The 121,976-nt window shown below is 54.3% G+C and overlaps 26 protein-coding genes across 26 annotated transcripts; 8 read left to right on the forward strand and 18 right to left on the reverse strand.

Moving 5' to 3' along the window:
- Positions 1-1,777: 1,777 nt before the first annotated feature.
- COL26b_003340 (uncharacterized protein) lies at positions 1,778-2,896 on the reverse strand (the record flags this gene model as incomplete). The annotated part of the gene is made up of 1 exon (XM_053176238.1): positions 1,778-2,896. One exon carries the CDS (start codon positions 2,894-2,896, stop codon positions 1,778-1,780), a length of 1,119 nt encoding a protein of 372 aa, XP_053039859.1.
- A 2,796-nt stretch (positions 2,897-5,692) lies between these two features.
- Positions 5,693-7,396, forward strand: COL26b_003341 (uncharacterized protein; the record flags this gene model as incomplete). Its single annotated transcript, XM_053176239.1, has 3 exons — positions 5,693-6,028; positions 6,122-6,885; positions 6,943-7,396. 3 exons carry the CDS (start codon positions 5,693-5,695, stop codon positions 7,394-7,396), a joined length of 1,554 nt encoding a protein of 517 aa, XP_053039860.1.
- Positions 7,397-8,844: 1,448 nt separating this feature from the next.
- COL26b_003342 (uncharacterized protein) lies at positions 8,845-9,629 on the reverse strand (the record flags this gene model as incomplete). The annotated part of the gene is made up of 3 exons (XM_053176240.1): positions 8,845-9,016; positions 9,086-9,399; positions 9,546-9,629. 3 exons carry the CDS (start codon positions 9,627-9,629, stop codon positions 8,845-8,847), a joined length of 570 nt encoding a protein of 189 aa, XP_053039861.1.
- Positions 9,630-13,846: 4,217 nt separating this feature from the next.
- On the reverse strand, positions 13,847-14,482 carry COL26b_003343 (uncharacterized protein; the record flags this gene model as incomplete). The annotated part of the gene is made up of 3 exons (XM_053176241.1): positions 13,847-13,998; positions 14,059-14,168; positions 14,232-14,482. The coding sequence occupies 3 exons, from the start codon at positions 14,480-14,482 to the stop codon at positions 13,847-13,849; spliced, it is 513 nt and encodes a 170-aa protein (XP_053039862.1).
- Positions 14,483-14,990: 508 nt separating this feature from the next.
- Positions 14,991-15,924, forward strand: COL26b_003344 (uncharacterized protein; the record flags this gene model as incomplete). The annotated part of the gene is made up of 2 exons (XM_053176242.1): positions 14,991-15,777; positions 15,836-15,924. The coding sequence occupies 2 exons, from the start codon at positions 14,991-14,993 to the stop codon at positions 15,922-15,924; spliced, it is 876 nt and encodes a 291-aa protein (XP_053039863.1).
- Positions 15,925-16,229: 305 nt separating this feature from the next.
- Positions 16,230-19,164, reverse strand: COL26b_003345 (uncharacterized protein; the record flags this gene model as incomplete). The annotated part of the gene is made up of 2 exons (XM_053176243.1): positions 16,230-18,032; positions 18,091-19,164. 2 exons carry the CDS (start codon positions 19,162-19,164, stop codon positions 16,230-16,232), a joined length of 2,877 nt encoding a protein of 958 aa, XP_053039864.1.
- A 2,436-nt stretch (positions 19,165-21,600) lies between these two features.
- Positions 21,601-24,960, forward strand: COL26b_003346 (uncharacterized protein; the record flags this gene model as incomplete). Its single annotated transcript, XM_053176244.1, has 2 exons — positions 21,601-24,182; positions 24,237-24,960. The coding sequence occupies 2 exons, from the start codon at positions 21,601-21,603 to the stop codon at positions 24,958-24,960; spliced, it is 3,306 nt and encodes a 1,101-aa protein (XP_053039865.1).
- Positions 24,961-29,141: 4,181 nt separating this feature from the next.
- Positions 29,142-31,949, reverse strand: COL26b_003347 (uncharacterized protein; the record flags this gene model as incomplete). Its single annotated transcript, XM_053176245.1, has 2 exons — positions 29,142-29,330; positions 29,490-31,949. 2 exons carry the CDS (start codon positions 31,947-31,949, stop codon positions 29,142-29,144), a joined length of 2,649 nt encoding a protein of 882 aa, XP_053039866.1.
- Positions 31,950-40,876: 8,927 nt separating this feature from the next.
- COL26b_003348 (uncharacterized protein) lies at positions 40,877-42,395 on the reverse strand (the record flags this gene model as incomplete). Its single annotated transcript, XM_053176246.1, has 2 exons — positions 40,877-41,813; positions 41,866-42,395. The coding sequence occupies 2 exons, from the start codon at positions 42,393-42,395 to the stop codon at positions 40,877-40,879; spliced, it is 1,467 nt and encodes a 488-aa protein (XP_053039867.1).
- A 5,166-nt stretch (positions 42,396-47,561) lies between these two features.
- Positions 47,562-48,691, reverse strand: COL26b_003349 (uncharacterized protein; the record flags this gene model as incomplete). Its single annotated transcript, XM_053176247.1, has 2 exons — positions 47,562-48,575; positions 48,623-48,691. 2 exons carry the CDS (start codon positions 48,689-48,691, stop codon positions 47,562-47,564), a joined length of 1,083 nt encoding a protein of 360 aa, XP_053039868.1.
- A 2,693-nt stretch (positions 48,692-51,384) lies between these two features.
- On the reverse strand, positions 51,385-52,479 carry COL26b_003350 (uncharacterized protein; the record flags this gene model as incomplete). Its single annotated transcript, XM_053176248.1, has 1 exon — positions 51,385-52,479. One exon carries the CDS (start codon positions 52,477-52,479, stop codon positions 51,385-51,387), a length of 1,095 nt encoding a protein of 364 aa, XP_053039869.1.
- Positions 52,480-53,402: 923 nt separating this feature from the next.
- COL26b_003351 (uncharacterized protein) lies at positions 53,403-54,359 on the reverse strand (the record flags this gene model as incomplete). Its single annotated transcript, XM_053176249.1, has 2 exons — positions 53,403-54,166; positions 54,224-54,359. 2 exons carry the CDS (start codon positions 54,357-54,359, stop codon positions 53,403-53,405), a joined length of 900 nt encoding a protein of 299 aa, XP_053039870.1.
- Positions 54,360-59,698: 5,339 nt separating this feature from the next.
- Positions 59,699-60,804, reverse strand: COL26b_003352 (uncharacterized protein; the record flags this gene model as incomplete). Its single annotated transcript, XM_053176250.1, has 3 exons — positions 59,699-60,327; positions 60,412-60,517; positions 60,580-60,804. 3 exons carry the CDS (start codon positions 60,802-60,804, stop codon positions 59,699-59,701), a joined length of 960 nt encoding a protein of 319 aa, XP_053039871.1.
- A 1,058-nt stretch (positions 60,805-61,862) lies between these two features.
- Positions 61,863-63,677, reverse strand: COL26b_003353 (uncharacterized protein; the record flags this gene model as incomplete). Its single annotated transcript, XM_053176251.1, has 3 exons — positions 61,863-61,926; positions 61,980-63,354; positions 63,410-63,677. The coding sequence occupies 3 exons, from the start codon at positions 63,675-63,677 to the stop codon at positions 61,863-61,865; spliced, it is 1,707 nt and encodes a 568-aa protein (XP_053039872.1).
- Positions 63,678-67,270: 3,593 nt separating this feature from the next.
- On the forward strand, positions 67,271-67,810 carry COL26b_003354 (uncharacterized protein; the record flags this gene model as incomplete). Its single annotated transcript, XM_053176252.1, has 3 exons — positions 67,271-67,286; positions 67,331-67,365; positions 67,460-67,810. The coding sequence occupies 3 exons, from the start codon at positions 67,271-67,273 to the stop codon at positions 67,808-67,810; spliced, it is 402 nt and encodes a 133-aa protein (XP_053039873.1).
- Positions 67,811-73,878: 6,068 nt separating this feature from the next.
- Positions 73,879-75,929, forward strand: COL26b_003355 (uncharacterized protein; the record flags this gene model as incomplete). The annotated part of the gene is made up of 2 exons (XM_053176253.1): positions 73,879-75,477; positions 75,525-75,929. 2 exons carry the CDS (start codon positions 73,879-73,881, stop codon positions 75,927-75,929), a joined length of 2,004 nt encoding a protein of 667 aa, XP_053039874.1.
- A 1,304-nt stretch (positions 75,930-77,233) lies between these two features.
- On the reverse strand, positions 77,234-78,112 carry COL26b_003356 (uncharacterized protein; the record flags this gene model as incomplete). Its single annotated transcript, XM_053176254.1, has 3 exons — positions 77,234-77,483; positions 77,543-78,026; positions 78,103-78,112. 3 exons carry the CDS (start codon positions 78,110-78,112, stop codon positions 77,234-77,236), a joined length of 744 nt encoding a protein of 247 aa, XP_053039875.1.
- Positions 78,113-80,784: 2,672 nt separating this feature from the next.
- On the reverse strand, positions 80,785-83,082 carry COL26b_003357 (uncharacterized protein; the record flags this gene model as incomplete). Its single annotated transcript, XM_053176255.1, has 3 exons — positions 80,785-80,941; positions 81,189-82,599; positions 83,013-83,082. 3 exons carry the CDS (start codon positions 83,080-83,082, stop codon positions 80,785-80,787), a joined length of 1,638 nt encoding a protein of 545 aa, XP_053039876.1.
- Positions 83,083-84,475: 1,393 nt separating this feature from the next.
- COL26b_003358 (uncharacterized protein) lies at positions 84,476-84,915 on the reverse strand (the record flags this gene model as incomplete). Its single annotated transcript, XM_053176256.1, has 2 exons — positions 84,476-84,565; positions 84,622-84,915. The coding sequence occupies 2 exons, from the start codon at positions 84,913-84,915 to the stop codon at positions 84,476-84,478; spliced, it is 384 nt and encodes a 127-aa protein (XP_053039877.1).
- A 959-nt stretch (positions 84,916-85,874) lies between these two features.
- On the forward strand, positions 85,875-87,041 carry COL26b_003359 (uncharacterized protein; the record flags this gene model as incomplete). The annotated part of the gene is made up of 1 exon (XM_053176257.1): positions 85,875-87,041. One exon carries the CDS (start codon positions 85,875-85,877, stop codon positions 87,039-87,041), a length of 1,167 nt encoding a protein of 388 aa, XP_053039878.1.
- Positions 87,042-88,686: 1,645 nt separating this feature from the next.
- Positions 88,687-90,509, reverse strand: COL26b_003360 (uncharacterized protein; the record flags this gene model as incomplete). The annotated part of the gene is made up of 4 exons (XM_053176258.1): positions 88,687-89,903; positions 90,043-90,106; positions 90,199-90,285; positions 90,438-90,509. The coding sequence occupies 4 exons, from the start codon at positions 90,507-90,509 to the stop codon at positions 88,687-88,689; spliced, it is 1,440 nt and encodes a 479-aa protein (XP_053039879.1).
- A 12,732-nt stretch (positions 90,510-103,241) lies between these two features.
- On the reverse strand, positions 103,242-104,841 carry COL26b_003361 (uncharacterized protein; the record flags this gene model as incomplete). The annotated part of the gene is made up of 3 exons (XM_053176259.1): positions 103,242-104,459; positions 104,520-104,739; positions 104,798-104,841. The coding sequence occupies 3 exons, from the start codon at positions 104,839-104,841 to the stop codon at positions 103,242-103,244; spliced, it is 1,482 nt and encodes a 493-aa protein (XP_053039880.1).
- Positions 104,842-105,330: 489 nt separating this feature from the next.
- COL26b_003362 (uncharacterized protein) lies at positions 105,331-106,656 on the forward strand (the record flags this gene model as incomplete). Its single annotated transcript, XM_053176260.1, has 3 exons — positions 105,331-105,773; positions 105,946-106,218; positions 106,275-106,656. The coding sequence occupies 3 exons, from the start codon at positions 105,331-105,333 to the stop codon at positions 106,654-106,656; spliced, it is 1,098 nt and encodes a 365-aa protein (XP_053039881.1).
- Positions 106,657-112,470: 5,814 nt separating this feature from the next.
- Positions 112,471-113,432, forward strand: COL26b_003363 (uncharacterized protein; the record flags this gene model as incomplete). The annotated part of the gene is made up of 5 exons (XM_053176261.1): positions 112,471-112,520; positions 112,605-112,655; positions 112,746-112,795; positions 112,915-113,004; positions 113,059-113,432. 5 exons carry the CDS (start codon positions 112,471-112,473, stop codon positions 113,430-113,432), a joined length of 615 nt encoding a protein of 204 aa, XP_053039882.1.
- Positions 113,433-114,827: 1,395 nt separating this feature from the next.
- Positions 114,828-115,495, reverse strand: COL26b_003364 (uncharacterized protein; the record flags this gene model as incomplete). The annotated part of the gene is made up of 2 exons (XM_053176262.1): positions 114,828-114,844; positions 114,898-115,495. The coding sequence occupies 2 exons, from the start codon at positions 115,493-115,495 to the stop codon at positions 114,828-114,830; spliced, it is 615 nt and encodes a 204-aa protein (XP_053039883.1).
- A 3,575-nt stretch (positions 115,496-119,070) lies between these two features.
- COL26b_003365 (uncharacterized protein) lies at positions 119,071-119,993 on the reverse strand (the record flags this gene model as incomplete). The annotated part of the gene is made up of 2 exons (XM_053176263.1): positions 119,071-119,723; positions 119,777-119,993. 2 exons carry the CDS (start codon positions 119,991-119,993, stop codon positions 119,071-119,073), a joined length of 870 nt encoding a protein of 289 aa, XP_053039884.1.
- Between the last annotated feature and the right edge of the window lie 1,983 nt (positions 119,994-121,976).

Consider the following 121,976-nt stretch of genomic DNA (forward strand, 5'->3'; position numbering starts at 1 on the left):
TTTTTTTTCCCCTTGTCATTTTTCTTCCTCGTCTCCTTCCTCTTCGCTTCGACGGGGCATGTGCTCCGTGCACTTCCTTCCCTTCTTCACAATGTTCTGCGCAATAAATGTGGGTGGCGGGGCGGGAACTCTGTGTTAAGCTTCCCGCGCTGACAGGTGCCTGGGCACTAACAGCCAATCATGACCATCGTTGAACACTGCGAAGAGCTCACTGTACTGGAACCTCGTGCCCGCCTTTCCGATCACGCGCATATTGGGAGGTGCGATGACGTCCGCCCTCAAAATCAGGCGTCTGTCATTGGCCACACCGATCTGATCTCTGATCTGGCACTCGTCCCAGATCCTCCAACGGCCACCGTCCCAATTCTAAGCCTTACTTAGTAAGTTTGCCCATCCATCCCGTTCGCTGTCACCCCCAACTGTTCGCCGTCTTTGCCATAGGCCAATCATTTGACCTCGTAGACCGCCGGGAACACGGCTAGACTGTTTCTAAAGGACGAGCCCTGTGACCACAGAGTGTTGGCAGAGCCGGACTCATACCACGCCATCACCGCCCGCCACCACGAGACATCTGACTATAGGTTCGAAAACCTCCGAGACTAGGTCCATGCAGGGTCCGGCTGTTATCTCTGCTGCAACCAACTTGCAAGGCTGTGTGTGTGTTGGACGGTCTTGCCGATATCCAGTGTCAGGTTGGTTTTCAAAGACCTTCTGCTCGGTGCGTGCCGAAAGTGATCGACGAGACCGTTGGGGAAATACGAGATGAATGCTACTAGGCTGAGCGACGGGCCACGGTCACTCGACAGCGCAGACAGATATGGCACGGCATCTGTCGTTGCCTCTGTCAGAGAACTGATCATTTCTCACCAGACACATCTGCCTTGCCAAACAAAGTGTCGTTCACATGGGGCCGCAGACTCAGGTTGAACATCCATCCGAGACAACCAAGTTTGCAGGTCGAGTAGACCCGTGCCAAGAAACTGTCGACCTTGTCATAAACGTGGAAGCCATGGTGGCTGCAACTATGAGTATATATAATCTCAGACAATCATCATCACACCTCACGAGTTCAGATGGAACAAACACCACATGGCATCACACAAGACAAGCAGGTCTCGGGCTGTATTCAACCGGAACCTCGTGCCTTCTTCATAGCATCACCGAACCCCTCTGGAACACTTGAACAACACCTCCCGAGCTGTCCGTTCGCAATTTGCACCATTTCATGCCGAACTTGCCAGGGCTTGCGTCGTGTCACCCCAAGAATCTGAATGCCGAACATCAATGACATGCGGTAAGCAGCAGTCAGGAGAGAGCCCCGAGATCTTCCCCGCGAACCACACCTCCGGGATTCTTCAACCAACCACACCGTTGTCAAAACTCGGTGGCTCGGCCGACCTGCAGATGCATGGCCCCAGTGTCACAAACTTCTGGGTCGACAAAGACAAGGCTACCCCAATCCCAGGGTCCGCCGCTCCAACATGAAGGGTCGCAAACTCTTTGTGCCTTGCGGACAGCCCGGGAGACCGGGGAGGGGTGTCGTCGGTCGACGATCAGCCGAAAGACGATGACCCCCATGTGGACGCGTCTCGGCGCGGAAAGCGCCTCGCCTTCCTTTGGCAAGAGGCCGGCTTTCGGTCCTCGAGGCCCACTACCTACGTTCTTACGGCAATCCAGCCGGTGAACCCGGCCCGGACTTCGGAATCAACTCACATGGCAGAAGACGCAATCATTGGCTCATTCAATTCATTTTCATTTTTAGCATGGTATCATTACATCAATAGTAGACCCGCAAGAACTCGACCAGCGCCATCATGGCCATGGCCTGGCCGTACGGCATACTCGTCCGCGGGATGTCCTTGTAATGCTGCAGATCGTGCCCCATACCCGTGCCGAACGACGTGTTCAGCAGCTCGCCCTCGGGGCTGATGTTCTCCAGCACCGCCCTGACGGCCTTGATCGCCGTCCCCTCGTACTCCTTGCCAATGTACTTCTTGCGCTGCCCCTTGAGGATGCCGTACGCGAACCCGGCCGTGGCGCTGGCCTCGACGTATGAGCCCTCCGCCTCGGGCACGTCGAGCAGCGTCCTCCACAGCCCGCTCTCCGCCTGCAGCGGCACGAGTGCGTTGACTTGCGCGTCGAGCGTGTTGACGAGGTGCGCGCGCAGCGCGTCGTCGCGGCCGAGGTCGAGCAGCTCGATGAACTCGGGGATGACGATGGTCACCCAGCTGTTGCCGCGGGCCCAGCGGGCGCGGGCAAAGTTGTGGCCGCCCTCGTGGAAGGTCCAGCCGTGGAAGAAGAGCCCCGTAGGCGCGTCGAAGAGGTACTGCAGGTGGATGAGGAACTGCTTCTTGGCCTCCTCGACGTAGTGCGGGCGGTTGAGCACGAGGCCGATCTTGGCGAGCGGCATGACGGTCATCATCAGCGTATCGTCCCACAGCTGCTGGTCGTTGACCTCGAGGTAGGTGATGTGCTGCATGCCGCCGTACTTTGTGCGCGGCAGGTCGTGGTAGGCCCACTCGGCCCAGCTCTCGAGCCAGGGGCGGTACGTCTCGTTGCCCGTCTTCTCGTAGACGTAGGCGAGCGTCAGGAAGACGGCCATGGTGTTGATGTTCTTGCCCTTGTGGCCCTCGTCGAAGCGGTTGCGGAACCAGTCCTCGATGGTCTTGAGGCACTCGTCGTCGCCCGTCAGCTCGTAGTACTTCCAGATGCCGTACAGGCCGATGCCGTGCGTCCACTCCCAGTCGTTCCAGCCCTTGGTGTCGATGATGCGGCCGTCGGCCAGCGTCATGAGGAACTCGCCCGTCGTGTCCTTGATGTTCACCAGCTCGTGGATGAGCTGCTTGACCTGCTTGTGGACATCGGCGGACTTGACGCCGTGAAGCTCGGCGGGCATTTTGGCGGTTTTTGGGGGTGTTGTATTAAACGGCAAGTTTCAATGGCTTGCTGTTCAATGAGTTAGTGACCGAGTTTCGGGTTCTCAAAGTGAGGCGGGGTAGCTCCGATCGCCGGCCAAAGACGGTTGGAACGTGGTCTTCCCTCAATCACGACGACTTACCTTGGGAGCATCCGATAAACAGGAAGTGCAGTCTCGAGAGTTTCACGAAGCGATCGGCCTGTTCCTTTGACGACAGTGGACGAGTATGAACACAGCACGCGTTGACGCCAGCTCTCCTCTTTTACGCTGGCCGCAGAAACCCTTATGAAGTGGCAGGGCTTCGGCGAAATGACCAAAATGCACAGCAGGTGTCAGGGGTACGTGGACGAAGAGAGCCGGGGGCACGAACGCGTTCGGCGTGATGCAGGCCGAGGTGTATGAAGGCCAAGACTTTTAAAAGATGCGCCGTCCTGTGCTTGCGGTCTTCGCTGGTCTTGAGAACCCCACAGCTCGATGTGCCATGAGGCTAGAAAGACGCACGAGGGATCCCACGAAGCATGGTATCAAGCTGTTATTTCCTGGATTGGTTGGCTGGGTATATCCCGCTGTAATGATGCAGTAGGAAACACTGAAGGAGGTTTGGGTTGGGTGAACCGGGGCCGACCCACTTCGGGTGGCCACCGACGCTGCGACTCGGCTCCATCTCGGGTCCTCCTCCCCCGCGCCCCGGGCTGGTTACCCCGCGCCGGTGGAGTCTTCCCCGATTTTCTCGTCGTCGTTTGCGGTTTGGCCTGGAGGTCGTCCTCTTTCCTGACTGGCGCGACTTTCCCAACCTGACCAGACCGCACTGGATGACCCCTGTGTGGCCCTCGCCCGGTACGAGGCCCGCCGGCGGCCGTTGTCCACAGCCCCTGTTTTTTCCCTCACGCGGCCTGGAGTTTGGGGAAGTCATCTCCGCACTCAGCCTGCGGTGAAAAGATGGAGATAGTCTGGAGAGAGAGCGCGAGACGGAGGAGATTTGAGGGGAAACAGCGGGCTTCCCCCATTTCCCCCAGGTTGCGGTTGCGGAGAGAGGCGGGAGTCTCCAGCACTTCTGCTGACCAAAGCGATATGCACAACTCGACCCGACTCAGGCACAATTCCAACGCGGAGTCGAGCGGAGTGTGGTCGAGCGAACTAGACCGGATAAATCCACTGGACAAGGTGCTAATGTGCTTTAATTGCAATTCCGGAACTCTGGTCATCCTCGCGATGCTTAAACCGTGTTCGCTGGAAACCCGCCCCCAACACAGCATAGCCCTACATCACACAGAAACGAAAGAAACCGTTACTACCTTATCCATGGACATCTGAGAACGCCTATTCGATTTCCTTCATGTCATACTTGATTTGCAACGATATAGAAATCATCACAGCACATGAAATGACTGCACTGTCTTCAATTGCTTACATCGGTGCCTCTCTCTCCTTGTTCACCTCCATTTCTCCCAGCCCCCAAAGCCCCTGGCTCAGTCCCCAGCCAGTTGCCATAACTCTCACATCCCCATGTGACCTATCACCAAGTTCTATCCAGCCGTCAAGAAATGACAGCACTATGCGGCTTAACACTGACCTGCCAAGAAAGCACTCCGAGGCAGCCGCACGCTCCATCAAGCTTTTCCAAGACGAAGGGCGCGGGCATCCGCCGACGCTAGAGACACCTTTCAGGCTCAACCCGCCCTGATCCCATCACCGTCGCACCCCTCCCATCATACCAAGCCAATCCCATCCCCTGTCGATGACACCCCCCAAAAGCCGAGCCGACTCGCCAGATTCACATCTGCCCAGAGGTCTTCCCCTTGCCCTTCCGTTCAGTGCCGTAGACCGCCCGTCTTGGCAAAGAGCCTCTTTCCAACAGTCTCGTTCTCTCCTCGGTGAAGAAAACCCGATTCAAGTGAGACATCCCAACGCAGAGTCTGCGACTGGCGACAAGATCCAAACACAGAAGCCGTAGACGCTCCATTACCAGGATTGCCTCGCCACCCATGCAACGCGCAGCCAGAAACAAAAACTAGCCGTGTCCACCGTCTGAACCATACCTTGAGCAATGCACTCACGCCCGCCGTCACCCCGTACCAACCCCGTGGGCCCCCAGTCCCCATATCAGCCGGCTCCCCAACCAACCCCAAACTTGACTCGTGCCGTCCTACCCATAGTTGATGGGTACCGTTGTGCAAGCCTCCCATCCAATCTGCGGCCTATATCCGTCTCTCGTTCTCCAGATAGTAGGAGTTTGGGAAGGTCCAAAGGGGCGTGTGAGACTCAGGCCACGCCTCGTCGCCCATCTCGGTCGAATGATGCCCCAAGTGAACCCACCTCTCTCCTTCGTCCTGTTGGCTGTCGCAAGTTCCTGGCCCAGGCATCCTCGAATCGCAGACGTCCCTTCTCCCCGGGCTTCGTGGGGGTTCCTGTTCGCTCTCGTCGTCCCTTTTCGCGGGGGACCGAACCATCCCCACTGGGGAACACGCGCCTCCCAACAGGAAATCTTGGGGTAATAGTGAGGAGAGAGTGAGGGTTGGATCCGGGGTTTGACAGGCGACCCGAATAAGAAAGGGCGATATCCAAGGCCAGGCACACTCATCACCTCATACTCCACCCTGATCTGCTCTTATATAGAACTTGGTAGCATCCGTCCCGTCTGGACTCTCTTCTCCAGGTCACTCACTTTCTTCACCCTTTTGAGAGTGTGACTTCAAGGTCTTCAAAGAAGTCATCAGAACTTTGAACCTAATATCGGCGCTTAAGTGCAGTCGTTCTCACCAAACACATCACAACATGGCCTCTCAAGAAGTGAACGACGCCCCAGGGGCCAAGCCTACCCTCACCGAACTCGAACGCACACCCTCGTACGAGAAGGCGCCAGCAACCCGCCTCGAAAATGTCGACAACGAACTGTCGCAGTACATCGGCGGCGACATCACCGTCTCCAAAGAGCGCAGCGACGAGCTCCGCAAGAAGATCGACCGTCGCATCCTCCTCGTCATGATCTGCACATACTTCCTCCAGGCCATCGACAAGGGGACAATGTCCTTCGCCTCCGTCATGGGACTGCAGAAAGACACCGGCCTTGTGGGACAGCAGTTCTCCTGGCTCACGACCTGTATCTACATCGTAAGTCTCGACCGTATTACACTGCAGCCAACTCTTGGGCCATAACCACAGCCACCACCACGACAAGACTGAACGAGCTAACAACACTCTCAGGCCATCTTGTTCGTAGAATGGCCGCAGAATTACTTGATCGCCCGTCTCCCCATCGCTAAATACCTCTCATTCTCCATCATCGCTTGGGGCGCCGTCCTCGCCTGCCACGCCGCCTGCACAAACTTCACCGGCCTCGTGGTCGTCCGCACTCTCCTGGGTATCTTCGAGTCCGCCTGCCAGCCCGCCTTCGTCATCCTCTCCTCCCTGTGGTACCGCCGCGAGGAGCAGGCCTCCCGCGTGACATACTGGTACATGATGAACGGCGCCCAGCAGATTGTCGGCGGTCTCCTCGCGTACTGCTTCACCCACATCAAGACCGGGCCCCTCAAGTCATGGCAGTGGCTGTTCCTCGTCTACGGCGTTATTTCCGTCATTTTTGGCGTCTTCGTCCTCTTCTGGATGCCCGACTCCCCCATGCGCGCCAAGTGCTTCACCGAGCAGGAGAAGAGGGAGATGGTCGAGCGTGTGAGGGATAACCAGACCGGTATCCAGAACAAGAAGTTCAAGCGCGAGCAGGCTGTCGAGGCCCTCACGGATCCCCAGGTCTGGGGGTACGCTCTCATCGCGCTGTGCACCACCCTGCCCACCTCTGGCCTTGGCGCATTTGCAAACATCATCATCATGAGCTTCGGCTTCAGCACCCTCGAGGTGCAGCTCCTCGCCATGGTTCTTGGTTTCTACATCATCTTTGTGCTTCTCGGATCCGTCTGGCTGGTCAAGAAGACGGGCCAGAACCTCTACATCATGCTTGGCTTCTGCGTTCCGTAAGTCCCTTGCCCCCAAACTACTTGCAGAATCGCATCCACTAACTAGACATCCAGCTCCGTCGTCGGCACCGTCCTCCTCATGACCCTCCCCAACAAGACCTTCTCACAGCACATCGGCCTCCTCATCTGCTACTACATCACCCTCTCCTTCTGGTCCGCCCAGACCCTCGCGCTCTCCCTCATCTCGCGCAACATCGCCGGCCAGACCAAGAAGCAGATCGCCGTCGCCCTCAACTTCATCATCTGGGCCACCGGCAACGCCATCGGGCCCCAGGTCTTCCTCAGCTGGAACGCCCCGCGCTACTTCATCGCCTTCGCGACCCACCTCGGCTGCTACGCGCTGCTCATCCTCATCATCATCGGGCTGAGGATCCACCTCACGAGGCAGAACAGGAAGAGGGACGAGATGGCCGCCTCGGGCGTCGCGGAGGCGTCTCCCGACTACACCGCTCATGCGTTTGAGGACATGACGGATAGGGAGAACCTGTCGTTCCGCTATGTGTTCTAAGAGGTTGTGTGTTAGCGTGTAATTGTAGAGTCGGTAATGAGATTTGACTAATGTGTCATGACTTCACTATTCAATCTGCCTCCAATGTGATATGCTGCTTCTGTCTCAATTATCTATTAGCTTACTGGAGAACCCGGCTCAAATTACTTTGAACGGCTGTGATATTAGCGGACAAGAGCTACAATGAGGCTGACGACAGAGATGAAGGTGATAACTGCGGCTACGAGGGTAAAGAGAAGAAATAAGGCAGTAGAGACAACTAGGATAGCAGAACGATGTGCCATGGCATCGAGAACCTCAAATTCACCCAAATAACCTAAGACCCTATTCCAGTCCTGTCATTAAAACGGAGTCGGAGTTCGTTACGCCGTACAAAGTCCGCAGGCGACACTGCTGACGCAAGCCCCGAGAGCCTACATAAATCCCGCCAAACATCTCGTAGGTGCTAACTTCTCAACGTCAGCAGCACCTTGAATTCTAGAGCTTTCGCAACATATCTTGATCAAGTATCTAAGTCAAAAGATACAGAAAGGGGATGAAGTTAAACCCCAACGGCGTAGCTCTTTAAGCCTCCTCTTGGCATCTCCAACGCCAAGCGCAATATTTGGGGTAACAATTCATCCCACTCAAGGGCAGCCTCCAGACCAGGGCATCTGATCCCGTGTGACCCCCATGTTTCCCCTCTGCCAATCTATTTTGCACCTCTTCGTCTTTGATTCCAATGGTCTTGGCCAGCTTCAACCTGCGGACCAAGAGGGGCGCATGGCAGGGCTGTAACCTCCGCGCGTTCAAATCAGGATGGAGGAGCCGTGTGAATCGTGTTGCCTGATCCGGCTTGCAATCCCTGTTTCGACACCGCCTGGTCGGATGAGCTGTCAAAGTGAAGGATCCGGGACGCTGACGGATCGCCGGTGGGGCCGGAACCCGGCGACGGTGGATTTGGTCGGTCCGCTCCCGCCCCGTTGGTAAAGCGGGCGCAGGTTCAAAGACCGCCGGAACGTCCAGTTTCTGGATTGCAAAGGGAAAGTACGCCAGAAACAAAAAGACTCCAATTGAAACCTCTTATCTACCGCTATGGAAATCCGAGGACTTGCCAGAAGCCCTGTGTCCAGCCCAAACCCATCCCATCGTGAAAGACCATGAAAGGAAAATGCCGTAGACGAAATATGAGAAAGAGAATAGACCATGATTGAAATCGTCGTGAGACGGAGAGGTGTAAGATGCCAATGCGACGCTGATGCTCGCTCCCCCGATGCCGATGCTGATGCTGATGCCGATGTCGCTCGAAGAAAAGAATGCCTGTCGCTCGCTATCATCCCATGCTGCAACGTAAGATACCTGTAAAATGCGCCGCCGCCTATACTCATACACCAATCATCACCGTCGCCGTCATTTCTTATCCCCGAGCCCGCACATGCGCCACCACCTGCGCGGCGCCGAGCCTGCCTCTAGTACCAGACCGGATCGACGGCCCAGTGCCTGAGCATGGCACTCAAGGCCTTGTTCCATTCGTACACGAAGCACGCCTTGAGCTGTTCCGCCTCCTCCGCCGAAGGCTCGCGGCCTCCCCACATCTCAGGCTTCACGGCCTCGACGCCGGCGTATCCGTCAACTAGGCCACTGCGAGTGCGCGTCAGCTCCGAAATCTCTCGGGGAAAAGTCATCTAGATGCGCGCGAGGTCCACTTACTCTTCCTGGATCTTGGTCAAGCAGAGCCACGCCAGGTTCCAGCTCTTGTTCGAGTTCGGGTCGCTGCGCACGCGGACGTGGGCGTCGTAGAGGATGTCGCTGCAGATCGGGTAGCTGCGCGTCATCCCGCGCAGCTCGCTCAGGAGCTGGTTGCTGTTGACATAGTAGTCCCAGGCCGCCGTCATGGGGCCCTGGAAGGCGACGGCGTCCTCTTCGTTCTCACAGGTCGCGGCCACGCGCTCGATCCGGCAGAGCTCTGTGAGGGTGTTTACCCGGTGGGTTTCGAGCGACTCGATGAGCTGCTGGACGGAGCGCTGTAAGGTTCTGTCAGTATGGTATCTCGGATGAAGCACGCATGTAGCGATCATGAAGAAGGTTGGGTTCTGTACGAGGTAGAAGGGAGGGAGGGACGAGTAGGGACAGGACGGGGCGATAGTACAAAGAAGAGGCCTTCACTAACTTGGACCGCCCTTGGCTTCTTGCTACTCTTGGAGCTGCGGTGGCTGGATGAACCTCCTGAACGGCCGGAACGTGACGAAGACATTGTTGGTGGCGTGCGGGAAGAATGCGACTTCTGAGTGGTGCGGGATGATGAGAAAGAAGACAGGATGTCTTGAACTGTGAACTCGGCGTCCTCGAGGGGGTCGTTTACTTCGGTGATATTGGTGTGTCTGCTGGTGATGCTGCTGCTTCGAGACCAGGACTTGAAGTCGGGCGAGCTCGATGATATATCCAGCTCCGATGCTTCTTCGGATGTCGGGCTCATCACGGCAGGCGTTCAGCTCCAAGAAGCTGTTCAGAGGGCGTTCAGATCGTCCAAAAGAGGCAGCCAGGGGTCTTTCCGGCTAACGAGGCTCTATGCCGAGTGACGTCGGTACTCAGAGAAGATCGCAGATAGCCGCCAGAATGGTAAGATTGGTGTCTGCAGTCAGGAGAGTGATGTCCGGAGCGAAGGTCAACGGAGAGAGCGTATGACGATGATGTGAACATGCATTCGCAGAGCCACCCTTGAGCTTGGGTCAGAAGTGAGAGGTTCATGCGTGAGTAACACCGAGAGATTGTCATGCAATGAATGCCAAGGTGGCTGATTATGGATATCAGAGACGCTCTGTATGGTCAAATATATGGTGATTATGATTGTTTGAAAACAAAAAGATGACAGTTTAAACATAACAACAGACGTCCGTGGTCAACGGAAGACGGGAGCGGGAAGTCTAAGCCACACGTGTCCGCCCCTAACACCGCGCCAGTCGTAGGAGTGTGAACTCCGAAGCTCTAAACGCGGGATACATGACAGTCTAAAGTCTGTGTAACGGGGCTGGGGATGGGGCTGATTGATGGCTCCCGAAGGTAGAGGTCAACGAGGTCGAGCCACGAGCTAAGACGGGCTTGGACAAGGAGCACCCAAACGGGTGGCCAGCAGCCCTCCGACCCCTTGCCGACGCTGTCCCAGAAAACCGGCTGTGGGTAGATTGTAGTGAGTTCTGAGCATGTTCGGATGTCGAGGTCGGGACGACAAGGGGGTGCGGCCTCTGTGGAGCGATGGGAGAGAAGAGGCAATTCAAACCGATGATTGGCAGGAGCAGGACCGGTGCTCGGCCGAATACATGCTTACAAAGGAAACATATTTTTGTCTTTGCGGGTTTCTGGGAGTCACCCTGGACAATGACGATAAGATCGTGGTTGTGCGAAACCCAGCTGCCGGGACGGGTGGGCAGCCATGATGCACGTCCTGGGGTGTGACAGACCGTGTGCAAGGGTGTGCGATGCAGCCCTACAGGCAGATGTTACGATGGCTCATAGTTGATAGGGTGCTCCGGGACGAGGTCAGCACGAAACAGCTCGTCGTTGGGCCCCGAGTGAAAGGCGATGCGCATAGGTGAGATTTTAGCGGTTGGCAAGTCCGTGGCATGGCGCGCAACGGTCGCTCAAGACCAGCCATCTTCAGACTCTGATTGATCCAAACAATTTGGAGATGTATGCAGGTGGATGTGAACATTGCGGATTAGGTGGCCGGTGTAGGACGCACTGCACTGCAGCAAGACCAGACCGTGGCTCTGCAGCTGACACGGGGCCCAGAGGACTTTTGCCCTTGGCAGCCCGTCGGTCCGGAGCATGTTGGCATATGAAACAATCTTATCAAGATGGACATAAGGTCGCTCATGGAAATTTGCATCCATCGTGCAGACACGAGGTTTGCGTGGTGTTCGGGCGGTGGCAAGCGAACGCGAATTCAACCGTCGGAGTTCACGCCGCAGACAGCCGGGACAGGAGCGGCGACGAGACGGAACGGTGGAGAAGACCCACAATGACGACGGTGCGGATATCGGCGATCGCTGTTGAGGATCGTGTTCAGAAAGTTGATCGTATTGTAAAACTCAGTAGGATACCGACTCGCTGGTGTGACAGTGTCGTCCGAATATCGCAAGTCATATTCCCGCGGATATGTCATCCCAATTCCCCAAGTGACGGGGTGTCCTTGGCTTGCATATGCGGGGAGGATGCGATAGGGCTGAAGGGTGGTGGTTTTGCCAATGAGACCACAGGGTGGCCAGTTTGGGTATCAGCTGTCCCACACCTGGTATGACTGACTTCGGACTTGGCCTCGGCACAAACTGTTGATTGCTGGATGTGGTTCAAGGTGTGGGAAAACGCAGTCATTCAGAAGGCGACAGCAGGTTCAGATCGGGCATCTGGTGGTGTTGTGTTGCCATACCAAAGGCCGATGACAGGAACAGGAACGATGTGGCTCTGGAGTCATGCAAGGCCTGAAATGACCTGCGGCACCCCGGCGGTGCGTCACAATGATGGCCAATGGCATTTCCAGCGAGCTGTTTCTCGGTTGGCGAAAACGTGGTGCTGAATGTCAGGCTGTTGCAGCTGAAACTTGATCACACACCTTGGTGGCAGATTGATCAACAGATTGGGCCGGTCGATCACGGACCTAGGCCCGCTCGCAGATCATGTCGGCCTCATGGTATGTCTTCCGAGAAAGGAACGTCAGCACCGACTGAAGTTGGGTAGAGTGGGGTGGAGTAGAGTAGAGTTTGGCGATATCAATACAAGGGTGAGGCGTTGCGGTGGATTCAGGAAGCTCGTGTTGAATTTTGGCGAGGCAGACTCGCTCTCACCTGCGGATGGTATGTGATCCACGATCCGCGAAGGGTCACAAGGCCCGAACAAGCGCCATACCGGTTGAAACAGCGGAGGGGCCGTCCTTGGCCAAGAGATGGGAGTGGGATTCTAAGCGCGGGAGCGGTGTCGGCCGTGTGGTTTGCTGCGGTACGCGGGAAGAAGACGGGAGGGAATGTGAGGAAGCCATCGCAATAACTGGATTCAGCAAATGGAAGGGAACAAGCGCGGGAAACAAGGTGCGGGAGCCTAAAAAGAGTGGAAAGACACAGCGGGAGAGGACCACTGAAACAAGGCAGGTCCCGGACTTGCTTGGATGCGCCTGCGCCACGCCCACTCAGAGTACGTACCTGCACTAACTGAGAAGTCTCCACTATAAAAGCTCTTGCCGTTTGGGACTCCAATCAGATACCCTCAAAGTCCGAGTAGGAGCCATGCCATTGGCTTGTCGGATGGGGCTTGCTCCGGGAAAAGTGGCTCAAGGTTCGGCCTCAGCCCCCCGGTTCCTGGAAATCCGGCAGAGACAGGAATATCTCTCCGATTCAACACTCTACATCTGGTGTCATTCTGCAACCGTGCATGTCGACGTTTCTTTCCTCGTTGGTTTACGGGGCGCTTAGCCGCCGCGGACTCAATGGTTGTTTCCGCACTTGTTTGCCGAGGTCTGTTACTGAACAACAACCACCGACGCCCAAACAAACCCACTGCTTACAGTGCACCAACGAAACGAGCCCTTCGCGTCTCTGGCGTCTGTCATGCACATCTCACACAATCCAGCGGCTTCACTGTGACCACCAAGAGTGCAAGTTCAGTTTGCTGCAGTTAGGAATTCCGGGAAAAACCCCACCTTCCTAACCTGTCTCATTCACTTGGCAGGCAGAATCTGTTGACGTCCACCGACACACCGGCCAGCGCTATGTCAGCACTCGGCATGATGCACTGTGATCTGTAAGCCAGAACTTTTGAATCTCATCGCTTCTCCAGCGTCATGTCCTTGTTTTCGGCCCCCACATCCCCTAACCGGCGTGTAACGTGAGCTCACTCGCCTCCCTTGTCACGTGGGCCGCCACTTGCAAGTCAAATCGCGTCTGACTACAGTTGTCCTGTCGCCTATCGTTGTCGGGCAACTCCGCCCATGGAGCCGATGAGAGTGGAAGGTCACCGATCGCCGTCGAATATGTCTACTCCGCTTACCTCACCTCAAAATATTCGGTCGCCGCAGTCTGGCTGACCACCTCCGGAGAGCGCCGGTAGTTTCAGAATGGCTTCACTGACATCACTACGGCCGTGAACGAGAGGCCTCTGTCGTACAACGACTCTCTTTCGGGAATAGGTCGTGTGCTTCGCTTCTCTCGGCGATTCAGGAAGATATGGGCAAAATTTCGTCGAATCACCAGTATCTATTATCTAAGAGAGCAAAACCAGAAGCTTGAACTGCGCTGATGATTATGCCCCCTAAGTTCTTGCAAAAGCCACAGCCAAATTTGCCCCATGAACAGGCCAGGTCTAGAGCGCCTTTTCCAATACGCCATTCATCCTTCTCCAAGATGAGCAAGTGATCAATTGCCAGTTCAGAGCCACTTCGTATAACTGTTGTGGAGGAAAGAATTTGCAGGCTTTTCGTATGGTCTAAGACCAGATGTCGCAGTCCGTAGTGTAGATCTTTGGAGGCGCACCCTCGGGCCACCAGTCCTCAGGCTTGCAAGCCCACTTGATCCGGTTGCAGTCCGAGATGCCGCCGCCGCAGCTGAGATAGCCATTCCAGTTGTCGAGGACCTCGTCTGGTAGTTTTATTAGCAAAGGTCGACTCTGGGCAGGAAGAAATTGCACATCGCACTTACTGAGGTTGATATGGGTCTCCTTGTACGTGCCGTCGAGAGTCTCGCACTGGCACTTGAGGCCGTCCCAGCTGTCGGCACCGCAGTCCTTGCAAGTCTTCCAGAAGTCGCCCCTATGTGGACATCAGTCGTTTGGCACTCAGCAGGGCCGTAGTGCTGATGAGGGCAGGACTCACGTCTTGTGATGCTCAGGCTTGATTTCCAAGTCACCCAGGACGTTGGAGATGCAGTCGTTGAGGTTAATGACGCTGAAGGAAGTAGCACCGCAGATCTTCTCGTTGCAGTAGGTGGTGATACTGCCATCATCGCGGAGGTTGAATTGAGGGCCATCGTTGAGATAGCCACAGCCATCGTCGAGGAAGCCGGCCTCGGTGACCTTGGAGATGCCAAGGGCAAGAAGAATGCCTGAAAGTACGAGCTTGGCCATTTTGGGTGGTGATGTGGGTGTCGCTTGGGTTGTGATGTTTTGCTTCACAACAGGTCAAGAATAGGGGTGAGAGGAAGAAGCAGGGAACGAAACAGGAGACAAGATATACTAGGAAGCCAGTGGAAAAGAAGAAGCATCCTTAGATATTTACAAGTGGGAAGAGCAACTGACTTTAACCACCTACCCTCCTGGTCTGGGTGAATTGTAGATAATTCACCTCGCATGAAAACTCTTCACCCTCCTAGCAAGCAATCTCACATTGCCTGCCTTCTTTATTGTTCTTCTATCCCAGATCGTTCCTACCTTTCTAAGGTAGAATATCTCACCTTCACCCAAGGCAGAGCTTTCAAGGCTCTTCCATCTCTACAAAAAGCACTTCTTCCTTTGCCCCCCTTCCACTGAAAACAGACCTCGCCACAACACCGCAGGTTTTCAGAAAACAAGTGAATTCCTTCACAACGACAACAACACCCACGCGCCCTCACCACAAAATCATCCCATAGTCAAGATGAACCTCCGCGCCGCCACGATCTGCCTCCTCGAAGGACTCCCTCTCCTCATCAACGCGGGCAACAGCACCGTCGTCAATGGCGCCAATGGCCTGAAGACCACAGTCGTCAAGATCAAGACGACCATCACGACCACCGCTACAGTCACTGCCACGGTTGAGGAGCCCTCCTCGATCAAGAACCCTCGTCTCAGCAACACCACTCACCTCACCAGTCACATCTGGTGGCTCCCCATGGACACTCCCAAGTCCAAGGTCGCCAACAGCAAGGCCAAGCTCGCCAGTCCCGAGACCGAGATCCCCCAGACTGGCCTCTCCAAGACCATCCCCTCCAAGGCCCTCACCCCCTCCGCCCTCGCCGCCAACATCGCCCTCGCCAGCCCCAACTCGACCACCACCCACACCCACCCCTCCATCACCGTCGTCGACATCACCGCCACCAGCCCGCGCTCCCCCCTCGACGACAACAACCTCGACGACGGCACCCTCGCCCCGGCCTCCGACCCCGCCGCCGGCTTCATCAAGACCTGCTCCGCCTGGCAGGTCTGGGACGCCAACAACGTCCTCTGGGCCCGCTGCCGCGCCCGCGGCCGCGGGAACATGTACTGGTCCCGCATCGGCCTCGACCACATGCTCGGCAACGTCGGCGGCCGCCTCGTCTACCAGCGCGAGGGCTACTTTTCGTCCTCGTGCGTCTCGTGCCAGCGCCGCGCCCGCACCACCAGCTACCTCCAGTGCGAGTGCAAGGACAACCAGGGCGAGTTGCAGACGACCAGCATCGACCTGAGTGAGTGCCGTTCCCTTCTTCTCTCACTTCTGGAAACTCCAACTAACCCCAGTCGCAGACCGCTACCTTGGCAACAGGGACGGCTTCATCTGCTCCGAGTACATGTGTGGTGTGCGCGAGGGACCCCCGCCCGGCTCCCGCAAGTGAGTCGACCTCGTTGGCTACGCTTCATAATTTTCAAGGAGAAGGGAAAGATACCGACCACGCAGGATGGGATCGTCCAAGGAAGGAACTTTAGACGGAACTCAGGAAGACAGACATCATAGACAGTGGACAATCGATTGGCTCTTTTCGCCTCTATACATACTGATGCATAGACATGCCTCGGACACATTTGCCAGTGCCATGAAGTGAACAACCTTATCCCGAGAGAAATGCACCCAAACCCGTTTTGTTTTTCAATTCATATCATAACCGTACAGCGACTTCTTACCAGCGAAGCCATGCCCTCATTACCAACTTGCGACATTCGACAGCTGCCGTGAGCTCTCGCCGACCAGGAAGGAGTACTGCCCACTCGTCACCATGACCCAGTTTTGCTCGTGGATATCCCAGTAGCTGAGATCACGACGCGTGAGGTTGAATGTGACCGTCTTCTTCTCGCCCTTTTCAAGGTTAAACTTGTCGAAGCCACGGAGTACCTTGACTGGGAAGTCGATTCCGTGGACGTTCTTGGGATACGCGAGGTAGAGCTGCGGGACGACCTTGCCGGCGCGAGCACCGCTGTTGGTCACATCGGCCTTGACAGTGACATAAGTTTCCCAGAGGTCCGGGTTTCCACCTTCTTCTCCTCCCGCGCCGGAGAGAGGTTGCTTGGTATCGTATCCCTCAGGGTAAGGGTACGGCTCCTTGACAACGTCGTCTGTCGAGTCCAAATACGGGTACACATACTTGTCAAGCTTGTTGAATCCGCTAGGGAACAGGGCCTCCTTGGGGTCGGGCAGCTTCTCACTGAACTTGGGCGGCTCGGCGGCGGGTGCTGGACGGGGAGCGGGCAGCTTGGACTTAGGCTTCACCTCCTCGACGACAACATTAGAGAAGGCAAAGCTCGTGTACGACAGGCCGAATCCAAACTCGAAGCGTGGCTCGATCTCGAACTTATCGAAGTGGCGATAGTCGATGTACAGGCCCTCGGAGAAATCTTGCTGAGGCACGACGCCGTTGGGCAGGTACAAAATTTGCCCAGCAGCTCCGTAGTCCTTGAGCGATTTGGCGATAGTGTACGGCAGCTTGCCGCTGGGGTTAACGTCTCCAAAGATGACATCCGCGAGAGCATTACCGCTCTCCTGCCCGGGAAGGTTTGCATAAAGCACAGCCTTGACTCCAGGGTGCTCAATCCAGCGTTCCATCTCGACGGGACCAACGGAGTGAATGACCACGACAGTGTCGCCGCCGACGCTGTTACCATCGCTCTTACCGCAGTTGTCTGCGACCTGCAGGATGAGATCGTCGCCTCCCTTCTGCAATTTGAGGTCGTTGCGGTCACCGCTGACTCCAGACCAAGAAACAAAACCCTCACCCGCATCGGCGTTAGCGAAGACGATGCATACATCCTTGTCGTTCAAGATTGAAGGGTCTTTCTTGTAGGGGAGCGAGTTGGTAAGGTACTCGGAGAGCTCGACCTTCTCGCCCTTGAAGCCCTTCTTGAGGGCCTCGACAGGCGGCACGAGGTAAGGGAACTCGACAGCGCCGCTGCCCCATCCCGAGCCTAGAGTACCTTGGTTGCAAGCGCGGTCTTTGCAGTAGTTGGGGCCCTTGCCAGGGCCTGCATCCTCGCCAAAGATGCCGATCTTCAGCTTTCCTTCGTGACGTTTGTCGTTACGTCTGCGCTTGGCGTCGATGAATCCATCTCTGCTGATCGGCAGCACGTCCTTGTTCTTGAGCAAGACAATGCCCTCAGCAGCAACCCGACGGGCGATGTCGGAATGGTTGCCCTGGACATTCACGTACTTGTTCACTTCCACCTCTTTCTGTGGCGTCTTGCTTCCAGGAGCGAGCACTCCCATCTTATCGTCGGTCCACGAGGAGAAGTTGGGAAGCTCGTTGGGAAACTTCTTCTTATCGTCCTGACCCATCTGATACCACGAGGCAACGATGCGCACGACCATGTCGTCGAGTCTGTCGATTGGAACCGACCCGTTCAAAACCGCCTTCGTCAGCTCGGAGCCCCAAAGGGACTTTCCGTCTGCCCAGAACAGTCCGTCGCCGGGCATGGACATATCCAGGCCGGCCAGGGCGCTTCCCACACCGGAGCGCTAGATGAGTGTCAGTGACTGCTCTTCGAATCCACAATCACAAAAGCAAAATCCTTACCTGAGCCAACCAGTCGCTCTGCACGAAACCTTGGAAACCCATCTCATCCTTCAAGATACCGTTCAGAAGCTTGGAGTTACCGCAGGCATACGAGTTGTTTACTTGGTTGTACGAACACATGACACTGGCAACACCGGCCTTGACAGCATCCAAGAATGGCCAAACGTACAGCTCGTGAAGCGTTCGGTCGTCGATGTTGCTCGAGATGGCGTTGGGCAGGCCCCATTCCCAGCTCTGGCGGAAATGCTCTTGCTCGTTGGCGACGAAGTGCTTGATCGTAGCAATGACACCCTCCTCTTGGATACCCTTGATGGTTTGGGCTGCAGCAATACCTTGTAGATAGGGGTCGGAGCCGAAGCCTTCCCAGTTACGACCACCAGCCGGCAGGCGACCGAGAGGACCGACACATGGGCCCAGTAGAACGTTGATTCCCTTGCCCCGGGCTTCCTCGCCATGCGCCTTGCCGCGCTCGTACATCAAATCTTTGTTCCACGTAGCACCAACGGTGATGCCCGCGGGGAAAGCAGTCGCATTATCAGCAAAGCGGAGACCGAGGGGCCCATCTTGCAGCTGAAGTTGAGGGAAGCCAACGTGGACAGCCGGGCCAGTCGTGCCGACGGCAAGGCCCATCATCCAGCCGGTTCCGGTGGTGACATTGACCTTCTCAGGCAGTGTCATCTTGGCGACCATCTCGCCCGCCTTCTTGTAGCTCTCGGCCCAATTCTTTGATATTCCACCCTTTGGTGTCGGGTACCACGGCGGTGACAGGCCGGTAGGGGGAGGGCCCTTGAATTTCTTATACATGACGGCTCCTCCAGCGCTAATGACCACCCACATGAGTAGCACGACACCTGCGAACAGCCAACATAGTTTCGACCGGCCACGGAAGCAATTCTTGATGGCATTGAGTACGCCGGTGCGTTTACCGGACAAGAAGGCGGGCTTGGGGAATGCGGACTGCTTCTGGGTATCGTGAGTGAGGTAGTCGGTCGCGTCGATGTCGGAGGCATCGTCGGATTCGTAGGAGCGGCGGTGCTTCTCCTCGTTAAGGAGCCCCTCCTTGCTAGGATCCATCGTCGATGGCGGGGGACTTCGACACGAAGTCTGGTTAAGCCGAATTCAAAGGACGGTTGCTCGTTCGTGGAAATTGGACACGTCCAGTAGTGTTTGGTGACAAGTTCGTCGTGATCTGGCAGTGCTTTACGACTGACGGACCATTGCTCAATGCGCCTCTAGACTGGGAGACGCAATGAGGCGAGTTGACAGGGTGTTGTGCTCGAGACAACAGTGGCAACCCGGAAGACACACGAGGACAATGGAGGAGTCTGTTCGGTTGTATGAGAGAGGCAGATCAGAAACAAGCAGCTGTCGCTTTTCCGACACGGATGAAGTGTGGCTGCAGTGGGAGAATGACAAAAAAGAAGCCAGGAACGGGGACGGGCGCCGGTGTCTGTTCTCTTGAGTTTCGATTTGCAGCTGCCGCAGCGTGGTGGTGCTGCTGCTCTTGTCTTTTTAGCCTTTCTGCGGTGCGCTGCGCACGCCTCCAGGGGACCTCGCCTCGACCCAGCTGGACCTGGACCTGGGACTTTGTCGATTCCGGGTTGAAACAGTGGGGGGGAAACACCAGCTGGGCATCCCCCGCTTGGGCCGCCAACCCCTGTCGCGAGTGACGTCCCTCTGCCACTCTGGAAGCTGCCCGGAAGGAAGAAGGACGCCCAGGAACCACGGCGAACATCAGCGCCCAGTGAGTGGCCCAGGGGCGCTCCCGTCCCCGCTGATTGGCGCGGGACCTCGGCAGCACGGGCCTAGCGTGCCTGGGAGTGGGCAGAAGAGAATGCGAAATTCACCCATTCAAGGCCTCAGAATCCTCTTTCACCGCCTTCCTCCACGGATCCATCGCTACTTTCGCAGTGGTGAACTGCTTCAGTCATTGCCTTGCCACCCGAAGATTTGCCGTTGTTCATGTAAGGTGTCTCACGATCCGATACCGAACCGAATACCCACTGCCACCGAAGAACATACTGCCGATGATTCTTATTGATCATACGCACAACTCTCGTCAACTTGAAGCCGTGCTAGACGAATAATCACCAGATATCGAAACCCGAAATTGCTACGGTGAGACGAAAAGTCAAAAAGAAAGGAATGCGGCCCTACTTGATCGACATCAAAGACATTGTGTCTCAACTAGACCCAAAGGGTGGGAAGCGTGAACAATGACCGAGGAAGCCCTCGCAGTTCTCCTTGACAAAACGTTCCCTCCACCAGCCACCTCAAGCCAACCGCGACTCCCGACAAATCCATGAAGAAGACATTCGGGATCCCAATTATGATGCGAAAGATAAGCTCTTGGGCCGTCTGTAGGCCTTTACTTTACTTAGGCTCTGTGCAAGTTTCTCAGCCTCACTTTGGCCAGGCGTCGGAAGAACACTACAACATGCACCGTCCGAATGATGCTCACATTGGATTGAACTTTGTCGAACTTCATCATGCACCACAACTTATTGTTCATCACAGACTTTGAGAGCTTGAGCCATTCAAACTAGGTTTTTTGAGGCTTCCCTTTCTTTGGAAATTATAATGACTTTTTCTCGGCATATATCCTGCCCGGAAAAGCTGAGTGGTGGTGGGGTCTCAGAGGGGCATTCTCACCTCACCGCAGTCGAAACAATGGAAGTGTTGCACAGCAGAGGCCAATATATTTGCAGAAGTTGATCGTCATGAGAGCCATTTTCTGATTTGAGTAGCGTTTTCAGTCAAGAATCCTCTTCCAGATCATCTTAGGTAAAATACAAGTTGAGATTAACTAAAAGGGCAGACGTCCGCAACACAAAGACTTTGATGTTTCAGCTGCCTCCTCCGGTGATGGCCCTCGGACGGAGGTTGGAAGGCGAAGTGGAGTTGACAAGACTAAGCCCTACCCAACATTCATGAAGAAAACTCCCCTCCGGTCCCGTCATACGGGTCTGGCAATTGCCGGGTTATCAGCAAAACAAAACCGACAACCGTGGATTGGTAATTCGGGCATCAAGAGGCACTGGCGGCGGAGCGAAAAAGATGAGGTACGGAGCACAGGGGTACGTATCATGACGGAGGACGGGGCCACTGAGATAGACGAGCCAATCAAACATCCCCGATAGGGGGCTGGATAAGTAAATTTTTCACATGGCCCAAGGATGCGATTCTGCTTGGTGGATAAGAGACAAAGAGGGAGGGAAGAAAAAAACCGCGCCCGGACGCCCAATCTAAAAAAAAATTATTGTGTTGCGACAAGAGGCAGCGGTTCTTGCTGACTGCACCACACAACTCCGAGTCCCCAAGGAGAGAGAGGACAGACGAGAGAGCCTTTCGAGAAATCTCACTCCCTCACTTCGTTGCCAGCAGCAGAAGCGAGGCCTTCTTTTCGCTCTCTTCGCCGTGTCGACATCTCCCCTCTCCTCTCTCTCGTCCCCCTCGACCCCTCCGATCCTGCAACCCCGCCCTTATCGCAATAAGAAAAACGAAGCGACCATGACCGTCGTGGCCACGGGCGCTGCCCCTCCGCCCACGCAGGACGACATCAACGCCTTTGTGCACTCCATCTTCAACTCCGCCACCTCCGCTGCCTCTGTCGATGCCGCCTATGGCCTCTGCGAAGTCCTGAACAACAGCGTCGGATACCTGGGTCTGCAAGAATACGGCATTATCGCCGAGGTCAAGAAGGCTGCCGCCAACAAGAAGTCCGGCCAGATCCGCGAGTCTGCCCAGAACCTGCTCGGCGCTCTCTTCGAGCGTCTGCCTCCCAAGTCCCCCTTGAGCGAGGTCGTCTTCCTGCTGCAAGATGGCGGCTTGGTCGGTGTCTCCCTCGACGCCTTGTCCGACAAGGGCTCCGTCGTCCGCGAGTCTGCCCAGTACGCCCTGGATGCTCTTTTCAACAACCTGAGCCCCGAGGCTCTCGTCGTCGGCCTGCTGCCCGCGCTTACCAGCTACCTCAACAAGAAGGGTGGAAAGTGGCAGGGAACTGCCCAGGCCTTCAAGATGCTCCAGAAGATGGCCGAAAAGGCCAACCAGACCGTCGGCTCTACCCAGGAGCAGGCCGAAGTGGAGGATGTCATGCGCGAGACCATGGGAACCAAGCTGGCCGGCCTCATCCCTCTCGTCGAGGCGGGAATGCACGACCTCAAGGCCGAAGTCGAGAAGCAAGCCGTCCAGACCATGACTGCGCTCACCAGCCTTCTGCAGAACGACGACGTTGCACCTCGCATCCCCCTCTTGATCGAGAGTATGCACCACCCTTCCACCGAGTCGCTGCGCAAGGCCATTCATGCTCTGTCCATGACCACCTTCGTTGCCGTCGTCACCTCTCCCGTTCTGGCCCTTTTGACTCCTCTCCTCGAGCGATCTCTCAACACCCCCACCACCGCCCAGGAGGTTCTGCGTCAGACCGTCGTCGTCGTTGAGAACCTGACCAAGCTCGTCCACGATCCCATCGAGGCTCGCACTTTCCTTCCCAAGCTCCAGCCTGGTGTTAAGGGTGTTTACGACCGCGCTTCTTTGCCCGAGGTTCGTGAGCTTGCTAAGAGAGCTCTGGACGTCATTGAGAAGGCTATGGGTGACGACAAGGACGTCACCGAGCGTGTCTCTGGTGACGACGTCTCCAAGATCCTCGACGCCGAGATTAAGAAGAACGGCGGTCTTGCTGGCCACCTCGACGTCTACAAGATTGCTCGTCCCTACATCTGCGACCAGGTCGCCGAGAATGTCAACCACCGCTTCGTCAGACGCATTTCCGCCAGAATTGCACCCTACCTCCAGTCTTTGATGAAGACTGCTGACGCCCATACTGCCGTCGCCGATGCCGTTCAGAAGCACTACGTCGAGGAGGACGAGCGCAAGTTCGGTGTCCCCGAGAAGGAGGACGATGGCGAGACCGAGATCGTCAACGCCCACTTCTCTCTCGCGTACGGTGGTATGCTGCTGCTTTCTCACGCCAACCTCAGACTCCTCAAGGGTCACCGTTACGGTCTTTGCGGCCGCAACGGTGCCGGCAAGTCTACGCTCATGCGCAGTATTGCCAATGGCAAGCTTGAGGGTTTCCCCCCTCAGGACGTCCTCCGTACCATTTACGTTGAGCACAACCAGGGTGAGGATGCCGACATCAGCATTCTGGACTTCGTCCTGAAGGATCCCGAGATCGAGGCTCGCGGTCGCGAGAAGGTCATCGAGGTTCTTGCGGAGTTCGGCTTCACCGACGGTCCTGATGGCCGTCAGTCGCACAAGGTCGGCTCGCTCTCTGGTGGTTGGAAAATGAAGTTGGCTTTGGCTCGTGCTATGCTGAAGGGCGCCGATGTCCTGTTGCTTGACGAACCTACTAACCACTTGGATGTTGCCAACATTGCCTGGCTCGAGACCTACCTCAAGACTCACCCCGACATCACCAGTTTGATCGTGTCCCACGACTCTGGCTTCCTCGACAACGTCACGACCGACATCTACCACTACGAGCCCAACAAGAAGCTCGCCTGCTACAAGGGTAACCTGGCCAACTTCGTCAAGCTTCGTCCTGAGGCCAAGAGCTACTACACGCTCTCCGCCTCTATGGTCCAGTTCAAGTTCCCGCCTCCTGGTATCCTGACTGGTGTCAAGTCCAACACTCGTGCCATTATCCGCATGAGCAACGTCTCTTACCAGTACCCCAAGGCACCCAAGCCTTCTCTTCAGGAGGTTACCTGCCAGCTCACCCTGTCTTCCCGTGTGGCCATTATCGGACCTAACGGTGCGGGCAAGTCTACTCTCATCAAGATCCTGACGGGCGAGGTCATCCCCACCACCGGCAGAGTCGAGAAGCACCCTAACCTGCGTATCGGCTACATCAAGCAGCATGCTCTTGAGCACGTCGAGATGCATCTCGAGAAGACGCCTAACCAGTACCTGCAGTGGCGTTACGCCAACGGTGACGACCGTGAAGTCTTCCTCAAGCAGACTCGCATCCTCTCCGACAAGGACAAGGCCCAGATGGAGAAGCTGATTGACCTCAAGGACGGCAAGTCTGAGCGTCAAATCGAGGCTCTTGTCGGTCGTCAGAAGTACAAGAAGACCTTCCAGTACGAAGTGTAAGTAATCTCCGTGGTCATTCATCACCCCCTTTCATCACTAACACTCGACAGCAAATGGCGCGGCTGGCTCCCGAAGCACAACACTCAGGTCTCCCGTGAGACCCTTATTGAGTGGGGCTTCGACAAGCTCGTCCAGGAGTTTGACGACCACGAGGCTTCTCGCGAGGGTCTCGGTTACCGTGAGCTCCAGCCCACCGTCATCTCCAAGCACTTTGAGGACCTCGGCCTCGACCCTGAGATCGCCAACCACAACGAGATCGGCTCCCTCTCCGGAGGTCAGAAGGTCAAGGTCGTCATCGCCGGTGCCATGTGGAACAACCCCCACTTGCTCGTCCTCGACGAGCCGACTAACTTCTTGGACCGCGACTCCCTCGGCGGTCTCGCCGTCGCCATCCGTGAGTTCAAGGGTGGTGTCATCCTCATTTCCCACAACGAAGAGTTCGTCGGCGCCCTGTGCTCCGAGCAGTGGCACGTGAACGACGGCCGCGTCGCCCTCAAGGGCAACGCCGCCATCAACCTCGGCTCCTTCGAGGACAGCAGCGCCCCCGCCAGCGGCGTCCCCAGCACGGTCGCCTCCACCGCCGCCTCGTCCGCCGTCAACAGCGCCGTCAACTCGGACGCCGAGGAACCGCTCAAGTTCAAGGCTCGCAAGAAGAAGAAGAAGACCAAGAAGGAGCTCAAGGAGCAGGAGGTCCGTCGCCGCCTGCGCCACATTGAGTGGCTCAACAGCCCCAAGGGAACGCCCCACCCTCCCGACACGGACGATGAGGAGTAAATGCTTTCTTTTGCGACGGTAATATGATGAAATGCCCCCTCTTTTTGTCTAGACGATCTGCCGGGAAAAAAGTGATTTTGATGGGTTTGATTTGATTGCAATGGTTATTGGGACGCTTGGTGAGTGGGCAAGAGAGCAGCACCACCACCAGCAGTAGTGGAGGAGACAGCGATAGAGCAAAGACTACCCTGGGCCCTCTCCGGGCTTTTAGACGGATTGAAGGGTATCTATAGAGGCGTTCTGCATATAGACGGATTGGGATGGGCGGGTTGATTTCTTTAGTTTTAGAGACACCCTAGAGCTATTCGAACGATGGAACGAATTGATCAGTCACCTTATCTAAATGTCTTTTCTCATGTGTTTATTGGTGAATGCGGCCGTTTGCTCCCATGGTCGAAATTAGCGCATTATTGACACTCGTGATCGGTTCCAAAATCGATAAAAGGGGTTCCCCAGTGCTTTCAAGTTCGATTGCCACAATGCTCGGCCTCAACCCCTTGTCACGCAGGCAAGAAGCTAGGTATTATCGATGTCCGATCCATATGTGCCTGGCCTCTCCCAAGCCTCTCTTATGTGAAGTAGTGGCTCCTCCTCACTGTTATCTTGATTCTCTGGCGTGGTATTCAACCTCATCAACAGGGTGGCGTGGTAAAGTATTGGCAAGACTACAACCGGAACCACAAGCTTCCTCCGTCGACACCTTCCAGCCATTTCTTGCTTCTCTATAACAACAGATGCCATACAAGAGTTTACTGCGCTTGCCCTTCCTGTTTTCCAAGAGCGGCCGGGACGCTGCTTTTCAATCAACTTCAGGTGGGGGATGGAAGTAAAAGCTTCCGCGTGTCTTCGAAGTGGCTTGGCATTCTCCTCGCATGATTTGAAGTCTCTGGAAATACCGGTTTCTTTTCAAATTTCTCAAGCAATTAGGCTGGGTTCTAGCTGCTATTAGTTCCAAAGCGCGTGCCCAAACACCCTGGTAAGTCTAACAAATCTCCCATCCCCCTTCTCCTGCCATCCCTAATGAAGAAGTATCCCAGATCACGGAAATTTCTCACTTTCCTTCTCTTATTATCTGATGGCTTTAGTAGAATAGTCGACGGAAGTAAGCGAGGGTACGAGACCAGCAGCCATGTGCCCAGTTAATCGACGCTTGTCAGGGAGTTGACCATTCCTCGGCTGCTAGCAAAGCCATTGAAAGATTGAATTATGGCTGCCTGTCATTTCCGATCTTCGTCCATAATGAGTGTCATCCTCACTGGTAGCTCTTAAATAAACAACTGGGCCAGGGCCGATATAGCCTGCCTTCAGTAAGAAGGGTTCGGTCACCCCGAATCATATTTAAGGGAACATAGTTGAGGCTCTCAAGACTTTTTGACCTCAGCCACAGGCCAATGACAGGCTTCGACTTTTTTCTTTATTGTCTTTTTGAGCCTGGGTCTATCGAAAGCCCCGGAATTCTGCAGCATTCGCGCTGCTGGGTACGAGCAGCAGGAGCGATCTTGTAGGTCGTGGCGTTGTCGACGTATTCTCCTTCAAACATGAGAGATACCAAGTACCAGAGACGATATCAGGAATCTTGAGGCCTGGGAAGACAGGAACATTCAAAGCCTGTACAGGGACGGCCTTTCATCTTGAGTGAGCTCGGTTGCTGACATGTGCGTGAAGAGGAAATAACTTCCGGCTTAATAATTGATGACCCAGTTTGGAGATGATTCAATCCAATTTATATGAACTCCCAATCTTTAACCAAGCTTTGAATGTTCATCTTTGAATGTTCAAAGCTTCCACGTGCAACATGATCTGGTGGTTCAGCTTTCCAAGACCCTTCGGGGGTGACCCTATGTAGCAGATGGGCATATAAGAAAAGACTGAGCTCAGTAATACGGTTCAAAAAAGCACAGATCATCTCATCAGAAAGAGACTTTGCACTCTGAGCATGGCAAACATAGTAGTAAAGCATGTAAAAGACCTTGGACTCCATCATCGCGTCAGAAGTGCCCCCAACGCCTCCTACTGACGGCACAGGTTCGTCACTGCTAGCGTATTGTAAATGGATAAACAGACTACAATGGAAAGCTTGCCTTTATAGTAGATGTCCTAAGAATCATAAAAAGGATCAACCTGCTACTTCCGAGCTGAAGCCGCCCCGTACTCAGAACTGTTCGCGCTTTGATATTCGCAGCAAATTGAAGCAACTCGTATAGGAAACGTTCGATTGGTGACCAGATCATCAGAATATAGTTTGCGTTGGAATATATAGCCATGACTCTCCGTAGTCTGAGGAGTAACCATCATAAAATGATGCCGCGACGGCAGCTTACAAACATCGCCATGCTATGTCGCCTCTAAGCAGGTATCAAATCCTTCTTTAAAGACCACACTCATATCCATACACAAACTTTAGCAGAAGGGCAGATGTAATTGAGGGTGACTATGTTCTGCTAGCTACTCACTTGGAGTTTTCGGAGTCGATCATGCTTCCAATATTTGATGTCCATAATTCTCAAATCGTCAGGTTCGGAAGAAGATACTCAATACAACTATGAGTAAAAGTTAGAGGCAATGAGAGACGGCAGGGAAAACTCCCTGCTTCTTGACAGGTAAGATATCGCCTCAACAAACCCCCCCTCGTGCAAGCGCATTGGGTAGAAAGGCCCTTAAAATTAAAATTTCAAAGCTACAAGACGGCAATGTTCATCATTGTCCTTTTACTCTCCAAAGAATGTTTTCCATTGGGCTTTTATACATGAAATGAGATGTTCACAGTTGCGTAGACCGCAGAACATGCCGTCACTGGCGGACTCATAGCCTAGACCCCAACGTCTTGCAGGAATGGATGGGACAAATCGAAGAAGACCACCTTCGCAAGTCATTTCGAGACTGTCATAAGCCGTAAGGTAAATGTTGACCAGTTCCCTGTATCGAAGCGTTTACATGGCTCGCCTTTAAGGTCTGTAACATGGTTGCATACTCAGGGGACGATGGCAAGCAGAAAGATGTTTGGTTTAGAATCCAGCAAGAGCTACAAGGCGCCTTTCATTTTCCTATCATCATTTTATTCATCCAGGCTATGGAACCCAATGAGAAGCCGACCGGTATTTGCGGGGGTCGGTAAAACCTTGTAAGGAGACAGTGGAAGGCATATATATACGGATACAAGTCCTGCGCAAGAGAACCTCATTTCGTGTGTTGAGAGGCACCCGGGAGAATTGACGGCACATGTGAGCCGTAGCCGCAAGGTGTAATATCGATTAAATGCCTCGGTGCCGCTTCAAGTACATCTCTTCCCCGGAAAATGATCGTCCTTGATGAAGGTGGACCTTCACGACTGCCTCTGACAGCCAGCAATTGGAGACCTCATCGTTGGAGACAGGCTGCGTGTGAGAGACGAGAAGACGGAATAAGAGAAAAGGCCCCGATTTGGACGGATGAGTATTGATAGAGAAATACTCGGTCGCAAGCAGAGGCGCAGGACAGAGTTGGAGATATTCATGCAGTACGCTGTCGGCAGGAGCCCGTCTGACTAACGACGATAGCTTTATCGCTTTTATGATCACTAAAGATTAGTCAGGGATGGAGCAAAGTCTAATTTGTGCGGGCTATCAGCTGAATGGATCGTGGATATTTTACTTATGAACCAGCATTGAGATGCGATGCATAGAACTGTGGTACTCCCATAGTCGAAGGACCGCCGACAGTGAGGTTACTTACCGCTTGAGTATATGGTTCACTACCCAGGAGGCTGGTCACGTGAAATGGAAGAAGCGAGTTTGATGGGTGGTAATTTTGTCTATGTTGTGCGAAAGAACGAATTCCCATCATCAGGGCGACCTATGATAACCGTCATCCAGTTCATTCCCAGTCCCGTCGTCCGATTCCTGTTCCCTTGCCGGCTTTGCCAGCCACCATACTCGTCATGAAAGAGATTAAGCTTTAAATATAAGTAGAGAAATATTTGCGTCATATCCAGTTTGAGAAAGAAACAAGAGCCCCACTGATCATGTCATGATGTGCTCAAGCTGTAAGTCTAGGTATCAATCCTGTTGCAACTCCATCCAATGTCTATACCGATGTGGAAAAACTCCTCAATGCCCGCTGTTGAGACTGTACAAATATCGACCGCCGCGTAGGGCCCATGCAAAATAGAAATTACGCGCAAACAGATTTCCGTGATAAATCAATTACCACGAGAAGGTCATGAGAGCGGGGTTGAGGGCAATGGGCAGGAGCAGATGACTGGCGGAAACGGTGGCCATCGGGAGGATGGCGACGAAGTCGGTGATGCGCCAGTCGTAAGGAACGAAAGGCGCAACCGCCAGGATGATCATTCCGGCAATGAAAATGCACGAGAAGAGCATGGAGAATTTGAACTATTGAAAAATAAAGTCAGCAATTGCTCGAATGAGACGGACAACACACAGCATGGCGCTGCGAGCGCGTCGCGATTGGCGAGGGTGGCCACAGGAATGTGGGGGCACCGCCACCAAAAGCTGACGAAGCTGAGGGGGGAGCTGATTAAATGAACTCACCTTCTTCAAAACCTTGGGAACCTCAATGAAGAAGTTGGAGAACTCGGCCTCCTTGGACGTCGCTCCCCAAGTCATGTCAATCTCGAACATGTGAGCCAACAGAGCCTGGCTGACGTGCAAGCTGAGTCCACCGAGGAAGATGGCAAGCAGAAAAGTCCACTTGATGTTCTCGAAGAAGGCCCAGAGCAAGCCCTTCTCGCCGACACGATAGCGCATCACAGCAAGAGCGACGTTACCAAGACCGTTGAACACGATGATGATGGAGAACCACACCTGCCACGAGTCGACGTAGTACTTGTCAAGGTATCCGTTGTACCAACCCATGAGGAAGTAGTTGACTGAAGTCATGATCCAGGCGGCGCCAATGGCATAGTAGGTGCCGATGTACGAGACGACGGTGATCTTGGAGGTAAAACGGATGTTGCTGAACAGGAACTTGCGGAACAGCGGGGTGAAGGGGCCTCTCCAGAGCCAGGTGCGGATGGGGTGGAAGAGCAGCTCGTTGCAGCCGTAAGCGTACTTCTCCCAACGCGCCAGCTCGTCGTACACAGTAAGAGAGACACCTTCCTTGAAACCTTCGCCGGCCCAAGCAGCTAACCGGATGATGTAGCCGTTGCACTGGAGACGAAGAGACATATCGAAGTCCTCAGACACGTGAGACTCGGACCAAAACTTCTCGTATCCGTCCTCATCGAAGTAACCGACCTGTTGAATAGCTGTCCATCGGAGAATGGCGTTGTGACCGACGAAAGGAGCAACATCGCCGTTGGAGACCGTGTAACGAATGGCGGAGTAGATTAGGTTGGTGAAGAAGGTGATACCGTTCTCGAAGTAAGTGTGGACAACCTGCATGACACCGGAAGAGAATTGCATAATGCCGACATCAGGAGATTGCTCCATCTCAGAGACGGCGTCGAGCAGACAGTCGGCAGGAATACGAGTATCGGAATCAATGATGAGGATGTAGTCGCCAACACGAATGTTACCGTCAGCCCACGCGCGGCCATCAGCCTCGAGGACCTCCTTGAGGGCGATCTCGTAAGCCTGGGCTTCGTCGTGCTGGGTCCATTCGTTGGGGCGGTTGATCTGCTGGAGCTTCTCTTCGACCTTGTTGGAGATCATGAGGGCGTAGTTCATGTTGGAAGCCTTCTTGAACTTGCCGCGACGAACGAAACCATCCTCGCCGTGCTTGGGACGACCGACCCAACCGATGCTGTGATCGGCATAGAACTCGATACGGGCGCGGCGGTCCTCCTCAGAGATCAACTGGATACCGTCATCGTTGATGAACATGTTGGCAGAACCACCCTGAAGCTCGTAGGTGGACATGGCCTGCTTGATGGACTTGACTGTGGGAGCAATGACACCACCCAGACCCTCCTTGTACACAGGGCACTGGACAGTGATGTGAGGCAGGATCGAGCTTTGCAGTCTGGGGGGAGGGCGTGCGGAGTAGAACTTGGAGTTGATGGTCAACTGACGGATGGGGCCGAAGATTTGAGCCAAGCAACCGACAATGACTTGGGCGAAGAAGAGAGTGAAGAAGATCTGAACCGGGAAGAGGGCAACGAGAGCCAGACGAAGATAATCGCCGTCGACAGAGACTTCGATGGCAAGCTGTCTCCAAGCAGCACCAAGGGAGACGGTGACAAGAACCAGAGTGATGGACACCAGGTAGGTGTTGAGAAGGTGGACAGGACGCTTCTCGGGCTTGATCTCACCACTCTCCTCGTCGATCTCGTAGTCGGCAACAGTGGGGCCCTTCTTTTCGTCACCCTCCTCCTCTTCAGCGCCGGCCTTCCAGACGAGCTCCATGAGCTCCGACTCAATGGCCTTGGCTCTCTGAACCAGATGCAAGGCATCGTCGTCCCAAACAATGAGAAGGCCTTCTGAGGCGACAAAGGCGGCGAACTGGTGCTTTCTCGCTCTTGGCAAGTCCTCGATAGTGGGGAGAATCTGTACCCTCAGACCATTCATCAGGGGAACGTCGACGGCGTCGGGCGTCCACTGGAGGAAGGTCTTGATGACACGAGAGTTGACTGTCATGGCGCACTGAACGTTGAGAGCGGCGCAGGCCAGGGCGAAGGGCGAGTTGCCCAGTTGCGGTGGGCAAGCCATGTATTGGCCCCTGGCCTTTCGAAGAAGGACACCCTCGATCTCACCAGAGCCGTCGCTGACCCACAAGTGAGAGCATTGTTGCTGGTAGAGGTAGTTGACCATGACCTCATGCTTGATGTCGTCGAGGAACATGGAGCTGCCGTTGGAGCGTGTTGAACGGCCTGAAATGGACTGGGGACGGGAGTTGTAGCGAGGAGTGGGCGGTTGGAGCTCCATGTCGTTGGAGCTTCCCTGGTGGGAATGACCCTTCTCGGAGACGGCGGGTTGACTTGTGCGGTTTGGCGGACTGGCCCCGCGAGGAGCTTCGGCCTTGTCGGCCTTGAAGTAGCCGCCGATGCCCATGTTGATGAGGTTGGGGCGAACTGACGAGGTGTTCGAGTTCAAGTGAAGTCGAAGTCAGACTGGGTTACTGAGATAGCGAGTGAACGGGCTTCCAAGTGGAGCCGAGCAAGTAGAGTAGCGATTGTAAGTTGGAGTTTCAGGCTACCATTGACGAAGGCGGCGGTTGTCGAATCTCGTTGATGTCGAGTCGAGGAATGTGGACCGTTTGGCAAGCGACAAGCCGGTGAGGAGGCACTTCTTGAAGAGTGCGAACCTCTGGTCTCTATTGAAGGCGCCTTGAGGGTTAGTCTGGAAGACGATCTCGAGGGAGAGAGAAAGGGAAGAGAGCCAAGTCAATGGAAGAGGACGAGGGAGGAGATGTGAAGGTTAATGAGGGGACGAAGGCGCAGGAGTACGGGCAAGGAAGAGTGAGAGGGCCAATCGGGCAAGGCGTGGACGAGCCTCGCCAGAGAGATCAGGGATAGCAGGGCGGATAGCGCAGTCAGCCCGTCTCTCAGGCAGAGCGGCCGGTGGATAAGAGGAAAAGGCGATGGCGGTTGTGGTAAGGTGAGGTAGTGAGTGCAAGTGCAGTCAGTGTTGGGTGAGTGGGGGAGGTGATTAGGGAAAATCCTCCTTCGGCCAGGGGCCGGGTCTAGAGCTGCTTGGAGCTGGCTGAAGCTAAGAGCTGCTGGACCTTGGAGCCATCCACTACCTTAGGCACGCCAGAGCAAGGGCCACAGGCGATCAAGGATATCTTTAGGAGGGCACCAAGGTACCCGACCTGAGGCAAGGTAGGACGGGGAGGGGATATTGGGGCTTTGGGCGTGGTTCACGGAAGAGGATGGGTGTGAATGGGAGGGAGAGGACAGGCAGCATGCTGAGCTGGCTGCAGATGCAACCATGGCATGGCATGGCATGGCATGGGAGACTTCCCGTGAGAGCGGACAGGTGTGGTGGCGGGTACTGTACCTTTTTGCGAGGCCGGGCGAGGCGAGGCGAGGATAAACGAAGCGAGCCGGGATGATGATGACGATGGGGAGTGAGATTTCACTCTATTCGATTCGAATATGCCGGGGCGCTGCCCTGCCTGGAGAGTTTTGGTGGTTGACAGACGGGACGAAATCGACGATCTTCGGGATGGTTTGGTTGCCACGCCGTGGTGGACTGGTTGACTGGACTGACTGGACTGACTGGACTGACTGGGTTTCTGCCGGGATTGTGCAAACGAAAGAACACAAGGGGGCGTGTGGAGGATGGCTCCGATAGAGAGTGAGAGCACCTCAGGGAGGGATTGGAGGGGGCAGAGAAAAGAAAGACGCTGTCTAGGAAAGCAGGATGATGTGAGTCCCTCTCGTCGGGTTTCGTGGTGGAAATGAGCGAGGGTGCCAGGTGTGTTTAATGCGATGAGCTGCAGTGCAGAGGGGACAGCCAGCAGCCAACAGTGGAGATTGAGAGCGTAGCTTGAAGAGGGCTAGCTTGCGGAAAACACCAAGGCAAAATAAAGAGTGAAAGAAAACATGAGAAAAATAAAACGCAGATGCGCCGGATGGCCATGATGCCCGGATACGGTAAGTCCACCTACACTTGGTAAGGTAGGTACACAGGCAGGACAAGGGTCATAGTCGAGGTCTTGGGAGGAGGGAGGGGCGTGGTTGTCTGACATCGCATCGTGGCTGCCAAGGGACAAGGGTCAACTCTGAGTGCTGAACGGGAAGGTGCAAGGAACAGTGAACAGGGATCATCGACACTCAATCCAGTGGGTGTGTGGGACGTTCGAGGGAAACGAATGGGAGGAGCAGGGGTCAGGGGGTGTGAAGGTTCACATGTGGTGCTTGCTGGCCCCCGCTTACCTTGCCTTAGCGACCTTAGCGCCGACTGTGCCTGAGCCTGAGCCGTCGCCTGGCCCGTGCCTCCCTGTCTGATGGGACCAGAAGTGGAGCTCGGATGAGCTAGGCAGGCCCGGAGGCAGTCGCGCCCGGCTGGTGGCCGTCGGCTTGTTCGTCGTCGTCGTCGTCAAGCTTCCAGGTCGTCCAAGAGCACCTCACCACCTCACCTCGTCCTGTGCGCGGTTACCAGGGTGGCGCTCTGCCATTTTTACCCGTGGCCCAGCTAGGCTGTCTAGCCTCGCCATGCAGATTTTGAGCATTTCGCCGCCAAGAGGCCGTTTCTTTCAACACTGCCGATGAGGTTCTACGCGGCGACATCTCCAACATGCCGTACCTCGTCCTCGCTAGAATCGCCAAAGAACCAAACCCACGGTTCGGGTCCGCGATGCCGCTCACTCGGGACTTGGGGATCGACATTGACCGACCCCTACTGTCAGACCCAAACAACAATCCGTGCAACCCATCGCCATCGGCCCATCTCCCGATGCCGTGACGATATTCCCGCCGTTACCTAGGAGCCCTGCGAACCCTGCTCCGTACTTCCTGCTGCCGTACATCATATTCTCCGATGTACTGGGTCGACCTCGTCCACCGGATATCCCGTGCTGCCCTACACCTGAGAAGCATGTTTGCACCGCTGCCCTCCAAGACGAAACACTTCATGGCCATTGGCACTAGTCAACGCCTTTGATTCAGCCAAGCCACCCTTCCGAACCTCATGCCATATCAGCCAGATTGCGCAAGCACTCTCTCTTTCTCGCCCAACCCGCTACGGATATAGTCTGCGGCCCTTGATAACCACGCAGAGAATGGTGCCCGCCACCCCTGACACATGGCTCCCGCCCCGTCAGCGCCTGCCCGGCTGCCCATATCGAGTCAGATATACCGAGATATCAATAGGACCAACTACGGCATGTCGGCCGGCCTGGCTCGCGGCTGCCACTGCCGGCTTCCCACGCTGCTGGGCTGCGCCCTAATACATCTCGTCTCGCGGCTGTTGAACCCAATTATCAGCCTCGCCACATCATTTCGAGTCGGAAATGTACACCTCACTGCAGTTGGAACTGAGACCTCTGGGGGGGACAACCGTCGAGGGGTTCGATGCTCGTCAGACTTGGGGATTTCAGCCTTGGAGGTGACACCGTCTTTGTCACACATCAACTCTGATTTTTTCGGTCTCTACCCCTTGTACCAAAACCCCTCGAAAAACGTTATCTTGGCCAGGGCCATGAACGCATCCAGTCTGGTCTCAAGATGCCCTGGCTTGGAGCTGAGTCGAGGGTAACGGTCAAAAAAAAAAGTAGTCTCGAATCCACGTACTCCCATCTCTCCAAGCTACTGGCTTGGCAGTCTCCCCAATATTCAGGATGAGCAACGCCAAAGGTTGCACGATGCCTATTCAGCTTTCCCGAGTCCGCATGTTGACAGCTCTGGCTGGCTGGCCGAAAAGAACCACCCGCGCTATCAAACCACTAGGACACCCAATAGTTGCCGCATCAAGATGGGCCCTGTTGAGAAGCTACGCTCTTCGAGGGTCTTCCACATGGGGCCAGGCTCTAAGCATCGGACGGGCCACGCAGCTGCGGCTGCGGCTGCGGCTGGCTTTGCATGTCTACAAAAGATTCTTATCGTGCCTCGTCATATGCAAAATTGCAACCGCCTGATCGGCTCGTCAATTCCGGCGAACATCAGCGGCAATACCAGAGAGATCAATTTGGACAAAGAATTTGCATCGGGTTGCCGGTTGCGGAAATGCTCTGCGGCCGACAAAGAAAGTCGCTGACAACATTCATGAGACGATGACGTTTCGACAAAGCACCAGAATCTGGAGGAGAGACACTGATTATCGCGAATGTCGGGAAGCCAACGGCATCTTCAACGTACGACGGCATGGAAATGCGGTCGGTCTACTCTGCAGAGGGATAAATCGGATGACTACTCACAGGGGTTCACTTAGTGAGTAGGCACCGCAATCTGAGAATCTCTGTGGTCCTTAAAGCAGCGGCGTGGCCCCGATGAGTGGCGCGAACAGGGGTTCGTCCATGGTCTCTACCTGCATATACTATCAGATGAGCAACGGGTGGCCGGCTAATTAGCCACAGGTACAAAGTCCCTTTTTTTTGTGTGGCAGCAAAATAAGAAATATTATCAAAAAAAATACACCACGCTAACAAGATTACTAGAGCAGAGCTTCTGGAACGCCCAGGTGCAAGTAGAGCCCGTGGGCCCGACTGACAAGGACGGCGCAAAGCCATGGTACCGCCGCTAAGGAGGGATGAGACGGCGGCGCCAGACCTGACTCCTGGGACGCTAAGGCTAGGAAAGTCTCAACTTGCTTTGTCCGATGTCTCCCTCTGCGGCGATGTAAGTCAACAGTGGACAGTACAGCCAACAGAGTATCTGCTTGCTCCGTATTCAGCTTGGCCATGGCCGTGTTGGCTCGCTGCGAAGTTCGGATGGACTTGAACGCTCATGCAAGCTTCAACGCAGAGTTCAACCCGCTTACTTTGACCTGCTCTCTTTTTCTCATCACTCTCCGTATTACCGCGACCGATTTGGTCCGTGATGAGATCGCCTGCAGCTTGCTGGCAAATTCAACACGGGTACTTGTGCTAGCCTTCTGCGAGCAGTTCTAGATGGCACGAAACTGGCCTCACGACAGAGCACGTGAGCACTCACGGCTGAAGAACCAAACATTCACGATGAGCTGGTCAAAGCGAAGGATATCCAATTGTGGCAACGCCGCAGAAAGTGCCATGCCAGATCAGGGCAATGAGGAACGTTCGGTCGTCCACTTGAGGTTGCAGGTGGCGATGCCGCTCAACGAACTTGTTTCACGCAAACTATACTTGATATCGACAAGTTGCATCATGACGGCGGGCCAGTAGGCTACTTGACTATGTGCGAGATTACGGCTGACGGCGGCGAGACGACATGCACTGAGGCCAGATTCAGGCCCATTATTTCCCCATTGTGATCGCTAAATCTTCCGGCCGTGTCGGCGAGCGGGACGAGATATGCCCACCTTCAGCGCAGGGCAAACGGACAGAATATTGGAAATAATGCACACGAAAAGAAAACCCATGTACAAAGTACCTCCCACCGGCGCCGGGGGTGGCTGTGTTTATTTTTGGGGGCGTGCAAGGCGCCATTTTTTCGTATTCATCAGTGGAGTTGCAGCGCGCAAGAGGATGCAGCAACAAACCCGCCAATCCGTGCTCTCCAATGCCACACACGCTCACCACCATACCAGAATCGCCAAACGGCATCGACCAACCAGCCATTCCTTCGCCGTTGGAATCTCAACGGGAAGGGGCGAGGAAGCAAGATTTTGGTTGGTAGCGACCGTCGTGATGGTGGTGCTCAGATGGGACGTTCCGCGTTGTAACGGCCATGAGGCTCCGACTCGATAAGACGACACGCATACAGAAACAAGCACGCATAGTTGACACCACAGATGTCAGTTGTCTTATCAAGGGACGTTCTCACATTTGGCTACAATTGCTCAAGCCGAATTCAAGAATTACCACGGAAGCTTTTTGCAGAGGCAGGGGTTAGGAACACAACGCTCATTATCACCAACAGGGCCCCTGGTCTGTCCTGGCATTTAAGCTTATCACGGGCCACTGCTCCAAATATTGCTGACAGCAGCTGTCGCTCACCGACATCTCACCTATCGAAGTCTTCTTCGATAACATGCTTACAACTGCAGGTTCTTGGCCAATTGATTCACCAGACTCGGAGGAAGGATGAACCGTTCTCTGTAAAAGAAGGGATCAAGCTTTTCTGACACTGTCAGATTCTCCTGGCCTGGCCTGGCCTGCCCTGGCCTTGACCACACGCTTCGCACCGCCTGCCAATCAGAGCCTTAGTTGCAGACATCGTGGCGTTCATTTTCAATTTCCACATATCGCTCTGAAAAGGGGTAGCAGATGCTAGCACGTCTTCTAAATCAGGGCTTTACACGCGGCTACTCTCTTCATTGCCGCCCGCCGGGCCCTTACTACTTGCTGCCTCTGCAAGAAAGGGGCCAGGAGATGAAGAGGCGGCTAGACGAGTGGTGGTTGCCGCCAACGAGACCAAGCTAGACCCAGAGTTCGCCAACAACCACGATAACGGGTTCTCTTCATCGCAGGATGACCATGGACGGCTTGCCTGTGGCGTCTGCTCCATCTCGGGAGCCCGCTGTATTGGGTCGGCCAGTCTAGAGCCAAGGGGACGGGTACGCGACTCTCATCTGTGGCATCCGCCGCGTAGATATTTTCGCATCAAGCCCCCTGTTTGATGAGGTCGTCCCGATGTCAGCCTTATCGAATTTAGCCAGCGCATCACTTATTCCCAGAACAGTCACAGCACCACGCGTCGCGCTGTGTTGCAGTGCCTAGACCGCGGGCTCAAGGACGACCGAACCGCCTTGACTGGGCTTAGCTGTCTACCGCCGACCGGTAGCACTTCAGTCGCCGACCCGCAAAGTGTGTCTTATCAAACATTCCTCGGCGGAATACCTGCAGTTATTGCTTCACGGCGCCGGGGGCCTCGCTGCCTGTCCGGCCGGCCCACTCTACACACCGACATGGGGGAGGAAGATTCACCGGCGGATCACCCGGAGGACCCAATCAGCCTCCACCTCCGTGCGACGTGTTCGTCGCCCCTGGTCTTCTTGCAATCAAGATGTTCAGTCACATCTGCGGAGGAGCTTTTCGCAATCTGGTCTCCATCTCTCCCCGTCAGCCCATTTTTCAAGCTGAGGTCAGGGCGCGTTTCTCCATCGTTTCTGCAAACACCCAGCAAATCAAAAAGGATATTTCAGTCGGCCAAACAGCCAGCCACGAGGCATAAACATGCCGTGTTCAGGATAACAAACCAGACCAGAATGGCGAAGGAGAAACACGGGGAGTCTGTGGACCTCACCACGGCGTGATCAATGTGACGCGTTCAAACGACGGGGCGTAACATGTCTCCAAAAAAGAGTCTCTCGTCAGCGCTGCCATGCCATTCTGGCTGTTGAATGCGGCCGACGATAAGTTGCCAGCGTAGGATTCTCTATCAGAGCGGACAGGCAGGCATCTCTGTCTTATCGGTTGGTAAGCCTCGCTGGACGGGCTTTAACCGAGCCGCAACCGCATGCTACCAGAGCCTGGCTGCTGGTGGCTGCTGTGTAGATGCATTGCTGGCAACTTGGAAGACATGCAACAAGGCCAAAGCAGCGATCCATCACGGAAAGAAACTGTCAACGCATGGGAAACTTGCCTTGAACCTGGCCAGGGTTGCACGAGGGATTCTGACAACCTGCCGACCGGCATCCTCGCCCGAAGTTCTCGATCCCTGACCCCCGGCGGGATGGCCGGTCCACCAGCTGGCAGGACCACTTTCCTATCAACAGGGGAGGGGTGTCCATCTTCCACAATTCTTTCGGCCGCCGCCCGCCGCAAATCCTCCCACGCAAAAATCGTCTCCGTCGCCTGTTTGTAATTGTTCCCGCGAACTCGCTTGTTTCTTTTGGTCCGTGAGAAGGCCACAAATCCACGAGCTAAAACATTGGAGATCCTTCTCTCGCTCTCAAGTGGAATGTGGAACCGTTGCACATCTCCCATAAGCTTGAATTGTGCACCTCCGCTTTTTTGCGGATGCCGTCTCCCACGCGGCGGCGTCGCTTTTGGTTTTTGGGTGATCGGAAACACAGCGGGCACTAACACCATCGCGAGACTCCACACATCCCCATCTACCTCAACCTGAAGCCAACTATGAACGACTAGTTTCCTCTAGCTCCGGAGCTGAGGAAAATAGTCCGACCCAGCGCATCATGCCCTGAAGCCCTGGAGCCCTGGCAAAAAAACACCCCGATAACGCAAATCCCGACGTGAGGGGCGGCGAGATTGAGAGGGGGTCAGAAAGAACACCATACCCACTGATTCACTCCGCCCTCGAAAATCGCACTCTTGGTGTTAGCCGTGACCCAGAAGGGAGGGATGCAGCCCCAATCACTGAAGAAAGACAGGTTCTGCTTCACCAGATTTCCCCATAGTTTCTAAACTCTATACCTGCCGCAAGACACGGTGTTGATCGTGATGAGACCAAAGAAACCCTTTTTTACAAACAATGGAAGAAGCAATTCCCAAGCCCATTGTATTATGTCTGTGACACGTGAGACCCAGCCAGATCCGCCTTGCGCAATCTCACCTTTTGGAGAGTCACCACGTCAAGTCAGTCATGCGCTTCTTCTGCAGGACTTTTGTCCAACTCGACGACAGTGGCGATGGCTATCAACTGCCAGTGCAGGTAGCATTGCAGCCAGCAGCAGTACCACAGCATTGATATTCCCCGTATCCTCCCTTTCCCATTCGACAAGATCCGCCCGCAGAATGCTTGGCTCTGTTGTGCACAAAGACCAGCAACACCGCCGCAGGGCTGCAGGCCGAGAGGACTTTTATCGAGTCCAGAACACACATAGGTTCGGATACACGTCTTTGCGCCTGGTTCGCCACACAAGTGAGTGTCTGCATCTCGTTTGCCTCGGCCGGATGCTGCGATAAGCCGTGCCGTGTATGGGTGGCATGGCATGCATGAGAGAATAAAGACCGGTAAGAAAACATGGCTGTGACCAAGACCTCAGCGACGGCCGTATTGGATGACTGCATCGGCGATTTACCTGCCTTGAGTTGATATGCAGGGATAACATGCTGCTGCAAGGTATTCGGGTGGTGACGCTCAAATTGACGGGACAACTGTGATTGAATCACGGGTCTCATCTGAGGTAATGCGTAATAATCTTTTTTGAAATTCATTATGGTAGTAGCATGTTGCGACTCCGTCGTGGCTCGGCGGCGCAATTAATGTAATCCAAGACAAATGTCGTCAAAATACAGGCGGCATTGTGCCACCAGCGCGCCGAGCTTCCTGGGAAACATCCAGAGATTTGGTATTCCGAAATTCAAATGCCGTCCGTTGTGAAACCCACACCGCGCGCCCCTTCATCTATCCCAAAAGTAGCATGTTCACCTTGTCTATATGTTCTTGATATTAGAAAGAAAAACAATTGTGTCGTACGGGCGAGACGCCTTTTTACAGCTCCTCGTTACCGTCGCACTGCTGCCACATGGAGACCTTCTTGATGGTCATCTCGGGCTGCGTCCAGGTGGGGAACCACTGGTCGGTAGCCGTCCAGAAGTCCTTCTTGGCGTTGGGGCTGGTGTTGAGCCAGGGCTTGTTGGACTTGCCGTCCTCGAACCATCCGTTCGTGCCACCGACGGCGACGTTCAGGATGAGGTAGAACTTCTGGTCAAAGGGCGTGTTGGCACGGCCAGTCTGACTCCAGACGTCCGTCAGGCGACTGCCGTTGGAGTTGGCCTGGGGGAAGTCACCGCGCTGCCACATGGGCTCATCAAAGTTGGTGTACATGACCTGCAGCAGACGGCTGTTGACGTAGGTGAAGAGGTACTTCTGCGACCATTCGAGGCCGAAGGTGTTGAAGTTGTCGCCGTAGGTGGTGTGCAGGGCCTGGCGCTTGTTGTTGGTTCTCCACCAAGCGTCGTTGGCTTGGTCGGGACCCCAATGCAGAGCAGAAGACATGATGTTGTCACCACCCTGCTCGTAGGTCCAGTTGTTGCCGCGAGACTCCATGATGTCAATCTCGCCAGACGCAGGCCAGGAGCCGTAAGTGTCTTCGACGGGCATCATCCAGATGGCGGGCCAGAGCCAGTCGCCCTTGGGGAGCTTGGCAACAACCTCGACGCGGCCGTACTTGATGGTGGCACCTTTCTTGGTGTTGAGGCGGCCAGACTTGACAGGAGGGACGATGGTGGAGTTTCCAGCGGTAGTGTTGGTGGCAGCCACACAGTCAGAGAACTTATCCGACGTGCAGGTTCCATCCTTGAGCAGATCAACGACAGTGTCCTTCTCAATCATGGTGTTGTCAGTGAGAGTGGGCTTGATGACGAGGGCACCATCCTGGAAGAAGATGTTCTCGGCGTCGGCGGTGGTCCACTCGAATTCGCCATTGCTAAGAGGTCATTAGCCATTGAGAGCTTGATTTGAAGATTCATGAGACATACCCGAAGCCACCAACGTTGACCTCCTTGGTCCAAACATTGCTGTCAAGGTTGCCAGAGCTGAAGTCCTCAATGAGAACAGGGCAGTATTGGTGCTTGACGACACTGTGAATACCGTCCCAGATGAGGAAACCGGAGATGGCCAGACCGAGCAGGATACCGACGATGGGAATGATTGTGACCCATTTCTCCTTGGGATCGGCCTTGTCCAGCCAGGGCTTCTCTACGTCCTCCTTGCGAATGCGCCTTGAGTGGAAGTAGCGCTGGGAACGCTCGTCGAAGCGGGTGCCAATGGCGCTGGAGGAGCCGAAGCTTGATGCGGGACGGGAGACGGCTGGTGTGCCAAAGGGGTTTGTGCCCATGCCGGGACGTTGAGATGCTTGAGACTCGACACCATCGTTGAAGGGATTGCGGCTGTTGTTGGTCTCGGGGGTGCCTGGGCGCATAGGAGTGCCGGCAGCGGTGGTCGCTTGCGAAGGCTGACCGGCGACCTGGCGGGAGAAGTATTGCTGATTGTATGAATCCTGATCCATTGTGTATGGATTGTGAGGTGGGATTGGGTTCGAGTATTCAATATGGCAGATGGTCTGCGGCAGACTCGTTTGAGCTGCGGTCCCTCGAAGCAATTAAGCGCTGGGACAGGTTGTAGCGAATGTGGTGGTTGTTGGCAAAGAGCGAGTGGCTTGACTGTCGTCGTGGATGTTGGTGATTATTCCCTCAAGTACCTGGCGAGGACTGGAGAGGAGAAGGGATAGATATTACTCGCAACAGACGAGGTGAAAGGAGGAGAGAAAGAAAAGAGGTTCGGAGGAGGCGCGAAAGGAAGGCGAGGCCGAGTAGGTAAATGGGAGCTGGAGGTGGTGGCTTCGGCCAAATGAACCTGACCTGGAAGAGGAAGGATTGGACGCAGCTCTACCTTACCTGTGAAAGGCACCTCACGCCTGGGAAGAACCTAAGCACAAGCAGCGACAGACAGCTACAGAAGGAGCTAAGATCAGTAAGGCCAAGTGCGGGACGGCGGGACGGGTAGGTACCTCAACCTTGTACCTCCACAGGCGCCTGCCCCGAGGTACCGCAGGCGCACTGCACTTGTCTTCAGTGGGCGATGGCTGTGACGGCGGCGCCGGCTTGGTCTGGGCTGTCCGCAAACAGCTCCGTCCCGCCATGAACATGGACACCTCTCACTGCACTTCAGCGAGTGTCCCCTTTTCAGCGCATGGCAAGTGGCCCCTTGATGCTGATGGGGGCAATCTCCCACCAGACGCTGCCCTTTTAGCGCTACTGGCATCAGCTGGTGGCGCTGGATTACAGGGGCTGTCAGCTGTAAAGAGGGGTTCTTCCAGCGGTCACTGCGTGAGGTGCCTTACTGTATCCCGTCCTGCCCCGGGCCTGCCTTTCTCCCCTGCTGAGTCTTGTCGTCCCTTCTTTCTCGTCCCTCGCAGACGACATGAGACGATGAACCCCTCCCCCCTTATCACTCAACCACACGGGGGAGTGCTTGAGTTTGGGTCCGGCGATTCCTAGCTCAGCCAGACTCGCAAGCTCTTTCTTTCACCAATATTCCACATCGTCAGTTACCTTACTGCTTGAGGCGACTGACTGCCACTCGGCACCCAAGAGTCATGTTCGGCCTCTCTATCTTTCGCCCACCCCCATCACCCCCGAATCAGCCGAGTCTGGTGCGTTCTGGCCGCGTCGTTTGTCCAATATTACCACCCAACTGGTTTTCACGATAACGCATCAAAGAGCTATCACGACTCTTGTTCTCTGTTTCGGCCCTCCCCGTGCGGCTGGCTGGCTGGCCTGTGGACATGCCTGTGGGTATGATGGCCGACTTCACGACAACACATCTATCCAAACCTCACTATTGGCACTCTGCAGCAGCCGGAGCTCTCAGCCCTGGAGATAGTGTATGGAGCATCACTCTTCTCCCTCAGTCGGGCCTGCAAACCCTGCCCGTCCCGCTTCCCGTCTTCGCTTCACTGGCGGGATCCGACTTCAGTCTCCAGTCTCCAGCTCCCTCTGCTCGCCCGCCCCGGTGCCCAGGAGCCTAGATCATGACGAAGACAACACTCTGGGGCCCAGTGTACAGACAGACAACCGCTCATTGGCTCACAACACCGCTGAAAAGCAGCAAGAGATGTGCCCGGACTGCTAGCTCTGTGGCGTCCATGCATCGGCCACCTTAGCTCAACGATGCCCTTGTACCTGCATAAGACCCCCTGTACGACATACCTTGCCCTTCCCTGGTCCCTGGCCCGCTGGCACACACGATAAGAGATGCTACCTCTTTAGGACTAAATCATCAATAGCGTCCTCTAGTACGGCGCCGGTCTGTCAAAACCCGTCTTGGCCGACTCCTGCTGCAATTTCCACAATCACGTCAAGACGTGGTGATAGCGTCAATGCTCAGCTTGATCCAGATCCGGCCAGGAAACAAGGCCCACCGCGCGTCTGTTACCTCAAGTTAGCTTGGCATACGGCATCCAGAAAAAGATTCTGCCTCTGCAGTCAGACGCGATACGAGACAGAGGCAACAACGCCAGCTGCCGCACAGAGCTGAGGTCAAAGCAAAGTAAACCAACTCAGACCAGACCAAGGCAAATCCAGCATCACCGCTACCTTCAGGCGAGTGAGCCCATCTCTGCCGCTGCTCACCAATGACTACGAACCGGTCCACCTCTTGGTATCGAGGCTCTTGCGGCAGTGATAAGCTATCTGCATCTTGTTCAATACGAGGATGTGAGAAATCGGTCAAGCACTGGTTGAACAAGACTCGAGATCATCGACAGCCGATGTGACTGCTACCCAACTGCTTGTAACATTCGTCCATCTAAGCCGCGCTTTGCCCCAGCAGCTCGGGCGACCCGGTCGAAGCTTAACCAGAAGATCAGCATCAAGGCTTCTTCGTCCCGAATATCCTCCCAAGCGACGTGGCGAACAACAGCCCGAGTACGTGATCGGCGTTGGAAGCGCCCTTCCCGGCTTTGCCGTAGTACCATCCGTGAAGTTGTTCAGTTGGGCTTCGACGCGAAGCGACGTCCGGATCTGCACCGACGCCAGGCCACGCACTCGAATCAGATAGCTGGTCCTAAGATCGACGCCTCCGGGAGCGTCCCGGCGAAGCGGTGGGAGCCCTTTCTTTGTCCCCGTCTTTGACAGGTACCCCCACTCAGCTGGATATTTCGGCGAGAGTCCTCCATCTTTGTCTGTTTCGACATCGCCCAAGGGTTCCCAGAACGGTTGAGGTCACCGCCTGAGTTGCGGCAGTAGCTTCCGTGGGAGTTGGCACGTTGATGGCATGTATGGCGCATTCAGCCATGGAAGCAATGCAGCTGCAAGTGTAGGTGCAGCCGCAGTTGGCAGACAGCATTGGTTGGGATGACGGGAGCCCTTCTCAACTTCCGCCAAAGGCTCTGCCACTGGCTGGAAGGTTGCCAACAATGCATGCAGCACGCATTAGCTCTGCGAGGGCAGACATGTTCTCGAGCGGTGGCTGACGAGCTGCATCGTGGCGAGCACGAACGAACACGTTGTGGCATCAACAATGCTCCGATTTACCCGTTTAGATCGCGAGCCAGTTTGCCTCTGACCATTGACGGTCCAAGTCGTTGAGGCCAAAGTGCATTGCTCATTCTTGGCTTTCGCACCTTGTCCTCTTGATGCTTACTAGACCGACCCATCAACTCGGTTTACACGCAGGGCTCAGTTACAGCACAGGAATTGCGTGCCTGTTGTACTGCAAGAAAACTTCCCGTGTAGGGCAGCATGAAGATCATGATCATGTGATCAAGTCAAATGATGTCTTCCATTACCGAGCCGTCAAGGTGCGTCGAGACAGACGGCCGGGACTACTCCTCCGCTTGTTACCAAGTGCCGTCTTACCGATACCACATTGCCAATTCAAGCTTCCTCTTCAACGTTGCATCGTCTGTCTCGCCTGTCATCACCAACCGCAAACTCGCCTACAACCACATCTCACGTCGTACATCATAGCGCCTCCAGTGCCATCCAGTCGGTCGTCGAGAACCAACCCCAACCCCGCTCCCGACTGACCCCTCCATCCATCGTATTCGGCCCTAGAGCCGCTTCTCCCAGCCAGTCACCGCTGCATTTTCCCCCGCCGTTTATTTTTAAACAAAGATTCCCCAACCCTCCAAACGCCTCTTTCTCCCATGTCCAGCACGTCAAGCTGCTGTTGGTCGGGACTCGGGGGCGTGGTGGAACGTCGTCCAATCGAGACCTTCTTGCAGCATTCGCTGTGTGTTTCAGTTGAGGCGAGCCCTGCTTTGATACGAGCGTTGAGAAAAATGAAAGATAGGTGAACGAGACGAGGCGGCGCGCCGTTACACGTTATCTTTGTCTTTGCCGTAGACGAGGGCCAGGATGCGTTGATATCTTCGTGCTGACGGTTCTGCATGCCTGCCAAGGCATTCCGTTTTCATTAACTGTGATGCGGGCTCTCGGCAAAGTCTCATGCTGTAAGCAGGCAGGGTTTGGCTGCATTGCATTGAGCGAAGCAGCATGGATAAGGTAAGCATGCATTTGCCACGGCTTGCCACGACTTGTGAATCAGGCTTTTCGCCCTCTTATCGCATTGTGGTATCGGGTGATGTTGGTCGCCGTGAGAGGTTGGGTTGTGCTGGCAGGGCATGGAGGGGTCTGTATGCAGGTCTGAGGCGCGGGAGGTTAAGCGATGCTCGCCCGGTCTGTGAGGACGGGGGTCGAGGGTTCCGTCTCCCGAGTGAGGTAGAAATTTCTTGATGCCTTGGCGGTGCTGCTGTTGCGGTGTCGTGCTTTGTGAATAATTGGTCCCATTGCTGAGGAGGTTGTTTGAGGCTCTTGCGATATTCATTTGATACGTCCTTTCTAGGAGCGTAATTATGTCATTAGCCATGAATTATCACATCGTAGGAGGCAAGCCGGTAATTATCTGGTGTTAGATAGAACCTTTTGTGTGAATAAGTATAGATGTTAAGAGCTACGAGTGTGTAAACGGTATGTAGACATCAGTTCAGCATGTTAAGGTTGAGACGATGATTAATTAATACTCGTTGTTTGGCATTCAAGTAAAGTTATCCATGCTGAAAGAAAATCGGCAGCCTATGCCTACAGACTTAGTCCGACACTTGCTTTCCAAAGGGTTCAGAACTGGTCGGTAATTATGTTCTCTTAGGATAGATCAGAGGGCTAGGTATTTCTGAGAAGTCAGATTGGCTTCAAGACAGCATTTACTGGAATGGCTCTCTACGCTATTTGATCCTGCCATTGAACACTTGGCATACGTTTTGGTTGACATCCTGGCTTGGCTAGTTATGAATACTGATGAGACGACGAATTGGCGCGGAATGCTTGGTTTTAGGAGATGTTGGATATGATCTCGACGAGAGCGGCAGCGGCAATGATAGCGTCAGGAAAGAGAACAGGAAAGGTAACGAAACGACAACATCAAATAAATTGTGGAATTTTTCATCGGAAATGATGTTACGATAACATTGAACGCAAGGAATTACCCAAGGAGCAGAAGCATAACAGGTATACTGAGTGTGTAATTTCATGAATTAACTATTCTATCTCGTATAGTGGTATCGTCTCATTCTATTTACTCCCAACGCCTTCATTATCGCCTGAAACCACCCAATTTTCCCATCGCAGTATGATGATTACATCTCTCGCTCTCTCATTCTGTCCATTCAATCCTAAACAAGTGCGGCGATGCCTGCCAGAACACCAACGGCCACACCAGCATTAAGACCAGTGCAACGGGGAGCAGCAAGACCAGGGCTAGTGGTGGTCCTGACGCCCGTGGTCGAAGCAGTCCTGGCAGCGGTGCCTGTGAGAGTGGCGCTTGACGTGGTCACTGGACAGCTGACAGTGCAGGGAAGTGCGGTCGTGAAAGGCAAGCCGGAAGCAGAGCTCTCGGGGAAGACGGGAGGTTGGCTGGCGGCATCCGGGCTCGGGTTCGACGGCACGTCAGGGTTCAAGACGTTGTCTATGATGTGCATGATGCCGTTTGCGATGAGGATATCGGGCTGGATGATTTGCGCCGAGTTCAAGAAGAGGTTGTTGCCGGACCGGATGGTACGAAGGCTCTGAGACGTCAGAGTGGTGAGATTGGTGCCGTTCTTGAGATCGGACGACGCCAGAACTCTTCCGGGAACGACGTGGTAGTTGAGAAACTTCTTGACGGCGTTGCTGTCCATATTCTTGACGGAGCCGGCGATGCGCTGGAATGCCTCGTTGCGTGGGGCGAAGATGGTGACGTTCTTCTCATTCGATATGGCGGGAATGAGCTTGGCGGCGTACAAAGCGCCGAGGAACGCGGGCAGCTTGAAGCTCTCCGTGGTGTTCTCCAGTCTTGCAGGAGGGATTAGGAGGTTGTCCACGACCTGAACAAGACCGCCGGCAAACTTGATGTCGCCCTCTACCTGGGTTGTGCGGATACCTTCAGAGGACGTAAAGACGATAACATCGCCAGGCTGCTTGTTGACAAGGACGTTCTGACCGCCGGTGACATTTGTCCAAGCTGAATCTTGGAGGAGAGAGGAGCGCAGGACTGATGGGCCGGAGACAAGAGCGTCAGTAGACACAGTGCCCTGTAGAATGTGGTACTCTAGGATAGGAACGGCTATGGAAGGATCCGACTCGTTCCAGATTGCGTTGAGCTGGGTTCCCGGGATGTTCTCAAACGCCGCGTTGGAAGGCGCAACAATCTAGTCAATGTTAGCTTGGAATAGTGATATATGTGGAAGAGACTTACAGTGACGCCTTGATAATTTGGAAGCTTGAACAGCACTTCGGGATATTTCTGTGGGTGGTCAGCAGTCATCCCTAGCTCAGTTGTATCATTTCCGGCATGCCTTGATCAGATTGTAATATGTCGTGAGATTGTTGGACTGTAAAACGGTCCCCAGATCCTCTTTCTGGGCTGTGACTGTATTCATGAGGATGGCTACGAGGCCAAAGACCCCAAGCGGGACAACAGAAGCAACCATAATGAATGGGTATACGCGTATGAATGAAGACCAATTGATCTCAAAGAATACCTGAGAGCCGGGCGAAGAATGATGTTGCTTGTCGCTGTCTGTAGATCGGTGTTTCTGATGCTTGGGATGACAGTGCCGTCTACTCGCCCCTCTGACTGATCTCTGTCTCGCTGTCTGGATGTTTCTTCCCCCAATAAGGTATTGTCGGATAGTCACCGAAATTTGAAAGTGGATGGTGTATCAGCGACACCCAAATCTGAGCCAACAACACAGCAGCAGCATCAACAACGACACCAGCAATGATAATGGCAACTGTCAACAGCAGTATCGGAATGAATCACAGATGAGGTCGTGAGAGAAGGAACGGCCCCTTAAAGAGTCGACCAACGGCGACTGCCCGCCATGCACCCTGCAGGAGCAGCTAGCTGGCCCCTGGGTCCCTGGGAAGGATCTTCTGCATCGGGCTGGGGTAAGGTGACACCGCCAAAAGCTGCTGTGTTGATGCAGACTACAGCCACAAGGTGTGGGAGCTCCCTAGGTATCGAAGTTGGGTGATTCTAGGGCGGCAGTGAAATTGGTGTCTCGACAGCCGTACGATCGTGATACATGTCCCAATAAAGGCTGCATTTGGCAGTCAGCACGGGATCCGGGGATTGATTCTTCATCCTTTTGAGCATCTATCTCATCATCTCACATGGAGGACATCCTTCCACTAGGATGATCGGAAATAATGAGGCCAGAGAGAGGCATCCTGCCCGAAATCAGGCACACCGGCACAGAGTCTGACCAAGATCTGCTTGCCGCTGGCATCAACAACCAACAATCTGCCGAACCACAGGCGGCACCCTCCCTTGCCGTCAGCAAGGCACAACACACTCGACTTGGTATCGCTCAAGATAGCGGACGGAAGCCGGCAACATGGACATGGGCGCCGCCCAGCCTATCACACAGGGGCAAGAGAGACATCCATGTCGTGCTAGGTTGCCATGCATGGCAAAGTGACAAGACAGGAAGAAGCAAGTGTCGCCAAGTGGGTATCTACCGCTTTCGCATGCTTTGAGGCGATCACAAATCACCACGCTGATATACCACAATTCCAACCCCTCTCTGAAACGAATGTCACCAGTGGTTGGGGAAAACGTGTGTTTGGATCGGGAAGTATGCTCCTGATGGCTTTGGGGCTGTAGATGAAGCTGGGGACGGGAAAGAAAGTTGGGCTTGGGTGTCTCTCCCTTCCACACGGTTCAAGACACACAGAAACCTAATTCTGGTGCAGCCAGCCCTCGTGACTTTCGGGCTCGCGGTGTCTCGGTAGTCGCCAAGCCTCAGCCTCGAATTAAATCGAGATGAAGTGTTAGACACACAAAACGCCATGAGGTTGGAATCCGAACAGCTTATCGTGCTGCATTCTGTATGTGCGTCTGTTACGAACTTCGGACGCGCAAAGAGCCCCAGTAGACCCAACAATCCTTTCACCGAAGTGATACGGGATTCCTGGCCATAAGAATTGCAAGACAATGCCCGACCAAGTACCGTATCCAAAAGACCGAGATTGACAAGGAAGCTAGCGCAAGCCAACCAAGGTCTGGTCGTCCGACACGAGGTGTGCTGCATGAGCCGCAGGAAGCAACAACCAACGAGATTGGGAGGTTTCGACATGAGCGGCCGCTACAGAAGCACCCAGCAAGCCCAGGCGAATCCTCAAGGTCGGTTTTTGGGGACACGAGCTGCATTCCAGGCCCCTCAGCGCGCCCGAACATCCCCTGCCCAGCCTTGCAGGGATCATGCCACGTCCCACTGAATGGCAGGGCCAGCAGCGCAAATGTCAGCTGGGTACGACTTCACAATCTCTCAACGATATCATTGACGTGCCAACGATAACTGCTGCTTACCCGCCGTAGATGCGTAGGCCGAAGATGCCATAATGCAATGAGATGACTAGGAAATGAGAAGGCTGGTTCGGAAAGGGGTTTCGGCCCGCTCCCGATTACAGAGCCTCTTGGTGCAAACCCGGCATCGCGCCAGGACGGTGCTCGAACCGGCACTATCAATCGAGGGATGTCTCAAGGGATCATCTGAAGATGGCAAGCGTGTGTTCGTGGCTGCTGGTGAGGAATGAAAAGCAGAGTTCCCGCGTGGCGCCTGTTAAGGTTATTTCAAAATTCCTGGGAGAATCGAGCTTAAAATCAGTTGCGGGTTGCGATAACCTTAAAGCATTCCGCAAGATTAGTGGCGGGTTGGGCCGGGGCACCCTCCCGGCGCTGGCCCCGCTCCGCCGATGCTCGGGCCGAGTCCGGTCATGCCGCCGCCGCCGGCCGTCCGAACAGTAGTCTTTGAACACGTTCATCAGATCTTGTCAACTCAACGTTTCGATGACTTCGTCAAGAGAATCATGATGTTGCTGGGCAAAGCTCGCTTTGAGCTTAGATAGGCTCTCGTCATTGAACTTGTATGAACTGTGTGTCGTATGCAATTGCTATGTACATATGTATTTACATGCATTCGAATCTTGTTGTCTTCGAAAGACACTTCATGTTTATGCGTGGTCAATCGGTGACGGGCCAGCATCAATCGGGTAAGTGAAGATGTAGTTTGGTCCATCCGCCATCAGCCCATTTGCACCCGGCCTCATCTGGGAAGCCGGCAGCCACAGGTTCTTGTCCGCGTCAACCCACATCAGATCGGTCCAGACCAAGGCATCATCCTGAACTAGAATCGAAGACGACCCATCGGGCTTGACCTTCCATATAGCAAGCAGGTTGGTGTCGCTCACGTAGATGTTGCCGTCCCCATCAATAGTCGTACCTCCAGTACTAGGCGTGAGCGCGAAAGGGACCGCGTAGTCTCCCAGGTTCTCCGCGAGAGTGCTGTTCGTCAAGGCGCCGTCGACGTACTGCGTCTCGATGCGGTACATGCCTCCGTTGCAAGGTTGATAGTAGAGATAGACACCATCGGGGGACACTTCGATCTGGTCAAGACCCACGGAGAGCGTGCTGTCGCCCCCCTGGTATCCTGGAACGAGACTACCATTGTAGGCCATTGGGAACCATGCCACGGCAGAGCTATGGCCCACAAGAACGCGCTTGCCTTCGCCAGTCGTAAGATCCATGACAACGAGTGCGCCAGCTGTGTCGCTGAGGTACGCAACATTCCCGTTGAAACGAACGTCATCGATGACGCTGCCAGTCTCGGTGAGATTGTCCAGGTAGTAGACCTTGTCGACGGCGTTGGTGGTGAGGTTCACGCCAGCAAGCTTGCTAGATCCGCTGACAAGCTTGCCATCGCTGTCGGTAGTGCCTCCGTCAACGACCCAGAATCGTCCGTCGGGCCCGATCCGGGCACCGTCAATGCTGACGAAGGCCTTCTTGGGATCCAAAGTCGAGTTGGACGTCCATGAGTTCCACGTGGAATCGGGGTAAAGAACGGTTGTGCCATTGCTGAGAAGCTCGACGGCTTGAGGAGCATCCGTGGTGGAATATCTTTGCGTCAAGAACTTGCGTCCGTCGGAGGAGATGCAGATGCCCTGGGTTGCTCGGTCGAGGGTGAGGGCGATGGTGAGTCCGTCGGCCAGGGCTGTCGCCAGGGAGCTCGACGAAGCCAAGGTGGCCAGGGAGAGGCGAGAGATTCTCATGGTAACGACCGTGGAATGATCAAAGAGTGTGAGACGGAAGAGATTGAAGAGAGGGTATATCTGATCTGTGCTGTTCTAAAAGCAGCTGATGACTGCCAAGCTGTCACTTATATACATCCACAACAGATCTCCCAGCCTCTTTGGATAAACATAATACCATCTGATTTTTCACTCATGACGACGACGTTCGCGATATCAACTGAGCTGATTGATAATCAGCAGTCGGTGTCCGCGTGGATTGCGTGAGGGTTGATCCGCATAGGTCACGATAAATTAAAGTGATGCTCGGAAGAGCCCCGCTATCGCGGGGTGGAAACGTTCGGACCGGGCCCGCGGACTAGGCCGGGCCTTAGAATAGGAGATCAGCAGACTAAGCCATGCTGCGGGAGAACAAGCAAGCGACTTTCCACATCCGTGATAGGTCCAATTCAACGATCGGTAAGTTAGCCCTGGTCTTAAAAGTGCTCGATGCGGGGCAATCGCGAGTTCTCGATCTGAACGAAGGGGGCCCCAACTCAAATGCCATGTGGGACGATCCCAATGCCGAGGCCTTGAGGCCATATGATCGGATCCGAACTGTCGGACCACGCCACAGCAATGTAGAGGAACACACAAAACTGGATACGAGAATATCGCTTGATTTGGGAAGGCTTGGGCAACGTAAGCTTGGCGATGGTCTTTTGTCCCTAGGACGATCTCTGGAAAGATCATCAGTCAGAGTCAAGATTGCTCTGATGACCCTGCTGGAGTCTGTTCCATGCTGCAAGGAGTCTGTTGGGTAAATAGATGTCAGTCACTCATATGAACTCAAAGAACAAATGCAGCAGTAGTCCAATTAATTGATTCATCTATAAACCCATACGTGTCAATGATACCCCTTGCAGCTCATCTTGCCATGAACAGCTAATCGTGCACAACCCCTATTATTGCAAGCTCTCTATCCCCGAAGCCTGGATCCAACTCATAATATCTTCATGTTTTGTCGAGATAGATTGACCAGGTTTGGTATACTTCCCCGTTCCTTTGCCGATGTCCCCAGAAGATGCCGGATGAACCACATTCTCACTCAGGTCAAGCACCTGAATAGCCCCCTCACGCGAGGCAATGCCGTTTCCGTCAAGCAAACGACTCTCACGCACAACAAGCCCATTTGCCGTGTGCAACGCTGCCACCGCCCTCCAAGCGTCGACAAGCCGCCGCTGGAGCTGCAGCTCCCACGTCCCGTGCCACCGAATTGACGTGCCGGACTCTGAGACGGCGTAGCGGAACAGGGCCGCCGTGCGGAACCCGCCGTACCAGATCTCCATCCTCTGCAGCCTGGGCATCTGGAGCGCGGCGCCGGCGGCGTTGGCGAGCATGTTTGTGGCCCTGAGATGGCAGGCGTCCTCGGCCAGCAGCTCGGATGTCAGGGTCAAGGACGTGAGGTTCTCCCAGACCCAGTCGGACTGCGTCTTGCGGAAAAAGTCGTTCGCCTCGATGATGTACGACGCGGACAGCTTCTCGAGGAAGAGACTTATCGGTCCCAGCGATTCGCCGACGACCCTCCTTGGATGGCGGCGTGAGTGCTGTGACCACGGTCTTTGGGATGTCGGGGTGACGTCCTCGTATATCGATAGAGACTTGATGTTCTGGTCGCGCAGATCGCTCGCGTCTAGCTGCGGAAAGAACGACTCGAAATACACTGAATCTGGATGCTTGTGAGGACTCGTCGCCACAGACGACACGAGGATGTCACCTTACTTACCTCCGTCTTGTACGAACCAGTATTGGCTGCCTTCGGCCTGAAGCTCACTGTAAGAGTGGCATGGTTCGAAAGCTGCGTCGAGGTCAGAGTGCTCAGCGTATCGTTTGTTGTCTGTGATTCCAGGACCTTCACGCATTTTCTCCTCGATGATACCAGAATATGATGATGTTGTTGAAGTAAAGAATTGTGAGATGACTTTCTACAGGGCCATAAGTATCGGCCATCGCTCGTTCGCGCCCGGATTTTGCTTTGGCCTTCATCTCAACCTCGGAGGCTTCGTCCAAAGGCCTTGACCCTTCGAGATCCATAAGATCGAAGGCTGAATGTGTTCCATCATGCTAAACGGTCTTCTACTGCTGTCAGAGACTCCCTAGAACCTGTAGCCTACCTGAAAATTCTCATGATCATAGGTACGTAGTCTTCCAATACGTAGTCCTCCAAGTCCAACGCTTCGTTGTCAGTTAATTCCATTGGTACTTACCTTTTTGCATGACCGCGTCGTGTCGCGGCTCACCACGGTCTCACCTTGCCGATGGAGCCTAAGAAACTGCGCTCGATGAATCTCTTTCAGGACTCAACAAAAGTTTAAGAGGACGACAGAGAAACAGCTGACGTGTGGTTGGGCAGAAGTGACGAAAACGAGGGCCGAGCCAAGACGGATCCGAGCGGAGGTCATGAACCGGGCGTGCGTAGAAGGGCCAAGACCCCGTGCCGCCCGCTCTAGGTTCCCATTTACCCCCATCCTTGAGCCATCATCGCCATCTGGCCCCCATGAGGCTTCGTAGCCGCCGTTAAATTAACAAAGCCAGGCGTGCGAGCTTACTGCCAGATCGGGCAAGAAAAGTCGAGGTCCTCTTTTGTGTACCTATTCTAGAACAGGGGGGCAGCGGCGCCGCCCATTCGGTGAAACATGCCAACCGCCAAATAATACCCCCACTCTCCCCGTTTACAGTCTCTAGAATACATCACACCGGCGGTGTCCAAGCAGAACCTGCATGGCTAAAGCGTGGCTGGGAATGCCATCGTGGCTTCGCCCGCGCGGGGCGCTGATTTACCCCTAGGGAGAACCCGCCCAAGACCTGTAAGCTGACCTCAGTCTTGGCCAAATCCATGCCCGCGCGGCGATGCAGATCGATGCCGCTGCAGTTACACCAAATCCAAGCAATACGGAGTAAGTCATCATTGCCCGATTAAGTCGCCCTGCGAAAGGGGGTGTTTCACCCAATCATTGTGTCCGTGACATCTCAAAGGAGAAGGATGTGTGTGAGTGTAATGCAGTCGTGTGCGCTTCGATGTATTGAGATCTATGGCTATCTTGATGAAATACTGACACTTGCAAGGAAATAGCAAAAAGGTGAAAGACAGAATGCATGCTATGCTAGTTTAGGCCGTGAAACATATGTAGCTCTCCTCGCAGAGATGTAATCTAGAATGAATGCGTACGGACTGGTACCAGGCGGTGTATCGTAACTGCTGAAAGACATGAGAAAGGAAAACATGCAAGGGGACCAAGACAAAGGATGAGAAAATGCTGTCGTCGGCTCATCACAACCTCTTTGCCCATCATTCTGTCGCTGGTGTAGAGACGGAGCTCGAGTCCGTGGTTGCATTAGGAAAAATAGCGAGGCTTCGTGGCCCCAAGTCGACGTGAAGTGATACCGCATCGGCGACTTCGGCGTGTTTTCTGGTTGAAGCGCCTGGCCAAGAACCGCCGAAAACGCCCCTGGGGTCATCCTTACGTTCGAGATGGCCGGCCGAAAAGAACATACGTCCTCATCATCAAGGACTGTTCGGAGGTGTAATCGGCCCCGGCGGTTGGGGACGCGGACCACCCCTGGGACCACCTGGTGGGGACGGAGGCGGATCGCCATACATATTGACCATGTTGAACATGTTGAACGCAGACTTGAAGTCAAAGTTGTCTGGACAACTTCTGTTGAGGATTGTCTCGGGAAATCCCTCCAGTGGCGGCGCTTGGATTTTGTCCGAACTGGAAGCCTGTGAGACTTGAGGGTGTAGTTTGAATGACGGAGAGGACGAATACGGGAATTTTGAAGCAGCTACTTGAGGAAGCTAGCCGTTGATGTTTAATGTGTGAGCTGATAGAATCCTGCCATCTGAGACATTTGAGACCAGCTGAGAGAGGGCTCATATATACCCCGAAAGGCATCTTATACGAGGCTCTGCCACGACTATAGACAAACAAAGACACAGTTCGCAGAACAGTACGCAGAACAGCCCAAGCATGCTGGTAGGCAAGCAACGATGCCACCATGTCACAGAGCCACGGCACCTCCTTCAAGACCTCAACGGTAACTTGCACGAAGGCTAGATTACTGCCTGTGTAACCGTCTTCCGCCCAAGACCGCGTGACGGGGGTGTGCCTGAAAGGCAGGGGTCATGTCTTCCCAGAGTAAATTAGGACATGCGCCAGCCTCCCAAGAGTTGGGAATGGCCAATCAGACTTCTGAGCAGGCTTCCGAACGGGCGGATAGGTTCGCGGGATGCACGTCTCCCCGCGGAACAGGAAATCTAGGCAAACATGGAAACAGATGGACAGCCTTTTCTTGGAAACTTCTCCTGGGAAAGAAGGTGGGTGTGAGATGAGACGTGCCTAAGAGAAGACACATGTCGTCTCAAGGTACCGGGACCCGCGAGTCGGACGTGTGGGTTGCAAACAGCACCGGGAAAAGGATGGGTGTATGCCTCGTTGAAAGCCGATATCGTGTAACCAATCAACTGCACGAAGCTTCTCTTCCAGCATCGATGTCACCGCCGTGTCCTTCCAAATCAACACTTGTCGATTGGGTCATTGCATGGGAGGCGAACATGATGATGAAGCTCTACTTGAACATCATCTTGTCGAAGACACTGCCATCCCGCGTCATGCCGAAAGGGTGGTAAGAGTCCCGCCGAGATGGTCCGTCATGTGAGTGTCCAAGTCCGTCGACTTTTGCGAATCGTGAGCGTTTTCGGGTCCGGCCGAATGGCTCGGTCAGGACACGTACATTAGGGGGACGGCTGGGAGGGTGTCCAGCAGTCGGGAGATGGCCCCCAAAAGGAAGGCTTGTGAGCGACAAACGAGGGACTGGTGCTCAGCCTGAGCTAGTATTTGGATAGCTCGATGCTTTTTGACCAATCTGGAGTTAGAGAAGTGCTTTCAAATCCAGGAAGGGGTAAATTAGGAACGTGGACATGCCCCTGCTTACGCAAGAACCAAATGACGGTAGCGAGGGTCGAATGGGGAGAGACCCAGAAAGTCCCCAAGGCGTCAGCAAGAATCAACCCCGAACAACGCAGTGTTTGCACATTGCGGCTTAGCGTCGAGCCGAAGGGGCGGATTCGCATCGCTCACACACACTCATATCCCACGCTCTCCCGCCTACTCATCCGGGGCAACACACGCGGGTGTCGCAAGGCCATAGGGCTGAAGGATTCGAGGGGTTTGGAGCATGTTGAACGACGTCGCACAACGCGCCTTGGGAAGTGCTGGATCAAATTCCGAACGAGCAATCTGCGTTTGCGGTGCTCGCGTTTCAGGTAAACATCAAACCCAGTCTATCAGCTATGAGACGGCCTATCTGTGTCGTTGTGTTTTCTGTTGTGCGGACGCTGTTCAGTTCAGTTCAGCTCAGCTTTCTTGCCTTGGCAATGTGGGGGATTCGACCGGGGGGAGGGTCAGGATCGCAAGGCATTCTGGACTACAGCCTCAGAACAGCGGAGTTCCTCCATCTGTGCCGCAAGACTTGACCTGACATCTGTCGAAGTGTAGGTTGGTGCGCAGAAAACATGCCGTCAGACTTTCGAAACCAAGTTTGTTGACTCAGAAAGCACCTCTTTGCCCGAGACACGAACATCGACTGTCAAATCCGGAGAAAAAGTCGGCCGCCCCGGGCTTAAACCCCCTGCTGCATATTCGAGGTCTTTCGTTGCTGAGCATTTACAAACGGTCTGTCGCGACGGTGGCAGCACCATAGTCAATCGCAAGACAAGGGTCGACCAACAGCCGGTGCGGTGTCAGCTTAACCCGGCTGTCGGTTTTCCGCGATGTATTTCGCCTCTTCTGCCCTGCGAGGCGTCCCAGCCAAGCATTTCATGCGGGACAGAGTTCCTTGGTGTGGGTGATCGGGCTGAAGGATGGTGTCAGTTTGGCTGTGTCGAGTGAGGTGTGGCTGCCCCTCATTCCAGCAGACTGGTCAGCTTGATCAGCCTGCTATTGGTCCTTTCGGATGCCTTGGTAATTGACATATTACGCGGGTCTCTTTGGTATCGAATGAGAGCCCGCGAACTGATGAGTCGTCAGCATGCCCGAAACCAGGCTTTTGGTGCTTGTGTAACGGACAGAGACCATTAGCGACTGCACCGGCAGCCGCGGTACTCGAGCTCCGCCGAAGCAAAGTGATCATTCGCAAGAGCCACGGCCATGGTGCCGGGAACAAGCCGGTGTGTGCCTCCCATGCCGGCGTAAGCAATGACATAACGCCCTGACAAACAGACCGCGTTGCCTGCTGGCTGCTGCCTGGGACTCGTTCGTGATATTCGACTCTAGATGACAAAAGAACCGCATGCTTACTCAACGGGAGGTGCCGCAAGCATTCAGGTAACTCCCCACCGCTCTGTGCAGTTGTAGGACCGGAAAGCCAGTCGCTCTACAAGATCAGAATGTAAGTCGGGCGAATTGTTGATGCTGTCACCGGTGTAAGCTCACCTGATGCTGAATGAAAGGCAACCCGCCTCTCCGCCCAGCAGGAAACCTATCGCTGTCGCCGACGAAGGATCCAAGATGTGTCTTTCTTCGGACTCGAGAAGCTTCCAGACTTGGTCGGCAGCATCAAGCTGCCCAGCAGAATGCTGCGAACAGCAAGCGAATGGCTCCACAAAATACTGCACTCATCGCAGGCCTGCTTGCTGGAGGAATGCGGCGTGGTGAAGGCACCGAAATAAAAGTGAAGGGTCTGGAGCCGATCATGTCTCATTCGTCGCAGGTTTGTCCAATCAGGATGTCGAGAGCGGCTGAAGCAAAAATACTGTGGTCTTAATCTCGCTCCATCACTATCCAGCCTCTGCAAAATCAAGCCTGTCAAAGTTAGTGTCATCAACGCCGCACATACGCTTCTATCACCAGATCAACACGGCCCACCGGTCCGACTAAAGCCAGGATGCGTCACGCACTACGCGCTGCGTGAATCTAGGGCCTTCAGGGGCGAGGCAGACTTCGGGCCCTGCAAATCGTTTCACGAATCGGTATGGTGGACAATGAGAAATGCGGCATTCTAGACATTTGCTCTGGGTATTATTAGCTTAGAATGCATGCGGACGATCAGGTCTTACGGGTCAACTTGTGTGCCCAAGCCCGCCGCGTTTTCGATGCCCGATCGACTTTTCCATTACCCCCAACGCCGTGAAAGGTCATTCACAAATAATCTGCCGCCCATAACATGCTGAGTATCTCCATTTCCATCGTCCCTGGTGAATTCATCGATAGCCCCGGAAGCCGCCACCGCCACGACTTCCACCAGCACCGGTTCGAGGGCCACGGTCACGGCTACGGCTGGAGGAACGAGTCCGACGGCTTTCGTAACTGTCGTAGCTGTCTCGACTCGGGCTCCTTCTGCGGTACTCATTTCCGCGCGCACCTGCGCCGCGTCTCGGGGCTGGCGAGCGAGATCGTGAGTAAGATCTCGAACGGCTTCTGTACCTGCTGCCTCCACCACGTGATGGAGGTGCACCCGCAGGAGATCGCGAGGGGGAGCGAGAGACGGATCGCGGGCGGTAGGTATCGGATCTAGGCCCCCGACGATTCGGTGGAGGCGAAGCACCGCGACGGGGTCCGTTCTGGCCAAAGGATCCGGGACCCGAGGCCCCGGCATGAGGTGCGCCCGACTGCCTGCCGCTGCCTCGACCAGCGGGAGCTGGAAGCCTGGGGTCGTAGCCTGCACCGCGACGAGCCATGGGAGGCGGCGGGGAGAGCTTGCGCCGGGGCAGGACTATGGATACGTTGATAACGGCGCCATCAATCTGAGCCTCGTGCATGTGAGCAATAGCCTCCTCAGCGTCGGCCTCGTGGTCGTAGAGAATATAGGCAGTGCCTCTGTTGGTGCCGTCTGGAGGAATGAAGTGTTAGCCTGGGAAGGGACCATGTTTTGGGATTTGGGGGCTGTCGTGTTCGATGCCTTGGGGTCACCTACATGTTCTATTGATAGGCAGATCAAGGTCTTTGATAGGACCAAATTGGCTGAAGATCTCCTCAAGATGTCCCTCGTTGATGTTCTTGGTCAAGCGCTCGACGACAATCTAATGCAAGACGTCCGATTAGTTTTGAATTTTCTCGAGCAGACAGTGCAATTGAGCCATACCTTGGTGCTTCTGACAACAGGGCTCTGGCTGCGACTTTCGCTGCGGTATCTGCCGTTGCGTCGCGGGGCTGGCGACTGGGAACGCGACGGCGAACGCGAATCGTAGTCCCGGCGGCGAACTGGCGAGCGCGAGGCAGAGCGACCTCTGTCGGAACGCGGGGTCGGCGATCGGGTTCGGGAGCGATAGCGGTCGCCAGGCGATCTGGATCTCGATCTCGAAGCCATTTTGACGAGCTGCGATGGTTGGGTGACGTAGAAGTTTTACCGTCGTTGCTCGAAAGAGAAGACAGTTTGGTAAGGTGCTGCCGCTGTCCAAGGCAGCGCGACGGTCCCACATTCGCGGTCTGAGCGCGCCACGTGACGAGCGCTGATGCTCACCGAAACTGCAAGCACCACCGCGACAGGTAAGTCTCGGTGAGCCACGCTGCCGTTGCCTGTCCATCAATACAAGTCTGCCAACCGTACCTGCATGGTCAAACAGCACGTGTGAAACCTGAGTTAGGAAGGCGTATCCGAATGATTCGCACATTCCTGAAACGTTGGGCATGAAGGGCGAGTACCATTGAACTCTGCTGTTCGAGCTGGCATGATCCTCACTAATATTGTCGGCCACCTTACCTCATGGACACTCGTCTTCGTCAGGGAGTGATAATGAACTAATTCATCCCGTCGAAACCCAAACTACCTACAAACCAGCGATGCTCCACTGTAATGTAAAGGATCACGATGGTTTGATACTAGAGGTTGTCCACTTAAGCTGAGCTTTATGCGACTTGTCAACACCACAGGTGTTGCTGTCATTCTGATTTCCTTTTGCCCCATGTTCTTCGCGAGGTAGTCAAACATCATGGCCGATACGATATTGGCGGCCTTATCTCCGTACCTCCTAGTGAACGAGATATCCAAAGAAAGATAAAACAGTCGTTCAACACGTTGCAATGTACTCCATAATGGATCCAATTTTGTCATATTATTACAGACGTATGGATGTATGCTTCCATTGGCATACCGCCCATGATTGTCGACTCCAAGTTGGTGCATCTTTGTTTGTACGTTGTCGACCACTCCAACAAATGTCTGGTTCCAAACCGCTTGTGCTACTAGTAATACATGGCCCAGGGCCAATTTATGTGTACTTTTGCCCCTGGCCCTGTCAAACCGACTGTGCCTCGAGGAGATCCCGAACGCCGCTGATGCTTCCTCCGCAAGATCACGCAATAGGTATTAATCGCGACTATTCCGTACATGACAAAAGAAATGCTATGGAGCTTGCTTGTCATTTGTTAAGCAGCCCATTCAACCACCTCCAAGGCGCACATGACAAGCACCAAGGTTGACGGAAGGATCCTGAAAAATCTGTTAGTTCTGTTGGAGGGTTCAAGTTGAGGGAGCAAACATACCAGATAACATAGCTCTGGAACAGGATACGAGACATCACACCCTCGTAAACCTCGTTGATCTGGCAAATCTGTGCTAGTTGCAGAGCACTCGGCGCTCCGGTCAACAGGAAGCAGACGATGACGAAGATCGGGTCGTCCAAGATGCTGACGGGAACATACTTGGCAAAGATGGCCAAGATGGGGGTCATGATGAGAGTTGGCAGGAGCATTCGGCACATGAGCGACGCAACCAAAAGCTTAGTGCCGATCTGGTCTTCCTCGGGATCCCTGAGCTTCTCACTCTTCTGGGTGTTGCGGGCGAGGTTAGCTCCAAGAACCACGAGAATCAAGGGGACGGCAACACCACCGCTCGACTGAACGGCGTCGGTGAAGCTGTTCTTGATGAATGATCCCTCCTCGAAGAAGATCTTCTGCAGCGCGGGGACGGAGGCAACCACAACAGCGCAAAGCATGGCCCATAGCGGCGGGTTCATGAATTCCCACATGAAGTTGTAAAACTTTCCGGAGAATCGGTTAAGGGCGACCAAAATGACCTTGATGGGCTCGGGGAGGCTGTTGAAAAGTCTCGCGAAGAAGCTAGCCGTAGACTTCTTGCTCCTAACGATGGCGTTGTTCATAGCATTTTTAGCGCGGGTAGGGTAGCCCTTAACGCCCTCGGGAATGTCGGGTGTATCCGTGTTACGAATGCGAGGGAAAGACGATATCTCATCGTGGCTTACATTGAAAACGGGATGGTTGCCGTTCAGAGGTGCCAAGCCGTTAGTCTTCATAGGCTTACTGGGGAGGTATTCGTCGTCCTCATCCTCGGTATCGGCGGGGGAAGCTCTCGATCTGCTAGCCACTGGAGTGCGACCGGCGGGCTCGTAGTTGGACAGGTCGCTACTGGAGGGACTGCGAGAGGTGGCTGCGTCGTCTTGTTCATACTCGTTCAGAAGGGGCGCAGTCTCTCTGTCTCCGTCATACTGTCCCTCCTCGACCCGCTCGTCTTGGTACTCGGGGTACTTATCCTTCGGAGCGAGCAGAACGTGGTAGCCCCAACTCCAGCGGACCAGCTGGCCAAGCTGCTGGAAGATCAACAGGTACAGAATACCACGTGCGCCAACCTCATCATCATTGTCTCCGGGAATCTTGTCCCAATGCAATCCCTTGATCGTCTGGGAAAGGGACAGGACCAGGGAGATGGGCAATGAGTTGGAGTTGCCGAAGACTCCCATGGCCGTGACGAAGTTTGAGGCGCGGCGGTTGAAGCCGAACAGACGGGCGACGACAGTAGCCACGAGCCATGAGACCATGGTTTGGATGACGAAAATAATGGGAATGACGGCAAGGTCGAGCAGCTTGTCGGCGTTAAGTTGCGATGCTAGCTTGGTGAAGACTGCGACTTGTCAGTATGGGTAAAACAGGCGCCAATATGTGCAGGAGATACATACTAAGACAAGGCGTGAAGAGCATGACATTGAGGTTGGCCAAGAACTTCTGCTTCTCGGCATCAAAGTGGCCAAGCCGGGCAATAACATAGCCCGGCAAGCTTACACACACGACCTCGAGAACGGCCTCGAAGACGAGAAGGACCAGGTGGCCCAGGGACGGGTGAGAATCGTGCGCCTTCTCAAGGGCAAGGAGAGGCATCTCGTATACGTTCTGAGCCATGCTGGCTAGCCGATACGACGCCGGAGACGTCAGGTATTGTTGGTCCATGGCGACTGGAGGTCGGTAGCGGACGATGAATGGATTGGACGTTTGTAGCGGCAACGGGGGACGTCGATAGAAAAGGACGGCGGACCGGAGGACCGGCGCAAGGTCGTCGTTGCAAGGAGAACGGCCCTCGGCGATGTAGAGGTGCTCTTAGGCTCCTTGAATGGAGGCTTGGCACGGTGCGCGTGGGCCTCTATCGCCAAGCTAGGCGAAGTCTAAGCTGGCAAGCAGATGTTGTGTGTGGTTTCGGGAGGGCAGGCGATGGGACGATGCGCCTGGCAGAGTTTGGGGTATCGCGATTGCAATTGGATATGAGTGTGAGAGCGAAGCTTCGCAGTAAGAGTTCTCGTTCGGTTCGGAGAGGGGTTCTCGGATTATCGGTGGTAGGAATCGGGCCTCCAGAGTAGAGTTCGGCCTTTTCCACAAGTTTGCGACGATGCTTTCATTCTCTGGCGGACAGAGACATTAGGAAAGTAATATTCGGCAACGGGGGAGAATCGGAGATGGGTTCGATAAGAGGACCTCGACGGCAGGATGAGGTGTGGGAGGGAGGAGAATGTATTGGTTGGTAAAGCACGCGGCGGATGGGCAAGATAGGAAGAAGCAGGAGGGAGGGACGAGAACGACCGAGAGCCAGCCACAGACGGAGGGAGGCACGATGATATGGAGGAGGTGGGTAGATTGATAAAGAAAAAAAGACGAGGGAGCTAATCCGGTCGCGCAAGGACAGACGGGCTGGGTTGGACACACACACACAGCCAGCAAGGCAGGTAGGGCAGGTAGGTAGCGCACTGGACGGACCAGCTCCAGGGATGTTGGCGGCTCCGAGAACCACTCTAGCGACAACTCACAGCGATGCGTCACTGTACAGCCCACAGGAAACACCTCCACGGAGACGTCTTTCTGGACGAGGTGGATGGGTCGAGTGGAAAAAGCAGGGGCCTAGACTTCAGACCGTAGCGGTTACGGTTGCGCATCGCGGTGGTTTAGCGAACATCAGCACGCTTCAGTCGGCCACCTAGCGTGACTGCTGGTCAGTGCCGTGTTCCACTGTTTCGAGGTGAGGTAAGGTGCTGTCAGGCTGCAGGCAGGCAGGACAGGGCAGAGCAAAAAAGGCAGGGAGGCCCCCAACCTTCCGCCCCCAGCAGCCCTGACGGTGGAACACCTCACCTCGCTGCAGCGCCAGAGGTGGGCTCGATTCGCCATTGCACCGTCCGGAGACAGCTCCCGCTAGAAACAGCTGGCGCCCAATCAGAAGCCCCCATGGTGGCACGATGACGACCGACGTCGTCTGGTTCAGCAACTGATACCGAGTAGAGGCCGGGTATCCCAGCAGACAAACTCTGCATGCAAGGTACCCCGGCAATACTTGCTGTCGCCGTTTACTGTTGCTTCCCGCGCTGGAAATGGAACACAGGGCGAACCTCCCCCGTCACATCCATCCAGTGTCCCGTCGCCGTCACACGAGCACCGTCACTTACACCTCACCCTCGCACTCCATCTTGCACTGCCATTGCCGTCCCCTCAAGCAAGCACGCAAGGCATTCTCACCGGTGGCCAAAAAGCAAGACACGACAGCAACATCCCTAGACCGATATGAGGGCTGCTACAGGCCCGTGGCGGTTTTGATTGGGACACACGACAGGCCAGAAGAAGCGCCGCGCAGCTGATTACTGCCTCTTGGCGACGTGGGCGCAGCGGCGACGCGATATTCCTTGGCATCGACATGGTGAGTCTCATCGAACCTAAAGCTGAATGACGGACGCGGACGTGGCCCTCCACAACTCGACCGTTGTCTATCAATTTCCATTTTCACCTCCTATCACGTCCGCCAGCCAAGAACATCTCCGTCACAGCACTTTACCAGAACCTTGCGCCTTGCTACAATTAACCTAACACCTTCGCGGTCCAGTTTTCGCCTCCGTTCGTTTGTGATTCATCCGTTGTCAGAAACTGTTGCACGAAGCGCCCAGTGCACACGGAGAAAACATTGCTCCCCGACGGTCGCTCCATCTGCGATACTACACCCAGCAGTCAGCGTCCTCTACCGTTTTCTCAGGCACACGCTCGTCATGCCACTGCACATATGCACGGCGGAGAGACACACATCCACCCGCCGGACATCTCCCGCAAGGTACGCCGCACGTCAGTTGGCCAGGTCGCATTCGATGGACGGCACAGCAGCACACCTCTGCACTTCCTGGCACTTTATCCGGCCAACCAGCACTCGCAACAACCCGTCCTCCGTTTCTTGATTCTCGACGCCATGAGTCCTCCTTGCCTGTTCCTGTTCCCCGATGCTGTTGATGTGCACCCGTCCGTCCACACTACTCAGGCACCCGACCCTGCGAAAGCTTACATCCTTTGCTGAGCTGACCTGACGGCCCCCACGGTTATTCTTCCCAGCGTTTTGCGCACGTCGCTGGGGTCCTGAGGGTGGATTGCCCGACTTCGCTGTTCAGCAGCATCAAGGCTCACGGGCTCAGGGGTCTTGCCGGCAGTTTAAGCTTGTTGTCCGCCAGCAGCAGGGACAGCGTCCTCGGCTGCGCTCACCTTTTGCGTCTACATAGTATAGCTCAACTTGCATAGAACCATCCGATGTGAGGCCCGTCGCGCTCAGAACCCCCCCGCCGCGGAACCCAACTTTGCCCACCTCAGAAACAGCGAATTTGCTAAATAACCGCAGATGACGATGCTTCTCTCAGGGTATATGCCTCTTCCACTTGTACAACACCACTGCCCGACCGCAGCCTGATCACAGCTTCCCGCCCCCCATCATAGCGTATCAGATCTTGAACGAGATGGTCATCTCTTGCCGGAAAGCTGCGCTTCCACCCCGCCAAGGCTGATTTCAACACGGCAACCTCACGCGATGGTATGCTCAGCCGACTTGGCTGCCTCCTTTCGTCGGTTGGCATCCAATGTTTTTTTTTCGCCTCAAGCCAAAGGGGCGTTTCTTGCGCGCATGGAACGTTATGCAACTACCCTTTTGATCTGATAAACTCCGCGGCTTTGACTGGACCCAGCAACAACATGTGGGGTCAAACAACCGCAGTTGATGCTGTTGAAGAGCCCATGACACACCTCGTCTTTCATGATTGTGTTGTTAAGCAACTGGCAGAGAAGGCTTAGCAACATTGTTGTTGGTACAGTTGATGGACGACTGACAAGAAGACCTTCTGGCCCACATCGGTATAGACGCTGGCTCGAAATAACACAAAGTAGACGCATTACCATTGGAGACCGCGATGGACTTGGAGACGTAGGGGTTCCTTTGGTATTCGAGAATGGCGGAATCAGGTACGGTTTTACTACAACCATGGACGCGGGCGCCAGAGACGGAAAGGTCCTCAACTAGTGTTGAGTGTTCCCTCGCCAGGGTTCTCTAAATTACGGACTTGATTGTTCTCGAGTACTCAAAACTGTGAAGAGAAAAAGTTTTCTTTTCTTTCTACTCTACTATCACCTATCAAACTGAGTTGTTTGTTTCTTTAGCTTCATGAAGATAGAGGCCTTTGACTGGGCCCCTGGGTAACGCTCATGTACATCGTCGATTTCATCCAGCACGCGGTGCAAGCCGTGCTGAACAATCAACAATGGCAACAGCTGAAGGTAAGGTGCTCTCGCCTCGACTCGCTGTGATATTGATTCACCAGACTATGGTGAAAATCTCTGCCAGCTCCCCGAGCCGGTAAGATGATGGGCCTCAAACAAAAACTTTTTTGCCAAACCAAACACCAAGCTTGTGACCCATCAACTTGCTCATCACAAAACTCACCATACAGACTCGTTTCCCAAGCATCAAGATGGGCCAGAAGAGCGGTACCAACACCACTGGCAAGGAGGCCGGCGAGGCCAAGGACGCTCCCATCGATGGCAAGCCTGGCAACGCCACCTCCGGCAACGGAACCAGCTCCGACAAGTCCGGCAACAGTGACGGCAAGGGTGAGGGCGAGGAGGACGACGAGTTCCACGACACCCATGACACCGTCGTCACGGCTAACGACCCTCCCCGCCGCCGCGCCCCCCGCAAGAAGCCCGGCGTCGCCTCTGCGCTCGAGACCGCGGACGACGATAAGTACGACGACGCGTGGCTCCGAGTACGACGACGGCCCCGCCAACGAGAAGGTCGTTGACGGCGAGTGGGTTGCCGTGAAGAAGCCGAAGCCGACTCGCTAGAGTCGCATTCGACGCTCGTCCCAGAACGCGGATCGCGGATGATCACCGGCTACCCTGTGTCGCGACGCTGCTCTGGGCAGAAACGGACATGGGAGGGTGTTTGAGACTCATGGTCAAAGAGGTAGGTTTCTCACCACAGCCACAAACTTGTGTCAACGTCTGACGAACATGCAGCCCGGTCACCTGTTCCCAGTACTGCTGACTTGGGCGAGAATGATATGTCACCCAACAGTATCAACTATAATGATTCCAACCTGCCACCTGCACCAATTTCCCCCCTTGAGTAGTTCCCCAGCTACTCACGGAACTTATGGCTTCAAAGAAGACTTCTCGTATATCCATCTACGCCTTCACATGATTAGTGTCCAAGAGACTGACAACCTGAAAAAGCGGGTTAAAGCTCTGCAAACTTCCTTTTCTCGCTCGTCCTTTCTGCTCTCGATACCCTTGATTGGCGTTCTCAGATTCGTTTCCCTCTGAGTAGTTCCCCAGCTACTCGGCAGATGAGATTCATTGCGCCAGTTTCCCCTTTGAGTGGTTCCCCAGCTACTCATGGAACTCATTGCGCCCAAAAAGACTTCTGGTATGTCCATTCCATGTCACACACCTGCTGCCCAAAATACTGACGACTCGAAAAGCGTGTTGAAGCTCTGCACATTTCCTTTTCTCGCTCGTCCTTTCTGCCCAAGATACCCTTGATAGGCGTTCTCACGCAATACAACTCGAGTCTTTACAAACACATCACGTGCTCCCATGTGTGACCTTGACGTAATGATCGCGATTTCCAAGTGCGACCCGACAACCAAGGCGTTACTAGCGGTGCCGCCGAAAATCAAATCGTAGATGAGGAGGGGAAGGGTGCCACGGGTTCAAGATCCATGATATCAATTCGCGTCAAACATGCATGCGGAAATGTCACTTTGCGGTTGATCACAAGCTGGATGGAAAAAGCCTGTCTTGGAGGCTACACTAGCATTGATGATTGTCGTAGCTGTAAAAGATCGACAACTAGACGTGGGGAGCTTCCTTCCCTCCTGCTCGCTTCAGAGGCCACTGGACTAAAGGTGAAACAGATGACAGATGTGGGGAGGGGGGGCCGATCTGTGCCACGACGCGACAAACCACATGGCTGATGACGCAGAGGGGATTGGCGGCGGAAGGTATGCCGATGACATGCCACCATCGACAATTCTTTTGCGTAGTCAGCTCAGTAAGCCCATCCCAAGAAAACTCGACCGAGGAACGGAACAGGAAGATTGGGCCATAGTTTGGCTGGCGAAGGGGCGACACTTTTTTCATGTTTCGAGGTTCCATTGACTTTTTGCAGAGGGCAGGGTTCTTGCCTGCCTGGGCAGGTCACTCTCTCTGATGACATGCAACTGTAACCCTTTGTTTTGACGGCATCCGGGGAGCCGCGGGTGGCTGTGAAGCAACCCCCCGTGGAGCTGGAGCACCAGAGTGAGGCGCAAAAGCAAGGGACCTGTGTTTAATGGGCATTCGGCAGTGTGAGGCTGAGCAAGACATCAGGGACCCTTATTTTCGCGAATGTTTTAAACTTTTGGTTTGCATGTGCGTTATGGCTATCACGACAATCATGGGCTTTCAGAGGTCGAGGAGGTGGGAATGGTGTTGTCGGACGTGGGGCCGTCGTGATGGGAGATTCGGATCGAAGATCAGGAGCTCTGCCACTCCGGTTGAGCCGTTTCGCAAGCTCTGGGAGGGCGAGGGGGGATCGATCCGCTGGAGAGAAACATGCAGCAAGCATCTCTGGGGTCTTGCCTGAGGTTTAGCAGGCGATCTCTGTTGCTGTAAATAAAACACCACACGAAGGTTGACGTTAGAAGCTGCAAGAAACCTGACCGGATGGATGCGAGCGACTACGGATCAGATGCCGGTTGGAAGCCAGACGTTGCAATGATGTCAGGCGGAAGAGATCGTCCGGTGTTCTGATAAGATAATGGACCGTTGGATTGGATTATGTAAGGCTGATGTCGTCTTATTCTGGGATCTTGATTGAGCTGAAGGCGAGGCGGTGGGAAGATTAGCATGAAGCACCAGGCATATCCGTCCCGTCTAGGGGAGAAATGCAAAAATGCGCGATGCATAGCAATGATGCAAAATCAATCTGCCTTCCCTTGTGATAGCATCGTCCCATATGTTGAGGTCTAGTCACTTGAGGCTAGCGGCCCCGAGAGAGCATCATGGTCCCTTCCCCCAATGGAGCGAACGTGGAGGAATAACGTCAGTGGGGTTCACTTTTTTCTAACAGTCTGGTGGGCGCTTTGGACACCTGACGGTTCGTCGTCGTTGTCGACAACCGGCCGGCCTGTCTCATGGATCCCATGGCGCCATACCATGAAGCGAGCTTTCGCGGGAAATTTGTTTCTCGGGTCAAGCCACATTTTTTTTCTCGTCCTTCGTCTCCAACCCGCCGACTGTCAACAACGTCATCGGTGCTGGTCCAGCGAATTGCGAGACGGATTGACGCAGCGGAGGGACAGGGGATGGGGGTTGGAGTTGGGGGCTGGAAGGGGGGCCACGCTAAGTACTTTCGACGGTAAAGCTCCAACTTGGGGGAGAGGATCCATCAAGCCTGGAGCTTTCCTCTGCGTAGTCTAGTGTTGCTGTCTCGAGCTCCCGATGGCCCGATTACTGGTCGAGGGAGGACGAGTTGCCATGCGCAGGCCCGTTCTTTGGGGCCTTTGGCGCGGTAGTTTGGCGGGCTTGGACACATTGACGATGGGCGCCAAACGGGGATGCTTCTACTTCCATCTCGTCCATGCTCGAATCTAGCCGTCCATCGACCTCTTCCTCGTTTCCCCTCGTCCTCGGTTCGGCTTATTCCAGTGCCCAACAGCCAATCGTTTCTGCTGCCTTCATCAGGTAAGCCTCCTCCGGTAGTGAAGAGAAGAATTTGTAAGTGCCTGGTGGGGTTGAGCAGCACGCAGCCGTACCCAACTATGTGTGTGTGTTAGACAACGGCGAGACATGCCCGCCCCAAGGTCCGGATAGCTGTTGCTTGTTTTTTGCCCCTGGTGGGAATAGTGGCGTCTCCCGGTGGCCATGTTACATCACCAGCCGAATCGGAGAGCCGTAGTCTGATGGTTGCTATTTTCAGAAACATTTATTGAGCAAAAGCTGTACAGACGCAGAGTACTACCAAGTATTAGCTCTCGTCTGTGCTGCTTGGGGGTGGAGGAGGATGAGGGCTTCATTGGGGCATGCACGTTGAGATGTGAGATGTGGTGCGTGGAAAATCTTGCCAACGTCCCTGCCGTGGTCCCTTCCAGCAGCCTGCCGGTACGCAATATCCCCAGGGGCCTGCGCGTCCCGGCGGATGAGATTGGTGCGACGGAGGGAGGACCCGTGGACGTGGAAGGCCTGTCAAGGACGTGAAAGCAAGGTATGGTCCATGGACAGGGCCCTTGTTGTGGCTGCTCCAGACTCCAGTGCTGTCAACATGCGCGAGACTTGACTGACTGGTGATATGCGGATGATTGGAGGGGAAAGCAGGAGTGGGCTCCGAAATGTCGCAGTACGACACAAACATCCACCGTCCTGGAATGGGCGCTGGGTGAACTTGGACAGGCTGGGCGGTGATGCAGGTGGCGGTGCACCGGATGGTCGAAGGGCGGGAGTTGCATATGCAAGTTGTCCAGGGTTTGGGATGGCAATATGCAGCAGAGTCTGGGACAGTTGGAGCTGGTCAAGCTTCATTTGGAGAATGTGTTTGCTTCTTTCTCGCCCAAGCTCAACCCCGGGACCTTACTACGGTACTTCGTGTCTGTGAGCATGAATGCAAAATCGGAAGATGTTGCCAGCCCTACTTACTATTGAAAAAAGGGTAGCACTGGAAGGGAAGACAGCGTAATAATTAGGTAGACCTGACAGAGCCTGTTGGGTTCCCACCAAGAAAGAATGGCATGGAACTGTTTCTTCTCGATACCTGAAGCAGCCGAGTGAGTGAGTGAGTGAGGGTGAGGGTGGATGACATGAGAGGAGCTCTTTGATAGAGAGACGACGTGGGTGTACCTTGGTGCATGTACTCCGCTGCCAATAAATTGCGGCAGAAGCACCCGCCAAACGGCCTGGGCACATGTACCGATACTCCGGACGCAGAACATCAGGTAAGTCGAGGCGGGCTGTCGGTGTCATTGAATTATTATGATATCTGCATCGCCTTGCGTCTCGTTTCCATCTTCGCCAGAGCAAACCTGATCAGGCGCAGGGCACACTTCTCGTGTTTCTCCCTCTTCAGCACCAACATCCTCATCATCGTCTTTTTTTGCTGTATCCCACAATTCAAGGGTCTTCCAGGGACACGTTATCTTCCTGGCCTTTACGGACACCATATATGAACGGCTAGTTCGCCCCCAACGACCATCCCGATCCCGTCTGAACTGCTACTGCCCACACGACCACCCGCAACCACAACCACAACCTTTGGCCCAGTCTCTGCGCACAGAACTGGTTGAGCCTGGTTACCGACACCAGTCCGAACCTACTACCATACCTACCGAGCATCCTGTCCTGTCCACACCTAGGTACTCCATTGGAGCCGGACGGCCTAGCATCTAGATCTAGTCGGTGAGCCGCATCCTCTCTTCAGCTTTGCCGGGGGTTTCGTCGAGATATCACATTGTCATTACTCGAGCTTCTCTCTTTCCCATGCCCTGTGCCTTACCTCCTCTACCCAACCCCATATCCCATTGCCCAATGGTTCGATTCATGCCCAACCCTCTACCTATTGGAGACGCTTCCTTCCTGCCTCGAAGTTTATTTGGGGTCCTCAAAGGCCCAGCGGCAAGCAGTTTCCATGTATGGGCATTTCCTGGGAGGGAAGGGACTTTCAGTCCTTTCCTCTGTCGCTCCCTCCCATTCTCCATCTGCGCACCTCCCATCACCCAGCAAGCAGCATGAGGCAAGGCAGGTACTGCGGGGTATCTCTTGCGGTGTTTGACTCCCATCGGCAAGCATCCGCCAATGGCTGGGCCCGGCGGCACCCTGGCACTTTCTTCAAGCTGCTGGCGGTACTTGGAGGTACTTGCTGGTTAAAGGAAAGTGCGGCAGCAGGGGAGGTACCTACTGTAGGTACCTACTTTACTGCTCGGTACGGATCCAATACCTGCCCGGCGGCTGCCATTTGTGACGTTTGCACCAAAATTGCATTGCGAATTCGAACCCATTTCGCTCGTCTAAATTCTGTTCCCCGCCATTGTCTCTTTTCAGGCTCTGCTTCCTTTGCCCAGTGGAGGGAAATCATCATAACCTGACTATCGGCCTCTTGTCTATGGTCTGTCTCTGATCTACCTCTGCCTCTGCATCCGACTCTCACCCTTTTTTTTTTATTCCACCTTGCTTGCACCTTGAACCCCGTCCGTCGCCCTACTCCCTCTTCCTACTCCGTCTCTCGTTCTTTTTAGGTGCGCCCATTCCACATTCAACGTCCTCCCGTTTGCTTTTTTTTTTCATCTTTACCTCTCATTGCTTTCCATATTTCTTCGGTCGTCCGGATCTTTTGCTTACAATAGATACACAGTCATCGAACAGACAAAAAAAGTCAACGAGACCCCCCAACAAATTGCTCGGCCTGGCCGGTCTAGCCCGTTGGCGCATTCTCAGTCCCATCGCAATTCGACCCGACTTAGAGTTTGCCCTTGCCACCGCCCCGGTCGCAACCCCGACCCGAGTGCGCAGCAGGCCACACTATCCAAACCGCCGCGTCTAGAACCCCGCGGCTGCTCGCTACTACCCCCAACTTTTCGATCTCTTGCCACCGCTCACTGCTGAGCGATCGGTTGACACCATACCAATTCGCGACCCTCGCGGCCGACATCACGATACTACGAACACCTATCTACCGCCCGGCTGACTCTCCTGCGAACGATTCCAAGGCTCATCCGTCACATGCTGCCTGCGCCGTAGGACCACCCCGACGACTTCAACCATCCCCCCCTCTCTCCCCACGTTATCTGCCCGCCATCGTGATCCTCGTCACCGCCTCGAGGATAGCCTCTATTTCGTCATGGCAGACATCAACACCCCCGACTCCTTCCCGGCCACTCCTGATGGCTTGGTCGATCGAGATGGCCTCAGCAGTCCCGCATCACCCGGTTCTGCTGACTCCTCCGAGGCCAGCACCCCGCTCGAGGCACCCTCTGATAGCATGTCCGACATCCCCAAACGCGTCCCCTCGCTGCGAACCGTCTCCGACCCCCAGAACATGACGCCCTCGTCGACACCGCTCGGTATGCTGAGCCACGCACGCCGACTCCCGCCGACCGCCTCAGTCATGACAGGAAGCATGGGCAGCGGTGCTATGAACGACATCATGGCAAAGGCGCGCGCTCTGCACGCTCAGCGCATGGGCAAGCCCGCCAGCACGAATCCTCCTCCCAACTCAATGTCGGGGAGCCCCGCTTCTCCCGTGCCTCGGCAGGGCTCGCCCGGTCTTTCCATGCCTGGAGGCGTCCCCGGTGGTTTGAAGTTGCCCGGCGGTTTGCCCGGCGGCCTGCCCGGTGGTATGGTGCGACCTTCACCTGCAGGCATGCCTCGCTCCGCGCCCGTTATCAAGACGAAGCCATCGCTTGCCGACAGGCGGCGTCCCCAAATGAAGCTGTCAGATATGGGAGGAGGCCCCTCGCCAGCATCACCGACGCCGAAGCTGTCAGACATGCAAGGTTCCAATGGAGGTGCCACGAATGGAACGCAGGGATCAAAAATGGACGATTTCAAAAAGTACATTGACTCGGAAAAGGGCTGGATCACGTTCGATGGCGCCGCAACCATTACCAAGACCGGTGTGAATTTCGCCAACGGCACAGCCTTCACTATCTCATTAGACGAGGTAGAGGTCATGGACGAACTTGGCAAGGGAAACTACGGCACTGTCTACAAGGTCAGGCATACGAAGCCACGAGCGCCCCGATTTGGAAGCGGCCTGAGTGGATTCAAGCATGCCAATCTGAGTACATCGCACTCAGATCCCTCGCCAGTGCGGGGCGATGACTCGCCAGTGACATCTCTGTCGGTGTCAGAGGGAGCGACTGGGAGAGTCATGGCCATGAAGGAAATCAGGCTAGAACTTGAAGAGGCCAAGTTCACGACGATCCTCAAGGAGCTGGTCATTTTGCACGAATGCGTTTCGCCGTACATCATCGACTTTTATGGCGCATTTTTCCAGGAAGGTGCCGTCTACATGTGTATAGAGTACATGGATGGAGGTTCCATCGACAAGCTGTATACCGGCGGCATCCCCGAAGGTGTCTTGCGCAAGGTCACGTATTCGACAGTCATGGGTCTTAAGTCTTTGAAGGATGAGCACAACATCATTCACCGCGACGTCAAGCCCACGAATATCTTGGCCAACACCAGGGGCCAAGTCAAGATTTGCGATTTCGGCGTTAGTGGAAACCTTGTTGCCAGTATTGCCAAGACGAACATCGGTTGCCAGAGCTACATGGCCCCTGAGCGGATATCAGGAGGCGGAATGGCTGCTGGCGCGGACGGTACATACAGTGTACAGAGTGACATTTGGAGTTTGGGCTTGACCATCATCGAGTGCGCTATGGGACGGTACCCCTACCCGCCGGAGGTATCGTCAACCATCTTCAGTCAACTAAGCGTGAGTTGTCCAAATTCCCTACAGAGATTTAAACTGACCGTTTTCAGGCCATCGTTGAGGGTGAGCCCCCAGGCCTTCCCGAAGAGGGATACTCTACTACTGCGCACGATTTCGTCAAGAAGTGCCTGAACAAGGTGCCGAAGGAACGTCCGACGTATGCCATGCTACTCCAACATCCTTGGATGCAGCCCTTCTCCAAGATTGAGACGATTGCAGAAGAGGCCGAAGAGGGTGAAGAAGCCGAGGCTGTTGCGGACGCGGTAGGCAAGATTTCGCTGTCGTCTGGTACCGAGGATGAAGAGGTCGCGGAGTGGGTGAAGTCGGTGCTTGATCGTAAGAGAAAAGAACTTGACCCCAGTGCCGCGTCACGCCCCGCCCTTCACGCCGCCCCGCTGGATAGTGTCAGCCCGACCGCGAGTCCTGCGGTGGGCTCGGAGAACAGGTTGGAATAGACGACGATGTCGTTGTAAGAAAAGCCCGAGGAGAACAGCCCAAGCGGTTGGTGGGGAGGCTGATGATTTCCACAAAATTCCCATGCTGACCGAGCTGGCCTCCGTTGGCCTTTTTTTCCTTTTCTTCCTATTCACCAACCCCTTACGGACCATTTCTATTTGTTTTCTCGTTTTCATACCCTCAATCCAAGTATTCTACGTTTGCATCATCAGCATATATCACTGGTTGGCAAGGAGTGTCTGCTTTGTTTGACGAGAAATCTCTTTGCCTTCGCGTTTCCTCCTCTTTTATGAACGGCAAAACACTTACAGCACTCTGGTCGCCCAGTATACGACATGGACGGCGTTCTTCCAGACATGGTCTGCATTTACTTTTGATTTTTGCTCTTTCCGCCCCGAAAGTCGACGCTTATGACGGGAGAATGGGTCTGTACGTGGCGGGGCGGTCTTCTTGTTATCACTGGAAAGGGATGGGAGGAAGTTTCATGACGTTTATACACGACAAGAAGAATAGGAAGATGAGAAAGACAAAAAGACCACGGTATCTGAAATGATGAGTGTTTGTGCGTGCTGTGAACGGGATATATGGTAGAGGGTGTATGTATCCGTGACGAATTCGCAAAACCGATTATGTGAGCGAAGGATTTGGTGTTGGTGTGGCGGCAATGGAGCTAATTCTTAACACCTATACGGTTATAAGGCTTTCCGTATGCACCAGATGGACAAGTCACACGAGTATGGTGATAATGACTTGAGACAGGAATGAGGAATCCGCCGGCCTCGCAGTTTCAACGTATCGGATTCATCAAGTTTTAGTACTCACATTCAGTACTAACCATCATTGCGTACCAACACCCGCATCAAGCGGATGAGTTAACGGATAAGAATAATTCATCAAAGTTCCAGACATGGTTGCAGTTCTTCAGGATGGCAGCATTGCCAGGTCAGCATTTAATGATATAATTATTTGTATTAAACTGGGCATTGACTATCCGCGGATAGCCTCGCTCAGTCAGGGCATGCCCATGCGCCAAGCCAAAATACGTAGGTGGATGGATGCGTTGCTTTCAACGCCGCCGGGAATGCAAAAAAGAAGAAACAGTCGTAAGTACATCATGCGCTCTGGATATCAACAGTCCTGCCAACTTCCCTTATCCGTCATACCAAACTCCAGTGCCAAGGGAATGATCCATCTCGATTCGTCCGTGTGTGTTTTTCGGTTTTGTGTGTAACATTGTGTATGGTTTTAATGTCTTGTAGGTGGTGTCCTACTTCCCGTGGAAAATGGCGATGCAGCGAATGATTTAGCTGTAGTCCTCCTTGACACGGTGGCCGGAGTTGACGTCGAAGGATCTGCGGCTGCGCACGCTGCGCTTGCGGCTGAACCTGCTAGGTCCCTTGTGGCCCTTATCGCCGCGGATGCCGATAAAGAAGAAAAAAGTCGCAATAAACAGAGCCGCCCAGGCACCCCAGCTGAAGGCGAATGCGTAGGTACCGATTTCAGCGTCGTGGCCTGCAGCTCGGAATGCGTTACGGGCCTTAACGAAGGTGGCACTGCAGAAAAAAAGTTAGCGTGATGCTTGCTTCAAGATCCGAGCAGGGGAAAAACGTACGTCATGAGAGAGACGGCGATGCTGAGGAAGAACAAGGCGGCGGCGGATACCATGAACGCCAGCGCGGATCCGAGTCTACCGCAGCAAGCGAGGAAGCTGCCGAACCAGGCGATGACGGTGAAGAACAGGGCGATGAGGTAGGTGACCCAGCCGAAGCGCCATAGGTAGTAAAATTCGGTGGATGTGGTGCCGCCGCCGTGGCCGCCCTCGAGGATGTCGGGAACGTTATCCGCGTTTTGGCTCCAGGCCCAGCCGAAGGCCGGGGCGGGCCAGGGACCCCAACAGTCGGTGTTCTGGTTGTTGCAGTAGTAGAAGTAGGTCCATCTCGTCACATCGCGGGCGCCGGTAATGCCTGCGGTGTTGGCTTCGAGGAAGTAGGTTTTGTTCAAGGGTGCGGTGTCTTTGACGCCAGAAAGAATGACGAACATCAAAAGAACAATCGACCCCGAGAGGAAGATGATGGAGGCTAGGCCGAGGCCGGCTTCTGGAATGGGTGTTGGTCGTTGGATTGCGAGGCATTGCGGGGGGGGGGGGGGGGAGACAAGGGAGGAAGGACTCACGTTTTACCATTGTTGCGGCTGTTTGATATGGACTCTGTTGAGGATGTAGATGCTTTGCGATGGCTGGGGGAGGATTGTTTTCGAGGGTGGTGGTCTGGGATTTGTACTCAGCGGATGTTTTGCCTGACGGGAGCCAGGCGATGTTGCGCAATGGATTGGATCTTGGGGAGGACGGGGGAGGGGGTAGGGGAGCCGGCACACACGAGTAATTCACGGGTTTGCCTTGGCCTGGAGGGGAGGGTACTCACCGGATTCGCAGAGAATGTTTCAGTTCGGATGGGGGGGGCTAGGACAGCTCTGTGTCTCTTGTTGCTGCGTGTGTTTCTAAGTGATTGCAACCCTCGTTCTCGGCCGAAGATGCTGTTGGTTCCAGAGTGTGAATGGGTAGGGATGATCGGGTGGTATTGTATTCGAGCCGGATGTTGCTGCTTCTAGGTGTTTCGGCTGGATGAAGCGATGGGACCAGTCCGAGATATTGGAGGATGGGAGAGAAAAAAGAGAGAAGAAACGGATTGGATGACGGGCGAGCAATCAGATGATGCAAAGCCAACCCAGGTTACGTGTGCCGGGATGCGAAGCCAAACTAGCGGGGAGAAAGGGAACCCCCTGCTGGTTTTGTTTCTCTGCTCTTTCTCACTGCTTCACCTCGGTCTAGCCTTACTGCCTAGGTCTCTGCTAGTGCAGAGCAGATGGAGGTAGGTACCTTCCAGGTTAGCTTGCAGCTTGGGCAGCTTCGGTGCTGGGATGCACCTAACGACTGGCGGTTTCCCACCGGCGGACAGCGCATCGTGGACCCGACCATGACGACACCACCGAGCCACTGCCGGGCCCACACTGTGGACAATGCCCTGCTGGACGGGGCATGGCACAGTCAGCTTCCAGGCGCAAACAGTGCAGCCTCCACCGCACCACAGAGTCCACCTGGAGTCCCTGCTGGGCAACGACAGCACCACCGTCGCTGCCACACCAATGACTGCTGCCAGCGCAGGGACCACACATCCATCCATCCTCAAGCGGGTCCAGCCATCTTCCCTGCCCCGACGTCATCCTCTGATCAAAGCGGACCAACACTGTTTTTTTTGCTCTCCTCTCCTCGCCTGCGTCCTTGTCGTCTGCCTTCTTTCCCCCCTCCAACGGGCCAACCACATCTGGCGCCTCGGAGAAGTGCGTTTGAAGCTGGTCCTAGGTTCACGTTGGATGTTTTCGGCGTGAGCACTACCTTTGAGCTAAAACCGAGTCGTTCGCGACAAGGCTCTGGACATGGCACCATGGGTCATCGAAATAAGGTCGTCGTCCATGACAATTGGGATGGCCGGGACTGACTAGGTTTTGCTGGCGTTCGGATGGACGTCTCGTCTGTTCCCGCTGCTGAGCTCCCGCCTCTTTCAACCTCATCATCCTGCTTCTTCCTCCAGCTCAAGCAGGTGCTCGAGCTTCCGTCTGCCAAAGCGGACGGTTGGCGGTGAACGGATAATCCCATCAACCACCCCATCCCTGGGACGAAACACCCCCTGCCCTGCCAGAAGGCTTATCACCTGCACCAGACGCAGGGTCTCGCAGCAGAAAAATATGCACGTCGGCACAGAACATCTTGCGTTCTGCCCTTCTCTTCCAAGGCCAACCGCAGCACCCGCAGCACCCTTGGTCGTTTTGTTGGTGGGATCTTCTCCAGGACCTTTCCACTAGAGCCTGATCTGCGGTGTTCGCGCTGCCAACTACCGCAATCTGCGCTTCCTGACCAAAAACGGCCTCCCGAGATTGCGCCGTCCCCTCTGTTTATTGCGCGGCTTTGAGGTGTACCAGCGTGGCTCAGATGCGGTGTGCTAAGAACACAAAATTTCTCTCCTGTCGCTGTCAGCTCGCACATGGAGGCTGAGCTGCCTGTACTCGCGTCGCCCTGTCCGTCGTCCCAGCCGGCCGGGTGACACGAGCCTGACTTTCACTTTGCATCCTGATAGATGCGCTGCTACCTCGGTTTCGGGCATCGCGGGTATTGGTGGCTCGAGGAGACATTGACGCAGCTTCGAGCTGGAGGTCTGAAAGAGTAGTGACAAATAAGACATATCACCCCTGGACTTGTGCCCTTCCGGGCGAGCGCCAGATCGACCGGCAAGGCCGGACTACCCACATAGCGCCGTGCCGGCGTCGGCTCAGCGCACTATGGAAGTCTGTAATGACACATGCTCTACTGTTCGGGTCTGTGCATGTCATCATGATGGATGGTTTGGAGATGGCGCATTCTTGGCCCGTTGTGAGACATTGTGTTGACAGCGAATTCACGGGCGTCATTGACAGTCTTGTGTGTCGTGATGATGACTGGCTGAGTCAAGTGCTGCGCTGCTGGAATCGCACTAATGTCTGTTTCGATGGCACCAGCCACGAAACATCTTTCTTTGACGGCGTGCTTCCGAGTTGGCATCTTTGAACTTCAGACGGCCGGAGCCGAGTGCCGGGCGCCGGGCGCCGGGCGCCGGCCGGGTCATCCTGGTCCGGTCAGGTATGGGAGACCCGTTCGTCCTCGGACACCTGATGGCTTACAGGCCGAACCGGATCCTCTTCTCATCTCTTCTCCAAGTCCCCATCGGTCTTTCAGGTAATCGCATTCGATGTGCAAGATGATATCAAGATCAATCGGTAAGGCTACGAATTGTTGTACTAGATGAAAGAGATAAATACAATGTCTTATGCTTCCTCGAAGCTGTCAAATTGTCCACCGCCCTCTCCGACACCGTCATTGCCGTTGATTTCTTGAGCAGTCGCATGGGAAGCATCGCGAGTGGAGATGCCTGCAGCAGTACCACCGCCTACTCGAGGGACAATATCAACACCGATGATGATGCTGGATAACAAGCTTAGTATGCCCAGTCCAATGTTCGCGAGGGTTTCGAAGTTAAGCGGCCTACTCGCAAGCCTCCGAGCAGTACCTGAATGCCATTCTTCATTGAATACCAGTCGGTGTCGTGTTTTCTCCTTAGAACAGAAACTGACTGTCGCAGTTCGACGTTCGAAGCTAAGTTCGACTTCAACCTTCGCGTCACAGCCGAAGCTCCAAGATGGCTGTATCTGGTCAGACTTCCCTCTCATACCAATATCCACTCGTCAGGAAACTTACATCCCATTCCGTCGGAGGAGGCAGGTCCGCAGTAAGAGAGCCGACTGTTGTAATGCTGTCATCGCCGTCTTCATTGTCCCATCGAGCCAACCGCAAATCAGCACCGACTTGGTGAGCCAGCTTGAACCTAACCGTCTGCTTCTCCTTGAATTTCTTGGGATCAATCACTTGGCCCTTCGCCAAGAACTTTCGCTTAGTTTCGACTTGCCCTTCCGAGTTGTAGGCCACGATACCATAGGAATGAAGAGACTTATATAACCAGAGACCGTCTCTCTTGTACGATTCGAGGGCGTCGTGGACCATTCCTTTACTGATTGTAGTTTCTGGCTCCTTTAGAAATATGATGTCTCTGATGGGTTTGAAGGTTTTCTGCGAGTCTCTGACTTTACCCTTGAACCAGTCCCGCACAAAAACGTTTCTGGTCATTCCTCCCGTGAGCACCAGCTGGTCCACGCTTCCTTCCGGGCGAGTCTCTGCATGTTCCTCGATTTGATCCCAAATCCTTTGGCACTCTTTCTTGAATTCCCTTTTCAGGGTGCCATGCATTTGAAAACGCAGAGTTGCAACGGGATCCGTGGAACGTGTAAGAGAAAGAGGGTAACGCTCCTCTTGATGTAGGGGCGAATCGCCATCGATACCATGCTTGGTATGCATGTAGTCTTTGCGACCGAGAATTGACCCTGCCTGTTCCTCGGCTACAGATTCCTTCTTGTCGGGGCTTATGTTTCTGAGAGAAGGGTTATCTGAGCTGGACAAAGTTATCAGAATCTGTTTGCGGAGATTTTTCGTGACTCTGTAGTCGACATGCACCGAGCCATAGTTTCGGCCGGAAGGATCGGTCTCGACTCTCAGCTTCACCCGCTTCCCGTCATCCTCCTCAACAAGGTACTTATTCACATCGGTGGTTCCTCCACCAATGTCGGCGATAAGAATGATCTTTCCAGGAGTTGGTCTGGAACCATCGGTGCCCGTGCAGAAAGAAGCCATCGCGGCCTGAGCCTCGTCCATATATGAGGCATTGACCCAATGATACTTCTCGTGTCCGAAACCGGAGGATTCGACAATATTTCTGAATCTTTCAATCGAGGTAGCGCTCCAAGTCGTCGGATAGCTGAAGAGAAACCAAGCGCGTATCAAGTGCCAGTCAGTCCCTCTCGGCAGTTCCATGGACAACTCCTTCTTGATGTGCGCGTACAAACCCTCTAGATACTCCGTGAGGCACGCTTTGGCTCTGTGAAAAGTCATTGTCTTCGTGTCGGAACGGAATACCTCGCCCACGTTCTCGTCCGACTCAGCCTGGCTGCCCAAATGATCTTCGCCTTCCTTTTCATCGCAAATTGCATTGCTGTCCGCAAACGGGTCGCCAGAAGAGTCATTGTCCCTACCTATGACCGCCTTGAAGAGTGTGTACACCGGATGTTGTGGTGAGTCGCGATACTTGCGTGTAGAGAAGCCCCACGCCGATTCTCCATCTGGGCCTTCAAGTACAACAGCTGACGGCACTTTCCCAGCATGATGTATCAAGTCTAGATACATAGACCAAGTCAATCGAAAGATCTCAACAGTAAGTGTAGATGGTAGAGGCTGCTACTCACTAGGCCAAGTATCTATCCTCTGCACTTTGTCTTTGGACGGCAGTGCCCAGGCTACTGAAGTCCCTAAGTAACATTTCAGCCATCTCCAATGAGCGATACAGTTGAGCAATGGGTTGTGATGTTGCGATGTTGCGATGTTGCGATGCTGCGATGCACCGTTGTTGTCGGTCTCATCTCACAGTAAAGAGAGGCTCGTTACTTACCAGTCAGGCCAAAGTCAATGCCCACGATCAACTGTGGCTTGTCAGGTCGTTCCTTGGTAGGCCCTGACATTGTGTAGGAAGCATCTGTTCAGGAATAATGGAGATGCTGTTGGTGAAAGGCTCGCTGGAACTTGCACGCACCTCGATTTACTTATGCAAAAAGCGATTGCGAAGGCGATCAGGCTGCGCCTCGTAGTGGTTCGCTTTGCCTCTTTGCGCAAATCTAAATCGCCTGAAGTCTACACATCATGCAGCTTTGCTAACATTATTACTCTCTCGTGAAACATGGTCATAAGTTGTGCATTGGTTGGTCCAAAGGGGAAAAAAGGCTGAATTGATGACGACGTCCAAGACTTGATCGGTATCGCCGACAGCTCCTTGCATGACGGCCAGCTTTCTTGCATCTGCTGCCTAGTCTAGCCACGACAGCCGTCTTGTGGAATGCAGTCAGATCTTGGCGATCTAAGAGACTGGAGATCTTCCTGGGGCGCGGCATGTGCCCGGAACTTCAACAAACCGTAGTGTGGAGGTCGTTTAGCATCCATATCAGCTTCAACCTACCTTCCCTGACGGAACTTCTCACTGTGTTAAAACTTAGATTTTCTTCCTGAAGTGGGCCAAAAGAATGGTGATTTATTTGCATGCATTCTCTGCACGTCGACACGGTTGAAGTTGGTGAGCCATCAACCGTAACCCACCCATCTCGGGCCACAGCCTGATATGTTACACCATATGCGTGCGCTTGGCACATTTCTTTTCTATCCAGTCAAGTTCAGCCTGCAGTAGAGCACCGCCATCCTGCAGGTTATGGTTGAAAATTCTGAACAGGTCAGGATTTCTGTGAAACGCAAACCACAGGTCGTTACACAACGTCTGAGGCAACCGTGAGGCAACTCGCAGGTGGTTCCCTGAGTTGACGCGGGCTAGAAAATGAGGCGAATGACACCAATGAGAACCGTGAGCGACCATGAAACATGACTGCAGGCAGGAAGTAGGGTATGCCATGTCTTGACAATCGAGATCCTCCTCTCGATCAAGGACAGAAGATAATGCGGAAAGTGCGCCAAATCGGTCATTACGTATAAGAACAAAAGCTTTGGAAAATGACATGGTGCCTACCACCCTTACTACTCTCAAAAGATTCGTATTCGGCGTTTCTAAGCCTCATTGCAGCTCCTAGAACGTGAAATGGCTTTTCATATCAGTAATGGCTGGGAATCGTTTGCTATCGGGGCGGATTCTTTTAGCTAAGCAGGGACGGCAACAACATGGCTTAAGGTTGCTGGGTGAGAGGTCGAGCACAATCTCAGTAGCTACATATACTCAATATTTCTCAATGGGTATCGATGTAACAGCCATGTACCCCTCCTAGAAGATTTCTACCAGCGTTTCCGACTAACGGGTTTCCAAAGCAAATTTCCAATATCCTGAAGGGCATATACGCATTTAAGGGCTTCTATGCCTCAGCAAGTGAGCTTGAAATTTTGAAGCGTAGAAAGAAAATGCACGTCGCACTTCTCGTCAGGTGACAGAGTGTAGGTTTGCCAGTTGTTCTAGCAGAAGAGTCAGTATTCCTGGTGAGAGGAAATGGGGAAAGCACACGACTAACCTGCTGTGTGTTGGGATTCCAGAATTGGACGGCAAAGTTGATGTCGTAGTTCATGTTGTTCTTGAAAGTGTAGAACCTCCAATCGGGAAATTTCGTGTCGTCCTCAACTCGTGAAATCGTAAGAGAGTTGAGTGGGCCATTGACGGATGAGCCGACATTCCTGGGTGCGTTGTACGCTGTGCATTTCAAGGGGTTGCCTCCAACTCCTCCGCCAACATTGGTGCATCCTGCCTCGACTAATCCGCTCAAGAACGGCAGCGTGGCCAGAAGGAAAGAGATACCGTTGAATTGCATGTTTGAAAACAAGGTGATGCCTGCAACGTGGTGTTGTGCGATGGATAGGCAAAAGGTGTAATTCAAGTGACAAGCTTCCCCCAAGAAAGACAGGCCAACTTACTTTTTTACTTTGTGTGTTTTCCCCCTATTTGTGATAGACAACCAGATGGACCCCTCGTTCGCCTCGCAACTATTCGTGTTGTCCCCGAGTCACGGCAACTCGGGTGCTAGAAAGACCGCTAAGACCAACCCACAAGTAGAGTGTTGTGATATTGCACTCTCAACTGAATGGATGTTAGTGCGAACTCTATTACTTGGACCAAGCACCTTTCGAAACCGATACAGTGGTTCTATCTTGAGACTCGAAGACTATGTTCCTCTAGTTGGGGGACATTATGCATGGTATTTTCGAGTAGGACAGTCTATGAAATCGAAGCTAAATGATGAGTTTAAGTTCCTTCACTTACAATCGTGGCCATACGTTGTTGCGCACTCCATCTAGATACTGACAAAAAAAAAAAACACGGCTGTGCGGCTGTCTCAAACTGGCGCATGACTCTGACTATATTAACTGCAATTTGCGCAAGAGTTACTGATCGCCAGTTCCGATGGAGTGCTCCGGTGGGATATTAGCCATCATCGTCCCCATTTTGTAAAACATCGTATTCCTCTGATACAAGTTAAGGCCAAGAACAGTAGAACCGAGACCGAAATTCAGAGCGGCCTGGAACAGGTGAAGATTCATTCCTATAGTCTAAGTCTGAATTATCTCGCTATAGCTTCAGATCATCATTGAGAGTATTTGGACAGATGCACATCCGTGTCTGACAGTTTGCTTCACGCAATCCTACGTCAAGTCAACCCACTTCCGCCCTGCTTCCTCTCAGAGCCTGGAGGAATGTCACTCGAGCCCGAAGGATCCGAATCCCTGCGGCTCTCATGGCCCGTGCTTGTGGTCTGCAACGCCTATCGATAAGATGCCGCCGTCAGTGCCCACATTGCTCGCCGCCTCAACCCCCTGGCTCGTTCCGCGAAACTCTGTTCAAGCTTTCGGACGAGAATTCCAAACCTCACCTGCTCAGCCTTACCTCCTCCCATCCAACGCTCGCCCAATCAGCACCAGCACGTACAGCAAGCCAATGGGACCACCGCGAACCGCTCTCGGCCGTGTCTGCGCTTCCACGACGCGAACCCTCTCCCACCGAACACTACGAAGCCTTACGCAGACGCAGACACGATGGAGCTCCTCGCAGCCCGTCTCGAAGCTCGTCTTCCCAGATGACGACGGCGCTGAACCAAGCGCCGTGCGCCACATCCACCTGACCTCCTCCTCCCCCCGCGACGCCGCCGGATTCCTATCATACACAGCCGCTTCAGATTTCCAAGCCTCCCTGCGCCAGGCCTTTCTCGACTGGAAATCCGCCCCGACGCCCCGCGCCCCATCGCCCCTCGTTGTGTCCTTCATCCCGACACCAACCTACACGCTCGGCAAACGGCAAAAGTCGCTGCGCGAAGACCAGGTGTTCCGCCTCACCCGGCCTCTCTCCGTGACCCTCGACGACGGCACAACTCGAGACTTCGCCCCCGCGGTCATCGAAACGGACCGCGGCGGCCTGACGACCTACCACGGCCCCGGCCAAGTCGTCCTCTGGCCCATCCTCGACCTGCGGAGCCCGTACTATCCCCACCAGACGGTCCGCTCGTACGCGCGCCTGCTCGAAGAAACGACCCAAGCGATCCTTGCCTCCTCTCCATCAGGGCCCGGCATCCCCACATACCTCTCCGAAGAAGACCCGGGCGTCTGGACCGAAGGCGCCAGGGCGCACGGCCAGGAGCGCAAGATCGCGGCCATGGGCGTCCACCTCCGCCGGCACATCACCGGCCTTGGCACGGCGCTCAACGTCGACGTCGTCGTGGACGGGGACGAGCGCGCCAACCCCTGGGCGAGGTTCGTGCCGTGCGGGCTGGAGGGCAAGACGGCCACGAGCGTGCAGGCCGAGGTCGGGCCGAGATGGGACGCGTGGGCGGCTGCTGGCGACGCGAGGGCGCGCAGGGAGTGGTATGCGAGGCGGTGGGTGGAGGAGTTTGCGAGGCGGTTGGGGGCCGCGGCCGTCGACGGGACGGTGTATCAACGACTTGCCTGATCCCCCACTCCTGGCTAGCTTTTCTCTCATCGGCTCTACTTACCCCTGCGGACGAGCAAAGCCCACGTTGGCACGTTCGCAGACGGCATTGGCCCTGGCAATTGCGTTACTGTTGTGGAATATGCGGTGCTCATCACGGCAGTCGAGGTGAAGGGGGGAGCGGGGGTGCGAAAGATGGTCTGGACCGCTCCGTTGGAGGCACCGCAGCGGAGCTGCCCAGGTCTGGCACGTCACACCTCTCTGCCGTGTCGTGTGCCTGTCCCCTTCACCTCTCTTATCAGTGATCCACCGCGGCTCTCGGTTCGGACCGGGACTTTTGCGTGTTATTCTTCTCTTTGGAGGCTTGTTTCCGGAGCCGAGAGCGAAGGAAGGGACTTCAGCTCGGCATTTCCGCGTTTTTGGAATGGAACTTCCGGCGCAAAAAGGATCTGCGGGTGAGCCGTGTATAGATCGTCCCCGTTTCAATGATACCAATGTCTTGTTTTCTGGTTTTTGGCCACCGCCCGCAGAGAGACACAGGAAATTTTTGCCGAGCAGGACGTCGAAATTCCTTCCGGCTCAGCTGTCCCTGAATGACAACGACCGAAATGCAACCTTGGCTGCTTCCGACGATCATAGGCGGTACCGAGATCCTTGGCTGCTGTTACATCACGCAGAATGGCATTTCATGATATAAGATATATATAATATCAATATCCGCATATATCAATCTCTCGAATCAAGCTACGTTGGAGATAAGCCGTGCTAGGCTGCGGTTAATGCTCAAGCATGCTTGCATGAGATCGGCGGGCGTGCAGAAGCACACCGGTTCATGGGTTGGCCCCGATGGCCTGTTCTCATAGGCGCGGAGCAAACCTCCTAGGGACGGTGGTTGATTTGGTCTTCTCTTCCCGAGGAGATGGCATTCGCGCCAAGACCCCGAGATGCGCCGCCGGCAGGCAACGCAGACGGGATCAACACTGGGCTGCCGCAGTGGCGGCTGTCGGTTCTTGATTTTAGTTCATGGACTTGATGCGACTTGAAGGCAGAAGGAGTGTAGGTCACCATGGTGTACAGTTGTCAGGATGCAGAAACTTTGGAGTGAGAACCAAATCCCACGCATCCGCCACTGAAGACCTTGGGTTTTGTTTCATCAAACTTGGTCATGGAACTCTAGGACAGTACGTCACCAGCGTTCACATAAAATTGTTGCTAGATTAAGAAAGCAAGGAAATGTAACCACAACCAGTCCAATTAGAGACAACGCCGATGCTATGATGAGTATCAACCTGAAGATTGAACCGTCCCGCCAAAGCCGTGAAGATAAATCCCTCTTCATAAGTCATGATTCCATTCCCCGTAGAGAAAATAAAACGATTAAAGCCACAGTAAGCCAGTGAACCGAGTTTTAAGCCTCCTACAATGCAGAAATGCCTGGCCAATCGCCAGACCACCAAAATGACTGGTCTTAAACCTCTTGCTTTCGTGTTCGAAAACGACCTGCCTCATCACAGAGTCCATCCGTCAAGCCTCGCGTTCGCATTTGAGAACGCTGGGTGTTGCGACAGAGGCTCGTCTCCACTTCTGTATCCCAGAGCAGGAGGCTTACCCAAGACCAGGCCTCATGCGTCACGAGATGATGGTACCGTTATCCCATCGTGACAGTTCAGTGCTCCGACTTGATCCGTCCCTTCTTCTTGGCAGGAGGCAGTCTCTCGTGTGCCTCATCATCGGGTGTCCACTCCTCTGGATGAAAATGGGGATTTTGATAGTGGGCCTTGTTGAAATGGCTATTCTTGAACATGGCCGTGGTGAAGCTGGGTTCTGGGAAACTGGGCTGAGAAGACAACATGGACGGCTGAGCGGAGCTAGAACCGCTGAGATGCCAGCACTGGTGGCTAAACCTCAGCTGATAATCCACGGGCTGTGACGACTTGCCGGATGTGGAGGTTGACTGCTGAGGCTGCGGCGTGGATTGAGGCTGAGGGCGAGGGGTGGGTACGGGCTGCTGCTGTTGCGGAATGTGGTCAGAGTAGGGGGTGGTCATCCATGGGGACTGCGGCGTAGCATCGTAGGCATCTGGCATTGGTGAGGTAGACGTTGGCGAGCCCAGCGATGACAGGCCCGAGGACAGGCCGGATGGCGGGCCGCCAAAGCCGGGCAGCATTGCCAAGGGGCTGTAGTCCATGTTGGCAAAGGTGTGCAGAGAGGGAGCGACGGGCATGATTTCTTGTCGGTGAGAAAAGCAGGTCGCGCGGTTGACCTGCAGGTTCAAGGGTGCAGGGTTCGGGGGAGACTTGTACAGAATGTCGTAGTGGTCGGGTCGGTACAGGAGGTAGATGATTGGGCCCAGGTTGGCGGGATCCTGGCCCATGGTCTCACTGGGCATGCGATAGCTGTTGACCTGACTCCCGGCACTCCGATCGAGGTAAGCAATCTCGAGAACCATGTTGACAGGCTTGAGGAGGACCTGGACGAGCAGTTGGAGGCCGAGATGCTCAATCTCTCTGTTGGGACGCTCGAGTTCGGCACAGTAGCCGGCGATACCCGTCTCGCCAGGAATGAAGGGGGCGTAATCGTCGGGGTTGCCCTTCAGCCAGGAGCTGGCCAGGAGCCGCAGGTGATAGATGATGGCATTGGAGGCGTCCTGGTCGTTGAAGCGCTGGAGGACGATCTGCTGGGCCAATTGCGGGTTCGTAATGCTGTTTGCCAGGTCTCTCAGCAGAGCAATGGTCTCGTCCACCATATCCTCGAAGAGCATCCGATCGTAGCCGCCGATGTTGAGAAGGTACTGGTTCAAGCTCGTGATGCGGGCGATTTCGCCAAGGATCTGATCCTGATCGCCATTGTTGGCGAGATGCTCAAAGTAGGAGAACCCGACGGCTGTGGCAGAAACAGTCAGTCAGCTATCGTGGTGTGCTTCGGAGGGGTCGTATCGTGAAAGCTGGTGCGAGGACTCGAGTTGGGAATGCGGGGTAGGTTGGTGGTGCACGGAACGGTTCGAGGGCGAAGGGTGACTTACCTCGCCAGCCGCAGTTTCCGTCGCCTTGGATGGGTCGGTAGTGAGAATACGTCTGAGGAAGAGCCTAGAGTGGGCGGCAACGAGGGCCGAGGTTAGACAATGTCCAGGGTGTTTGGGTCTCGGAAGGGGAGCTGGAAGGGTCGGATCGAGACTCACGATGGTCTTTGCGACGTAGACATCGTCGGCCTTTGCGTACTCGTCGGTGATGGCGTCGCTGGTGATCTTGTCGCCGACTAATGGGCCCTATCGGCGGGGAGAGGAAGTGGTTAGCGCAGATCCAGAGCAGAGGTAAGCTGGGCTGAGGTGAGCAGAGCTTCGGTTCCAAGCTCGAGCTTCGTTTGCGACAGACAGACAATGAACAACAGATGAGAGATGGATGGGAGCTTAGAGCTTACCTGGAGCTGTGGCTGGTAATCCCGGGCGGCGGCTTCCTGGGCGGCGAGGTCGGAAGGGTCGCCGGGCTCCATGGTGGACGGACGAGTGCTCGTGGAGTTTGCGGTGCTTGCGGAAGCGGTGGTGTTTGTGTTTGAGGAAGAAGAGATGTTGGAGTTGTAAAAGGAAGAGGCCGGGTCACAGCTGGACGAGGGAGCTCCAGGGAGGTGGTGCTGGAGCTGCTGTTGGTTGTGGTGGTGGTTGTGGTGGTGGTGGAGGTGGGAATGGGAATTGGGGTTGGAGTGGCTGTAGGAGGAGTGGGAGTGGGAATGAGAGTGGGAATGGGCGTGTGAGAGGGAATGGGAGCGGGAAGACGGCGTGGTGGAGGCAGAGGAGGCAGAGGCCGAGCCAGAAGACGCGCCAGGGCTGTGGTGGAAAGCTGCTGCAGGGTGAGGAGGAGGATGGTGATGATTGTGGCCGCCGCCGTAGCTGGCGGGGGATGAGCAATACAAGCTGCCTCCAGCAGGGGAAGCTGCTGCTGCTGTTACCGCCGTGGCTCCAGCAGGTCCAGGTCCAGGTCCGGGTCCGGGTTGCTGCTGCTGGTGATGTTGCTGCTGCGGCACAGACACCTGGACTCCAGTGACAGCGACCGGCGCGGCTGCACTAACCGCGGCGACAGCTGCACCAACGACGACGCCAGCACCCGCACCCGCACCCGCTGCAGTTGCAGCACCTGCTGCAGCTGCAGGTTCCATCTGGTGTTCCACCCCGCCCACGCCCACGCCCACGCCCAGAGATAGCGAATTCGACCGCTGATCCATTCCACCCATCGTCTGCTGTTGCTGGTGATGCTTCCGCTGCTGGTGATGGCGATAATGATGTCCATGTCCCTGATCCGGTGCAGGCCCCGGGCTGCTGTGGTTCAGTGTGTGCCCGCTGTGGGCCAGGGGGTTGCCCATGCTGTGGCCTTCGGGACCAGCGGACGCCAGGCCCATCCCAATGCAGTTCGCACCCGACGGTGAGCCCACTCCCAGCGGGGTCGGTGAGTGGAAGCTGTACACAGACATTTCTCCTCCCATCCCGTCTCCTGCTCCTCCTCCCCCTCCTAATACTCCTCCTCTTGCAATTCCAACGCCTCCTCCCATTGCTCCAGCTCCTCCTGCTGCTGCACTTCCTCCTCCCGTTACACCCATGCCATAACCCCCTAAATTGTGAGAAGTGTGAAGCTGCAGCTGCCCTCGTGGTGCATGTGCCGAATGGATGCTGTGAAACTGCGCCGGTTGTGCGTGAAATCCCGACGCAAAAGGCGTGGGCTGAGGCTGGAACATGGCCTCTCTGATGCTGTCGTCCTGCTGCCACCTTTGGCCCTGCTTTGCTCTCTTCTCTTCCTGTCTTGACTTCTGAGACTAGCCTCCTGTCTCCTGTCCTGCCAGTGCTTGTTGTGCCTCGTAGTCTGAGTCGAGGGAATCCTGGCCCTAATGCGACCGCTTGTTTCTGCTGGCTGGCAACACGCCCTGATGTGCAGTCTCCGATCCTCGATTGGAGGAAAAGGGGAGGGTGATGGGCGAGAGAGAGAGAACACACAGAAAGGAGTAAGCAGCCCGTGGGGGAAAAAAAACAAGAGGCAGAGGGAAAAAAAAGAAAAGAAGAGATGATGAATGGGTCGATGAGAGTGAGGGTGAAGGAGGGGGGAAACGGACTGGAACAGTCGGGGAGTCGGACGATGCGATGCGATGCGATGCGTGAGGTGAGGTGAGCTGCGATCCAATCCAATGCAATAACGGGATGGATGCCAGCAATAATACTACACCAAGAGACAACAAATGAACGCCCGTCCTCACCAACTGAACCAAAAGAAAGAAAAAAAGGACTGGTATCAATGACCCAGCCCAAGGTATGGTACAGGAGCCAACGCCCACAGGAACGAGTATCGCGCCGTCGAGCAGGTAACTCGTCCGTACCTCAGCTAACGTGCGACGCAACGAATGAAACAAGAGCGAGCACACAGGGGGTGGAGGGTTGGAGGGGGAGAGAGGAGGAATATTGCAGAATTCGATGGTCCGCCCCAAAAAAGGAACAATAAATGTGACGAGTGGTTTTCCGGGGTGCGTCTGCCCGTCCCTTCCTTCTGCGTCTCTGCGTCTCTGCGTCGACCTCGAGCCCGGCGATTTGTTCGATCGACTCCGGGGTTTGGCGACCGAGCCTGCGAAGAAGGGTGGTGGTTGATAGTGGTGGTGGTGGTGGTGGCCTCGCCTCGGGGGCCAGGCTGGGCTGTAATAATACCTTGCAAATAGTTGGTGTTGGATGATGATGATGATGATGGTGGTGGTGCTATTGCTGCTGTTGGATGATGCTGTTGCCGGTGTTGGTGGTGCTGTTGGTGACGCTTCTTCTGTCCGTCTGTGTCTCTCTTTTCGCTTCTGACCTACGAGACTAAGATAGTCTCCTCCTGATATGGTCTCGTCGCCTGAGTGAGATTATTGATTCGCCCTTTGCGGTAGCTCCTTCGCCGTCTGTTCGCCCGTCTGGTGCCTTGGACACACAGATCAAGACGTGAGGAGGGTGTGCACAGCAGCTGGATCCGGGAATGGCGCTGATGCTTGGTGCCAGACGAGCCGAGCTGAGCGGTGGGTGGTTGACGAATGGCGGCCAATGTGGACAGGACTGGTCGATGTGATGTGATGCGAGTGTGCAGTACCGTGCCGCAGCTAGGGATCGGAGGGTAAGGTACAGCAACGGAGGTAGGGCAGAAGAGGCCCGGTATCACGGTTCGAGCTTGGGAGAGGATGGCTGGCTGACTGACTGACTGGCTGGCTGGCTGGCTGGATAGATAATCAATAAGACAGACCACCCTCAATCCACCAAAGAAGGCTAGATGGATACCCAGGTTCAGCCTTCTCACAACTGAAAAGGTGTGAGGATGGAGGTCTTCGAAGATGAGGAGAGGAAGAGAAGAAGAAGAGGGAGGGAAAGAAAGGACAGGAAGCAAACTGGTCCAGGAAACACAAGGGCATTTGAGGGCCAGTTAAGTCCCGTCGATGCACACAGGCCAGGAGACGGGAGACGACACAAGCAAGGCGCACAAGAGCGAGCGAGGACGACGCGGATGTTGTTCTAGGGTTACGATGGTTGCACCGGCACGGGCACTGGGAGGCTACCTGGCTAGCATGACACGACCCCGGAGCGGCATCACCAGTACCACATCAAGGATCTCCAGCAGGGAGCCTCGGGTTCGGGGATGTGGTGTGGACAGAGGCGGAGGAGGAGGAGTAGGAGGATATGGACATGGAGCAATATCACAACGGCGTCAGGATGATGATGACGGAGATCGATGCCGGCAACCAGGGTGGTAGGCATGCACAAAGTATGGGTATCCGTACCTCACGAACCCGCCCTCTGGATACCTCACTCCCATCAGATACCTTACCTATCCAGCATGCCTACTAGTATGTAAGGTGCAGACAATCACCACCACACATGCCAGCCGTGTCCGCAGTGTCCGCGGTGTGTCCTATCGTAGCTACTCGTACGCATTACGTATTGAGAGAGGGTGATGTGCGGACGGCAAGGTACGTACAGGTCATGTAAGACAAGGCATGGTGAGGCAGGGCATGGGGGGGGAAGAAAGAAGGAAAATAAACGGGCAGCGGCCGTTTTAATTCCATTGTGTGAGTGCCACCAGGCTGGACGGGGGTGGCATGCCGCCAGATGGTTGGCTGGCACTGCTGGTACAGACTCATAGGCTGCATCGCATCGTCCGCATGGCATGGCACGATAGCGTCGATGGTTATGATTATGATGAGGTGGGTGCCGATGGCGGGAAACTACCTATCGAGAGACCAACGGCAATAGTGGCGCCCACCACACAGCAGCCCGCGCCCGTCGGCCGGGTTTCTGAGGCGAGTCCACGAGTCCAGTGCAGCATCGACGGTGTGTGAGAGGAGGGGATCGGGGGCCTGCGACGGAGACGGACGGGGACGGTTTGAGTGTGAATGTGAAGAGAATGCAGAACGGGTGGATGATGATGATGATGATGATGATGATGATGAGAGTGATGGATCCAGTCTCTGTGGAGAGTGAGTTGTGAGCAAATGAGCAGCGAGATAATCATCAAGACGAGCGATGCCCGTCCTGTCTCCGTCGTGTGTCCCCATCCCCATCGACCCCCGATACGTACCGTCTTCCCCCGTCAAGAGACAAAGAGAAACAGCCGCAGACTCTACTCTGTGTCTGTGTAGGATCGAGAGAGCGGCAGAGACAGGAAGAGAGAGACTGCCAACCCCCGGTCCCGTGTCGGGTCTGGCCTTCTCGCCTGGCGAGGTCTGGGCTGGTCCGCACCAGGTCTTGCTGCATCTCGTGCACTGCGTCTTCTCAGGCAGGCAAGGTACGGATTGGCTGCGTCGCAAGCAGGGAAACCAGAGGACGGGGTTGACGGGGTCGGGGTTGGCAAGGAGGTTGAGAGAGAGAGAGAGAGAGAGAGAGAGAGCGGCGTAGCACGGTGATATAGTGACATTACTTCTTTAGTTCCTCTCTCATATGCCCTCGCATCACTAACCTCTCTGTGTAGTAATCCGCCTGTGCCCACGAGGGATTCACGGGAAGAGGGGGGGGGACTTTTGTTGGATCGATCCATGGCTGCGTCTGGCCCGGGCACCCGGCCCAAGTGAAGTCTTGCTATTTCCTCGTCGACTTGCTATTTCTTCACAGAAAGGGCAATGCTTGTCTCCCCTCCTGCGTTTGCACCTTCACAGATACATACTCGGATACCTAGGAAAGGTAGGGACGGATAGGCGTGGCTGGTTGGTAGGATGTCCATATCCAACGCTGCTGGCTTGTTTCTGGAGGCGTTAACCTTAGATCTTTCCCGCAAATCCTGCCCGCTTGTGTCGAGGAAAGCAGGAATAAGAAATGGTCCTCGTCTCAAGCCTCAAGTCAGTGGTCAAGGGGCAGCTTCCCTCTGTCAGTGCTTCTTCGGTCAGCATCTGTCGTCTCCATCTTCGCTCCCACGCTCTTCAGCTTCTCCAGCATACTCCGTTTCAACTGTCTCGTCCCATCCCATCCCATCCCATCCCATCCATGATCCCGTCCGTCTCTCCTCATCTCATCCTATCCTCCCTCCCTCCCTCCACCTCTTCCCGCACTCACTGTGACACCCTAATCCCTGTCTGCGAGGATCGTCGAACAACATGCCATGCCATGTGTGACATGCAGGGAGCCCCCCGAGCCTTCAACATCCAACAAACCATGGTCCAACGACGGACAGGACATTCTGCACATCCACGCCTCGACCACGACGGACGGCAGGACTTTCTCCTTTGATCAGCGTCGGGTCTAAGAAATCAACAACAAACTGCCGACGGCCACGGGCGCTCAGTACCACGCATTCATTATACGCCCGCTCTGCAACCAGAGCATAGCAGCCCAGAGCAGAGCTCGACCTCAAATTCGCAAGGGTGGCATTCCAGGGTCGAATCGAGCCGGGGGGGAACCCTGGCCTTCACCGTTCGAGCTAGCAGGGGGGGGGGTCACTTTCTCTGTGTGCCCATGACATCGCGAGTTTGTCTTTCGAAATCGGGGTAGGGTTGGCACGAGCATCGCATCCAGGGCAGGGCGTCCAGTACCAGTCGAGGCCAGGGCAGTCGAGGGCCGCTGAAAGACCCGTGGCACCCTCGACGAGCGGGTGACTGTCCTCTGTATGGTCCATCACACCTCACGGAGCTCGCATACATACCTTACATACCTTGCCTTACGGTACTATGCAGCCAGTACCTTAGCTAAGGTAAGACGCGATGGCGCCCAGCAGCAGTCGTCACTCTCGACAGACGCAGTAGCGACAACCTAGCACTCGCTCACTTAGCCCGAGAGCCCCAGCCTGCCTGCGTCTGTGGACGAGCAGCAGAGCACACAGACGCACGCCGCCCGCGGTGGGCAGACGCTGATGTTGTATTCGGGCTCTCTATTAGCGCTGATCCAACTCCATCCATCGTGATCCCCTCTCCACACTTTCCGTCAGCCCTCCTCCACTGACACTGACACTGACACTGACACTGGCGCTGGTTCTGCCACTGGCGCGCTGCTCCGGACATCGAAGCTCTTAGGCCGGGCCCAGAGGAAGGTATCTGGGGTAGCCTGGAGGTACACACTTTACCAACACCCTACCTAGCGCGACGTACGTAGCGCCGGCTGCCAAAATTGCGAGCCCTTCGTCTGCGCGGTTTGTGTTGGGCCTGCCCTGATCCTCTCCGCTCTATGCTAATGTTTCTCGTCTCACGGCCTGGACAAGGATGTTCACAAGTGGCTGTGGACATGGCGAGACGACATGCATCGCGAGAGTCCAGTGAGCACCCATGGGTCGGGGAATCCTCCGCCAACGACTTTGAACGCCCCCGACTGGTCTTCTTGAACAAGAAACCACCATCGACTCGCTTGATTGCTCGCTACCTCGCCTACTTGTCTCTCTGTCTTGTTGGCCCACCAAGGTCTCGCCAACGAGGGGGGAGAGGGACGGCAAGATGGGCTGCGAACGGGATAACAACGGCAATGTCATTCTCCCTGATGGGCCGACGAAGTTCATCACCACCCCTCGTGGCATTGCAGATCGCCCCCTTCTCTATGCGCAGTCGTTTCTTTTTCTCGTTTTCCGGTCTGTTGCTATTACTCCTGATACCAACGGATGCTGCTGTTTGGCCGTCCTTAATTATGCGCCTGTGTTCTGGCCGTGGCTACTTTGCAGGGCTTCAAGCGCAGGCAAGCGCATCCATCCAACAACATTCCCAACAACTTGCGCCGTGCCAATGGCCTCACTAGCTGTACTTGTCTGGTCTGCTTCGAATTGACTGACTGGACTGACGTTCCCACGGAGCAGGCTTACACAGAGTCTAGGCCTCGATTCGATACACCATGACACGCTTACCTTACATAGAACATGCTTGTCACTTGCTGACGGTTGACGGTGGCCGATTCTGTTCTCCGGCTGCAGGCGTCAGACGTTTCCCACGGACAACTCAGTATTGCTGCCGACACAGCAAGCAGAGCAGCCATGACTTCAATGGACGGATCTCAGCCGAGGAACTCTGATGGCAACATGTCACAATGGACCACTTCTATCACAGCATAGGCACCGCAGAGAGAAAATCTGCCCTGCGGTTAGGCGATACCGCATGCACTTTTCCTCGAAGCGAGGCCTCTCCGATGGCGCCATGGAAGCAGACGGCCATTGATGTTGAATTGCCAGAGCACACGAGCCCAATGTTTTGTGGGCAAAGAAACATGGGCATCTATCAAAAGAGCCACTCCTCGGTGGGAGAATCCCATCAAAGACAAAATGCAGAGTGGACATGAATGGGGCACTTGGCTGCGAGAACCGGCTCAACCGCCTGGGCAAGATCCACGTTTGGCGGCGCACGAGTCCTTCGCCGGATGGGTGCCCCGTATACCCAATAACGAAGCATCTTGGTATGGATTCCAAGACGTTTGATGCGGGAGAAACTGGGCCGTGATATCGATTTTTTCCCGGCCCAAGACGCTGTCTTGAGTGCTAGCTCCATACTGATGCATACAGACGACATTTGCACTGTCGATCACTTTGCACTGCCGTCTCGCCGCTCATTCTGCTCCGTCTCCTTGACGGCACGGCATGCAAAAGGCTTCGTCGATGCAGAATGGAAACAAATTGACAGACATCGGCCCAAGGCCGGGTTGGCGCCGGCACACTCGGTTCGACAAGGTCGCATCGATGGGACACTTGAGACGCCGCAGTTAGTGGGATACCTTATCAGCTTTTCAGCTGCCGGTAACTTCAACGGAAACGCCTTGAAAAAAAAAAAACCGTATCCGCCGAAAGAGGCGTGGATCGCTTCGCATCCGACGCGCTTGTCGGCCCCGAGAGGGCCTCAAGGATGTGCTACTTACATGAGCCGGCACCAGAACAGAACACCGCCAGTCGGGTTGTACCTTCGGGCTTCTCATACTTAATACTCTATTGCTCAAACTGCCGTATGGAAAGCCATAGACTGGCCTTTCGCGGTGTGCTCAGCTCCCACACCCGCAATCTCAAACGCTGTTCCGTCTGCCAGCAGAAAGGACGGGATGTCTGGCAGCGACGGAACCTGTGGGATTTGCAAGGATCCATGTACACCCGTCGAGGGACGTCGCTGTTTGCTGGCGTCATCGAGTCCCCAGGGGTCCCGTCTCGCACCGAGAGCCCCGAGTAATTCAGCCTGTGGAAAATCAAAGCAACCGCATGCTACAAGTCAGACAGCATTTGCTCTGTTCTGCTGGCTGGGCACTTCGACCAATCTGAGGGGTGTCCGTCAGAAACCGTGCTTGTCTGACAAGTCAGTCAGGCATGTCACAATTGCTAGACCATGCGGCTAACTGGAGCTGTGGAGCGGGTGGACGGTTAGTTCCGCCCACGATGAGGCCCTGCAACGCGGTTTGCCCAAGCGGAAAGCAAACTTGACAATGACAATTTTGCGAAATTCGGTCCTTCAGTGGTGGAACATGGAGGCGTCTCGGGATCTGCGCCGTCCGTCCCCCACTCGGTGCGCTACCCAAGGATGAGGCAAGGAATCCAGAGAATTCTGCAAGGCTTGTTGGGCGATCCAAGTCTTTTGCCCTTCTCCTGCCAACCCGCATGCAGTACTTGTTGGGTCATGATCCTCACGAAGGGCCAATACAGTTCGCAAGACTTTCCATTACGGGATGAAGACGGTCATCTCAGCAACCGCATCAACAAATTGGCTTTTTACAGATGTAACCCATCTCGAAAGAGGCCTACCGGTTTGAATGAATATGACCATGTTACGGATACAAGAGATGCCAAAGGTCCCCAGCAAACGAAAAAGGTCCCCGGCACTCCAGCAGACTACGCATACGAATCGATACAACCATGACGCAGTAAGGAGCCCAGAGCTCCAACGAGGCTTCATTATGGCTGTCGTACACGCTGAGCCAGGTACACCAATCTCAGGTCAGATGAGATAGATAACTCGAGGCGCAGCTTGCCATCCATGGTAATAGTTCTTATGCAGCTTTCTGCGGCACGCGGTATGCTTTACTCGCCCCCTGGCAAACATAATGCCAGATGCTGCTGCGAGCCTTGCGCTGTAACCCCGGGATTCTGGTACTTTTGCAGCCCAGAGCAAGAAAAAAGTACCAACATATTTGTCTTTGGCGGACGACTCTTCGCATCGAAACGCCAGCACAAGTATATCCGCATCTCAAAGCTCGACTAATCAACATTGACGGTGGCGCTGGGAATGCAAAGACATTCGACGGGCCACGGTCTATCCGTCCTCAAATCCTGGGCGATGACAAGAGACACATCCAAGCACCCAAGATAACAACCATGGTGCTCAAGCCCTATGCCCCTGGTCCTTCTTTCGGCGCTATCACGAATCAGCACTAGGGCGTAGCCTGAAGGACATCCAGCGAGCCCAGCGTCCACGATCGCGCTTGGGATTACCCAGCCATCGGCACAAAGTAGACGACATGTGAAGGAAAACCAGTGGGTGAGAGATGAAGGACAAATTTGTCGAATCCGAACTCCGCGGGACCAATCAGTCCCTAGGAAAGGCGACGACTATGCCTCATGTCCGCTTTCTTTCCAGAAGAGCGTCTCGATGGCTAACTGTTCAACTGGAACTGACCACGATGCGGCCCAAAAGAACACGGAGTCGGAATGGTAGTTCCCAAACCACAGAAGGCCTCAATACCGTCGCATCATATTTGCTTGGTTTGCCCACCTCGACACCTCTGCCGTCCCGCGTCTACATACAAGCGTCTTGTCTCCACTGACAGACTGAGAGTCAGGACCCTCGCAAACTTTCTCTTTTGTGGGCATGGGAGGAAAGAAAAGGGGAGATTGTGCCCGCGTTGTGGACATGCCAGGCTCTCTCTTGTGTCATTGATGTTCATCTTGCCCTTTCGTTGATGCATTCTCTGACCCTTCGCCCGCCTTCGGAAGCGTCTGCCATGCAGGCGCGCAGCTGGGGCTGCACGAAATATTCCTTTTACTTCCCCCCCGAGGAAAGGACCTCGAAGCAACTAACACCCTTGGCGATATGACAGCTCATCCTTCCGGCGAGAGAAACCCCTGTTCTCGCAGGCCGAGGATCGTTCCTTGGCTTTGTCGTCCACTTTCTACGAATAGCCCACAGTTGTCACAAAGCTCCCTCCTGCTTTTGAGAGAGAGAGAAAAGAAAAAGCACTATTCAGACTCCGCGGCTGAAGGAACGTCAAATTTGACATCTCATCGGTGTGGATCTCGGGGTTGACGGCGACGCCTCGACCTCGTATCCCACTCGTCGTCTCCTACTTCGGTGTGTTATGCCTGCGCGGATCAGCCGTCGCTACCCCCGGGAGTGACGAACAGAAGCAAGGGGGGGGGGCAACATCTCGCTACCATCTCAGGGTCTCTTCGCCGAAACAAAATTCAACACGAAGGAGCGGGGAGCATCGCGATTGGGAGGTGGTCAACGTACGGCTCATGCCATCCTTCTGTGCTCTCGGCGACTTATGAGAAGCACCGAGGGCGGTAGCTTGCAGAAAAGCGCTCAAAAGCGCGTGGCCAAGCATGCTTGAGGCACCTTACGTATTCGACAAGTGTCAGATTTTTCCATGACATATACGACATGCCCTACGCAACGCAGCACCCTGCGTTCTACGAGCGAGCAGCGCGAGCGGCGGCTGAGAGGTTCGACGTTTTATTTCCCATGTTACACTCTGGAGCTCCGTCGCGGATCGTGTCAAAATTAAGCCGCATCTTCAAGCTGCCAAACCGTCATGGCTTGGTCGTCGACGACGCTGTGTTTCCCATCCGCCATCTTGGCTGCAATGGTATGATGCAAGCAGCCGGCACGCGCGAACAAACAGCTGCTCGCCAAACCACATTCACCAAACATATCAAAGCAAACCTCTCCGCCTGCCTGCCTACCTGCCTGACTGCTCCGGCAGCGGACCGCGTTAGGCCCGCAGGCTGTGTGGTCGCCCGCCCTCCTGTGCGACGACCCCATCTGCAGCTCCCAACCAGTGACGTTGGTGCTATTTGACAGCTTGACTCTGTCACGACTCGGAGCCCATCGTCCTCTTCGGACCAGATTCGCCGCGGACACTCTCCTCTGTCTGCCGCGTCTCTGTGCTACACCCGCACTGTATTCGGCCGAGAGCGAGAGCAGCGGCGACCTGTAGGGAGAATAGATGCAGCAGTGAGGCAAAAGCCAAAACGTACACCTTCCCAACCTGCTTGCTTGCTTCGTTGTACAACGACAGGTTGCAGACGCTACGCCACGGCCAAGTCGGCACGTTTGAGTGGCCGCCGGCGTCCCATCGATCGCCCCTTTGACGTTCGTAGCGGGAGGGTTACACGGAAGTGAGGCAAAATAGGAGGCGCCGCATTGGTTTCCGTTTCGTCGTTTTTTTTCCTTCGCTCCCCCCTTTCCTGCCCCCTGGTTCAGAAATCTCTGCTTTGAGAAGGATAGCAAGATGATCTCTCTGGATGCCGATGGGCTGCATGCCGCGTGTGGTGTGACGAGAGAGGCAAGCTCGCGTGAGGACATCAACTTCATTTCATCTCCATGCAAACGCAGCAACTTGACTTGATGGCCAGACCGAGGCTAATGCCAATACGAAGGCAAAGTGGTGACATTGTCGCAGGGGAGAGAGATGTCGAGAACTGGCGCCGTGGCACTCGACGAGAAGAGGGGGGCGAAGAGGATTGGCGGTGCGAAGCAAAACAGCCTGTTTTTTTCGTGCGTCGTCAGGCACAATCGGGATCATCCGGCGCTCGTGTCGACGACACCAACACACGCAGAATGGATGGAGAGTTTTGCTCCCACCATCACCGCAACCACCTCCACCATCCTACGGCGGTAAGCGAGGATGGTGGTGGTGCTGCTGGTGATAGTGTTCGCTACCTGCTAGGTTCAGGTTGAACCGACCTTCCTAAGGGACCATGGTGGGAAAACTTAATCTTCATTTTGCCGTGATTAAACTTTGCACACGGAGGCAGGGGACGTTGTATTCCGGTCCAGAATGGGACGGGCAGATCTAGATTATTAAATCTTCTTCACGACCCCTTCTCTCAGAAAGCATTTTCACGTCTTTGAGATGAGATGAGCCGAGGAAATAGCAAGCGATGGATAGTATTGCGTCTTCTTCTGTAGCGTTCCGCGAGGAGTTTGATTACTGACTATGCTGATTGATCACAGAGAAGAGAAGCCCCCTCCACTCCCCCTTCTTCTCTCTCCTTTCGTCGGTCTACACGTATCGCATCCGCCCCAGTTCTAGTACCAGTCCCAACCAGACCCGCAGCGGACGCTATCCTCAGCTCTCCCGCACGTCGTAAGCTGCGGGTGATCGGCGCGCCGGATTGACTGACTGGCTGGCTGCCCTGCTTGCCATGGATCGCCTCGCCCGCTACCTCCACCGTCTGTTGCGTTCTCTCTACAAACTCCACCCCTCGAATGTTCCACGATGGCGAGGTTGACAGATCGAGCGCCATGCAGCGGCAAGCTGCTTCCACGCTGCCTCGCTAGCACGCCTGGCCGGGGAAAAGTAGAACATGCTGTGCGTATCTGCAGCTGCCCGTCATGAGCTTGGGGTAATCTGTCATATTCTGCGTAGTCTTGGTATCTTTTTTTCCATGTCCATCTGAATGCCCTCGCTGTCTTCTTGCGTGGAGACCATAGATTGCTCTAATGTGCACATCCGTCGCGTGCCAGTACAATGTAGGGAGAGTCGTGGCAGCAGCCCATCCCGTTCGTTCCCGTTCCCGTTCTCGATTCCAATCCTGTCCCGTCCCACCTTGCTAGACGGCGAGGACTGCCTCAGGTCTGCCAATGAGTCGATACGCCCTTACCCTTACGTCCGGCTCCACGCGGCGCTCCTCGGGGACCACCAGCTCTAGGTGTCAACCCTCCCATGACGTCCATGTTCTGATCATCAGTAGGGAACTCGGCGGTCCTGAAGCCGTCGCCGTCCTTGAACATGGTCGTGTAGAGACTTGAGACGGACTGCGTGAGCTCGTACATGGCCTTGGTGCGCTCGCTGTCTGCGTCCGACTGGATCTCGAGCGTGCCGGCCTGCTGATCGATTTTGCCGTCAATCTTCCCATCGACAATAAGGAAGCCGAGGATGTCTTGGACCTCAGGCAGCGAGATCTTGAGCTGCTTCGCGATCCAGGCGAGCTTCATGCGCGTGTAGGGAGCGATGAGCTTGACGACACCCTTTGTGCGCATGTTACGCGTGACCTCGTCAATGTTCTCAGCAATGAAGGGGTCGGCCAGGATGTCTTGGTTCTTCTGGAGAACGTTCTCGTAGGCGTGAACATCATCGCGTTGGTAGGCATCTACGAGGTCCGTCATAGCCGTGATGCGTGGGTCCTGCTTGTAAGGCTTGGTCTCCTGTGAGTCGAAGGGGTTGATGGTCGACTTGACCAGCATCGTCGTGAGCAGGAGATACTTGAGGACCTGAATTCGCTGAAGCGAGCCGGCCTCGTCGTAGTTGCGGAAGGACTCGAAGAAGTCCGTCTGGGCTTCTGCCCAGTTCTCCTCGCTCATGTGCATCTTGCCGCCGCACTCGCGGATGATGCCCATGATCTTCGGGTGCGGGACGGCGGAGCGAACCTTCAAGGCACGCTGATACAGCCGTTTGAGTTGCTTGTTGTTCTTCGTCTCGGCATGCATCTGGATCTCCAGCGCGTATATTTCCATAGAGTACGTTCCCTTGCTGGGGTCGTCGCTACCGTCCTCCTTCTGACAGGCCTTGTGAAGATCGCGGAGCTTCTTGGATACCGTGTTATAGTCCTTGCGGTCGAGAAGAAGCTTTGCGAGCTTGATGTTGGTCTTGAGCCAGAGTCTCTCGTTGTTTGTGCTCTGGAAGCTCTCGAGGGTGAGCGAGTAGAACTTCTCGACGCACGCCACCGCCTTGGGGCCATCTGATCCCTTCTCAATGTAGTCTAGCATGTTGTTGATTGACTTCTCCGAGTAGTTTCTTGTGACCGCTGATTTGACGTACGTGAGGAGCTCGGCGTAGTGTTCCGTAGCCTACGTCCAGTATTAGCATCCCCCCTCTCGCCTTGTTTGTCTTCAGTCCTGATTTCCTACCTTCTCGTACTGACCCAGCTTGAACTCAAGCTTTATCGCCTGCTTCAGTCCTTTGAAGCCCCATTCGCCCTTTTCGTCTTCTAAAGGCGGTATGCCCAGGAACTCTGTGATCGCATCCTCGGGGTCGGTAAGCTTGAGCTGCTTCGCATTGTAGTACTTGTTTTCGATGCCGACGTCACCGGACTCCTCGTCGTCGTCTTCCTCGTACTCGAAGTCGTACCTGCAAGCTATCAGTGACTGCCTTAGGTGGTTCGACCATGAGAACGCGAAAGGCTTACTGCTCCTCATCCGACTCCTGCATGAAGTCCTCGTCATCAGACATGTTGGCGGTTGTTTTCGGTTATCTCGCGGAGTGATTGGTCTGTATTCAGGATATGGCTTTAAGGTATCCAGCGGTCGTGGTAGGACCGAGGGGTTGAAATTGGTCTTGTGAAGGGTCTTGGTGTTCGTTGTTGTTTGCAGTGGAAGGTGTAAGGCTGGAGATTGAGGTTCAGCTTCCAGGCAGGACCGCAATGGTTGGCAGTTGACAGCACCATTAAGGCGGGGGAGCTTATCGATTGGCCGGACCCACAGGTTGCCGGCTCACACTGTTTGATTACGCACGGACCAAGTAAAATCACGGCAGGCGGGAGGCGACTTTTTGATCCACGGTTCCAGCCAGGCGCATCCCCAGTCACTCCCAGCCGCGTCACTTCCCTACTTTATCTTTCTTCAACCCATCAACCTCCCTCACAACCGTCGATTCTCCTCGTGAAGGACCCATACTACCCGCCGGAAATTTCAACAGCGATACATCGCAACAGTCGGCAAGATGGGTGGTGATCTCAACTTGAAGAAGAGTTTCCACCCTTCTCTCCTGAAGAACCAGGCCAAGGTTTGGGAGGAGGAGAAGAAAGCGCTCGAGGAGCGCAAGAAGACGCAGCAAAGAATCAACGAGCTCAAGGAGGAGCGCGCCCGTGAAGAACTCCAGAAGAAGCTCGAGGCTGCCGGACACGCGAAAAAGGTCGATCGCGTCGAATTCCTCTACAACGGCCCGACCGATGGACAGACCGGAACGACCGAGGAGCGCGAGAGCTACCTCCTGGGCAAGCGTCGCATCGACAACCTGCTCAAGGGTACCGAACACAAGAACCTCGTAAAGCAGGCTGGCCAAGAGAGCTTCATGGCACTGCAGACGGCCAATACCGCACGAGACACCGCAGCAAAGGTTCGGGAAGATCCTCTCCTCGCCATCAAGAGACAGGAGCAGGCCGCGTACGAGGCGATGATGAATGATCCGATCAAGCGCAGGCAGTTGCTTGCCTCGATGGGCATCGAGGACCAGCAAAAAGACAAGTCAAAGAAAAGGGAAGATAGGCACGAAAGGCACAAGAGGAGGCATCACAGGCGTCACGACGATGACTCAGAAGACGACAGGCGCCATAAGCGACGGCGCTCTCAACCTCGATCCAGATCCAGAAGCCCCCGGCGGCGCCAAGGCGATTCTGACGACGAAGATCGACGCGAGAGACGACACCGACGTAGCGACTCTCAGGATAGAGACAGAGGCAGCCACCGACGAAGGCGATCCCCGAGGTCGAGATCGCCTCGCCGCCGTGATTCAGGAGAGAAAGACGACTACGAGAGGCGAGACCGGAGAGAGCGTCGTGACAATCGTGAGAGAAGGCGCCAACCCTCTGTCTCAGACGAAGACCGTCCCGTCCGTCAGCGGGAGAGATCACCTCGAGGTTTTGACGGCCGAAATGGAGATCGCAGTGGCGACCGTAACGGAGAAGCATCCGACTCTCGCGACCGCAGACCCTACGACAACCGCCGGTTTGATCGCAACAGAGACACCCGAGGTGACGGTCGTGCCAACGGTAAGGCGGACGACTCAGCTGCAGATGAAGAGAGGGCAAGGAAGCTGGCTGCTATGCAAGCGGCCGCCTCGGATCTCGACACGGACCGAGACCGTCGTTTGGCTGCGCTCGAAGCACAGGAAAATGCAGCACGTGAGGCCGACAACCAGGCCAGGGAAAAGTCTTCCAAGTACGGCGATAGGCAGTTTGTCAACGGTCTGCACCGCAAGGCTGGTAACTTGGGGCTGGCAGAGAGGCTTGGACGGGGAAGACAAGGTCTACAGAGGGACGACGACTGAAGGGCAGACGCAGACTAACTCGGCAAACACGTCAAGAAACTGTCCACAATCCCCGATGGAAGCTATCTGTGGAGTCCGCGAAGGAGGCGTGAGGCGTTCGAGCACCGAGCGCCGACAAGTAGCGCCCGGAGAGGCGGGTCTGAGTACCAACGGCCAACGGATCGACCTCGCATACGCGGACGGGAAGGTTGGAATGGAACTGGGTCACGAGGGGTTTTTGGAGATGGTTTTCCCCCGCAAATGGCATTGGACGTACGGTTATACACGCGCTCGTCATAACCAAAATTTTTAGAGTGAAGGGTGGCATCCGGCAGGATACATGCGTGCATAGAATACCCCAGAATGACGATACGTCACTCGAAAGCAATACAGACACTACTGCTGGACATTTCTTGCCATTGCATTGCATGATTTGATGGTCTGTTTATCCGATAAGAGTAAACACAAGCACAAGGGATGCTTTCGCAGGTGCAAAGTACGCACACACGGGCTGCGGGAGGCGTTGCAGCACAGTCACCGGGCGGACTTGGTCGTGGCGGGGAAGAACTGAGGGGGCATCCGAAGCACGATGGAGCGGCACGCCGGCGCTTGGCGGGGCGGCGAGCTTCAGAATCCCTGGCGGTGCCTGCGGTTCAATGCGCGGGGTTGCGTTTCCTTGGAGGCTGGCGATGGCACCTGGCTCACTGATGGGGAAGTTGGCAGACGTGGGTTGTCTTGGGATTGGGGCTGAGTGATGGCGAAGAGGGGTTGTGTGAGGCGATGAGGGGCGACCGACATGTTGCGATACCGAGCTTGCTTTCTCTCCGGCGAGATTTCGACCCGCCAAGAATACCGAGTTCTCTGTCTGCGACTGCGTGGGAAAATCGTGGATTTCGCGTCCGGGACTTCGGCAAGGGAATTCTAGAAGACCAAGACGGACGAAAGCGGCGCAGGGTCGGAGGCTGGACGGAGTGGGATGGGGCCCTGGGCTTTGGGTCTTGGGCCTTTGCGCAGTCTGAGATTTTGTTGGTTCCGCCAGAATCGACGCCGCTCTCGGGGCTTCTTAAGCATCCGGCAAGGCGGCGGGACAGATCGCCGGGATGTGCCTGTCTTGCTGAGGGCGGTACTTGGCTGGCGATGGGGTCAACTGTTTGAGTAGTGGGGGTTGTTTGTTTTGACAGAGCTCTGGTCTTGGAAGTTGGCCATGACGATTGGGGCGAATGAGTCGTACCTGTGGGCAGAATTATACTGAGCAGGCAGTGACTGCATAGACGAAGCAGGACAGGGACGGGTAGGTGAAAGAGGTGCGGTGAAGTAGTGAAACTGGATTGCGTTGGCGTGTGCTGCTTTGAAGGATGGAGTTGAGATGGGATGATGCCGAAATAGAAGTCGGAGATCAGCAAAGATGGCGGTTGCAGATGCGAGTGAGCGTCGAGTGCATGCCTTGCAGTAGTAGCCACAGCTACCGGCGCAGAGTTTTGGAGGGCCGCGCGGGCACTGGTCTGGGATTTTGGCGGCGATGATCTGAATCTGCAATCTGACAGGGCGCGGCAACGGCACCGGGCGAGGTGAAGGCAGCGGAGAACTGGACGTGGACAGGCACGGGAACCCGACGATTGCGGCGTGCGGGCTGGGTTTTCAGCTGCGATGATGGTATCGAGGCATGTACCTGGTGTCAGACTATGGGCGTATCAGTACACGATGCCCCTCCTTGCCGTCTTACGTCTTACCCAGAGCGGCGCTGGACGGGGCTTGAGTTGACGCCACCAAAGCTGTCGAACCAGGGGGGAAGGGAAGCCAAAAAGCCTAATCTCCTTGAGGCCTGAGACATGGACCTCTTAGTGCCCCCCACAGCTACATGCCTAGAAAAGGATTAATATGCCAGCCAAGCTACGCTACTAGTTAATATACTTAGGTTTTGTAGTAAAAACAGTACTTTTTAAGTATCTTTACTTCCACTAAAATAAGCTAGTATTTATCTACTTTTTTAAATAGCTATAAGTTAACCTTATTCCTTATCTTAAGTCCCCTACTTACTTACTTATAATACTACTATAATACTTCTACTTACTTTATATCAAATTAATCCTAAAAAATCCCAAAAAAATAGATAATATTTATAACAATAATATTATTAAGTTATTTAATAATTATAATAGTAATTTTAATATTATTAATAACTTTAAAGATCTTAATGCTTCTATATAGCGCTATATACTAATTAGCCTTAGCACTATTAATAACCCTCGCTAGCTGCTTATTATAAGAGACCTTAATAAGATTAAAGTAGGTATGTTAATACTACTATAGGCGCGCTAGTTACTACTTCTACCTCTAAGTAAGCAAAATCTATTATTAAACCTTTAGCTAGTGATTCTATATAATAACAACATAGTATAATATAACCTTTATAAGCTTTACTTTCTACTAAGTATATAGTATAATAAAGAGCTTTTAGACTATATTAATAGTATATTATATTATAAACTTCTTATAAAGTACTTTAAATATAAGATATATCTATTTTTAAACCTCTTATTATTATAACTATAATAAAAGTTTATCCCTAAGTAGATATCTAAATAGTAGGTATATTAAATTAACAAGAAGTTAGAAATATATTAATATATTTATAATCCTACTAAAGTAATAAAAAGCCCTACTTAAATATTTTATTAGCTTTAGTATATAACTATGGTAGAGATATATATCTTTTTAGGTATATTTATTTAGTTATATAACTATTTATTAAGAAAATACTCTCTATAACTACTAGATTAAATATAATTATTACTCTGTCTATTTTATTAATTATTAGCTCTCTTATAACTACTTTAAATAGCTATATTATAACTTTTCTATTTATAACTTTATTACTAAACCTCTCTATAATATATACTTAATAATATATAAGAAGGTTATTTGTTAGAGCGATTAGCTATAGTTAATATTAATATAACTATAGTTATTTAGTGCTAATATTACTATTAATAAGAGTATAATCTACTATTAAAGCTACTATTTTAATTAACTTATTTTACTACCTCTAGTACTATAATATTATTACTATAAGTATTATATATAATACTTAATATAATAAGGTTAGCTTAACCTTTAGTAAGCTTAGAAGCTATAATAATAAAGCTAAAAAGATATTTTAAAATACTATTTACTATAAAATAACTAAAGATAGTATAGTTTACTAGCTTCTAATTAAAGATAGCTCCCCTATTTTGATAGTAACTATAGGTTTTTATAGCTTTAAATATACCTTCTTTAAGCTTTAAAAGAAACCTTATAGTAGCGCAACTTATACTAATATATTATAAGCTCCTTTTAAGACTTATAGTACTATTATAAGTAAGTTATTCATTATATATATAAAGATACTATCTTTCTCTTAGTTTTACTATAACTATATATAATTAATATATAAATACTATTAATATTAGTAATTAGTATAAAGCTAATAGCTACTGTAAGCGTTATATATACTATAGTAGCTACTAAGTATTAAATTTTAACTTTAACATACCTATTAATATTATTAACGCTTATTTAGCCTTCTATAAAGCTTAATATAATACTTATATATATTATAGTAGTAGTAAATAACATATTTAGACGTAAAAGTATTTTTAATAATACTTCTATAAAGAGATAATAACTATATATAGAGAAGTAGTAATCTTAAGCTATAAGTCTATAACTATAAAAAAAGCCTTCTACCTAGCTAAATTATAGCTTATTAATATTACTAGAGAGGAGGTAGTATATATAGTATTCTTTAGTATATAAGCGTAAAATATTTAATAAGAGGGATATTAATACTTCGTTTAGTAACTATAAAATAACCTCTAGGTATAAGCAGTATAATATAGCACTTTATAAGTTAGAGTGCTAGGATACCTAGTATACTAGAGAGGGGGCTAAGTATAAGTAGCTTAGGTTAAGAAGGATCTACAGCTAAATATAACACTTCGATTAGACGCCTCTATAGCTATTTCTCACGCTATAAGTGTCTTTTGCTGATGTACTGTGGAGTCTGAGAGCCTCTGAGGGCCTCTGCTGACTGGCTGTACCTGATGGGATCTAAAAGGTCCATGTCTCAGGCGTCAAGGAGATGGACACTTGACTTCAGCTCACACACTGGACGCTTGATGGATCGTGTATTTTTCTTCTTTTTTTGCGAACCCTGCTTGTGGTGTTGTTCGTGCTGCTTCACATCGCAGATGTTTTTAATATGGATACGGAGGAAGGTGTTCGTCCACCAGTGCGAGGAAATGACGGAACAGGGCGATAAATGTTTTAGTGCATGCAGGACGTGCAATATGTGGCGGGGAAGATGCATCTGTTCCCCACTCGGCCTAGGAATTGTGCCTCACGGGTCCCGGTGTCTCTCCGGCGGAGGAGGAGGCGGCGGTGGTGAAGATGATGTGCTGCGTGCAGTGACATTTCAGTGGTTGCCCGTCTGTGGTGGATACCTACCTACGCACTGAGGCCAAGCGAGGCGAGGCGGGCGGGCGAGGCAATGGACTCGTAAGGTAGGCAGGCAGGCATGGGGAAGACGACGACGATAATGGCTCTGCCCCCCGGGCTGTCGATGTCGATGTCGATGTCGATATCGATATCGATGCTGGGGATGGTAGCGTATTGATGCTGACGTTCACGATGCTGACGGCCCAGTCCAATTGAGCTTGCTGCGTACCCCTACGATGCTCCCTCACTATTCAGCTGCTGCAGCTTCCTTCCCGCTCTACGGTCCAACCTGCCCTTGCCTTCTTGTTTTGTTTTCTTCTCGTTGAAATTTCTTCTTCAATTTTCGTCAACCTTCGTTCACGACCAAAACAGAAAGCACAGTCCCCCTCGTCCCTTCCACTTTACCAGCCTGGCCCTTGCAGAGCAAGAGCACGTCGCGAGCGCAGGTGCCTTCCACCCCGGCTGCCTGCCCGTTCCTGCTCTCTTTTCGGCCCCATCGCACAAGGGCTGCGGGTCCCTCTGACTTCATCTCCGCCAATTGAGCAGCGTACCATCCTCCAACCCAATTTCCCGCGTGCTGCATCCCCATCCGCTAAGCTATCCTCAATCCAATCTGTACCGCAGTACTAATAAGGTATTCTCCATGGATAGGGAGGGATAGCTAGGAATAGAGAAAAGAAGCATCTGCTATTGTCCCCTGATTGACAAACCTCCCTCCCTCTTCCTCTCTCTCTTTCCCACTCTCTTCTCGGATTGACTTTGCTCGTACTTTGTACCTGTACCTGTCCCTATACCTGCACCTGCTGCTGTTGGCAGTTGCACCACTTGCACTTGCACTTGCACTTTGCACCTGCAGTTCCACAGACACACAAAGCGCCCTCACGGCCAGGCCTGCACCAGCACCAGCACCTGCACCAGCACCAGCAGCGCCTTCCCTTATTGTCCCCGCTGTTTCCTTCACCTTTGCTGCTCCACGTCCTTCCCTCCCGCATTTCACTGTTACCAATCCATTTACTCCCTTCCCGACTTGGAGTCGTCCTGCACACTGCACATTACCTTCTGCACACTGCAACCAACCTCCAGCCTCTGGCCTGCGACCTGCTTGTCCACCAGCAACCTGTGTGGCCAGCACCTTCCTTCTCTGTTGTCTGCTTCACCTCACCTTGCCTGCCTTGGCTTTGCCCTACCGACTTCGAACAAACCCACGAACCACAATCTCTCACCCGACAACCGCCAACTTTTTGCTCTTTGCTACCAAGAGCAATCGACCAGCCTTGTATCGCCTCGGCTGCTTCACCAAAACCTCAACCTCAATTGCTACTCTCCCTCTCTTACCACTCGCCAACATCGCCCACCATGCCCCTGTGCGGAGGATCTAAGACGGTCCAGCGCAAGCTGGTTCTCCTGTGAGACCTGCTTCCCCTTCCACCCTTGCTGCAGTCGCTTGGCTGCGACTTGTCGATTTTGGCTGACTGACCTGATACCTGCAGTGGTGACGGTGCCTGTGGCAAGACGTCGCTGTTGAACGTCTTTACTCGAGGGTACGTCCGACATCACCTACCTATTCTTCCCATTCTCTTTGCTGGGGTCTCCATTCCGAGGCTGCGATCCAATTTACTGACTTGCCCCAGCTACTTCCCGACTGTCTACGAGCCCACCGTCTTCGAGAACTATGTCCACGGTATGCGACAAACCCCTCTTCCCTCTCTCCGCTCGATCGATTTCACTTGCGCTTCATTGCCGCCCAATGCCTCGACGTTTCTCTCCCGTCCGAATCGCTTGCTGACCCAGCTTCCGCAGACATCTTCGTCGACAACGTCCACATCGAGCTGTCCCTCTGGGATACTGCCGGTCAGGAGGAGTTCGACCGTCTCCGCAGTCTGTCTTACGGTAGGATTCCCCGGGAACGAGGACACCGGGCTTTTCGCTAATTGGGGTGCGCAGATGACACCGACCTGATCATGCTATGCTACAGCGTCGACAGCAAGGACTCCCTCGAGAACGTTGAGAGCAAGTGGGTTGGCGAGATCGCCGACAACTGCCCTGGCGTCAAGCTCGTTCTCGTCGCCCTCAAGTGCGACCTGCGCGAGTCCGATAACGAGGAGGAGGACGGTGCCACGGAGGGCCAGCAGCGCGAAAAGCGCCCCATGATCAACTACGAGCAGGGATTGGAGGTTGCTCGCCGCATCAACGCCCTTCGCTACCTCGAGTGCTCCGCCATGCGCAACCGCGGCGTCAACGAGGCCTTCACCGAGGCTGCTCGCGTCGCCCTCAGCGTCAAGAAGGACCGCGAGGAGTCCAAGTGCGCCGTCATGTAAGCGTACTTGGCGCCACCGCGATCCCGTTTTCTTTTCGGCCCTCGACATTCTCCTTTCGACCTTCTACTCTCACGACACGATCGATCGGGCGGATATTGTTTTGGACGGGAGGAATACCAATTTCCACTATTGCACATGGACGGCGTCGGCGTTAGCACGGATTGGACCTCATTGCCCTTACCCCATTACGTCTTTTTTTTTTTTTACAGCCCGTCCAGCTCCTTGGACAGATGCTTCTTTGCTTCTTCGTCGGCTACTATACGGACTTGTGGCTCGGCATGACGTTCTTGATACCTCTTGGGCATCGGCTATCCTTTTAGCACACTGTAAATACCCTTTTCACTTCGCAATGCACATAAGGTCTGGGGGATTCGGGTTTTCTTTCTTGTCTCGTCGTCTTAATCACGTATACAGCAGGGCCGCTCGGCCAAGAGGCATGGCGTGCTAGGCAGAAGGTTGCACATGCACACGACGATCTGGATACGGAGTTCCTCGGAAGAGGTGCTGTTCGTGGCCAGCTCGTCTTGAGTCTTTTTCTTTAGCCTGTACCAGCAAAAAGTTCTCAGCCTAGATGATGTTTAATGAACCACCATCAAATAAAACCTGAAGCCATCACATGCGCGCACTGAGTGACGGGGCCCGGACAGCTGGATGGAGTTTCTATCATCGACAGGACCTCCGAGCAGAAGGACTACAAAGTCACCGGGGATTCCCAATCTGTGAGTGCTAGCCCAGTCAGAGTTCGGGGAGGTGAGATGGATGTGAGTGGCGTCTGCTGGGTGTCAAGGCTGAAGAAAGGGCAATCAACGTCTGGGAATATCCCCGATGCGCGCTTACTCCCGCAGCTCAGCAGAGGCACCCGTCGCAATCGGACTGGAGAATGGGGGGAATCAGGGTCCAGTCAGCGGTTTACTTTTGTTGGTCTGCAAAACCTGACACCAATCAGGCGGGTTTTCCATAGTTCCGCAGTTGCGCCTCCCGTCCGAGGATCAGGATTCCTAGCAGGTACTGGAGAGAACATTCCAATGCGTCGGGACTAGATCATGAGCGAGCCAATGAGGTGCGGTTGCCGAGGGTAGACGTATGCCGTCTCTGAACGGCTGCCGAGTAACCTTCATGCAGTCTGACTTCACATTGAACAACACAGTGAGAATGGTAGTCTAGAAAATGCAGTGTTGTGGCCAGCTTTTTTTGTATTGCCTGGGTAATTTTACAATATCTGCCCCAAACGCCTGAACACAACGATCGCTCATATAATGCACATATGCTTGATACTAATACATCCCGTGAAGGTATTTTACGTTCATTCCGATCTCGTTTCCGTTGCCATGACGTGTATCATGAGCTCATAATGACAAAATAAAATGTGAAGCAGCTGATACTTCTGTACACAGCTTACAAGTCGCCGTGGCCTGTGATGAATGGTTAACACGTGTGCGTGAAAGAATTATCGGTGTCAACTTACGACCGAGAGCCTTGCCGCGCTTGGAAACCTCGCGGGCGTGGTACTGCTTGATCTTGGCCCTTCTAGCCTCCTCCTTGGCCTCCTCCTCGAGCCTGCGGACATCGGCCCTGGCAGCGGCAACACTCTCCCTTGCAGCTTGGAGCGCGCGGTCGGCCTCCTTCTCGGCTGCCTCGGCGCCCATCACCCGCTCGCGCGCAGTGACGATGCTGGGATCCATCTCGACGTTGTGCCCACCGAACTTGTGGAGCAGCCCGCGGCGGCCGGAGGACGCATCCGTAGAGCGCCGGAAGAGGCCGCCGCCGCCGCCGTTACTGTGATGGCCGTCCGGGCTGGTGTGGTACGTCGTTGAGGACAAGGAGGAGCGGGAGGTGGCGGTGGTAGCGGAGGTGCGAGTTGTAGGTGTGGGAGAGGGGTCGCGGCGGGAGAAGAGGCCGTGTTTGCGCTGGGGGTGCTCGGCGACCGGCTGGTGCAGGACGGGCTCCGGGGAGGGTTCTCGGCGGGAACCGAAGAAGCCGCGGCGGGGCTCTTGGGGAGGAGGAGGGGTAGGTTCCCGGACGGGCTCCGGGGTGGGTTCACGGCGGCCACCAAAGAAAGGCATTGTGGATGTGTGTTTGGGTGGTGGTATGGGTTAAAGCTTGGTGAATGCTTGTTTTTGCGTGCTTAATATTGAAAGCTTGGGATGCTGGATAAGACGGATGGGAAGAGTCTCGGCGAAGGGCAGAGGTTATATCGTCCTCTGGTCTCCCCCATCATGTCATACCGCTATCAGGTCTATCAGGTATGACCTATGAATCCTCACATTGGATACGCCCGCTGGCACCAAACAGTTCCAAACCCCTCCCCCGTGCCGAGACCCTGATCCGCGGGTTGTTGGCAGGTAATGCTGCACAATGATGCCAAGGTGGTCATTCAGCTTCCCATCCTGCCCGTCACACCAATGCTTCTTTTCTGGCCAACAGCATCGACGGCGTCGAGGTCTTGTGCTGTGCGACACCAAACCTGTTTGCTGGTGATCGGCGACTGAGATCACCATCCTCGGTGACGTCAGACAAGCAGGGGTCCCGAACAGGTGCGCCGGCCAATCAGAACGGATGACGACGGCGGTTCAACCCCTTTTGGTAGGACCCCTAGATTCTTGGACGGTTCTGAGAGGGCGAGCTCTTTTTTTAGGGATTTAGACATGCAGGGACTCGTTAAGGAATGTGTCGTCTGGAGGGTTAAGGAGAGATTGGGGTTGGTTCGCGATGGTGCTAAGGTGACCGGGGTGATGGGTATGACATCGTGCATGTCTCTGGAGAAGAGGTGATGCTGTGATGGTCGACGGGGGCTGTGCTTGAGATGCAAGGGGTGGTGCGTCTGATGGTGGTTTGTGCCGATATGGTCGTGTTGTGGCATCTGGGGAAACGGTCGTGTGCTTCTACTGTTTGATGAGCTGGCGTTTTGGGCTGGATCCAACGGCCGTGGTGAGAGAGGCTAGGGAGAACCGTTGACGTTGTGGCTTATGTTCTAGCGTTATGTTTGGTCGTGGCTGACGGGGCTCGATTAGCGAGTGATGTCCCTGCGAAGAGCTGGAGGGAGATGACGGTGCTCTCTCCTCAGTAAGTGGTGAGCGCTCGAGTTCCTCATCGGTTCCTCATCGGTTCGACAAGCAACCCGCGTTACATCCGGTGTGGGCTGGAACATGGAGGGCGCAGGATACATCGTGTGAAGCTTAGCAGCTACAGGTCTGTGGGGAATTTGGACTTGAGCAAGGTCAAATGTGGTCGTTCCTTGATCGTTGGCCACGGTGCCCTGAAAATCTCGCCGAAGACCATGTTCTGGGGCTTTCGGCATCTCCCGAAAGGTAATGATAGACCCTGGAGGATCTTGGTAATGTCACCTTTGTGACAGCCGGAGATACAACATACCACCAGCGAATCTCGTGTTAGCTGAGGTCGGCTATGCTTAGTAGGATAGTAGGCTACGCCGATTGCCCAGTGTTTGGAAGGAAGAGAGTGCTGTTAATAATATCGTCTTAGAGCCTTCACGAATTTTGAGTAATTGGATCGATACTTTACAAGCCACGACTTAAGGCTGGTGAGCAGGCCTGTCAGTTGCTGGCGAAGTACATTTCTCTTTCTCTCTTGCACTCTTTGTGACACTTTCTGGCACTAAATTGATGGTGGTGTAGAACAAACTTTCCAGCCTCAATCAGACGCCTTTGTCAAATGGCCGTAAAAGAGGGGACAAGGTCGCATTGATTGGGCCTTTGAAGGCGATGATATGGTAGCTGCATTTTCAGACTTTCCGCAGCCACAAGCATGTTGGAGGCCGACTACAGAAAAAGAAAAGTTAAGAAAGCCGAGTGATTCAAAATCTGGCGATTAAATACAGACCTGAGGGCAAGCAAGTTGGCTGAAGACCTTCTCCTCCGCAGCATCTCGTGGGGCTGTCTCATCGGGTGAGCCTGACTGTCACTATGTCGACCACATCCAACACATGTCAACTTGCCTCTCCCCGAACCATCCTCCTGGAATCAGATGACTCGAAAGGACAACCACGCCAGAGACTGCCCCCGAAGTCTCTTTACTTGTGGCATGATATCGACAGCAGAGACTGCTGCTTGACTATCAGACAGTCGCAGATCCAAGCGACCCAAGAGACAACTACAAACACGAGCCAGTATGATGTCTTATGTAGCTTCAACATGTATCAGAGTATCTCTCACGCAATATGCGTTCCTGGTAAGACTGCCCCGAGTATGGCTCTTCTATGCCTAGCTGAGAACAAATAAGGCTACCCACCGATCTGGGCCCCTAGTGGTAACTCCCAGCAAATGCCCATATCAGGGCACGACGATGTCGGCCGGAGCCTGGAGAGGATACACTCGCCCAATATATGGGCGGAAAGGCGGGACCTAGCGACCAAAGAGGGAGATAATTGCAAAGAAACTTGCGGCAGAATCATCTGGCATGCACGGAAGTATCCTTTCGAAGCGTTGTTTCGCGCTGCTGACGCTTTGATCCCTCCCACCTTCACGTTCGACGATATCGATGTCGTGATCACAAGACACAGTCTGAGAAACATGTTTGATTTCATCGGCAATAATAATCGTGAGGGATTTCGCTTGAACCTGCACCTTGTAGGGATCAAGACACTCATCGTTGAGCCTGCTGAGGAAGAGCACACTCTGGATCGAGGACTAGGAGATTTGAGCACAGCGTGCGAACGAGGTTTTACCACAAAGCTACCCCATCTTGAAGAAACCGAGGGTTGCTATCGAATTGTTCGATATAGGATCGGAGAATTGCAATGCGCAGTTCAATGCGAGGTTGACGCTTGCTATGAAGAACCGTCTCCTGTCGGTACAGGTGAGAACTTGGGTGAAGAAGGGACTCTTTCTGAGGAAAGCCAACAGTCGGACTCGGCAACCATGCGATCTCTCGGTGTCAGTGTGGCCAATCATGATTCCGCAGAGATCAAAACATCAGTATCTGCGAACAAAGGTGCGAAGATACGCGTCGTCAAAAAGGCGCTGCCACAGCTTTGGTTCGGCCGAATAGCGTGGCTCATCTTTGGACGCATCAAAGGATCTACAGTGTCCTGGCATAGACCTCGACTAATTACACAAGGTGCCGAGGTCATTAACTTGGATATTTGGGCGTTTCAGGAAAGAGTCAACTTGGCTAAGCTGGCGGTGGTACTTAGCGAACTTCGGGATCAAGTTCAAAATGACAAACGCTGTGTCACAGTGTGTCCCGCATACTCAACAAGACTGAGCGTCTACCCTCGACAGACGGCGAGGGGAGCTTTACCAGAGGATCTGCTGAGGAGGTTCTGGCCACCCCAAGCCAGTGTGCCGGGTGATGGAACACGCAATGACCAAGACGTAACGAAGGTGTAGTTTACCTGCAAGATTGTGGTCCAATGAACTTTGATCCATCCTTTCCTACTTACCTTGGAACATGGCGTGGTTCCTTGCCCAAATGTACACCTTGAATTGCTTAGCGGTGGGAAACATAGTCCCAATTGTTCTTCATTACGGATCAGCGAGGCACGCCGATCAGATATAACTTTGAGTGTCTATGGAGAGCAACTGAGAGCCTCTATCTGGGTATATGCTCACGTCGTTAACTGTCCGTCTAAAGGCCGTTACTTCCGTCCATGGTATATATTCGTTCTTTCAACTCAGTTTTACGCAGCTCCCTTCTCGAGCTTGCTCTCCTCCGGTTCCTTCCTGGTCCAACCCATCCAGCCAATCGCGATAAAGAACTTGACGGCGCCCGAGATCCACAGTGCTCCTGGCATGCCGGCGCTGCTTCTCTGCAACCATCCGCCGATGATACCTCCAAGCACAAGCAAGACCACAGCCAAGAACCTCCTGTTCCTCTTGGGGTTCTCCTTGAGCGGGGCGAACAGCTTCGGGTCGGAGAGGAGATCGCAGTAGACGCTGGTAAGCACGTTCGTCGGGACTTCGTTGAAACCAAGGATCCTGCTGGTGACAATCTGACCTCCGAACTGGAAAGCGAGGAGAGCGAGGGGGACCATCACCAGAGGGTTCTCAGAAGTCTTGAACTCATGGTTCGACTCAGAACCTTGGACGGAAGCGAGGCCAAAGTCGGCGACAACTCGAGTCTGGGCGAAAGCGGCCGCGAGGAAGATGAGGGACGCCTGAAGAGTGAAGGAGAGCGCGAGCGTGCTTCGGCGCTTGGGGTGGATGTGGCGAGACTTGGAGAAGAAGAAGCAGCCGAGCCAGAATGCGGCGATGGAGCTCAAAGACTTGAGCCAGAGCAGGGGCTCGCCAGCCGGCAGACGAGAGGCGCCGAGAGCCATGAAGATGGTGTTGCCTGTATCTGCGTCAGAGCAAGAGTCTCTTGTGGCCATTGAGGGATGGACTCACCAGTTTGCATACTGACGAACACACCGGCGGCATTGACTGCCACACTGTCGCACAAGCCGGAGACTAAACAGCAGGCAAGGACGGGGATGTCTGTATGGCGAACGTTGACGTCGTCACGGAGCCAGTCGATGACACCTCGCTTCGGCTGGGTTTGGGTTTGCGGCTCATTATCGGTGTCTGACGAGTCCGCGACTCGCAGACCATTCTCTGCGGCCATGTCGATTAGGGGTCGGATTGGTTTCAATAGTTGCTGACGTCCTTCTCTTTCGGTTCACTGGTCAGGTCTGTGGATGTTGGTAGCGATCTCGTGATTAAAGCCAAGGCGTGTTCGAGGTGATGAGCTGATCACTACACGGGGAAGGTAGGGAAACAAACGCGGAGGGGGGTCCGGGAGGATATATGAATGGCGGCGGCTGAAAAAACCTGATCGCATCCCGCGGCCTCGCCTAGGGATTGGCATTGCGTTATCGCGTCTAGGCATGTCGTTTTGCCATTTGACAGGGCAACTTTGACACATTTGGCATGGCTATTACGCCTCGGGTAAGCGTCCGGTCCTAGACAGAATCCACCGCCGCGTAATCGGAAGCGCGCTGGCGGTCGTGAGTCACGTTCTGTTTGGTGAGGTTCGGGGACGATGTGGGCTTTGCACGGATAGATTGCCGAGATTGGTGTTGGCATTTTGCATTAGGGGCAATGGGAAGGCCAACTTTGTTTGCAAGTCGATAAATCTAGTATTGACGTCGAGCTATGTTGTTCGAGTCCTGACTTTCGGAGGGTTGCTCTCTGGCGTCGCTGATTGCGATTTCAGTACCCTCAACAAGCCATGTGAGCAGAAACAGGAAACAAACCGCCCTTGTGGCTTGACCTTTGACCGAAATCGGCCCAACCAAGGCGTCTGTCGCGGGCTCGCGGCGGCCATGGCCGAAAATCCTGCGTTTTAGCGGCAGCTCAAATCATTTAAGAATGTGGGTCCGGCCGGCGGTGACCCGGCTGCTTGGGCCGTGCTGCGCCGATTACCCGATGATTTACCTGCCTCCTCATGCTGCCTTACTCATCTCATCTCACCTGCATTTTCTCACCTGCCTACCGCTGCGCTTACCACGAACGCCAAACCTCACTTTGAATCCTTCCGGCCACGTCATGTCTCGATGCTCAGATCAAGCGATATTTTGAAGTCACCTGAAACGGACGAGCCTTCTTCAACTTTGATCCGACTACGTACAGCATCTGAGCTCATGTCACCAATCGCGTCTCACTCGAAATTGTTTGCAAGCAAACCAAAGTCCATGCTGCGCTCACCGGTTTTGCTTATGTACACTGCAAGTGCCCGGTTTCCTCGTTCGAGAGATATCTTCTAAGTTCTTGACCGCTTGGGCTCTCTATGATTTTGTGAGGATTATTGCACAATAATATTGTGGCCAAAGCAGGAACAGTCGAGTACTCCTGGGGACAGAGTCCACAGACTGATCGCCACCACCTCAGCCCGCTCGAATTCTCGTCCCCGCTTCAGATTTTGCACCGCTCCGCATTTTGAAGGCTTCAGCCCTCTGATCTTCACGGCCCCCTTCGCAACACGAGCTCTACCCACACCAAGGCACGAGGTTTTCTTCAGTGTTTGCTCATCATTGGGCGCCTTGCTGCATGTTATGTCGAGCACCATTTCCAGCACTCAGAGCTGAGTGAAGGATCCCTCAGCCAACAAGGCTGAGGCGGGTTCGTCCTTGGGCTTGTGCCCGCGTCTCTGCCTTTCATCCCATGATCATCACGCGGACAGCTGTAAATATCCCCGCCAAGAGGTATTTTTGGCCCAACGAACCTCTGCTACTCGAGTCAGTGGCTCGAAAGCGAGCTGAGCCCAGCTGCGTGAGATTTTCCTGCGCCTCCAGCTTTCAGTCAATCACGGCTTTGACCGCTCCATAGCATTGCTTTTCGCCGTCGACTTCACGGATTCAACGTCTGCGGGAGTTTCAAGTGTCCAGCTTGGGCAGGTGTTCCTGGGATCAACCAACTGCGACGAGCAGATCGACTCCTGAATCAGCCCCGTTTTCCTCCACGCTGCATCGCTAGTGCCTGCAATGATACACTTTTCTTTTCTCCGAGGAGCGAAAGGTCACCAATGGCTGCGGTTCAGAAGGCGGTATGGACCTCGCAGACGCGATGCGCTGACCTCGGGATATTTCTGTTTGTCCGTTCAACCTGC

Source organism: Colletotrichum chrysophilum, assembly GCF_026319265.1.
Source record: "Colletotrichum chrysophilum strain AFK26 chromosome Unknown scaffold_18, whole genome shotgun sequence".
NCBI lineage: Eukaryota > Fungi > Ascomycota > Sordariomycetes > Glomerellales > Glomerellaceae > Colletotrichum > Colletotrichum chrysophilum.